This window comes from Astyanax mexicanus, chromosome 1 (assembly GCF_023375975.1).
Source record: "Astyanax mexicanus isolate ESR-SI-001 chromosome 1, AstMex3_surface, whole genome shotgun sequence".
Taxonomy (NCBI): Eukaryota; Metazoa; Chordata; class Actinopteri; order Characiformes; family Acestrorhamphidae; genus Astyanax; species Astyanax mexicanus.
In genome coordinates, this window is record NC_064408.1 from 25,880,210 (window position 1) to 26,024,388 (window position 144,179).

The 144,179-nt window shown below is 37.8% G+C and overlaps 3 protein-coding genes across 11 annotated transcripts; 1 reads left to right on the forward strand and 2 right to left on the reverse strand.

Annotated features, from left to right (window-relative positions):
- Positions 1-1,428: 1,428 nt before the first annotated feature.
- acaca (acetyl-CoA carboxylase alpha) lies at positions 1,429-60,501 on the forward strand. 8 transcript variants are annotated; one of them, XM_049475309.1, is made up of 55 exons: positions 1,430-1,664; positions 5,502-5,751; positions 9,907-10,039; positions 10,754-10,892; positions 12,313-12,422; positions 12,534-12,615; positions 12,712-12,810; positions 14,497-14,603; positions 14,704-14,814; positions 14,980-15,189; positions 16,766-16,936; positions 18,436-18,597; positions 18,807-18,970; positions 19,323-19,473; positions 19,613-19,716; positions 20,724-20,951; positions 21,076-21,226; positions 21,317-21,451; positions 22,084-22,230; positions 22,343-22,531; positions 23,763-23,863; positions 24,005-24,093; positions 24,847-24,971; positions 25,105-25,218; positions 25,888-26,001; positions 26,264-26,353; positions 27,364-27,482; positions 30,008-30,031; positions 31,280-31,405; positions 32,352-32,495; positions 32,837-32,939; positions 33,316-33,423; positions 33,733-33,789; positions 34,028-34,072; positions 34,235-34,276; positions 35,770-35,985; positions 36,284-36,439; positions 36,805-37,029; positions 38,506-38,661; positions 39,657-39,803; positions 40,580-40,849; positions 41,069-41,166; positions 41,334-41,454; positions 42,255-42,365; positions 45,258-45,401; positions 45,690-45,810; positions 47,166-47,262; positions 48,267-48,363; positions 48,702-48,837; positions 49,348-49,525; positions 49,760-49,872; positions 52,963-53,117; positions 53,959-54,129; positions 55,871-56,007; positions 58,159-60,501. In XM_049475309.1, the coding sequence occupies exons 2-55, from the start codon at positions 5,531-5,533 to the stop codon at positions 58,283-58,285; spliced, it is 7,191 nt and encodes a 2,396-aa protein (XP_049331266.1). In that variant the 5' UTR covers positions 1,430-1,664; positions 5,502-5,530; the 3' UTR covers positions 58,286-60,501. The 8 variants fall into 8 exon arrangements, with proteins under 8 accessions (XP_049331280.1, XP_049331266.1, XP_049331282.1 ...); XM_049475320.1 differs by lacking the exon at positions 1,430-1,664 and adding an exon at positions 2,248-2,697; XM_049475323.1 differs by lacking the exon at positions 34,028-34,072 and having other exon boundaries at positions 1,429-1,664.
- A 2,139-nt stretch (positions 60,502-62,640) lies between these two features.
- Positions 62,641-83,536, reverse strand: aatf (apoptosis antagonizing transcription factor). Its single transcript, XM_007245207.4, has 12 exons — positions 83,400-83,536; positions 80,947-81,120; positions 80,430-80,861; positions 80,046-80,183; positions 78,016-78,130; positions 76,860-77,076; positions 76,413-76,577; positions 75,836-75,919; positions 74,911-74,978; positions 74,744-74,824; positions 73,447-73,518; positions 62,641-62,973 (listed from the first exon to the last, which is right to left on the reverse strand). Exons 1-12 carry the CDS (start codon positions 83,482-83,484, stop codon positions 62,928-62,930), a joined length of 1,677 nt encoding a protein of 558 aa, XP_007245269.3. The 5' UTR covers positions 83,485-83,536; the 3' UTR covers positions 62,641-62,927.
- Positions 83,537-85,883: 2,347 nt separating this feature from the next.
- On the reverse strand, positions 85,884-96,591 carry lhx1b (LIM homeobox 1b). Of its 2 annotated transcripts, none has more exons than XM_022686412.2 (5): positions 95,986-96,591; positions 91,944-92,170; positions 89,763-90,037; positions 88,429-88,594; positions 85,884-87,114 (listed from the first exon to the last, which is right to left on the reverse strand). In XM_022686412.2, the coding sequence occupies exons 1-5, from the start codon at positions 96,153-96,155 to the stop codon at positions 86,741-86,743; spliced, it is 1,212 nt and encodes a 403-aa protein (XP_022542133.1). In that variant the 5' UTR covers positions 96,156-96,591; the 3' UTR covers positions 85,884-86,740. The 2 variants fall into 2 exon arrangements, with proteins under 2 accessions (XP_022542133.1, XP_022542132.1); XM_022686411.2 differs by having other exon boundaries at positions 85,885-87,114; positions 89,763-90,040.
- Positions 96,592-144,179: the final 47,588 nt, after the last annotated feature.

A 144,179-nucleotide genomic window follows, 5' to 3' on the forward strand; every position in this document is an offset into this window, starting at 1 on the left:
TCAGTTGTGAAGTTGTGAAGAGGTATTGTGAAGAGTTGGTATACCGCTAATTGTCATATTTGAGTAATCTTTTAATTCCTATTATAACAAGAACTACTCAACTAAAGAAAAAAATACTTAAAGAAATGAAGGTCAGTCAATCAAATCAGTCACTAACTTTGAAAGTATCCTCAAGTGCAGCCACAAAGATTATCAAAAATGTTATGATGAAACTGGCTCTCATCAGGACCAGCCCTGAAAAGGAAGACCAAGAATTACCTCTGTTGCACAGGATAAGTTCATCACAGTTATCAGCCTCTGAAACTGCAAGTTAACAGCACCCTAGTTAAGAGCACCTTAATGCTTCCCAGAGTATTTTGGTTTTATTTAACACGTTTAGTTACTACATGATCCCTTATGTGTTCCTTCATATGCTAGATGACTTCAGTATTCATTTACAATGTAGGAAAAAGAAAAAAAGACATTGAATGAGAAGGTTTGTCCAAACCTTGACTGGTACTGTATATAGCAGTATTTTGTCATTGTCATAGAATAACCATCTCCTGTTGTCGTTTTTTACTTTTTGACACAATATACTAATATACTATAAAAAATGAATGTGCTTGTCCTCACACTCCTAGTTTAAATTTGGGAGAAAACTGGGTACAAAATAAAAAATAAAAATACAAAAATTTTTATGCATGAATTATGCCAAATGTCATGGTAAAGTGCATTGAACTTTTTTTAAGTATTTATATTTTACGTATAGATATGATTTTATTTTATTTTTTGACAGTGACAATATCAGACATCATACCCTTCAAAAACACAGACAATTCTGAGATATTTAATATAATGTGCAGGTATCAGGGAACCCCTATTAAATTGCGGGAGACTCCCTGAACTCCCGTGTTAGTGTGCACTGGGTAGTGAATGTTACTTATTTAAACTTAAACAATGTGTACAGGCTATAGCTATACTTGTAAATGTTTCTTATATTATACCATAATCATAAAAAAACTATTCTGAGCCAGTCAGCATTAAAAGAGACTTTCTGTTAATCGTGATAAACCTGTTATTCCAAGGAACAGACTTGTAGGGCGAGAAATGATTGTTGAAAAAAAATATTTTTAGGTAAGGAGCACCTGCTTTAATGATCAAGAGATGTTTTAAACTTAACAATTCTAACATGTTTTAGTTCATACTGTCCAAAATATGCCTCTCAAAGACCAACACTGCAGGAGAGAAGGGCTGTTAGACCAAATGATGCTCCTTTAATGCAAAGCGCGTTCGCTCAGATCAGGCCATACTGGAGTCGAGCACGTGGGCACGGTCGACTCCTCCATTCATTGGTCACACCTTCTTTCTGCATATGCATGGTTGAGCCCGCCCCCGCGACCGCGGCGTGAGTTCTGATTGGGTCCTTCGTGCGGCGTGAGTCGGTGAGCGGCCAAGGTCAGAGGTAGATGGCCAAAAGTAACCCCCCTTCTCTCTCGGCATCACACCACCGTGATGTTGCTGTCAAAGGGGCTGCAGGGTGTTCTCACCGGCCGGCTGTGAGAGAGACGAGTCTCAGCCGGAGGACGAGATTATGACCGGAGAGAATTAATAAAAATAAAAAAACAGAGGAGAAATCCGTTGGAATCAGCAGCGCATCAGAATAGCTTGCCGGCTCTTCTTACACGGTAAGTGGATAACGGCTGTGTTCCAATATGCGCACTTGTGCCCTAAGTAGAACACTTAGCTAGCTAACCAGTCAGTGCATGCATACGTGTGTTATAATTAAGCTGCTTAGCTAGCTATATGCCTTAATGACTGCGTACGCTTATTACAGTATGTTTAACATTAGCTAATTTCCTTTCTTAGGTTAGTTTAAGCGCAAGTTTGTGCGTAAAAATGGAGCAGAGTGCGCTAGTGGCAGCTAGAACTTATCGCACTAGCTAGGCTGCCTAATTACAGCGTAAGGATGATTATTGGAACGCACGAAGCGTATTATAGTTACCGGTGTTAGCTAGCTTAGCTAGGTTAAAATGCTATTATGCAGTTAGCAAGCTCGTTAATTAGCTAGTTTAGCTAACTGTCAGATGTAATGTCTAACTGTCTAACAGCTTACAGCTACATAACTTAGTGTTCACTCGAAAACAGAGTTGTTATTGACCATAAAAGAGAGAGAGGGACATGAACAAGCTAGCTGGCTAACCTCAACTTTAATGTATAGTTAACAATTAGTCTACTAGGACGCAGAGACGTCACAGGCTTGGTTTCTTTCTAAGCTGTATTTAAAGCGTTTAAGCTCTTAATGTTAGCTTATAGTTTTCGCCATAGTTAGCTTAACTAGCCTAGCTAGTCTAACAGTGGAGGTAATAACGTGTAACACTCACTGCAGCTGGTTTTCCTGGTGTGTGTGTGAGTGTGGACTAGTTTGTCAGGTTGAGCAGGCTGGTTTTAAGGCGTGCCCAGTGCAGTTTCTGTGTACAGCCAGTTAACTAGGAACACTACTGTTATCGATAAGTGAGATAGCTAAAAGCAGACAGTACTGATGGAAATACAGCACTATAGATTCACTAGCTAACCTGGGTTTACCTGAACTGAGAGGATAACTTACTGAAGTGTCAGCTGGTCAGTGATGGTGTAGACTGGAGTTCTGTGCTGCTGGGACTGTGAGGAGAGGAGGAGAAGGAGGAGGTGGGTAGATCAGCCTGGAGCAGCAACACTGAGGTAAGTTAGCTAGGACTAGCTAGCTAAAAGTGTTGTGAGTTTAAATAGCTTGCTAGAAATGTCTATAACAAAAGTTAAAGTAACTATTAACTGCAAAAGATACAGCTCAGTATTGTTTAGTATTTGGTGTAAAATAAGAGGAGTTAGCAGTAAATCACCAGCACAGAATTAAATTGAACCTTAGGCATTCACAATATTTTGCCATCAAAGCATTTCAGCATAAAATGGCTAAATAATGCACTTTTAGTGTTATGCCACATAAGGGAATCACAAAATAATTTAACAGTAAAGCTTTTTAAATGTTTTAAATTGTGGTAAAAGCATGAAAAAACACATTACATTTGACAAATATTATCTTTTCAGTGCATCCCTATTTAAGACATCAAATAACTAAGAGGACAAAAAGTCAGTTACTTTTTATGCAAATATGGTGTGTAAGCTGTATTTAAGAGTAGTCAAAATAATTGTACTCATGTGTACTGAAGCTCCTTACAGACAGTAAAAAAACACTGACGTTTTACATAAGTAATTTTAAAATCACAAACTGGTACATTTTGACAGGCAGAAAAAATGACAGTTATTAGTAAATTGTTGCTTGCATATATTCTTGCAGTTATAAACTGTACTTGACCCTGATTAATCTGCATAGCAACCGTTATTTTGTGTAAAACTACAGAAAATGTTTTTTTAATTGTTTAAAAGCTGTAAAAAAAAAACAAATAATTGTATTCAACTTATACAGAATAAATAATATATAATACTATATAATTATATACTTTTATAAGTAATAAACATATAATTCTCCAGAGAAATGTTTTGCAGGGAAACAGTTTAAAATGTATTGAGGAAAGTTTGGTATATGTGTTTTTTTTATTTTGTTTCTTTCTTTTTTTCTTACATCATTTTATGATGTATGTTGCATTTTGTCTTTCTTTTAATGGTTAATGACTTCTTAACTGTAAACCTCATATTTTAAATGTGCTATATGAATGAATATTATTAATTTGCCCACTGCTTTGTAAAGTGAATTTTTTTAATAATTTAGAGGAAAGTTATTTAGAGTGCAAATTTGTTTATTGTAGAGACACTTGCCAACTCTGTTGTCTTTACAGTGGTAATAAAAGAAAGTATTGCAAGTATAGCCATTTTATTGACTTTTTTTGCATCATCCTCCATTTACCTTTTTATTCTGCATTTGTTTTAGAGAATATGTTTTATCTATTGTGAAACAAAAGTCTCGGTCATTGGACTGTGTATTTATAACCATGTTGTGTAATAACTTTCTGAAATGTATCTCTTCAGATATCTGGGTCCTCTCACCACTGCTGTAAACAGCTCCGATTAGACTACCTATAACAGGGGTGTCAAACTCATTTTGGCCGAGGGCCACATTGGCATATTGGCTGTCCTCCGAGGGCCAGATGTAACTTATAAATGTAATAAAATGTAACCAAATGTAATATATGTAAATGAATGTAATTACTCCTTAATGTTAAATAACTCTCAATATATTATTTATTCAATCAAATATTACAGTTGCATGGAAAAAATGTTTGCTTGTTGCTCTATTAACATAAATCCTTTTAATTTGTCATATCATGAAATCCAAAAACTCCATCAATCAAGAACCAAACTATTCAAGTGAATAGAAATGACATGACATCAAGTTATATTAACTTTGAAATTATTAACTGAAATAAGGCTTAATAAATATAAAATCAAATTGTGAGCTGTTAAGAACATAGCATTTCCTCAGATTTAGCAGTTCCTCATCCAACCACTAGTGGGAGCTGCAGCAGCAGCACCACAAGTCCGCAGTCTTTACTGAGTCAGAGCTACAGCCCAGCCACGGGCTACAGGGCTCAGCTCAGCCAGTCTGGAGCGTTTTTAAAATTTTTAAGTTCTTCTGTGTATGAAATAAAGATTTTTGTAACCGAATAATACAGCTCTCTACAGTTCATCTTTCAGCCCAATCAGCTAACAGCAGCCGTTTAGAGCATGAGTCACTGCTGGGATTACATTATAAACAGGTCAGTTATCGCGCTGCTAACCTCAGGATGTTTATAACTACGGAGTTTAGTGGACACACCACGGCTGCAAGGTTAGACTGTTGAAGGCTACTGAAGACTATTAAAGGCTATTGGAGGTTATTGAAAGGGTTATTGAGGGCAGAAATTAGTAAAGGCTGGTTAGATAAGTGATTCACGTCCTCGTACTTTGCTGCGGTGAAACTGCGACTAGCGCTGTCCCAGTGATGTTTATTAACGTCATTAAAACAGATTTTGTCAGCTATTGTCTTATAAATATTTACACAGAACTTATATCTCTCCTAAAAAGCGTTTATTTTGGTCAGTAACACTCTTCGTAACACAAAAGGCATACCGGTCTTTCGCCTTGAAGCACAGCCGTCCGTCTGCATCAACTTCTCTTTTTCTGGACATTATGGGATAAACATTTATATGTCTCAATTCCACCCGCGAAGTTACACCTTCCCTCCGGCAGGGTTTCCACATCAATGACTACACTGCCGTGTAGTGGCAGTAAGCCGTAACTTTGCGGGTAATACAATCGACAAGCATTGTGGGAAATGTATTTTTTGGTCAAAGAACGCTTCTGACTTATTTATTATAGACACTAAGATCTTACAAGCTCTCGCGGGCCACATAAAAAGACGTGGCGGGCCACATTTGGCCCGCGGGCCTTGTGTTTGACACATGTGACTTATAACATTTAATGCAGAATGAATATTAAAACCCCTCAACTTTAAAATGTGTAAAATCATCTGTGCCTCTCTGTGTCTCCAGTGTTTGGTGCCTGCCAGTGTCGTCCAGCCATGGCAGAGCAGGAACCGCCAGTGGAGAAGCCTCCGGTTGGCCTGGCCTCTCACTTCATCATTGGCTCTGTGTCGGAGGACAACTCTGAGGATGAGATTCTGAGCAAGGTGGAGATTCCCGTGGAGGAGAAAGAGCGCTCCCTCTCTCCATCCTCCGTCAGCTCAGACAGCACATACGAGATGGGCTTCGAAAGCCTGGACGGGCCATTGCACAACATGAGGTCAGGAATGGGTTCAGATTTTTGCTTATTTTGGGGCATGTTGCAAAATGTTGATTCAGTAAAGAAATGTAAGAATTTTAAAAGCATTGAAGGATTGCTCTTAAAATGAGTTAGTATGCTCTCTAGTAGTAAAATAAGACCCTAGAGAAAGACTTTTAATCATAAAACCATTTATATATAAATACAGAATATGAAAGGTGAAGATGATCTTATGCTTTACAATATAAATAATAATAATACAAAAATTAAATAAATAATATTCTTATCTGATTTATATTATGGTACTTTACATTACATGTTTGTTATTGTTAGTATTTAGCTGTGTCTCATGTGCCATATATTATTGACTGCTTTTCATCTCCAGATGGTTTTATCAAGTTATGTGATGCCAGCATGGTTTCCACATAGCCTCAACTTTTTTGCATGTTATTCCTTCAGGAATTAATGGGTTGTGCATTTTGGCACCACTCAAATATAACAAATGTTACAAATACATATATAACACCCAACCAGCAACCAATTCCTTGAAACTCCCAAAATATCATTGCTATCTCATTGCAAAACTGTAGCAACCACCTAGGATACCAAAGCAACCTCTTAGCAACATCCTAGCAACACTCTAAGATACCAGAACAAACACCTAAAAAACACCTTTGATACCATAACAAACACCAGAGATACCCTAGTAGGCACTTAATTAACACCAGTTAACTACCACCTAACAACACTATTGCGTTCAGGTAGAATTTTGGTATTGTAAATAAAAAAAAACATTAAAGGATCATTTATATTACAGCTTTGGGGAAAAAATAAACGACCACCTAAAAATGATGAGTTTCTTTCTTCTGATTTTACCAAATTGAAAACCTCTGGAATATAATAAAGAGGAAGATGGATGATCACATGCCTTCAAAGCAAGTTGAACTGCTTGATTTTTTACACCAGTAGTGGCATAAAGTTATTCAAAAACAGTGTGTAAGACTAGTGGAGGAGAACATGCCAAGATGCATGAAAATTGTGACTAAAAACCAGGGATATTAAACTACATATTGATTTCTGAACTCTTAAAACTTTATGAATATGGACTTGTTTTTCTTTGCATTATTTGAGGTCTGAAAGCCATTTCTCATTTTATGCAAATAAATGCTCTAAATATTTTTATTTGGAATTTGGGAGAAATGTTGTCCGTAGTTTATAGAATAAAAGAACAATGTTCATTTTACTCAAATGTATACCTATAGATAGCAAAATCAGAGAAACTGGTCTCTTATTTTTTTCCTGAGCTGTATTTTATATTTTCACCAACAGCCATTCACTTATTTTGCCAATTACAGTTTTGCTGTATACATGTCTGGGAGGTGTAAAATGGTGGACAGTGGGTTCATGGAGGTCTCCCTCATTGCACCCCCCCCACCCCCCCACCCCCCCACCCCCTGCCCACTGTCACACAGGGCTTTGCTGTGTGAGCCGGATTGGTGCAGCTGCAGTGGCGCTTTGCCTTCTCTCTTTAACTCCAATTGACTAATAATCGTAAACTGTGCTGAATGCTGTGCAGTTAGAGTGTCAAAATGGTCTAAATTATTTTACAGTTACGATTCAGTGACTCCTAACTCTTTTGTTCTGCATAAAACTCTTTTGCTTAGAGTGAATGGGGCTAGCAGATGGTGCTGAAACTGCCATTCAGGCACAATAGGACCCGCCTTCTGCCGTGCTGTTTTCTTATTGGTCAGGAGGAGGAGTTGCTGTTTGAGCCGTTTTCTTTTTTTCTAAAAGCATGATGGCGTGTATAGGTAGGGGAGGCATGTACCAGCGGGCTGGTGATGATGTAACGACGCAGTGTCAGGCCATACGGATTTCAGCCAAACACACACACTCGGGCCTCCCCTCTGGCTCACATTCCTGAAGGACAGGAAAGATTTTTGTCTTTTCACAGCCCGTCTCCTCTTCCCCCTCCTTTTTCTGCACTTGTGGTTTAGGCTTCTTAAGAACGATATAATGTGCTTTCTAGGAAACTGCACTTGAAGGGTAGAATGTAGAGCCTTTGTCTTAAATTGATGCGACAAGCCAGTCTAATTACGTTTAATGAATTAAATGGCAAATAGCTGAAAATTGAGTAGAATCTGTAAGATCAAGAAAACCTTCAGCGAGAAAATATACAGCTCGGAAAAAGAAAATAAGAGACCCCTTAAAAATTATGAGTTTCTTTCATTTTACCAAATAAAAAAAAGGCTGGAATATAATCGAGAGGCAGATGGATGATCATAAGCCATCAAACCAAGCTGAACTGCTTAAAGTTTTGCACCAGGAGTGGCATATAGTTATCCAAAAGCAGTGTGTAAGACTGGTGGAGGAGAACATGCCAAGATGCATGAAAACTGTGATTAAAAACTAGTTTAATATATACTAATTAAAATATACGCAGAATTATTTAAATACTGTTTATTTTCTGTATTTTATTATAAACACTCAAAACAGTAAACCGTCACTTAATAAATGTTACTACTATCTAGATTGTATGCATTAGTCATCTTCAGTTAATCAAGCTGAAATCTGGCTACAGAATATGCACTGTGCCACATTTCTTTGGGTGTTTCAGTTATATTGGGAGAAGTTTTGGTTGTCAAATGCATATTGGAAAGTCTGATGTGTTTACACTGCTATAACATGTGGTTCAAATGTGTCTCAGACCAGCTCCTTAACTGGTTTAAATAACTGCATTTGTATCTGATTTAAATGTGTATTTTGGCCTAATCCAGATATAATCCTGTATCTATAGACACATAAAGTGACCAGGTGCAAATTTTAGCTCTATACATTCTGCTAAAACTGCATTGTATGCTTTTTAATGAAAAGCTATGCATAGATACAAAAAAGTAACTTTTATAAATTTACAGAGGGTAATATGAAGTTCTGTCTTTGATTTTGTTAGGAGTATTTGTTGTAGCACTGTGTTAAAACTAATTTCATCATATAGATGCCAGGCTAGATCTTAAGTAGGGCCAACATATGCGTTGTCCGGCCGCTGCATTAACACTGCCTCCTTGTTTCTGCACTCATTGTCCTTTTCATCAGCTCTGTGTACAATAGGAGCAGTTTGTAATTCTATAATTACAAAGTAAAGTCTGTTTGTTTTCTGCATACTGTATTATCATCCATACACCCTGTTCCTTAATGGTCAGGACAACCAGAGAGCAGCAATTTTTGCTTTTATTGTAATCCATCTATGTTCTTTAAAAATGATGGTTACAGACACCTCAGTAATGAAAAACATGCAGTAAAAAGTTGCTTTCAAGGTGAGAAATGCTGTCCGACACTGGTGTTGGTGAAGTGCATACCTAAATCATTACACACTTCACTGTGACACAAACAGGCTTACTTTTAAGAATTTCAAGAATTTTAAGAAATTCAAGAATTTCCCCTCAGGGATCAATAAAGTATCTATCTATCTATCTATCTATCTATCTATCTATCTTTCTATCTATCTATCTTTCTATCTTTCTATCTTTCTATCTTTCTATCTTTCTATCTTTCTATCTTTCTATCTTTCTATCTTTTTATCTTTTTATCTTTCTTTCTTTCTTTCTTTCTTTCTTTCATGGTTTTTGATACCAAAAAGACTCACTGTGTACAAAAGAATGATGTATAGCTAGTGATTAAAATTTCTTTAGAACTCAGTGCAGTTTGAGGAAGCTGTGTGATGATTTATGTGTGAGGTTTGTGCAATTCTTTTTCACGTTTTAAGTATTAGGTTCATGATTTCAGGGTCAGGGATACTGACCTACACCTCTGTCATTGGTTTCATGCATAAGAGCATTTATATATTCTGGGAATTGATTGTAAAATTCTCCTGGGGAGTGCAGGAATATTATAGTTAATTTAAACTCTGGTTAGTTTTTAGAAAACCTCCTGTTTAACAAAGCAACATCCATCATCTGGGACCTTCTTGTCACCTGAATCCCAAGTGGTCACAATCTGAATGTTGGACCAGTGTGGTTCTGTGGTTATGTGACATGCTGAATGAGATATGATGAAAAATAGAAAAAAAATGTGCAAAAATAATTATATACTACAACAGTGAATCATTTTAAACAGCTATGCATCTATATCATGTCATATCCAATCTTAAGTAAATTGTTTTGATTTCTCTTCTTTAAGGCCCAGTATGTCAGGGCTGCACTTGGTGAAGCAGGGCCGAGATCGGAGGCGCATAGACCTGCAGAGGGACTTCACAGTGGCCTCCCCTGCTGAGTTTGTCACCCGCTTTGGAGGAAATAAAGTCATTGAAAAGGTAAGTTAGGTCACCACAAACATTGATCACCCACTTTATTACACTCATTTTCCATTGTATCAGCTCCATGTACTGTGTAGGGGCAGTTTGTAGTTCTATAATTACAGACTTTACTCCATCTGTTTTTCTACATACTTTTTTACCCGAGTTTCTTCCTGTTCTTCATTGGTATTTGGGTAGTGGGTCATTCTCAGCATTCACAGTAGTGCTGGCAACACAGAGTGTGAAGCAACAGACAAATGAGCTTCTACTTCTGACTTTACACCTACAAGGTGGACTAACTAGGTGGGTCTGTCTAATAGAGTGGACAGTGAGTGAACACAGTGTTTAAAAACTCCAGCAGCATTGCTGTTTCTGATCCATTCATACCAGCACAACACACCATCATTTCCATGTCACTGCAGTGCTGATAATGACCCACTATCCAAATAATACCTGCTTTGTGGTGTTATTTATACAGTTTTCCCCACTACAAAAAACATAGTTTATCTTTCTATTGATTTATTGAAAATAAGACATCAGACATCTGGCTAAAACATCTGCATCATGCTAACTGTCATCTATTGCCTCTTATTTATTGTTAGAAATGTTTGCAATTCACTGATTGGAATCGAGTGTGTATTGAATGTGTGAGTTTAGTTGAATGTAAGAATTTAATAAACTGAACTATAAAGCTGACTGTAGATCAAAACTCAATATATTTTGATATTTTAGGTGCTCATTGCCAACAATGGCATTGCTGCAGTCAAGTGTATGCGCTCTATCCGACGCTGGGCTTATGAGATGTTCCGGAATGAGCGGGCCATCCGCTTTGTCGTTATGGTCACCCCTGAGGATCTGAAGGCCAATGCAGGTAAGTGAATAATATAACTGAGAGGAAGAGAGGAAACTCTCTCCAGGTACACAGGACTGGTTAGCAACTGTCAGCAGGTTGGATGGAATGCGAGGTGCCTCCCAGTACAGGTTCGATGCAGAGGTTTCGCAGCATGTTCTCTGGCCAGAACCTTAAGCAGTTTAGGCATCCTGGGAGAGCAAAAGAGGAGAACCATCCGCAAGACCACTGATGCGGCAGAGAGGGCCTCAAGATGGCTTAGACCCAAGAGAAGAGGACCATAGAGCAGTGGTAGCTAGCTAGCCATATGGACACAAGCTGTGGTCTGATCAACCTCAGCAGGGTTACATGGGTGAGGGTGTATGATGTGGAAAAACCAGAAAAAAAACCCTATGATTCCAGGAGCATCACTAATGAGATGTATCATTAGATGCATTTACAGAAGGAAAGTTTAGAAATGCATTATGACGAAGGAGGAGGCGCTTGGGATATGAAACATACTGTAACAAAGGCCTAACCAGCAGCATTTCAGTTTACAGTTGAGGGCTGGCTTTGTCATAGACATGTTTGTCCTAATTAATAGAGAATGAGACTCAGTTCGGTGAGGTGGAAGTTTGAGAAATGCCTTCATGGATGAGTAGACAGTCTGAGGGCCTCTCATAATTTAAAATGTATTAATTTAAAATGTAAAGACAGTATGTCGATCACATTTCATAGATAGATAGGGAAAGGAAAAGGGGAATGTGAGCATATTGTCAATAAAATTTGATCAAGCTAACAAGAGAGCAGTAATGTAAGACATATATGGAGTAAAACTTTTTAAATGTGTTTATTCCGAGTCATTTTGAGCATTTCTGACAGTTTGGACACAATTTAAAGAATAAAAACAAGACTTACATTATGTTAAAACGACAAACATGCCAACATTAAGTGAACAGTACTGGGCATAAGTTTTTTTTTTTTTTTTGTGACAGTAAGTATATTTGTATGTCTGTATATATAAATATGTGCATTATGTACAGTATATGAAAAAGTGTATACATGTGTAGCCTGCTCCTTATATATTGTGTCTTTATATTTATCTATTTCAAATTGCTCTTGTGTCTAAACTGGACTGTGGGACTACAATTTCGTTCTACTTCATGCACCAGGTTTGATGTGAAATGACAATAATGTCTCCTTGGATTCTTGTATTGCACTAGACAGATAGCATGATGTAGTTAATGTTGTTTAACTGTGGTTATTATTGCTAAGTAGGATTAATATTATAAATCTATTGTGTTCGATAAGTTCCATAACAGGAATAAGAAAAATGTTAATGTACATGTAAGTTATAGAATTATGGATTTATAAGTTTAATGACTTTTTGTTATTACAGAAACAATCTTGTGAACGCAAATTCCAGCCATTAAATTAGATTTTTTTTTTGTGATTCCCACAGAGTACATCAAAATGGCTGATCACTATGTACCAGTTCCTGGAGGAACCAACAATAACAACTATGCGAATGTGGAGCTTATTTTGGACATTGCCAAGCGCATACCAGTTCAGGTATTTCAGACAGAAAATGCCACATTTACAATAATCTGTAAAATGCAGATAATGCTATTCCTGCTGTAGGAGTTCTCATCAAATCTCACTTTTATCCATTTCTAACTATAGGCTGTGTGGGCTGGCTGGGGTCATGCATCGGAGAACCCTAAACTTCCTGAGCTGCTGCACAAAAACGGCATTGCCTTCATGGGTTTGTCTCTAACACTTATGCACGTGTATATTGGATTATTAGTAGACTGTTGTGTTTGTGGTAATATTTCCCTTTGTGATTTTTCTCAACTCGCAGGTCCTCCCAGCCAGGCGATGTGGGCTCTAGGAGACAAGATTGCCTCTTCTATTGTGGCACAAACTGCTGGCATCCCCACTCTACCATGGAGCGGATCAGGTCTGTTTGTTTATGCTTATTTACATGCAACTTGATTAAAAGTAAATGCTGCTTTCTGGCAAGGGCAGCATTTTGTGCATCAAAATTAGGGATGTTCGGCGTTGTTCTGCCGAATTCAGCACCCCCACCTAGGAAAAGCACCCCCTCTTGAGAGTGTATTTCGAAGTAAAGTTAAAGCGGATTATCTAAGCTTTTATCTAGAAGATAAGGATTACGAGAGGGGGTGCTTTTCATGGCGGGGGTGCAGATTTCGGCACTACTATGGTACCGAATTCAGCACCCCCGCCAGGAAAAGCACTCCCTCACTGGGGAGGCTCCAGAATGCTTTTCCTGGCGGGGGTGCTGAATTTGGCACAACCCCGGCATTGGAAAATACCAATGTAACGCATATTTTTTTAAATGTTTTTTGTATGTCTATGCAAAAACTGCTGTATTACATCTGTAAAATGTAGAAAATGGAATTAATCGCTCTTAAACTAGCATTAGGTCTAAAATATATTTGTCAAAAGTAATTTTGTGTCTCCAGAAACAACCTTTTTCATTACTGGACCATTTATATATAAAGGAATAAACTGCAGTAAAAGTAATAAAGTGCAGAGCTTTTGGTAAAAGCAGATCAGCATTGTCTACACACACTGCTTTTATAGGGTCAGTTTCTGGGACTGCAACTAAACCTTATTCTAGACTACCCAACATTTGAATTTTCTTTTGTAAAGATCGGAAAGGGCTCTCTGACCTGTGAACAGTTACAAAGTACAAAAAGAAATATGTGTCCTCAGATTATCTGACAGTTCTGATATAATTACCAGGTCATAACACCAGCCAACCAGTAGTTAAAATGTGAGTCTTGTCATATGCCTTGCAGTATACAAAAACACATTGGTGCTGTAATATGCTATATGATTATTTTGACCCTGAACGTTTTCATGAATATGTTGACTCACCAAATATACACCCACAGAAACTCTCGTTGCAGCCCTCAGCAGTATAAGTATTTTCAAATGCCAGTATTAAATATGGCATTAATTTGATTACTTACCTAAAATGCTACAGTAACTAACAGTGGAACAGTATTGTAAATTCAATTGCAAAAAGAAATTCTTTACTAGCATCCTTTTATTATTAGGAAAAAAATAGCCATTATACTTAGCTTGGTCTGACCATTGACTGACCATTATGAACTTGCAGGATCTGATCTATAAACTCTAAGAACTATTTTTGATTTTGTCCCCTTTGTTCTCAGTGTAAACATAATACAGGTAAACTAAAGGTTACTGAGGTTAAATGATCATTGGAATGGTTGGTTATCAGCTTGATTATTGTACTTTCAGTCCATTCCAGCTGGGATATATATATTTACTGTTCTCATGGCTCTGGTTAAATCTGTTCCTTATGTGAAGTCAATGTAACAGATTGTTCCGTAGATAACATTTGTGAAAAAAGAGACAACTGCTCCTGTTCAGACTCTGGTTGCAAATTTGACAACATGGCAGACATTTTGGCCAAATTTTTAAAGAAGAGAAAGAGAATGGAACCAGGGTGTACTGACCAAAAAGACTAAGCCATTGCAAAAGTGTAGTTTAGGTCTGCCCTTAATTGGGCATAAGACACCATCAGTCAAAAGGCAATCTATAAACAGTGTCCGCTACAAGATGTATGAATCTGTATGTTTGTGTACCCTCACAGGGCTAACCGTTGAGTGGTCAGAAAATGACCAGAAGAAGCATATCATCAACGTTCCAGAAGATCTCTACGAGCAGGGCTGTATCAATGACGTGGAGGATGGTCTAAAGGTACTGAGAATTCTCAACATCATTCCACACCTTTGCTATGTTGGTTCCTCTCTTAGCTATTAGTTGTTGGCGTATCTTACCACTTTGCTCTTAATGTCAGGCTGCAGAAAAGGTGGGCTATCCTGTGATGGTGAAAGCCTCAGAGGGTGGAGGAGGAAAGGGCATTCGCAAGGTCAACAGTGCAGATGATTTCCCCATCCTCTTCAGACAGGTCAGTGGTCATCATTTTTAAAGATGTAATTATAAAATACTTTTCTGTGGATGCTGCAGAACAGCATTAACCACAAGCAGTAAGTAATTGTTTGTATAGTAATAGAAATTCATGAAGCACAAATGCAGTGAATATGTTTTCTCAACGGACTGTTACACATCTTAGGTGCAAACGGAGGTTCCTGGCTCCCCGATATTCGTCATGCGCCTGGCTAAGCACGCACGCCACCTGGAGGTGCAGATCCTGGCAGATCAGTACGGAAACGCCATCTCCTTGTTCGGCAGAGACTGCTCCGTTCAGCGACGACACCAGAAAATCATAGAAGAGGCCCCTGCCACCATCGCCACCTCTGATGTGTTTGAGAATATGGAGGGGGTATATGGCCAGATTTTTTTTTATATCAACAATTCATATCATTAAATAGATACAGTAGCTAACTGTCCCACTGATTAGTGCAGCTGTTAGTGAATTGCTTGATTACTTCTCCTTTGTTGTGAAAGGAGTAAAAAGGAGAACAGTTGTAGCACATTTGACACTGGCCAATAAGTTCATAAAGTTTTACAAAAACTTAATTTTCATCAGTAAAATACTGTACTTAGTGGTTTTGCAGCTAAAAAAAAAGGTTGAGGTGAGAAGTCATTGTCCATAATTATTAGCAATATTTCACAGGTCTATGTGGCATTTAAGTTGCAATTGTTTTAAACTTATTAAAAACATTGTTTTTTAGACATGTTAGAATAATATCAATATAACATAAGGACAAATGTAAAATAAAAATATAAAATCTATTCTAAAATTAATAAAATGTTTGTCCATGAAATGAAAGTTAGCTAATAAATGAACATAATGAATTAATGAATTAATGATGTGTTATAACTTTGTTTTGTATGTTTTAGAGTTTAGCATATTGGGAGAAAAAAAACATAACTTGTATATGTTGTGCTATTACTGTTGCACACATCTCATTCAGTTTTTTTTTTTTATTTTAGCAGTATGCTAAATTAAGTTTAAGTGATTCCATTTAATTAATTCAATTCAATTAATTCAATTCAATTAATTAATTAATTTTTATTAGTGATTTAGATTTTTAGAATGCTCACAAGAGTGAGTTTTATCTATCATTTATCATATTGACCGATTATTCAGTCTGTTCAAGTCAGTCATTGGGCTTTAGTGCCTTATTGTTGTTCTTGTGTGTTTCTTTTCTTAAGTATTTTCCTTTGTTAAAAGTGTGGATTAGCACTATATTATCATAGTTTAATGTGTAGTTTCAATGTTTTATGGCTGAATTATTCATAGCAAGCATAAAAAAAGTAGTTTGTCTCAGTAGCTATCTTATCTAACTTTCCCGTTCCACCTTAAATGGTGCAACAGACAGCAGGGGCTGCAGCATTTAAGGTGAAAGAGAAAAATAAAATAAAATAAAAACTAATCAAAGCATTTCAACTTCTCATCACAGGGAAAATTTAGAATTTACAATGCACACAAGAGTGTGTTCTCTTAATTCTGTATAAGTTGTCAGTCAGTGGGTATCAGTGCCTTATTGTTATGTTTTTTTTTTTTTCTTAAGTATTTTCCTTGTTAAAAGTGTGGATTAACACTATATTACCATAGTTTAATGTGTAGTTCCAATGTTTTATGGCCGAATTGTTCATAACGAGTATAAAAAAGATTGCTAGTCGTTCTAGCTAACTTTCCTGTTCCACCTTTAATGGTGCAACAGACAGCAGGAGCTGCAGCATTTAAGGTGGAACAGAAAAATTAAATAAAATAAAAGCTAATCAAAGCTAATTTCAGCTTCTCATCCCAGAGACTTTTAGAATTTAGAATGCGCACAAGAGTGAGTTCTCTATTAATTCTGTATGAGTCGTCATATTGACAGATTATTCAGTCTGTTCAACTGAATCAGTGCCTTATTGTTGTTCTTGTGTGTGTGTGTTTTTTCTCTCAGTGTGCAGTGAAGCTGGCTAAGATGGTGGGCTATGTGAGCGCAGGCACAGTGGAGTATCTGTACAGTCAGGACGGCAGTTTCTACTTCCTAGAACTGAACCCACGTCTGCAGGTGGAACACCCCTGCACAGAGATGGTGGCTGACGTCAACCTTCCTGCTGCCCAGCTGCAGGTGTGTGTGTGTGTGTGTGTGTGTGTGTGTGTGTGTGTGTGTGTGTGTGTGTGTGTGTGTGTGTGTGTGTGTGTGTGTGTGTGTGTGTGTGTGTGTGTGTGTGTGTGTGTGTGTGTGTGTGTGCGTGTGTGCTTTTGTTTAAATGTGCGTTTAAAAGGCTGCAGATCAGTTCTCTATAGATAAGAGTACTGCAAATGTATTGTTTCTTTTTTTTTAAGGTGTGTGTGCATGCGTGTGTGTTTGACCATAAAACATGACGCATACACAGCACTTAGACTTGCCACCTCATCTTTTCTACCATTTAGCATTAGCCTTAAATGTCTTTGTCTCCACAGCAACCTCTAGAGTATAGTGCCTCTGTGTAGTGCTAGATCTGGGTCACTCTGGCTGCTGCTGAGGACAGTGGGCTACAGGGCCAATATGTGTGTGGGGGGAGGGTTAATGCTCTTACGTAACAAACTCTGTGATGGCTGCAACTCAGAAGAGACAGTGAGAGGGAAAGAAATAATTGCATAATGTTGCTGTGAATGAAAGAGAAAAATATATGGCAGGAGACCACCACTTTATTATAAACACCGTCTTGCTTCTACATTCACTGTCCATTTTTTCAGCTCCACTGGCCATATAGAAGCACTTTGACAGTAGTCCTTGCACACTTTATTATCCTCCTTTCTCCCTGTTTTTTAATAGCCAGGACCCCAGAGAACCACCACAGAGCAGCCATTATTTGGGTGGTGGGTCATTCTCAGCACTGCAGAATTATTGTGCTTGTATGAGTGGATCGGACAGAGTACTGCTGCTGTGGTTATTTTGTTCAAAATTAAGTTGATTTAAAGGTTGTAAACTCCATGACTCCAGAACATGTTTTTCAGAAATTCAAACTCCATGAAATATAAAAGCTTCACACAGATTCTAATGTCTTAAGTAGTCTTGGCCTCTGACTGGCGCAACTGTCTTATACAGCACTGGAAAAAATTAAGAGAGCACCTCAGTTTCTGCATCAGTTTCTCTTATTTTGCTATTTCTAGGTTTATGTTTGAGTAAAATGAACCATTGTTTAGAGGGTTTATTTGCAAAAAGACCCAAAATAATGCAAAGAAAACAAGTTAATATTAAAAAGATTAAGGAGTACAGAAATCAATATTTGGTGGAATAACACCAGTTTTTTTAATCACAGTTTTCGTGCATCTTACCATGTCCTCCTCCACCAGTTTTACACACTGCTTTTGGATAAGTTTATGCCACTTTTGGTGCAAAAATTCAAGCAGTTCAGTTTGGTTTGATGGCTTGTGATCATCCGTCTTCCTCTTAATTATAATCCAAAGGTTTTCAATTTGTTAAAATAAAAGAAACTCATCATTTTTAAGTGGTCTCTTATTTTTTTTTCCAGAGCTATATGTTGCCTACACTTTGCACAAACTTTGTGTGCACTGTATTTACCTGTAGATCAGGTGTTTTTAATGTATAACCTGTGTGAATGTGTTTTATGTGTGTTTCAGATTGCCATGGGCATCCCTCTGCACCGCATCAAGGACATCCGCATGCTGTACGGCATGCAGCCGTGGGGAGACTCAGCCATTGACTTTGAGGGGCTCTCTACCACCCCCTCCCCCCGAGGACATGTCATTGCAGCCCGTATCACCAGTGAAAACCCAGATGAGGTATGTGAGAGATCCCCCTGTTCTGGGGTGATAGATTCAACCCTGAATGGACAATATTTATGCCGTCACTACAAAGATCTCATAAACATGCATTCAGTAGGAAAGTGGCTGGATATATAGAAATAACTACTAAAGAGTAGATAGTTATGTGTGTGTGTGTGTGCGTGTGTGTGTGTTTGTGTAATTTGCTTATTTGTCTTCTAAACCAGGGGTTCAAGCCCAGTTCAGGGACTGTACAGGAGCTGAACTTCCGCAGCAACAAAAACGTGTGGGGCTACTTCAGCGTGGCAGCTGCAGGTGGGCTGCACGAGTTTGCAGATTCTCAGTTTGGACACTGCTTCTCATGGGGCGAGAACCGTGAAGAGGCTATCTCGTGAGTGTATACACACACACACACACACACTTCCTTGTAGCACAACTGCATAGTCAGTCAAATAATTATATTTAGGAATGATTTCCTATAAGCACATAGTAAATCAATTAGGAATGTGACAAGACAATAGATGGAGATGCACTGATGCCACTTTTTTGTATCTGATAACAGCAGAAAGCAGATGCTTTTATCTGGATTGTACAGATTGTTGCAGTCATTTGAAAGCTTTTTCAGGCCACTCAGACATCAAAATACAGCAATAATTTTTATTTTTATTCAAATTGTATACATTTTTATCCTTTTTTTTAATGCTTTTTTGATAAGACTGTTTAAAGGAGAGTTTTGTTTGCAGAAACATGGTGGTAGCTCTGAAAGAGCTGTCTATCAGAGGGGACTTCAGGACCACAGTGGAGTATCTGATCAAACTGCTGGAGACGGAGAGCTTCCAGCACAACAGCATTGACACCGGCTGGCTGGACAGACTCATCTCTGAGAAGATGCAGGTGCAGATTCTTCCACATGCCTAATTATACTATTGGAGATTAGTGGAGAACTGTATAATAGCGTACCATGCAACTGTTTTGAGATTGTAGAATTGCTGAATTTATCTTTTTCTCTCTTTCTCATTCTTCTGTGCACAAGGCGGAAAGGCCAGACACTATTTTGGGGATAGTGAGTGGAGCGCTGCATGTAGCAGACGTGAACTTCAGAAACAGCGTGTCTAACTTCCTGCATTCTCTAGAGAGGTAATTCTTAATCATTAATAATTCATTACAAATTACATGTAGACTCCACTGGAACCAACCCAATCTGAATCATCAAACCCTGAATTCTTCCTTCTAAAATACGTTTTTAAATATTGTTTTTAAATTCCTGCTATGCCAAGATCTAATGCCTCTTGTTTGTATTTTTTTTCTTTTTCTGCCATCTTTCTTTCTTTCTTTCTTTCTTTCTTTCTTTCTTTCTTCTCCTTTCCTTTTTTTCTTTCCTTCTCCTTTTCCTTCTTTCCTTCTCCTTTTCCTTCTTTCCTTCTTTTCTTCTCCTTCTTTCCTTCTTTCTTTTTCTTTCTTTCTTTCTTTCTTTCTTTCTTTCTTCGTCTTTCCTTCTCCTTCTTTCTTTCTCCTTCTTTTCTTCTCCTTCTTTTCTTCTCCTTCTTTTCTTCTTCTTCTTTCCTTCTTTTCTTCTCCTTCTTTCCTTCTTTCTTTCTCCGTCTTTCCTTTTCCTTCTTTCCTTCTTTTCTTCTCCTTTCTTTCTTTCTTTCTCCTTCTTTCTTTCCTTCTTTCTCCTTCTTTCCTTCTTTCTTTCTACTTCTTTCTTTCCTTCTTTCTTTCTCCTTTCCTTCTTTCTTTCTCTTCCTTCCCTTTTTTGTCATCGTTCTTTTACTCTGTTTTTCACTATTCTTTCCTTGCGCTTCCTTTTATTTCTCTTTTTTTCTTCTTTCTTTCTCTCTGCCTCTTATATTTTTGTTTCCTCCTTTTATTCAACATTTCTGTTTTTGCATTTCTTCTCTCCTTTTTCTGCCATTTGTAAATTCTTTCTTTTCTAATTTTTATATTTTTTATTTTTTTTCTCCCGTGTCCTTTCTTTTTCTATGCTTTTTATATTTTTCTTCCTGTTATTAATTATATCTATTTTTTATACTTTCTTTCTTTCTTTTTCTTTTTTTTCTTCCTTTTTTCTTGTTTGTCCTTGTTTTCTTCTTTTATTTTCTCTGCTTATTTCTGTTCTTCTTTCCCTCTGTCACCTTCTGTAGGGGTCAGGTGTTGCCTGCCAACACTCTGTTGAACACAGTGGATGCGGAGTTGATCTATGAGGGCACCAAGTATGTTCTGAAAGTGACCCGTCAGTCTCCCACCTCCTACGTGGTCATCATGAACCAGTCTTCAGTAGAGGTGGACGTCCACAGGCTGAGTGATGGGGGTCTGCTCCTGTCCTATGATGGCAGCAGCTACACCACATATATGAAGGAGGAGGTGGACAGGTATGACCCCTGTTACTATTATAGCCTGAAAACTAGTAAATAAATGGGATATATAATTGGTACAGTGACTTTACTTATAGTATATGCTGTTTATACATGATGTTTGTTCTATCTGTAACTGTAGGTACCGTATCACCATCGGTAATAAGACGTGTGTGTTTGAGAAGGAGAACGACCCGTCCCTGCTGCGCTCGCCATCTGCTGGAAAACTCATTCAGTACACTGTTGAAGATGGAGGCCATTTGTTTGCAGGACAGTGTTACGCTGAAATTGAGGTGATTTTCTGCATAACTTTTTTTGTGAATCCATGTTCCTCCTTTTAATAATGACGGTATTGATGGTGATTGTGTGTGTCTGTGTTACAGGTGATGAAGATGGTGATGACACTGACTGCAATGGAGTCTGGCTGTATCCACTATGTAAAGAGAGCAGGAGCGGTTCTGGAACCAGGCTGTGTCATCGCTAAACTACAGTTAGATGACCCCAGCAGAGTCCAGCAGGTAAGATTGTGTTTTTTAACTTTGTGGGTGTATCTGTAGTAGGGGTGGGCGGTATGGCCCTGAAATAATAACGATGAAGAATACACTACAGCAACAAAATGAAAACTAAATTTTATTATTGCATACGATACAATATGGCACACCCCTAACTGAGATACTAAAAAATACAAAAGTTTTATCTGAGTTGTAACAAAAGTCAATGATCCAGAATGTCATGATACTAATGATGCACTCCAAATATCTCCATATATCCAGGATTAAAGTAAAATGTACTTCATATAGTAGATATATAATGGGAAATGAGAACAGTGTGAATTTTTCTTTTGCTAAAAACAGTAAAAAAGTAATACCCTGGTGTGATAATTGTGGTGGGTGATAAGGCACGATATTTCAGGGTATAGTTTCGTTCACGATATTCAAAAATGTTGGCGATATTATCGTGTACGATACGATATGGCACCCCCCTAATCTGTAGATCTATCTAAAATAACATTTATTTCAAAAAGAAGGTAATGTTAAGGATGACCCCTTTGTGTTAAGAGGTTATGATTTACTGGAACATTTAATATCTATTGGCTGTAACAAACAGCAATGTACAGTTTAATTTACTTCTTTGTGTATGTGTGTTCCAGGCGGAGTTACACACAGGAGCTTTGCCCAATGTCCAAGCCGTGGCTCTCAGAGGAGAGAAGCTGCACAGAGTCTTCCACAATACCCTGGACCACCTGGTGCACATCATGAACGGCTTCTGTTTGCCAGAGCCCTTCTTCAGTGCTAAAGTAAAGACTGGCTACTTATTTGGTGCTTACTCATTTGCTTATTCTAGATATAACAGTAATTGTAATTACTGAGAAAACAAATATTAGCAAGCTGTTTTGTGCATGTCCTCAGCTGAAGGAGTGGGTTGAGCGTCTGATGAAGACCCTGCGGGACCCCTCTCTCCCCCTGCTGGAGCTGCAGGACATCATGACCAGCGTGTCTGGCCGAATCCCTCCTGCAGTTGAGAAGGCCATTAAGAAAGAGATGGCTCAGTACGCCAGCAATATCACCTCTGTGCTCTGCCAATTCCCCAGCCAACAGGTACACACACACACACACACACACACACACTTTTATACCTTTATATGCATACTCTTTCTAAATATAATTAATCCTTTTGGGCCCTGCTTAAATTACAATGGACATCATGTAGTTTCTTTTGCAAAGAACACTAAGACCTGTTGTCCATTACAAAAGATCATAAACCAGCCAATGAAACAGTAGCTTAGCTCTGCCCACTGCACTGGACAAAAAAAATGAGCAACTTAGACATTAGGGCTTGTCAGCACTACAGAGCAAATGAGGCAAAATAATACATGCTCATTTTTTTTTATTAATTCTGAGATTTAGAACACTTTTTTCATGTTAAGGAATAAAATTCCTATGTATAAGTGTCTTAGTTTGTGTGCATTACAGACAGAAAACATAATTCTTACAATTTTAATCACTGGAACATAAATCAGGTCTGAAAGGGTTAATATACATATTTTTTTAGTCTGAGCCATTACCTTAAAATAACAGCTTCACTATCCTTGTGATTCTCCACTTGCTTGTAATATAGATAATAGCATATTTCCCATGGCTATTCAAAAGTCATCTTGCCAGAAACTGCACTATGTAACTCTGGTACAGTGGGCAGGATGCTGTATCGTATTAAACTCTAGTCATAATTATGTAAAATTTTAAACAGGTTTATAGTAAAAAAGAAAGAAAAATGGATACATTTCTGAGTGTTCTAAATCTGGCAAAAATGAATAGACCTAAACTCTTCAGGGATTGATGGTAGCTCACCAGAAGCAGTCACACAGTAGCATTGAATACACAGCAGCCACTGAACACCCTGATTTGCCACTTCTATCTACGTTTTACTGTGCTGTTTGTGCTGTTGAGAACAGTCAACCAATAAAAAAAGAAGTTCCAGTCAAAACTAGGCCAGGGGTCAGAAACTAATCAGTGATTTATGATCTACACACAGGCTGAGCTATTGTTAATGACGGTAGATTAGGGATACAGTATGTTATTGCCTCTACAGTGAAGCTCTTAGTTTGATTGATTAGATTAATAAAGTGGTTAGAGGGAGGAAGTGCAAGAAAAGGTGTTCTAATTATGTAAGTGGTGAAGGTACTTTTATATTATGGTATAATAAAATAGATCAGTTTAGAAACCCTTTGTAGATGTTCTGTAGATTTATTTGTTTATTTTATTGCTCTGCACCAATTATTAAACATACATTTGTTCTCTTGGTTTTTTTTTTTTTTTTTTTTTTTTTAAGATTGCCAACATTCTGGACAGTCACGCTGCTACACTGAACAGGAAGTCAGAACGTGAGGTCTTTTTCATGAACACCCAGAGCATTGTACAGCTCGTCCAAAAGTAAGTACACACATATTCTTGCCTTGCTACTGATATTACAGGATTACTTCCCTTATGAAATATATTAGGATATATTTGTGTGCGTGTGTATGACTGTCTCTGCTCATTTATGCACATTTCTATATATTTATTTCTCTTAAGGTATCGCAGTGGTATCCGTGGTCATATGAGGGCAGTGGTGATGGACCTCCTGAGGCAGTACTTAAAGGTGGAGGTGCAGTTTCAACATGGTGAGACTTTCCTCTTTAGGCCACTTAAATTTCCTATTATGACTGATATGACACAAAGGCCCCGGTATTCACATTTGCTATTAATATGCATTTTAAATCATTGGCTATTAAGTGATGAGCGTACGAATTACAAGTACAAATGTAAATTGTAGACCCATTGTAGTATAATGAACTGGCCAGGAACTTAATTTTGTACACTTGTGGCACTGGGACTTAATGTAACCCCAAAATTAAAAGATTAAGAGTTGTGTCCGAGCACTTTTTTTCCATATTTCATACAATATAACAGCTTGAAGTCTGAATGAAACTGACAGTGTAATATGTAGTGTGCAAAATGTGTAATTATAAGAGTTGAATAAGTGTTTTTTTAAAACAACAACAGGTTGTTTATCTTTGTTTTATCTTAACTGCTAGCACTAAAATTAACTGAATATATTAGCACAAGGACTTTGCCCCAGTAGTCACAGCATCTAAACTTAATTGAGCTGCAGAAACGCATGATAACCAGTAAAAATGTCTGTTTTGTGACCACTCATGGTTATACTGGTTGTTAACAGAGCTGAAAAATTATACAAATGCATTACTATTTCCTCTCCTCCTGTTTTGGGTTGAAGTTGCAGTTCCTAACTCATCCACAAGATGGCACTCCAACATCAGCACATTTTTCCTTTTTGTTTTGCACATATTGCCGTATTTGCAACATTTCTCTTTAAACATATTTTTATATGTGTGTGTCCTGCATTTGTTTTTCAGGACACTATGACAAGTGTGTTTTTGCACTGCGTGAAGAGAACAAAGGAGACATGGCCAATGTGCTCAACTATATCTTCTCTCACGCTAAGGTCACTAAGAAGAACTCTCTGGTCACCATGCTGATTGTGAGTACACACAGAAATACTTAGAGAAAAATGGAGACACTTCATTGATATTGTATGGTAGCTGTAATTAAATTAATAGTTATATTTGTATTTTTAGCTTTGTTCATTCTCTGTCTCTTTTTTTTCTGTTTAGGATCAGCTGTGTGGGAGGGACCCTACACTGACAGATGAGCTCATGGCCATCCTTACTGAACTCACACAGCTCAGCAAGACTACCAATGCCAAAGTGGCGCTGCGTGCCCGCCAGGTGCGCCTGCACCAACACACCAGTTTCTGTGCTGTTTAAAAAACACTGTAAACTGGACATGCTAAATTGTGTTACATTGTGGTAAAAATGTAAAACCATCGGTTTTAATAAGGGGCCAGGTACAAATGCTTAAAATGTTCCTTAAAGCAGCATTTTTGTCTTAAAATAAGAACTACACTCAACTATAAGAACTGTTATACTTATCTGTAATAGGGAGAGTAGCATATGTGTCCTCTGTGCAAAGACACAATTTAGTAATATTACTCTACATGACTAGTTAAACTCAGCCAGTTTGCATTGCTTTCCATGTAGGAACTGATTAGTAGTCAGTAATAATAATCAATAATAAACTTTATTTATATAGCACCTTTCATACATAAAAATGCAGCTCAAAGTGCTTCACAATGAAATTAAATAAAACAGAAAAACAGTATAAAAACTAAATGAAAGGCATTAAAAATTGAAATACAATAGAATAAAATAAACATAAAAAAAAACAAAAAACAAAGTAGTTTGTAGGGTGTAATAGAATACAGATGGTTATATAGATGGTTAAGGTTACCAGACAGTTAACTGAAAGTCTGACCATGTAAAGGCCTGTGTGATTCTGAAATTGTGGATCTTTGTAAATCAGTAGTTGTGCTAATCAGTGTACTCGTCTCTGTTCAGGTGCTGATTGCGTCTCATCTGCCCTCATATGAGCTGCGGCACAATCAGGTGGAGTCCATCTTCCTCTCAGCCATCGACATGTACGGACACCAGTTCTGCATCGAGAACCTACAGGTGGGTCTAAAGCAGGGTGTCTGTTTCTAGCTACTGAGGGCCAGCCTCTATCTACTAGACCACCTTGGTAAATTAAAGTGAATTCTGAAAGGCCATCTGCTGTTCACCCTTAGAACTTTTGCTAGAGAATTTTAAACGTCACAGTGTTTAATTAATGCCTCTTTATTAAATCGCTGATTAATTATCTGAACAGAATTATCTGATTGTTGAGGTTTGATTAATGAAATATGAAAAATTGTCCCCCTGTTTTATTTCTATCCAGAAACTGATTCTCTCTGAGACATCCATCTTTGACGTGCTGCCCAATTTCTTCTACCACAGTAACCAAGTGGTGAGAATGGCTGCTCTGGAGGTAAGAGGAGAATGACATCATTCATTTGGCAAAAATAGGAATCGAAATGTTTATTTAAATGTATTGTTCTAGCATTTTATTTTTACTTGTTAGGAATGTAGTAAATTCTGAATTACGACTGGTATTAATGATGATGACTAATATGTTTAGAATCAGTTATTCAGTCCATTTTAATTTTGATTAATTAGTTGAGCTGAAAAAGAAAAGGTGCAGCTGTTACTTGATCTAAATAATTAATCTGCTGTTTTTGTGTTTATTGTAGTTTTGATAATATATTTATTTTTATGAAAAGGGTACTCATCTGAATTAATCTACAAATTACATTTTAGGGGCATTTATCAGGGTCCAAGCACTCTGCCTATCATTTTTGTTCTACTAAATATGGTGGAACATTTATGCTTGTTCAAAAGGGAGATTTCTATCCCTATATTTTAGTCTCAAAATGCACAATTTCATGTTGTCCTACAAAAGCCCTCTACATGGGTTTCTAAACAGGGCTTTTTCCCTGCTCAAGCATTTTTAATATCTGTAATTCATGTCTTAATTACCACAAAAAATTACCATAATGCTTTATACAAAAGGTTAAATATTGAACAAATGTTGGTTGTTTTGTCCAAAACTGTGAACTCATCAAGCTAGTGTTCTGAGTATGGTATACTCACTTCATAGTAAATTATGCATTATCAACATGCATGCTACAACTGCATGACCTGTCTCGCACATGCACAGAAAGAGAAGTCAAAAGTTAAAGCAGACTCTACCACCCAGAAGAAATTTCCATCATTAAATACAACATATTTTATGATTGTTTTAAATTGATCAGTAAAATTGCAGGTAAAATTAGTTCAACCACAGTGCCAGGTATTACTCTGCTACTATGGTAGGTGAGCTCTGTTTTCCACATATTCCAAGCGCAGTTAAGGGTATTAATGTTGAGTTATGTACAACCCCGTACTGTACTTCAAGCCTGCAGCTTAAGAGGGTAAATCATCTCTTTGCTATCTTCTCAGGTGTACGTTCGGAGAGCCTACATTGCGTACGAGCTCAACAGCGTCCAGCACCGCCAGCTGAAGGACAACACCTGCATCGTGGAGTTCCAGTTCATGCTGCCCACCTCACATCCCAACAGGTGCCTCAAGACATCCCTAACTTTCTGAAGCTCACGTTTCACCTTACCTCACCTCATCTCACCTCATCCCAGCCCAGCCCAGCCCAGCCCACCTACTTTGCCTAATTAGCACAGTGGAGGAGGATTTATGCAGCATTTTAAGCTATTGTCCTTTACCTCATTCACGGCTCATCTTATCTATCTGTGCAGTATCAATGTGTGCAGTGTGTGTCTAGTTCATTCTCTTCATCACTCCGCTTCAGATTTAGTTTAAATTCCAAATAAAGGGTGTTCATAACTGTTTCAGATTCCTAAAACTTCAGTAGGATTTGAGCCTGTCTAACATGTTGACTCTGATTGGCTGCTTATCTGTACTCTTCCATGCCTTTGCTCTGTCAAGCACAGGAACTCGAGCTGATCTAGAAAAATCAAATTCATTAGCCAAGACATGTTTAGTGTCCTGCGCTTTATCCTACTACTCTTTGTATCCTGCAGACAGTAATCATCACACACAGTCAGTAGATGGCGCTCTTTCTCTGCATCACTCCCAACATCAGTGATGCTGGCAGGAGTCTGTTGACTGACTTCACATGTATTGATAGAGGGAATTCTAGTAAGTGGGTGGGTTAATTGACTCGGGTAAATTGGGGTTAAAATTGGGTACAAATGTAATACAACAAAAAAAGAAAGCAACTTAAACATGTCTTGGTTGACTGACTGTTGGTGTGACCGAAATGGATTTACATTTTAGGTCACTATTGTGTATGTTTTAAAAATTTTCTCTGACTGTCTGAATCATAAATAATCATAAAAATATTTTGAGGGCACTTTTAATGACTGTGCCACAGGATTTGGCAAATTTCCCATGTTTTCTCATAGTTTACCAATTTCACGACTAGCACAAGGATTTAACCTTAACTCAGAACTAGGGGTGGGCAGTATGGCCCTGAAATAATATCACGATATCACAATATTATACGAGATTTACAAAAAAATATTTTAAGAATACACTACTACAACAAAATAAAAACAGCAAAAAAAAGTAATACCCTGGTGTGATAATAGTGGTGGGTGATAAGGCACGATATTTCAGGGTATAGTTTTGTTCACGATATTCAAAAATGTTGGCGATATTATCGTGTACGATACGATATGGCACACCCCTACTCAGAACTCACTTTTTGTGTGTATGATTTAAACTCAGCTCAGACACTTGGATATGTGTTTATGCGACTGGTTCTGAGCCATGTTCTTGATAAAGGTGTCCAAATCCAAATAGTGTTTCTAGCAACTAAATAGTCATTTTCTCTACACATCACAATACTAACTATGGAGTTGGGATCCATTTCCGTCAAATTATATGTTTAAGGGAAGAGGGTAGTTGCGTAAAATGGATATTTTGCATATTTCTATACCTAAGTGTCTCTCTCTGGAAGTGTTAAGCCTAACAGTTAAACAGTTATTATACTTAATATTTAATATTAATATTAATTAATATTAATATTTTATTAAATACTACAGAAAATTTCTGTTGTCATAGCTTTCATCCTCATTTTAAAGGTGTGATAAAGAATGCATTTATTGAGCAAATACACTAAGGGTTAGTTTCCCAGGCAGGGATTAGTCAAAAACTATATTTTCCTTTCAGTGAAAAATCTTAATTTAAATTTATGTTTATTTTTTACATCTAGGCATAATCCCTGGCTAGTTAACTGTCCTTATATGTCCAAATGTTTGTGGACACCCCCTTTATTGAATGCATTCAAATATTTTAGGTTGCCCACATTGGTGACACTAATGACTAGTCGCTTCAGAGATGTAATGCTAATAGAAATATTGGAAGGAGCAGCATCATACTTCTAGAGAGCACAGTTCCACTGCTCCACAGCTCAATGCTGGGGGATTTATACCCCCTCTAGTTTACACCTGGCGTTAGGCATGCTGCCAATAGGCTCATGTTTATCTGCTCCAAATAGTCCTATTCTATTGGGACTAAACAAGCATGGAGTGTGTGTGCATGGAATAGAAATAAATAGTCTGCCTATTATGAAAGTTGTATGCTGGTGATGATAAATCAAAAATTAATCCTAGAAAGCATACAGCGCTTCTGTTTGTGCTTGACATGAAATTCTGCACTGCTAAGCAAAACTTAAACTCATACTGTCACTGTCATTTGCATTTGCATGCCTCACATTTGACCTGTTTCGCCTCTTCTCTTTTTGTGAGCAAGAGTGTGAACAGAGCTCTGATTCTGTCATGTCGTCTTGGGATACTGTGAATGACGCCATGCAGTTTCTGCATGTGTGTGTACGAGAGGAAGCAGTCTTTAAGGAAGCACATGTGTGTGTGTGTGGCATAGGAAATTGTTAGAATGACATTTTCAAATTCACTGTTTATCAGATCTGATGTTTTGTAATATTTTTAATTTGTAAGAGATAATGTACCAGGTATACTGTATAGCCACACAGCACATACCATTAAAGTCTGCTTTCTGTCAGTCTTGGCCTGAGACTAACCAATCAGTAATCAATTTTATTTGATTGCAGAGGGAACATCCCCACGTTAAACAGGTATAGTACACATTCTTTCTACTGTCAACCAATGTATAGTCACCTGTACTGTGTAGTCTAGACCTAGAAAAACTAGTCTAAGCAAGGCAGCATGGGCAAACTCTGCTCTTGGGAGATTTACTGCATTTTACAGTCAATTGTACAAGCATTGTAATAAAGGTACATTGTAGACTACAACAAAAATATATATATTGGCATATAAAAAAAGAGTTAAGAGTAAAACTTAAGAGTATTAAATATTACTGAACAATATTTTAGATTTCAGCTTTGTAAAAGAAACATGGTATTGATCACAAGTCTTCAAACCAGGCTGAACTGCTTGAATTTTTGTACCAGGAGTGGCATAAAGTTATCCAAAAGCAGTGTGTAAGACTGGTGGAGGAGAACATGCCAAGATGCATGAAAACTGTGATTAAAAACCAGGGTTATTCCACCAAACATGTATTTTTGAACTGAATTTTTTAAAACTTTATGAATATGAACTTATTTTCTAAGCATTATTTGAGGTCTGAAAGCTCTGCATCTTATTTGTTATTTCAGACATTTCTCATTTTCTGCAAGTAAATGCTCCAAATGCCAATATTTGTTTTATTTGGATTTGGGAGAATGGTTGTCCATAGTTTATAGAATAAAACAACAATGTTCATTTTACTGAAACATATACCTATAAATAGCAAAATCAGAAAAACTTAAATAGTCTCTTAATTTTTTTTTGAGCTGTATAGTTGTTATTATGGCCACTCATAGAAGTTTTGGCTCATCTGTTTACTCATATGTGAGTTCAGGGAAAAAACTCATTTTAGCTTTAATTATTAGCTCCAACAGTTAAAACTTGTGGACCTGTGTAAAACACATGCAGTTTTTCTTAGTTTGAGAGGTGGTTTGCCCGTGCTGTCGTTTGTCCCACCTGTTTGTCCATCAAAATGAAGGCTGCTGTAGCAGGGTGATTTCACCAGTCTGAAGCTAATTTGTATTCCTGTGGTTTATTGCACCTCAATCTCAATCTGTGCGACTTGGATGTGTGTTTGTTTCATTAGAAATTCTTGTTTGTTGTCCACATCATTTGTGTTTGTATCAGTTTGTGTGTGTGTGTATGAGTATGCACACTCTAAACGCCCTGCTGTTAATTTAGTGCCATGTATTATAGTCTAGACATCCCGCTGGGTTTGAATTAAGTGTCTAATTATGGTGTTTTTAATTGTGAAGCGCTCCCCACTGAGTGTGACTGTGTGCCAAATGTTCTCTCAGGAAAAAATCCCTGCCACTACAGGACAACAAAACAGCAGCTAACAAAGCTAACAGCTGTGTGAGTGATGCTAGCAGAGTTAGCATTTGCACAGCTACAGCTAGTGACCTAGCCATGAGTGAAGACAGGTAGAGTGCTAGTGCTCTTCTAAGTCTCAGGTTAGCTTAGCCATGAAGAAACATTGCATTCAGACTTTCTAACATGGGCTAACACTGAATGCAAGTTATTGGGAGCTAGATAGCTAGCATTTTTTTTTTATTTTAATATTATTTGGTAATATAAAACCGGGGTTAAGGGTTTGTTTTTGTTGAAAAACTGGATCTTTTCTGTACTCTTTTGAAGAGTACTTTGTGGGTAAAGGGGTTCTCAGGTGCCATTTCAGCTAACTTGCTGAGTTAGTTTTTCTGCTTCTGTGGTTTCTTTTCCTGTGAGTTCTGTGACATTTTTACAGGTTTACAAAGAACTTAAAATTAACAGGCCTGTCACGATAATTACGCTATCGACTTATCATACAATAAATTGTCATGACCTCAATCATTTTTGCTCACCTCAATATTGCACATTGTGTTTATTTAATGTGGATTGCAATATTATTATTATTATTATTATTATTATTATTATTTCTTTTTTTTGTTTCATTGAGTCTTAATATATTGTGCATAAATAAATAAAATAATTAATTAATTACTTAAATTTATCATTATACTTGTGTCATAAAACAGGGCATTAAATTGATAATGAAATTGTCCAAAAAAGTTATTGTGACAGGCCTAACTTAACACCTTTCAAATCTCATTTTGGGAGCATTTATGACCTATACATTTATTACGTACGCACTTTTACTTATTTTTGTTCACATTGTCTCCTTACAAGCTGTCGCAATTAAGTTATTGGACATTTTAAGATTTTTTTCATATTCATAAAGCAGCTTATGAGGACACAATACTTTTCTATCAACTTTAAACTTTAAAGACGTATAGTGTTTAAAGTGTTTGTAATACCAGTATTGTGTGGTTTATTGACCGTATATATATATGTGTGTTTGTATTTTTGTTTGTGTGTTTGGGCTCTCAGAATGTCCTTTTCGTCCAACCTGAACCACTACGGCATGGTTCACGTGGCCAGTGTGAGCGATGTTCTGCTGGACACTTCTTTCACCCCACCCTGCCAGCGCATGGGAGCCATGGTGTCTTTCCGCTCCTTCCAAGAGTTCACCAGGTAAGTTTTTGTGTGTGGGTGTGAGTGTGAGTGTGTGTATGAACCTACTGTGTAATATCTGCCCCCCAAAAATATATTTTTGATGATGTTTTTTTAGTGATATGTTTATTAAATTCAGATGCAGCCATGCAAGGAAATATTTAAAATAATAATAAATTGTGTTTTTGACTTACTAATTTAGTCTTTTTTGCAGTACCATCCAATTTTCCTATTTGTGTCGAAGATCCATGAAACAAATATCCTACATACATATGCTATGTATATAAATATTACACGTATGAAAGATCTGAATAACAACAAGAAAGAATTAGCATTCAAAAAAGTATATTGTTTCATTTTAGGAACATTAAAGACGTTCTCAGCTGTTTCTCAGACTCTCCCCCTACAAGCCCCTCCTTCCCTGAAGGGGGAAACCCTGTGCTGTATGGTGAAGAAGATAACAAGGTGAGAACTTATCCAAAGAACTTCTTTTAATGTCATGTTTCTAAATGAAAAATGCTCAGAGCCCAAAAATCACATTCATAAACTACAGAATGCATTCACATCATATCCCTGAACCACAGAATGTCTAAACATAACATTCCTAAACTAAAGAATTTCCTATTTCTGAACACCACGTTCCAAAACTAGAGGAATGTCCAGTGCATACACCTTACATTCATAAAACAGAGAATGTCCAGACACCACATGCCATTACTTTGTAATTCTATACAAACATTGATTTGGTTACAAAAAGTCTGTCCATTGTCAAAAAAGCAGGTATTTAAACAGAAGAACTTCTTTTGTTGTGTTAAATACTGTTATTTCTTTGTGTTTACAGAGCATTCAAGACGAGCCTATCCACATTCTTAATGTGGCGATTAAGACAGACAGCGACATTGATGATGATGGCCTCGCTGCCATGTTCCGAGAGTTCACCCAGACTAAAGTGAGCCTCATTGTTCAATAAATATTCACTTTTCTTGTCACTTTTCAGTTAAATAAAGAAAGAAATACAATTGATTCATGCTCCTCAGCATGTTGCTTAGTATGTAGAACAGGTGTATAAAATGATAATAGTTTTGTTTCTTTTGCCAGTTAACACTAATTTAAAACTCTTTTGGCGACAAGGCATTTTAAATGTGTCAAAAGGTTTTTTTTAAACAGCAGTATAGATTTAGTATAGACTTTTTTAATTTTTTAGCGTCTATCATCATTCTGTTTGCTGCATACCTAAACAAGTCTCTCTGCTCCACAGAAATCGATGCTCTTCGAGCATGGCATCCGAAGACTTACCTTCCTTGTGGCTCAGAAGGTGCAATAATTTTTTAATTAAATATATTAGGGCATGTTTTCTTTCTCTCGCCGTTCGTTCTCTGACAGTTGACCAGCCTTAAAATTACCAGCCTTTACTAAAATAATCCAATAATGATAAAACTAATGATGCCGACGATGTTAAACTTAATTCAAACTGAAATTCCTAAATGCAGCTATTCCACTGCATGTTTCTCTCTTTCTCTCCATCCCTTCGCTCTCGATGCCATTACTAACAGGATTTCAGGAAACAGATCAACTGTGAGGTGGACCAGAGGTTCCATGTGAGTATTTCCTGCTGTACAGATATGGGACCTCTCACCCCTAGCCCCAGCTTGACATCCATGATTGTCTGTCAATCAAAGGAACAAAGTGATTTTTGGTTTTGAAGATGCCAGTTGTATATGCTGTGTAACAGATGATATTCTGTTTTTTTTCCCACACAGAGGGAGTTCCCCAAATTCTTCACCTTCCGTGCGAGAGACAAGGTTAGTATAAACTGTGTTCTATTGGATTTAGCTATAGGATTTTTATAGGATATTTGTCTAGTCAAGACACATAATAAACAGCTATGGGTGAAAAGATTAAAATCAGTTGTTCGAATCCTGTTGATGTAGCTTGCCATTAGCTACCGGAGCCCTTAGAGAGCACAATTGGCCTTGCTCTCTCTGGGTGGGTAGATCCAGGTAGTGCTCCATCTCCTCATCACTTCAAAGGGTGATGTCTGTGTCTGTGAGCTGACGTATTGAAACCTAGTCGCTGCGCTTTCCTCTGAGCACGCTGTGATGCTACTGAGCAATGCTGCAGGAGATAATTAGCCAGCTCAGCATCTGTCTTGTAGTCCTTCTGGGCTCTAAGCCGTCTCCTTTTATCAAACAAAATTTAGCTAAAGGCCAGTGCTTTCCTGTTTAGGAGATAATTAGCCAGCTCAGCATCTGTCTTGTAGTCCTTCTGGGCTTCTGGGCATCTCCTTTTATCAAACATATTGCCAATATTTAGTTTTACACATTTTACTTTTACCTATTAATGGTTAGCTAAGCCTACCCAGTCACATGATAATTGAGGGTGCAGGTAAGCACATGCTTTCTCTGAGACACATAAAGCCAAACATTTTATGTTTTTGCACGGCCACTGACACAATGCCATTGGAGCTCTGTGTGCTTGGAGGAGAACACTTGTTGCCAATTTTGTCAGCTAATAAACAGATGCTGTAACAGATACTAACACTTTAAGTGGTTAGTGGCTGAGAGTGGACTCCATTATTGTTCCTAAAAAGTACATTTCATTTTAGCAGTGAAGCCCTTTCTAAGAATTCAACATCATGCAGTACATGGTGAACAACCTGAGAAGACCTATTTATGAATGGCATTTTTGTTACATTGCAAATAAAAATTCTATACAATTTTATACAATTACTTTTAGCATGACTAATAATAACAATAAAAAGAAGAATAAGTAGTAGAACAACAAAAATAAGAATATATATAGAAGAGGAAGAGTACTACAATTGCTGCTACTCTTATTTAAATAATAATAATTCTAATAATACATGACTGTAGAAACAGGAAAATTGTGGCATGTTCCTCGCATGCTTCTATTCTCTGATAAGCCCTCCATCATGATCAATGATGGCTCTTTCTCCTCTCCCAGCTCTGATAGTTTTCTAAAATGGTTCCACCAAAGCTCATTACTTTAATGAACTTTTTAATTATTTTGCCCATTTGAGAGAGATGACATCCATTAGCTAGCAGTGATTACCTACATTTACTAAATCTAGCCTGCTATTAGCGCTGGGGGCCACTTTCTGCTCCTGTAGACTCACTTTCTCCAAATTTAAAATAACCAATTTCACCCTCTTCTGCCCAAGTTTTGGTTGTGTTTTTTCCCTTTCATTTGCTCTTGTTTTCATTAAAGTAGAGCATGTACAGTAAATCGACTTAACTTTATTTTGTGTTTTTTTTATCTGTTTTTTTTTGTCCAGTTTGAAGAAGATCGAATCTACCGGCACTTGGAGCCTGCCCTGGCCTTCCAGCTAGAGCTGAACCGCATGCGGAACTTCGCACTGACCGCCATCCCCTGTGCCAACCACAAGATGCACTTGTATCTGGGAGCGGCTCGCGTGGAAGTAGGCACTGAGGTGACAGACTACCGCTTCTTCGTACGTGCGATCATTCGCCACTCCGACCTAGTCACCAAGGTGAGCACCAGGGGGACCAGAGCTGTCCTATAGGAGTAGTTGTGTTTAATATGTCATAAGGACTATGGGGACCTGTTTGGATAAAATTATTGAGTCTGTTTCTGATAATAAATTATGAATTTATCATGTGATTTAGGCACACATGTAAAAATCCTTTAAAAGTAGTTACTAAAATCAAAGAAAATAGAACTACAATATACTGTATATTGTATATAAACTAAAAGTATAAAAATTAAATGTGTGTGCATGTGTGAATGTACTTGTATTTGCTATATATTATGTCTGCTTTGCTCTGAAGGAAGCCTCATTTGAGTACCTGCACAATGAGGCTGAGCGTCTGCTACTGGAAGCTATGGATGAGCTGGAGGTGGCCTTTAATAATACCACAGTGCGCACTGACTGCAACCACATCTTCCTCAACTTTGTTCCCACTGTCATCATGGACCCCTCTAAGGTTAAAAATAGCAGTATTTTACGAAATGATGCCTTTATTGTTTCAAATCTGCTGCTGTTAGTTGTTTATATTTAAATCTAAAGCAGATAAATATATTATATATATTATATTTTAATCAAACATTAAGAAAAATGCTTGAAACATTTAAGCAGTCACTATACCAATACTTATTTTCCAATATTATATGTATTTTCTTTGTTTTTACTGCCATTTTATTTTGTTTAAACTTTTTAAGCTTCGTAGCCATTAAAAAACCTTTAACTTTAGACCAGACTAGCACTGGAACTATTTCATACATTTATCTGGAGCTACATTAGTTTATATAATTGAAATGACTAATTAATGGGGATTTATTTTTTTCTTAGATTGAAGAGTCTGTCCGTTCCATGGTCATGCGATATGGAAGCCGGCTCTGGAAGCTGCGTGTTCTCCAAGCTGAGCTAAAGATAAACATTCGTCTGACCCCCACGGGCAAGCAGATCCCCATCCGCCTCTTCCTAACCAATGAGAGCGGCTACTACCTGGACATCAGCCTCTACAAGGAGGTCACCGACTCCCGTACGGGACAGGTGGGGCCCAAAGACCGACAGGTGGGCTCACGCGTCTCTCATCCCATTAAAATCATTCGCACACACATTAACAAAACCATTCACTCATCAAAGACTGTGAGACAGCTTCAAATAAACTACTGACCATTAGCCATCTTTTTAAAAGTTTGGAATACTAGAGTTAGTGACTAAAACCTAAACGATTAATAACTTTTGTGTTTTTTGAAAATTTATCATAAACATTCTTGCAGTTATCAACTAGCTGTAGATTTTAATTTTATTCTATAATCTGTGCTTTCTGTATTGTAGATGTTTTATTCAGAAATGTAATAAAATATGAATAATACATTAAATAATAAATCATTGTGATAAAAGCATTACAGTTTTAAATAAAAAAATATAATATTTGAATCAGCTTTTTTATTTCAGAGTTTTACCATCTAACAATTTGAAGCAGTTGGTTATTTATTACAGAATCCAAAATTCCCAGGAATATAACACCTGTGAAGATAAATAGAATTAAGATATCAAAATCCTTCTTAAGAAAACAATTATGAAAAGATAAACACAAAGTTTATAAGATTGTTCTTAAATGCAATTCTTGGGAAAAAAATCTAGAAGATTTTTAATAAATAAAAAATGTATTATTATTATTGTTATCTTCTGTACTGCATTTAAACAACATTTTATGCTGCATTTTCAGCTAGTTATTAAATACATAAAAATAAACTTTTTAGTTAAACATAATGTACAAAAACTATACAAATAAGTTTAAAAAATAGTCATTGAGAGTGTAAGTGTACAGGTATAAAAATAAGGAGTAAAAATTAAATAAAATGGTAAAAAAAAAAATATATATATATATGATATGGGCTCAATATTGTCCTTTTAATTTTAAAAGATTAATTATTAAGACATTGAACGGCCTCATGACTACAAAGTAAGAATAATGTAGTGCATTTGTCTGCAACCTATTAGTTTTGTTTTTTTTAAGAATTTTAAAATGTAAGTTATTCCAAACTTTTGAATGAGAGTGTACATAATCAAGGCATTGTTTATTTTAGGGTTGTAGTGTACTATAGTTGCCTATTTCTAATTGGAGTTATGAACACTGTCACTCAGTCTGACATCATAGTGTGCATCCTCATTTCTTCTTTTTCTACAGATCAGGTGAGATTCATCATCATGCTGATGTTTCATTTTGTTATGTTGTTAGAAACCTGCTATTTTTCATTTTGCCTAAAGCATAGGGACTTTTATGGCTGTGTTTTGGACGTGTGTGGGCTGTGAGCATGAAACACACTGTGTGTGACGTGTTTGCATCCATATAGGAGCACCAGACTGTTCAGACTCAGCCATCAGTGTGGTTCATTCACTGCATGTGTGTATGGTGGGGTGGGGGGGATTTAAGGTACTTTTGTTGAAAATCTTTTGCTCTCTTGAAAATGCAGTGAGTGTGTGCATAGGGAAAAGAGTATTGCTTATATGCTTATATTCTTCTCTCCTGGGCTCTTCTAGATCATGTTCCAGGCCTATGGAGATAAGCAGGGTCCTCTGCATGGCATGCTGATAAACACCCCCTACGTCACCAAGGATCTGCTGCAGTCCAAACGCTTCCAAGCCCAGAGCCTGGGTACCACCTACGTCTACGACCTCCCTGAAATGTTCCGACAGGTACACATACACTCCTCAGTGGAAACTCCTGCTTCTTTTATAGGCCAATAGTGCTTAAATATTCTGACTATATATATATAAACATGAAGTGCTATAAATTAAAATAAGATTTACCATTTGATTATTGTGAGAATCCACTGCAGAAGTGATCTTTTCTTGATTCTGTTAACAGTAGATTAACAGTAATATGAAAAAAATAAGTAGGACACCCCATATAAACAAGTCTTTTTTTTTTACATATTTAAACATATGAAAATATTATCCTCATTTAGGCGATATTGAGTGATGGAGTTAAAATAACTGCACACATAAGTCTTAAAAATCATTTGTAAAATATCATTCTTACAATTGCACAAATTCTTGTGATTGGAAAAAAGTTAAAACAAGCTCTTCCACACACAAATTTATGCCTGCATAAAAAGTGGAAAATTTGAATCCTATGCAAATGATTAGGCATTAGACATTAGCATTAGAATGGACATTTATCCGGAGAAGCCTTACATTGTACAAATATTTTTTAAAAGAAAGTTCTGATAGTTTTGTTGATTTTTTTTTTTTTTGTCGTCCATCTCCTTATATTGTTTAATAAAATTGTATATGTTTTAATTATGTAAAGAAATCACTAGTGTAACAGCTAGATTTTACATGTATTTGTGTGTTTGTTGTGCAATAATTTAAAAAGTATTTAAAACAATTTTTTAAAAAATGTTTTATTTATATTTTATTCCCAATGTAAGAGTTAATATTTGAATACCCTGATTTAGAAAGGGTTGATTCTATGGTTTGTCATTGGAAAAATTATCATAATATAGTCACTTTCACAAAAAAACTTTTCTCAAGCATTTGCTTTCCTAGTTGAGGTTGTCTTATAGGTTGTTATGCTTTTTATTTGGTCTAAGATTCGGTCGTTTATCCTGTATTTGATCATCTCTTGCTGTCTCTTCTTTGTCTTTCTTTCTTTCTCTTTTTGTCTCTCACTCTTTCTGTCCACGCAGGCCCTGAAGAAGGTCTGGCAGTCCATGGATACATATGCTCACCTACCCAAGTGCCCCCTGCCTTCTGAGCTGCTGACCTTCACAGAGCTGGTGCTGGACCCACAGGGCCAGCTGGTGCAGATGAACCGCCTGCCTGGGGGAAATGAGGTCAGAGCAGTGTGTTAAGACAGTTTTACACAAATGGCTGTAGTTTTTTAGCCTTTCTATGTGATTACACTGAAAGTAAATATAAGCAAGTAGAGCATTGGTAACTTTGTCTTTGTCTTTGTTTTGGTAGTCTTAGAGTCTCTGTAAAACGTGAAATCCACCGGAGATCCTATGTAAACCTATGTAAACACACAGAGGTAGTCCAGTTCCAGAAAGTAAAAATCCATCAGTTAAAACAAAACCCAAGGGTTGATTTTTAACTTGTATAAACACAACCATTCTAAAAATATACCTACCTATCTCAGTACTATTGTACTTGTTATTGCACTGGTTGTGTTCTATAGACAAATTGTAAACATTTGTTTCTTAGCAAAGAATCTTACACTGATGTGATATTTGCACAATTAACACAGGAACGAACTGCCATGTTGTTCCTAGCCCTGCTAGCTCCTATCTTACGAGACTTGCCTGGCTACCTGTCTTCAGCGCTGCCTGTGGGTGGTCTCGAGCCAAGTTGGGCGAGGCCATGAATACTATTTCACGGGTTTATGTAGGCACGGTGCTTTTCCTGATTGGATCGTTTCTTTGATATTTTGTTTTTTTTACTAGCTACGCCAGACAATAGAGATTGAGAACAATTTCAACAATTTTTCTATTACAACTCAGAGAGACCTATTGTATTTCACAAAGAACAAGAAAAAGGTTTTAGCGAAATTTTAGCAAAAGGAGACCTTTTAAATATGAAGTGTTTAATAAACATGTGGTTTATATTGCAGATCGGCATGGTGGCATGGCGGATGACCTTGCGCACGCCAGAGTACCCAGCAGGCCGGGATATCATTGTGATCAGTAACGACATCACTCATAAGATCGGCTCATTTGGGCCTCAGGAGGACGTGCTGTACCAGCAGGCTTCGGAAATGGCACGTGAAAGCGGAATCCCACGCATTTACATCGCCGCCAACAGCGGGGCGCGCATCGGACTGGCTGAGGAGATCAGACACATGTTCCACGTGGCCTGGCAAGACCCAGCTGACCCCTACAAGGTGAGGAGTGAGATGAGAATAAATGTAATCTAAATGTGTGCCTAAGGGCATACTGCAAAAGTGTATAATCAGCAGCATAAATTAATAGGTGAACACAGAAAAGATGCATATCTGCCTTATAAAGGTTACCAGAGATTTGTAAAATAACAGCTGTTTAAGAATAATAGTTAGCAGTTCTGTCATTCGCAATAACAATATTTTACTGCTTTTAACTTGCAGGGGTTTAAGTACCTCTACCTCACACCTCAGGACTACAAGAAGGTGTCTGCACTGAACTCTGTGCACTGTGAACACGTGGAAGATGAGGGAGAATCTAGGTGAAGTCATATTTTTAAAAAATAGCTCACATTAACTTAATAAAGGCTGTGCATGTAAATTAAATGTATATCAGCGATTTATACATTCATAAATAGAGCAGCCTGTAGATAAAATGCCTGTTTACAAACAATGTATTTAGAGTGTAATAAATGTGTTGTGTGTGCAGGTATAAGATTACTGATATTATTGGGAAGGAGGAGGGTTTGGGAGTAGAGAACCTGAGAGGCTCTGGAATGATCGCTGGAGAATCTTCACTGGCCTATGAAGAGATCATCACCATGAACCTGGTACAGTAAAAACAAACACACACAGACACACACACACACACACAGGGCAGCATAAATTTGAACTGTCTGAATAATTATTTTCATCTTACTTAAGTTTTTTTTTCTATTGATATCAGCTTTTAAATTTTTTAAATAAGGAGTTTATGAAAAATAATTAACCACTTATTAAATGGATGGATTGTGAGATTGGTTCAGGGAGGAATTGAGGGAGGGAGGGATGGATAGAACTGATAGTTTATAGTGGTGGATAAAAAGATTGATTTGGATGTTTTATAGATGACTGACTGATTGATAGATTGAAAGAGGGATGGATGGAAGAAGGGAAATGTGTATTGATGGCTTGAAAGATGGATCTATGAATGAATTAAAATTGATGGATGGAAAATACATTGATAGTTTGAAAGATGGATAGATACTTCAATAGATGGATTTTATGGATTGATTGGTGGATGGTTAGATGAATGGATAAACGGGAAGAAATGGATAGCTGATGGATAGATGGACAGTTAGATTAAAAGATAAATAGTTTGAGTAATTGAGGTAATATGCCATGCAATGTAAACTATGTAATTATTTGAATTATTTAAATAAAACAATTATTGAATGAGTGGTACATTGATATGTTCTAAAGATTAATATAGTAGATTAGAATCTGCCATAAGCACCAACATGTGAATGTCATTACAGTTATAAAAACTGCATATCACATCAGTTTCACATATTATTTTCAGGATTGAGTCGTGCTGTTTTACTGTTAAGTTTGAATGTTTGTGATATGGTGTCTCTGTGTTTGTGTTCAGGTGACGTGCAGGGCTATAGGTATAGGAGCTTATCTGGTGCGTCTCGGCCAGAGGACCATTCAGGTGGAGAACTCCCACATCATCCTAACAGGAGCTGGAGCTCTCAACAAGGTAAGCAAGACTAAGACTGCAGGATTAATTGAGTTACCAAGCTGTGAAAGCATACTTTCACTGCCCTGCCAAAACCTTGCATGTCCATTTTTGCATAATAAGAGTCTGACTGTTGTTCTTATACTTTTTTCAGAATTCCAGGACACCTGAAGTAATAGAAATACTTAGAAATCGTTTAAAATAAAAAATGTATGTGTACACTCTTGTGCTGGTCGATTTTCAAAGTTTATTCAGTTCATTCGAATTACAGTTTTAATGTGATTTTTTTTTAAATAAGAGTAATCTGGATTTTACATACAGACATTTTATCTTTTTAATCTAAAATATCATAAAACACTTCTCATTTCTGAAGTGTTTATCCGCCTTACCTTGGTTACCGGCGCCTCCCACAGACTAATGCACACATTATCTAAACATTTTGCCGAGGACTGGGCTTGTACCGAAAAGTTCCAGCACTTTTGACACAAACACCCAGTGGGATAAAGCATATCGTGGCTGTCTCTAAAACAGCAACTTTACAGGAGAGAGAAAAATCCTTGTAAACTTTCAATGGAAGTCAATGTAAAAATAGATTGTTTTAGGTCATTTTGAAGAATTTCTGTTGGTCCGTTCATAAAGAAATTTTCACACAGTGTAAGAAACAGTTTTTCTGTTCAAATTATGGAGATAAGTGTTTTTCATTGGACAGCAACGATATATTTAGTTAGAAATAAATCGTACTGTTTCTAAAAACTGCAGCATCATCCCTCTCTGGTGAGGAAATCGTTTTGTACTATTTACATCTGTAGTTTGATTTTTAGAAGGGGGGAAAAACGATTAAAATAAAAAATCAGAAAATAATGAAGATTTTTTTTAGGCCATGATCTCCCAGCACTAGTACACTGACATTTTACTGAAATTGTTTTGGAGATACAAACTACATAACAACAGCAGTCACAAATTTACCTCAAAGTTGTTCAATCTAAAATAGACTTGCATTTGTTGTTTTGGACAGCATTTGACACATGGTATTCTACTAAAATGGACAAACATACATTACAGCCATATTGTTGATTTAAATGATATTTGTATCCATATTTTTACTCGTCTTTTTTCGTTGAGCTGTTGTTTCATTATACTGGAGTCTAGCAGTTTGAAGTAAAACATATGAGAAGCTGTATTCTAATTGGTTATGGTCCAGGATCAACTTGCATAGCCGTTGACATAGCAAAATCTTTTCCCCATTAAGTCTCTTCTCATACAAATGGCCTCATAACTGTTTGCTCTGAAAGAGAGCACACATGCATAAATTACGCCGCTGCCCGCCTGATAAGGACAGTTTAATTTGCTCCTGCTTTAATTGTGTCAGTAAATTCAGTCTGCAGTGTGGTGACAGAGCGTTGAGCTCCTTTTTTTCCCTCCCATCAAGCTCTCTCATCTATGACCCAGATAGATTGCTGCTTAATTCATGCAATTAGAGTATCTGCATTTTGATAATAATATCCAGCGCTATTATAAACTGTTATGAATTAGTTTTTGTTGGACATTGTGGGAGTGTGTGATTGTTTGGGTATGTCATTGTTTTGTATTGAGACATTTAGATAATTATGTGTGTACGTGTGTGGGAGAGGCCAGCAAGGACTGATAAATTGGACGTTTAGATAAGGGATGCACTGAAATAAACATTTTTGGTTGAAACTAAAACTGAGCAAAATGAAACATTCGGGTAGAGGCTGAGTTCTGAATATTGTACATGGTTTTTACAAGTTTTTATTTTTTTATTTGACTATTGCATAAATTAAATAGCCTATAAGTTACTACCTACATTTCGGTCATCGTTCAATGCTTGTCAAATAAAAAGCTATTACAAAACTACAGTTGAAAAATAACAATTGAACACTGAGCATTTTTAAAGTCACAGCAGGTATACCAAAAAAATCAAAATATTGATTTCTTTTTAATCATTTGACCACAGAATTTTTTTTCTATTTTCTCTAAATTATACAGGTTGCCAAATATTCTGTTCATCCTTTGTTCTGACTGTACAAAAATATACATTTTATTGTTTGCAGTTGTTTGCAAGGTTACTTCTATAATATATAGGCTTATAAATTAAACCTTACAGCAGCACTAGTATAATTAGAAATGCTCACATTCAAACAGCCTAATAAACCCTGATAAAAAAAAGTAATAATTAAGAAATTATACGCAGAAATCCTAATAAATAAAACAATGACACAAATTACTGTAATCTCCCCTAAACACACAGCAGAGCTGCATCTGCCATCATAATCCATCTATCCATACTCTTACATTTACATTTGGAATTGGAAACAGAAATATATTTCTCATATTTAGAGCTCGTTTTTAATAGCTTTTAATGGTCAGCCAAAGAAAGTTTGTGCGAATGATCATTGTTTTCTATCAAGACAGCTTTTATTTATTTTTTCTATGGAATTCCATAAAAGCTGTATTCCATAAAAGCTGTCATCTGTTTGCATATTACATTGCAAGCTGCAATCATTGGGGACCAAGCACTGGGTGCTATCATGGAGCCAATAGAGCACAAATAATGGGCAATTTTTGAATGCACTCCAATTATAATATACATGTGGTCTTGGGGTTTTTGGACATTTTGCATAATTTGCATAGTTATTGGTATTCATAAAATTCCCCGGAAATATCCCTCTATTTTAGTTTCAGAACACACATAATTTTATGTTTAAATCATTTATTTATTTATCTCATTATTTTTAGAGACAAAGTTACATTATTAATTTATTTTATTTATTTATTTATTTATTTATTGTTTTTTAGTCATTTTGTTTTACATATACTAAGTGGTTTTAAGAAAAGTGTGTTTGTGTTAATCTTTCTTTTGTGTTTGTGTGTGTGTGTGCTGTCTCTGTGCAGGTGTTGGGCCGTGAAGTGTACACGTCTAACAACCAGCTGGGAGGGGTGCAGATCATGCACAATAACGGCGTCACACACACTACAGTGTGTGATGACTTTGAAGGTGTTTACACTCTGCTGCTGTGGCTCTCCTACATGCCCAAGGTGAACATCTTACATTTGTTAACTTCCTGCTTTAAAAGTGTTTTTTTTCCCTGTTCACAAACCTGTACACAAGATATCACAAATGAGGTGTCTGGTAGAAATTTTGCATATTTTCTATTAAACATTAATTGTTTACAGCATGTAGACCCTGTACACCCACTATAGGTTCCTCAGGACCTATGTACTGACTCGCTTAATGTCATCCTAAAAGTGTAGGCATCAAGCAGTTTGGTCAGCGCTTAATAGATTTAATCTGATTAAAGTGAATTAAAAACTGTTTATTTTCAGAACACATCCAGCCCTGTTCCACTACTGGCTGCTAAGGACCCCATTGACAGACCAGTGGAGTTTGTGCCCACCAAAGCACCCTACGACCCTCGGTGGATGCTGGCAGGCCGACCCAACCAGAGTAAACACCTGCATACACACTGCACACATTGGAACCTTGTCATTTATTAGCTTTGCATACTTTTATTAGCCTGCATTGTTTAACATTATATGTATGTATTTATTTATGTATTTATTTATTTGAATTATGTAGTGTGTGCCAAAACCCCTTGTTTGTGAATCCCACAATCAATTAATTAACTCCTTATATGGTAGTGTTTATTGCAGGACTGTGACACTGTGGATACCAAACACACAATTTATTAAATAGGGGGTTAGACTTGTAAGAATAGTCAGGGGCAGGCAGGATCAATAACCAAAGGGCAGTATAATCAAACAACATACTAGAGTGAGCAGGCAAGAAGGTCATACACAGAAAATTCAGAAAATAAAGGCAATAGTGCAAGGCGAAAGGGTAGTCTAAAGAAGCAACGAGAACGCTAACAAAACAACAAAGGGCTAGGCAAAAAAGAGTGGTCGGAGATACGAAAACGGGTCGATAACAAACAAAAGAAACGCAAGGAAGAAGCTCTATGAAATAGATTCAATACCTGGCACAGAGGGACTGAAACTGGGGCTATTTATACAGGGAAAGACACGTGAACTAATTAGTAGTCGAGCTAGAACGAGTTCAGAAACATCCAGGAGTTTAGATACAGGTGTATCCTGGGAAATGGTGTCTTTTGTGAGAGCAGTAGAGTCTGTGGCAGGCAGACAGACAGTGACAGGACTGACAGACTGTGTGAGAACACAGTTCCACTGATCCACAGCTCAATGCTGTCTGTGTGCGTGTGTGTCTGTGTGCGTGTGTGTCTGTGTGCGTGTGTGTCTGTGTGCGTGTGTGTCTGTGTGCGTGTGTGTCTGTGTGCGTGTGTGTCTGTGTGCGTGTGTGTCTGTGTGCCTGTTGTGGAATGGAATCACTTCTATGTATTTTCATAGTTTTTTTTTTTATTTAGTATTAAATATTTTACAAAAAATTTCAAATGCTTCCTATTTTTTTGTAATAGTACAGTATTTTTATTTTTTTTTTTTGGGGGGGGGGGGGTTACAGTTTGTTTAATTAAGCTCTGTTTAATTATCAAAATAATCAGTACATCACCTCCAAAAAAAAAACAGTTTTTATAGTACCAAAACCAAACAACACAAGCAATAGATGCTGACATTATAAACACTGCTCCCCCACATTCAGTACCTGTCTGTGGTTATGTTGTGCCAAGTCAGCTGTTTTGTATTGTACCTCTGTCCTTCATGGCCTACTGATACCATCAGTTCATGCTGCTGCTGTTTCTCTCCGTCTGTCCCTCTTTCGCACTCTCTCACTTTTCCTCCCTCTCTCTCTCCCTCTCTCTCTCTCACTCTCTCCCTCTCTCTCTCCAGATCCTAAAGGAGTGTGGGTGAGCGGCTTCTTTGATCAGGGCTCCTTCATGGAGATCATGCAGCCGTGGGCTCAGAGTGTAGTAGTAGGCCGAGCCAGGTGAGCTCCAGCATGTTCATGCTTCATTACCATAAACACATGCATAAACATCATAATGTATGCGGGAGTTACACATACATACTCCTTCATTTACATACCACTGTCTGTGGAAGTCTGGTGGTTGTGTTTTCCTTTGGAACGCATTAATTGTTTATTCATAGGTTTTTCCAGCGCTGCTGCATATACCTGAAACATGAGGCCGGTTACATCGACTAAATTACTTCTAATGACTTCGCCTCAAGGCCTACATATTTTAATCATAGTTTTAGGTCTAAACGTATTGACTCGTATTGTCTTTTTGTATCTGTGCTACTTTAGCGTTTATAAGTAGGATAATATCTCAGATTATTAGCTTTGTTTAGAAGCGGTGAAAAGCATTGCAGCAATGTTTACCTTGTTACCTTTTTGTTGTTACAATATTTCTGTATTCTGTCTGCAATATTGTTTATTTATTTATTTTACCATTCATAGATCAGATTGAGTTTTTTACTCATTCATGACACTGTTTTTTTTTTCTGAGGTCACATATAAAATTGCTAAGTATTGCTGCAAGTAAAAAGAAATTGACATGCTGAGAAATTCTGAGTGATGGGACATCAATACCGTTGAAATCACATTTCATGTAGTTTTAAGACTTTGAGCTGACGTCTATGTTTGAGCATGTCTTAATTAACTATTAGCCAATAAGAGAGGTTTATTAGAATTAGGATTATTACACTCATTGATCCATTATCAACTGAGAAATTCTCTATTTGTTATATTTTTTTGCTATTTTGTTTAATTAGCCCTACAGACTCAGGGGCTCCCAAACCTAGGCCACATTATGTTGTTTTTTCCTCTTCCTTACACACCTGGCATGTACATAGGGTTTTTTTAATAAGTTAATATGTTAAAAATAATATACATATGTTAAATCAATTTTATAGATATTTGTGTAATTTTTGTATGCCTTTCTAAAGGTCTGTGCTGCTGTTCATTACATATCTGATCTTTATGGTTTGCAGGTTGGGCGGGATCCCAACTGGAGTAGTTGCTGTGGAGACCAGATCTGTTGAGCTGTCCATCCCTGCAGATCCAGCTAATCTGGACTCTGAGGCCAAGGTAAAAAACACACTAACTCACCTTGCTAGAGTGACTTATATCGTATATGATTGGAGTTAATTCATTTAATATACAAGAGAATCATGACTCCTGTTTTTGTCAAATATATGCTGTATGTATTGCTTTATTATTGTGTATTTGGCTACTATGTGAATAAATCAGTTCTTTTATGTTTAGACTGTTTTTTTTTTTTTTTTTTTTCAATAATTGTTTTATCCTTTGAAGAAATTGAACCGAATTAAATTGTGGTAAAATGTTCAGGACTTAATGATGCATAATGAGATCTACAGCCTTAAACACACAGTGTATCTGAGTCATGTATCTTTTTTCCAATTTAGATCATCCAGCAGGCTGGCCAAGTATGGTTCCCAGACTCAGCCTTTAAAACAGCTCAAGCCATTAAAGACCTGAACCGGGAGGGCCTTCCACTCATTGTGTTCGCCAACTGGAGAGGCTTCTCTGGAGGCATGAAAGGTCAGTCATTTAAATTGTTTAATGGTGTTCATATATCTGTTTAAACCCTGTTCTAACTAAGAATGAATTACTCCTTTTTTTAGGATACCCATATTATCATTTTCAAAAATGTGATGCTAAATGCTAACTAATACAACTTGAAAAGTTTATGCATGTGTCTATTTGTTTAGTATGGGTCAGATCAGGAATAGGGTTAGAATATGTTAGATTAGAAAGTAGTTTCAATGCTGGTCAAATTTACTAGCTTAAAATTCTCACACCTCCTACATGAATCTTAGTTCTCAAACCTTCTGAGACACAGTTTTGTGCCAATGTTGATTCCAGAGGCAGTTTATAGCTCTTTGGGTTAACAAACCTTTATGTGCTAGAGTTTTTTTGTGTGAGCTCGTCTTCCAGCATCTGAGTTAAAAAAAAAAAAAAAAACACAAGTATGAGTAATTTTGGTTATACCAGTGTTTGGATGTGGTGCTCATCTTCACGTTCCAAGACTAACCCAGCTGTCCCCCACAGACATGTACGACCAAGTGCTAAAGTTTGGGGCGTACATAGTGGATGGGCTGAGGGAGTACAGACAGCCCGTGCTGGTCTACATCCCCCCACAGGCTGAACTAAGAGGAGGCTCATGGGTAGTAATCGACCCCACCATCAATCCACGGCACATGGAGATGTACGCCGACAAGGACAGCCGGTAAGAGCCATTTATATTTATGTCTGTTGAGCTAGAGAGTTGGGAAAAAAAATAGTATTTATATTGCAGTCTGCTATAGTATCAGTAAAGTCTGCAAACATACATAAGTGTCTCTGTCCAAACTGTAACATTGTCTAAGCAAAAAAAAAAAAAAAAGGTTTAACTTTTCACAGTAACAGTTTCATTTATTACAAGACTAATAGGTTGTATAGTGATAAATTCTATACTGTGCAGTGGTGGAGTGTTGGAGCCAGAGGGCACAGTTGAGATTAAATTCCGCAAGAAGGATCTGGTGAAGACCATGAGACGTGTGGACCCTGTTTATACTGGCCTGGCTGAGAGACTGGGTGAGTCTGAGCGCATTCATTTAGATTTTGAACATTTGCACTAAAGCCAACCATGTGATTAAGGGACCGGACTGGATAAAACACAGGCACTTACAGGGGTTGGACAATGAAACTGAAACACCTGTCATTTTAGTGTGGGAGGTTTCATGGCTAAATTGGACCAGCCTGGTGGTCAATCTTCATTAATTGCACATTGCACCAGTAAGATCTGAGTGTAAAGGTTCAATTAGCAGGGTAAGAGCACATTTTTGCTCAAAATATTGCAATGCACACAACATTATGGTGAGTTCAAAAGAGGACAAATTGTTGGTGCACGTCTTGCTGGCGCATCTGTGACCAAGACAGCAAGTCTTTGTGATGTATCAAGAGCCATGGTATCCAGGGAAATGTCAGCATACCACCAAGAAGGATGAACCACATCCAACAGGATTAACTGTGGATGCTTGTTACAACCCAAGTTGGCTCGTTTTTAAAAATGGTTGCAACAAAGGGAACAGAAGGGAAGTGAGGAGACCAGACCAGAATTAGATGTTTCACAATCAGTGATTTATTTTAAAACTGCCAAACATCAACTTTAAACAATACCAAGGCCTAAGAGTCTTAAGGCCTAAGAGGAGCCAACGGTGACGGTGCCAAAGGAAAGAAAGAAACAAAACATAAACTTAATCTAAACTATTTATCCTAAACAAAAGAACAAAATAAAAACTACTACTTAAGCTAACAACATAAGTACAAAAGAAGCACCCGCCTGCTAACCTAATGTATCTATACACAAAGACAGCTACATGATGGAAATGTATAAGGCGCCTTAACCTTACCTGTTGGACTCCTCAAATTGGTATAAGTTTGTATGGCACAAACAGGACTGAAAGATATTCCCTAAGGAATGACTACAAGAGCAAACACTCAGAATAAAGCACATGGCAGTGATGGTGGTAGTGAAGGTAGCAGGGGAACTAGAAGCACACACAGTAGGCCCCACTTCCTGTGTGAGCTCTAGCCGCCATCTTGGTGGTGACTGCAGGTTTTTATAGCCCATGGCTCCTCCCATGAAGGTCAGGTGGACTGCAACCTGCAGAGAAACATGAAAAAACACACACACAGAGAGGGAGAGCACACAGAACATATCCAGCACCCTAGGGCTAGACTTGCACGTAACAATGCTGTAAGAGGAAGCTGTCTGAAAGGGATGTTCGGGCGCTAACCCGGATTGTGTCCAAAAAACATAAAACCACGGCTGAACAAATCACGCAGAATTCAATGTGCACCTCAACTCTCCTGTTTCCACCAGAACTGTCCGTCAGGACAATAAATTATTGTGGTCTAAAACCAGGTGTTTGTTTCATTGTCCAACCCCTGTATGTGCTAGTGCTAATAGTTGAAGCCCAGATGAACATTTGCTTGTCTTTGCTTGAATTTGTAATATTGGAAATTTCTAATACACCTTAAATTATGCAACTGTTATATTCATTTATATTCATTTTAATGTAAAAGTTATGCTATTTAAGGTGATTAATGTGATTTTCCTTTTACTTTTTTGTTCATTTCATGTTGTGGTATAGCGAAATCGTTTCAAGCAAGAAATAAGTCATTCAAATTAACTTGCTATTAATTCAAATAATATATATTTTTTATTATATGCTGTGCAGTTGTGTTCTGCCTCTAAGCCCTATCCAGTTTACGGATTCTGTGTCCCCACCTGCCCTCAGAGACTCCTGTCAATCACGCTGTCCGCAGGTCAATCTCATCTTCTTTTCACCTCCTCCCTCAGTCATCTGTCTGCAGCCAGGGCAGCCCATTGACCCGCAGGCAGTCTCAATGATCAGCTCTGCCACAGATCAATGTCTCGGCTGACTGCAGGGCTCGCAGAAGCCCACAGCTGATCACTGTTGGGGTTTAAAGGAAGACTTGTCCAATACTCTGCCAAAAGCAATGTATGATGCTGTCATCACTGATTTCACCAGCCATTAAAGAGCAAGGCCAATCATTTTCATTAGTCTACTTAAATAGCCGTTTCAAAACATACTCTTTACTCCTCACTCCTATGTCTTCATAATATACTGTATATGGATATTGTGCTCCAACAGTACATTTTAAATAAATCATGGCTGTGATTTCACATGTATATGGAAAGCCCATTCTACAATCTACAGCTGTTTAGTCCCTCCCATGTCGTTACAGTTCTGCACCATTCAGCCTGGAGTTCTTTATAAATATGGCACAAAGCAGTATGACCAATTGTGTCAATTTAAATATATACAGCTCTGGAAAAAAAATGAGACCACTTTAAAATGATGATTTTACCTTCTTTGTTTTTACCAACTTGAAAACCTCTGGAATATAATCAAGAAGAAGATGGATGATCACAAGCCATCAAACCAAGCTGAACTTCTTGAATATTTGCACCAGGAGTGACATAAAGTTATCCAAAAGCAGTGTGTAAGACTGGTGGAGGAGAACATGCCAAGATACATGAACACTGTGATTTAAAAACAGGGTTATTCCACCAAATATTGATTTCTGCACTTTATGAATATAAACATTGTTAACGTTTTCTTCGCATTATTTGGATCTGAAAGCTCTGCATCTTTTTTGTTATTTCAGCCATTTCTTATTTTCTGCAAATAAATGCTCTAAATGGCAATATATTTTTATTTGGAATTTGGGAGAAGTGTTGTCCGTAGTTTATAGAATAAAACAATAATGTTCATTTTACTCAAACATTTCCCTATAAATAGCAAAATCAGAGAAACTGATTCAGAAACTGAAGTGGTTTCTTATTTTTTTCCATAGCTGTATATTCTAAAGGCGCAGTAGAAAAAACAGCCTGTTTAATTCAGCCTAGTAAATAATAATGAGGGGATGGACAGTGGTGATGGAAAATGAATTATGACCGCGCATAAACCCACAAAGGTCAGCACAAATGTTGATGACCTTTAGGGGTAAAACGGGTACAAATGAACAGAACCCCTTTAATGGTTCTGACACAGACATTCACAATGTTAACTTTCATGTTACATCACAAACTGAATACAGACATAGGGCTGTGAGGATAGAGCTGAATTAACTGTGTGTATTATGCTTATCCAGGGACTCCGGAGCTCTGCCCATCAGAACGTAAGGAGCTGGAGACCAAACTGAAGGAAAGAGAGGAATTCCTTCTTCCCATCTACCATCAGGTGGCAGTGCAGTTTGCCGACCTGCACGACACACCGGGGCGCATGCAGGAGAAAGGAGTCATCACTGTAAGCATCCGTTTTCTTCTGTTCACACATTTCTGTTCTGTTGAGAAAACTGGACTACAGAACACTAACAGACTCCATAGACTCAGACTCAATAAACCCCATCCAAATTCAAGTATAAGCAATCAATTAATGAATTAAAATGCATTTGGATTTTTGTGATTTCATTAAAATTAAAGAAGGAATCCATAAAGCGATTTCAGTTTTGTGCTTTATGTAATAATAATAAAAGATAATAAAAATACAAAAGATAAAAATCCTGGACTCATTTTAAACAGCCCTGTTGTACTACTTAAGCCTGCTTGTTTTCCTAGAAAGCCATTTGAGAAATCCTGCTAGGTTAATTTCTGAAACGTGGAAAATGATGTATGTAATATAGAGAATCATTATCTATACAAAATAATGCATTTTGGCTCAGACTGTTCCCTTAATTACTCAAATAATCTAATAATCTTTTTTAATTGTTGATTAGGTATGAATGCTAGTCCAGTATTTAAGGGCACCTATTTTTTAAAGTTTACAAAAATAAACACAGAATACTTATCAATATAAAATAGTTCATTTACAATATGTTTTTCTCCAACAGTATAAGTTTATTGCTTATTTACTTTAAACCTTCACGCTTAGGAAGACACAACACTTAAACATGAAGCTGAATATTTGTGTCAGTACTATGAAGTAGCATAGCAGTTATTTTTCCTTATTTAATAAAAAAGTGACCATAAAAAAAATCATTCATATACAGGTATACTTTTGAGTGGCAGTGCTGCAGGAGAACCTAATCTGAACTATTGAGGCTTTGCTGTAAATTGACCTCATACTTGCTTTGTGTCTCCAACCACAGGATGTCCTGGAGTGGCGAACATCCCGACAGTTCTTCTACTGGCGGTTAAGGCGCCTCCTTCTGGAGGACACTGTAAAGAAGAAGATCCAGCGGGCCAACAGTGAGCTGACTGATGGTCAGGTGCAGGCCATGCTTCGCCGCTGGTTCGTTGAGGCTGAAGGCGCTGTGAAGGTGCGAGAAATTTATTTTAGCCATTTTTTGTGGTCCTATGCTGATTTTTGTGATGGTTAAATTGAAGCTGGTTGTATTTTTGCTCCAGGGCTCCCCCTTACAGTTGTGGAGGGTAGTTCACTGTTACTCCACTGTCGTCAACACAAACTACGCTTTAAGCTCCTACTGTCCTAAATGTTTTTTAGGACAAACTAAAAGATACAGAAACCTTGCCTCCTCCAAAGTTACACAGTGCAGTTAGCAGTTAATATGTATGTTGTCACTGTTTTCACTGAAAATTTCTAAAAAGCACAAAGATTGTTAAGATATTCATATATTATTGTTAAAGGACAAATAAAAAAGAAAGGGCTAGAAAAAGAGATTCATATATATAGCAGTATAGCTCCTATATTCATATACAGCAGTATAGCTCCTAAATAACCCCTACTGGAATTTACCTACAGGGTTCGTACGGTCATGAAAAACTTGGAAAAGTCATGGAATTTTAGCATAGCAATTTCCAGTTCTGGATAAATTTTGGAAAAATAAAAACACTCACACATTTTGGAAAAGTCATGGAAATTTAGATTTTTTTTTTCTGTTTATCGACTGAGAAAAGCTGTTTGGGTTCTAAAAAAATAATTTAATAATTGAGTTTAAATTAGCTAGCTGGCTGCGCGGGTCCTCCTCTGACTGGAGTTTTAGCTGCAGTAAATTCCTCTCCTCTGACTGGAGTTTTAGCTATAACAGTAAATTCCCACGGAGAGAAAAATGATAAATTAATGCTGTCTATCTTCATTCAGATATATATAAGGCATAGATGTTCAGAAATGTTATTCAGCTAGTAAAATGTGTGATATTTCAAAGCTTTTTCCTCTATTTTAGATAAGATAAAGGCTTACTATAGTTAGTTTTTAATGTGGATTTTTAGTTTTAATGTCCATGTCTGTACTGATCATGAGAAGTTGCAGCGAATGCAAGGAAAAGTCATAAAAAAGTCATGGAAATGTATTGGTTAAAAAGTGTTTGAACCCTGTACCTAATATTACCTGATTTAGCCTTTTGGGCTTTTTTTTTTTTTTTTTTTTTTGCATAAACTGATAATTTCTTGTCTTCCCAGTCATTACACTCAGTTTATCAGATTCATTTATCCTTCATCTGTAACAGCATAGTAACAGACTGCAGTCCTTTTTTTTCATGCAGCCCATAACAAAAGCCATTACAGGGAGCTGTGTTTTAGTCCAGCCAAGCCTGGGCAGTAGTGGCACACTGGGACGCATGAAGAGGTCCTGGAGCTCTGCCAAGCCCCTGAGGCAGCTCCACAAAGTATCTGCGGATGACGATGGCTGGAGCGGCTAATGCATTAACCCAATCAGAGGCGGCTATCTTAAGCCGCAATTAATCTCCTCCCTGGCATGCGCAGATAGGAGAGCAACATGCTGTTTCTTAATTAAAAGCAAACGGATTAAAAATGATTAATAAAGGCTGTTAAATGTTCCCGTCGACTAAGGGTGCAGGCTTTTTTTCTATAGGGGACCATTAACAGCCCGACAAATCTTCCTGAGTCCGGCTTTGTTTCAGATCAGCCTGGTTTTATCTGTAGAGCTCTAATCTTTTCTTTGTTTTTTCGTCTTTAAGAATTGGGGAGGGGCCGTGATTAGCTTTATGTCCCAAAACAAACATTCTTTAGAAATGAATTTAGTTAGAAGAATATGACTGTTTAAATATGTTTGTTGTATTTAATGGCATCTTTATTTTTCAGGCCTATTTATGGGACAGCAATGAAGATGTGGTGGAGTGGCTGGAGAGGCAGCTGACAGAGGAGGAAGGTGCCAGGTCCGTCATTGACGAGAACATTAAATACATCCGCAGGGATCACATTCTCAAACAGATCCGCAGGTAAAAATCCTGATCCTCATTTCTGAATTTCTAAAACACACTACAGCCAATTTTGTCTGTCTGTGGATTTTTGTTTGTCTTATCTGACTCTCTGTCTGTCTGTCGCTCTCTCTCTCACTCTCTATAAGGCATTCTAAAAATTAAACATTTTCACAGAATATAATTAACAGAGTGACGACTAATTTAGAATTAGTCTTAGAATTATTGAAAAACCTGGTAATAGATATAGAGCCGATTTTTAAATTCTGGCACTGTGTTTTAGTCAAACAAATTGGAATTTTACCATCGTTTTGATACACAGAACAGATCTGGTTTCACAAGCTCCCACTACACTGTCTCACTGTGATCCTGTGCTTTATTTAATGTCTTTGCAGCAGTTTAGATGTGCTATAGGTCAGAGCAACTTTAGAGCTCATGTTAAAGATGCAGGATCTCTTTTAATAAACAATCGTAATATAATTTACTGCAATCAAATATTAAGGCTCATTAATACTGCTTTAACAAACAAAAAAAAAATCCTTTTCACATAATATACAGACACACACTTTAATGCGTGCTTTATACTGGCATGGTTGTTAAGTTGTACATCCACTAGAGAGCAGTTCAGAGTCAAACATTTCTGACTATAAACCCTGCGATGGTGGACGAGGTTGTGATAATGTATTTAAGATTTACTTGTTAGCAGTTAACAAGTTTAAGTAAGTAAAAGCATTTGAATTTCATAAATTTCGGGTGCTCCGAGTGGTCCAGTGGACTAAGGCTCTGCCATATGATCAGGAGATTGCCGGTTCGAATCCTGTTCATGCAGCTTGCCATCAGCTACCAAAGTCCTGAGAGAGCACAATTGTCCTTGCTCTCTCTGGGTGGGTAGATGGCGCTCTTATTCCCCACATCACTCCAAAGGGTGATGTCGATCAGCACGAGGCGTCTGTGAGCTGATGTATCAGAACAGAGTCGTTGCGCTGTGATGCTCCTCGGCAATGCAGCATCATGTATCAGAAGAGGCTTGTGTTAGTCTTCACACTCCTGGTGTTGGGGCATCACCACTAGTGATGGAGGGAGTCCTAATGAGTGGGTTAAATGATTGGCCATGAAAATGAAATAAAAAAATGAGAAAAAATTGTTTTGTTTTTGTTTTTTGTTCATGTTATTATGGAAATATTTAAATTTTTGACTACATTACCCACACAGTTTGTAGTGGTACTGCTCCAGTCCGGGTGTTTTTAGAAAATGTTCACAAATATGGACAAAATAACCTCCAATACAGAAATACTGTGTGCTTAGTATCCTTATAATTGGACCACATTTAACACATTTTAAAAAGTTAACCACATTTTAAAACAATATCACAGTTTCAAAGATAAAATATGATTTTGCTTGATTTTATTTAAAAATATTCAATGAAAATACCACTTATTTTATTGTTAATTCCTTGTTAAAAATTTCACATTTCTTTTTTTTATAATTGCAAAATGCCGCCACACTTGTTCTTCAAAGGTTTGTACCTCAGGCCACCCAGGTGCTCCTACAGTCTCTTGTCATCTCAAGACTTGACTACTGAAAATCTCTACTGGCTGGTTTTCCACTGCGAGCCCCCAAACTCCTGCAACTAGTTCAGAATGAGGCGGCAGCACGACTCGTCTTCAATCTGCCAAAGTTCAGTCATGTGACTCCTTTGCTGCGTTCCCTCCACTAGCTTGCTGCCCGCATCAGATTCAAAACCCTGACGCTGGGCTACAAAGCCAAAAACGGACCAGCCCCTTCATACTTGATGCCAATTATGGTCAAAACCAGATCTGTACTAAGAGCTATTAGAGCTTCCAGTACGGCTCGTCTCGACCCACCATCACTCAGAATAACCCACAGAAAACAGACATCCAGACTCTTCTCTGTTCTAGAGGACCAAGTTAGTGGAACAAACTTCCACTGGGTGTCAGAACAGCAGAGTCGCTCGTGGTCTTCTGTATATGGTCTTCTCGCGGTTTCTGCAGCAATAAATTTGACTAATTTGTAAAGATTTGATTTTTCTGGACTGAAGAAACACTGGATTAGCAGTTGTCCAGAAACTTTTGTCATGTGGATGTTTAGTACAGTTTAGCTCTGTCTCTGTTCTTCTCTAATGTTCTGTTTTTCCTCTCTCTCTCTCTTTAGCCTGGTTCAAGCCAACCCAGAGGTAGCCATGGACTCCATCGTCCACATGACCCAGCATATCTCCCCCACACAGCGGGCCGAGGTGGTGCGCATCCTCTCCACCATGGACGCCCCTGCTTCCTCCTAAACACACACTACACACGCACACACGCGCACACACGCACACACGCGCACACACACACACACACACACACACACACACACACACACACACAGCATCCGGGCTTCACTAATGCCACCATTGAAGACTGGGCAAGAGGAGCCAACATGAACTATTGGTACTTGAGCTGTGTTGGCTGTGATTCTGGACTCTGGAGTTGTGTAAATTCATTTTTGTGGCACTTGTCTCAGTGGGAAACCACTGTATGGAATATTGCATATGTGATTTGTTAAAGTCAAGAGACCAATCTGAATTCCATGTGAAAATCAATCGTTTCATATTCGTGTGAAAAATGTCGAGAATAGCTTTCCCTTATTATTTATGTTGTAGCCTTAGCATGACCCATGGAAAGCTGCTGCTCTTCTGCACTGGTCAGCACTGGTTAGCACAGCGCTGCTGTTTCTGTTTGCATGAGTGAGGTCAGGAAAAAAAAAACTGATTCAGGATCAGAACAAACAAGCATGTTCCATTTACAGGAGCAAGCAAAAAGGAAAGGTTCTTAAAAGATACTAGGCATAGAGTAGCAAAGCTTCAAAGCTTCAACACAGCACATACTACGTAGTTTTTAAGATTAATACAATTATAACCTGATCTTAAACACACCTGTGAGTGCACCTTACCCCCAAACCCCTGTTCCCTAGCTAGACACGTGATGTTCCGTAGAAGCACCTTCAATGCCTTGTATTGGTATTTTATTATGGTGATAACAAATCCCAAATGTTAGAATATTGACGTTGAAAAACTGTTTAAATAGGTTTTAAGAAGAAATGTCTTCTTAAAGAACAACCTATTGGTCCTAAGCAAAGCATGACATGACAGCTTTAAGAACCATTTAATTTTGGTTCATTGTTCGGTTTAAAAGTTCTTTATATACAAGAACACCTCTTGTAAATCGTTCTTTTGAAAAGGTTCCACTTTTGTTCAGTTTGTCAAAAGCTGTGCTCACATTACCAGACTAAAGTGAATCAAATCTGATGTTTAGTTAGATTATTTTGTCAGGAATGTGTGGACATCTGTAAACTGTCAAAACAGATTTATGCGTTTTTCACCAGTGCACATGCACATAATCAGCCAGCACCAGTCAGTGTTGTGCCAAATTCTGACTCCCTACCAGAATCCAACTCCTCTTCTCATGCATTTGTGTTGTTTATGTTTAAGAATGACTATTAATATTACATTTTTCTCCACAACAAACAACAGAATATCATTAGGATGATGTGAGTCGGATTGTGGTAGAGAGTCGGAATTCAGAACAACACAAAACGGCACAGCAAAACTGTGGCAATGTGCAAAAACTTGCCAATTTAGGAACAATTAGACCAAATTAAACCATTAATATCCAAAAAAAAGAATCCAAATCTGACCTAAGCAAAAAAAATTATAATAATTTATTAATGAACTTTGTAATGTGAACACAGGCAAAAACTCTATAACTATTTATTTAGTGTAGCTTATATTATTCCCTAATTTATGAATAAAAGTCCTTGTTTAAAAAAATAATAATAATAAAATACAGAAACATTAGATAAGCTTTAGTTAGATCTGCTAAACAACAAAACAGAACAAGTGTGCTTTGACCTTCGCACTAGAAATCTAGGACCAAAACTAAAGTCATTAAAAAATAACTTTTTTTAGTAGAAAAGACTGCTGTACACTTAAGTGAATAGATGAAATGTCCTGTTTGTAAGAAAGAGGGGTGAATGAGGGGGGTTGAATGGGAGTAATTAGTGATATGAGGTGAGTGATGGAGGTATAATGAGTGGTTTGGTCAAGTATGTGTGTAAAATGCTGCTGTGCTGCGTTCAGAATCGCTCTCTATTACAGAAATAGTGCACTATATGTACTATTTAGTGGTCAGTAGTGCAGTATCTGTGTAATAGGGAGAGTGATTCTGGACGCAGCTCTGGAGAGTGTTGAGGATAAATAACACTGGGAGTATTTAACTGTGTGAAAGGTCAGAGGAGACTCTTGAAGACGTGTGTCTGGTGTTTTCTGCTGACCTGGATTGATGGTGGAAGTGCTGGCTCTGCGCCGAGCGCCGGCTTGTCTGACCTGTTAAACTCTCCTGTAACTGTTACTGAAGAGACCGGTGGCTGGTTGAACAGAGGTGTATGTTTACTGTTGCGAACTTGAGTTGCCTATTATCTCAATATAACAGAATAAAACCTGTCTATAAAACATGATTGCAAGGATTTCTTCTTTTTTTTTCTTTTCAGGCCTTGAGCTGATTGATATTATAGGCAGCTTGAACTGTTTAAATGAAAATAATTAATACCGTATTTTTAAGACTATAAGGCGCTCCCGATTATAAGGTACACTATCAGTGAAGGTCTATTTCAGGGGTATTTAATTCGAATTCAGTACGGTCCAGTTGGAGAAAGTTTCATCTGTTCAAGGTGAGGATTTAGTGCTATATCCTGTATACTAACACACACATAATTTATATTTATAACATCTGATTTCACCCGTGAGGTTGTTTGAAATAAAATATATAATAATAACAAAATACCTCTCTGGACAGATTTTGTGTATATTCCTCCCTGTCTCTCTCGCGCGCGCGTCTTTAGTTTCCGCCCGTTTTCCTGCTCCCTATGTCTTTATGAAGGCGTTTTTTTCCCGGCCGCGTCCCATTCACTTGCCGGGGCAGCGGTCTGCACAGATCTGATTGGCAGAGGAGAGCGTTTGGTGATCTTACACCACACATGATTGGTCAGTGCGTTTACTGCGCCGGAAAGCACGTAAACCATAAAAACAAGAAAAGTTCTGCCGCTTTAAATGAACACTATCAGAATTCAATCCTTCTCAGTAGTTTACAACGTCTGGGTTCAGACCCCTGGTCTATTTTCTAGTTTATTTTCATATATATAAGCCACACTGGACATTAGTAAGGATGTCACCATGTTTTCCTCCTAATGGGGAAGCACACAAAAATTGTGAAGTAAACAAAATTGTAATTTTAGAAAAAAAAAAAAATATATATATATATAAGTCAAATGAGCAGTGGATGCAGAGATGCCAGGTTCGTGTTTTTCCCACCAAATTGGGCTTGTTTGAAAATTGAGTCACAGGTGAAAAATAAGCAGTGGCAAGGTGCATGTTTAGGGCTACTTTTAAAATTACTGCGGCTGCCCAAACAAAACAAAAAAAAAAAGTGGGTGTTTCCTTGGTTGTTAACACTTAAGCAACAAGACTGATTACAACATTACAAACCAGGAGAACATAATGACATAAGAGAGGACAGATAAAGAAGGATAAATATTACAATATTGCAATATTACATATCTGTGAGCGGCAAAAGTATGTGAACTCTTACTTTCAGTATCTGGTGTGTCCCCACTTTACAGTATTAACTACACTTACTGGTAAACATTTTCCGCTAACTGTGAAATCTGATGTTTTATGTAAAATGTATGCAAAAATATAGAAAATTCACTAACTCTAAAGCACCACTGTACACTGTAAGTATTAACTAATAAATAAAAAATAGGATTAAGCCTTAGTTATTAATACAGCAGGATTGTGTTGATTATTTTGATTACACAAGTTTACACCAGTTTGAGGTTCTGAATGTTGGTTTCAGTCATTTTTCAACTGTTCATGATACTTTTACCCAGCTCTAAGCACACTTTAAAAAGTTACATAGAAGTCTTATAGTTCTAGTAGCTAAAGACAGCATTGGTAGTTTAAAACCAGTCCACACCAATTACATCTAGTATGGGAAAAGTATGTGGTGATTTAGGGATAATGTTTGCATTGGCACGTGTATAAAAATCTCTATTTTCTTAAATTATATTTGTGACAAAGCTCAAGTAAAAGGTAAATTTGTCTTTCTGGAAGAAAAAAAAAGGAATAATTATGCAATTGTTTTTTGCTGATTTATTACTTTACATTCAGTCTACAAGATGCTTTGAGCAGGACTAGTAATAAAAACTAATCAGAGAGTTGAAACCAACCATTTTTGTCCGCATTAGCATTTGAGAAGCAGAACCTGAACTCACACTGTCCCTTAGAGTCCCCTACTCCTTTCCAGGCACACCAACAAATACGGAAAGCAAATTGAATTGCACCCACCCCAATACCCACCACAATTACTGCTGCCGCAATAAGCACTGCAGTAATTTGGGTGGAGTAATTGGAGACGCAGGATGTAGGTTTCTCCCGATTCTGAAGCTTCCCCAGGAGAACTCGCCTCATTCGCCGAGAACAGAACGCAGAGCCTGTCGTATTAAGGCGGCCTCAATCTAGACGTTTCTTTGGGTTTCTTCGTAAGCTGTCAGTTCCGCTTGGCCTACAGTTTACCATGAGGAATTAGACGCTTCATATTTGCTGACAAAACAGCACTTTTAATACAAAGACAGGTTTAAAAGTGACGTTCAGCAGATCAGCAAAAGTACAAAGGTGTTCTCACAGAATAGCAATTACATATGAAGTAGAAACGAACACAGTCATTTTCTGAGTCCCAAATAAAGCTGCCGGCTCGCAGCAGAGGTATGATGGCTCAGGCCGGAGTGATGCCTGCACACAAAGAGGGAGGGTTGTGCACAAATCGGCACCCTGGTCCTGAGTGGATTCAACCTGGATACCGTCTTCAGAAATCTTCTGGACAGCGTCAGTGAACCATCTGTGATCCAAACAGAGATCGATACAGCTCTGATCTAAATAAAAATATTAAAAAAAGAAAAACCCATACACAAAATGTTAGCCATTAAAAAATGCTTGTAGTTTGAGAGTTTATTTTAGATGTTCACTTTCTCTTTAACTAACAAACCAATACAATCTAATATAACTGCTTTTAAGTTTAAAACAACAGATCATGCAAAAAACACTGCCTGGCCAAAAAAAAGTAAGTAAATGATGTGGGGTTGATGCTGCAGTTGGTCAGGTTTAGGTTCAGCAACAGTATGTGCTGAAAGAATGAGGTCAGCTGACTACCTGAATATACTGAATATAGACCAGCTTATTCCATCAATGGATTTTTTTCTTCCCTGATGACACGGCCATATTCCAAGATGTCAATGTCAGGATTGATGGGGCTGGAATTGTGAAAGAGTGATTCAAGGAGCATGAGATCATCATTTTCACACATGGATTGAGAGAGTTCACCACAGAGTCCAGATCTTAACCTCATTGAGAATCTTTGGGATGTGCTGGATGGAGAACATTTTGTGCAGTGGTCAGACTTTACCATCATCAATGCTGCTGCAAGATCTTGGTAAAAATTAATGCAATACTGAATTTAAAATAAATCTTGTGACAGCAAATCCGTGCTGCAATCAGAGCTATAGACAGTCTAACAAAATTTTAGTGTGTGTAACCTTTTTTTTAATTGGCAACTTTTTTTTTTGGCCAAGCAGTGTATAATCAATAAAGAGTAAACATTTATGATATCTACATTAAAAATCTCATTCCTACTTTTTTAGGGTAATAAAGGTAGATTACATTTCTGCTATTTAACAAAAATAGCATTGTTTGGGAGTGTACTTGTAACTTGCCCTCTCACACCAATACACTTTTGTCCTTCAGCTTTAAATGTACTTTTTTTTTTACACCATTGTAAGCCATTGGCTATAATAAGTAAAACATCTAAGGAAGTGAATGTTCAATGAGGGGAATGAAGGTTAAACAGCCAATGTTGGGTTTCTTCATTATATAAGCATTATATCACCAAAATAAACTTTTTTTTTTTAACCACAAAAACATAAATCGAAATGATGTGAAGCTGACAGCTGTTCTTTACTTTGTGCTACAATTTAATGATGAATAGACCAATAAAAATGCTACAAAACGGCTTCTCTTTACACTGACGTCCAATGAAAGTTAAGGGTTTTCCCATTGCCTGTAAAGTTGCCATTTAAAAGATGTATTTTGTGGTAGTGATATGCTTTTATTTACAAATCTGACTGAAACGGTTTCAGTTTCTTTTATAGGTTTATAGGTTGAATCACTCTATTGAACATACTAGAAAGGATTAAAAACTGCAAAAACTTGATGCATTTTGAAAAGATCCCAAAAATAGATTTTTGAATGAAAAAAAGAAGACTTTAAGGATGTCTCATGGAGGCTAAAGAACATTTACTTTTTTTTAAAAACCCACCACCTCGTCACATCCCAGCAGAACTGCAGCTCACCACCACACTGAGCACTGGGCAGCGGATATTTCTAAAATAATCATTTAACACACACACCCATTTAAATATATGCTGAATATAATCTAAAATTGTTCATAATGAATGCTTTACATCACTCTGCATTGTTCGGAAGTAATGCTGGAGTAATGACCTGCCCACTTAAAAGACTTGTTAATCTTCAGGCTCAGGCCACGCCCACGTCTGGTTCACATCTAAATCCAAATCCAGATCCAGATGTGTTGTGCACTAAACCGATACAGATCGCCTCAGTGTGCTACATCCTTACAACAAACTGAGAAGTTAATGCCGAATGTCTTCCACCTTGTGATCCGATTTGCAAAACAGACTGAATGAAAGCTGGGATTTGCTCCGTTATCTCTTCATCATTCAAATTCAAGCTGCACTGAATAACAATAAGACTGACCAAAGCTCTAAAGGCTAATCTGAACCCCACCAGCCTCCCCTCCACACACCCTGACTGATCCAGACACACACACAGACACACACAGACACACAGACACACAGACACACAGACACACAGAGAGACAGAGAGACAGACACAGACACACAGAGACAGACACACACACAGAGACACACACCGTAGAACTATAGATATATTTTTTTTACAACTGTAGCAGCATCAAAATAAGACTAAAAATACTGCTTAATTTAAAACACACTGAGTTTAACATAAAGTTCAGTTCTGTATTGTGGTTCTATTAGTCAGCTAGTCCACTAATTGCAAACACATACACTTATGTAAGTACATATATACAGCTATGAAAAAAATAAGAGACCACTTCAAAATAATTAGTTTCTCTGATTTTGCTATTTATAGGTATATATTTGAGTAAAATGAACAAAAAATTCTGTCATTTACACCATTTATTTGCAGAAAATGAGAAATGGCTGAAATAACAAAAGATGCAGAGCTTTCAGAATTCTAATCATGCAAAGAAAACTAATTCATATTCAGAATTTTTTAAGAGTTCAAAAATCAATATTCGGTGGAATAACCCTGGTTTTACATACTGCTTTTGGATAACTTTATGCCACCCCTGGTGCAAAAATTTAAGCAGTTCAGCTTGGTTTTGTTTTGGGCAGGGGAAGTAATGCACTGTAGGCTTCTGTGATGCAGCATAAACTTTTGTCCTTAATGGCATTTTTTCCCCCTTACATTATTTTTACTTTTATACCTTAAGTAGTTTTGAAAGCAGTACTTTTACATTTTTACTTGAGTAAAAAGCTTGAGGTGATACTTCAAGTATTTTAAAAGTATCAATAGTATCTCCCCAAGAAATGAATGTCATTTTTTTTACACCTTCGCCAGGTGTATACCGCACTTTTTATTTCGCACAGACAATTCTAGCCAGACGCCATTGGTCACAATCATTACCAACCCATTATTTGTCCTATTTTCAATACAAACACATGACACTGTGGATCAAGATATGTTAAACCCCCTCAGAACACAAATGGAACGTCTCATCTATCAGGACATGGACACAAACAGTGTTTAAACTCCCAGACAAGAGAACACCTAACAGCTTATCAAATTTGTGGGCATTCCCAAGCCATCTCCTGAGGCAACACATAATTTACACACTACTCTCCTATGAGTTTTAACAGTGAGTGTATTTGCTATACAACACCCATTCCTTTCTTAGTGATGTTAGCTCTAGAAAGTGTCTCCATTATGTGGCAGAGCACCATCTACCGGCTGTAGGTCAACCAAGCATGGAACCATATGGGAACAGAACTTTCCACAATGGACTGGAATTTGTGATTAATTCCATTAATTTTTATGGTTCTAGCTAAAGGAAGTTAAAAGTAGCACCCTATGCAAATTCTTAATCTACATGCAGTCCAGACCACTAAGACAAACTGTGTGCAGCTCTTGTGTTCTCTCCCTCTCTCACTCCCTCCCTCTCTCACTCGCTCACTCCCTCCCTCTCTCACAGGTGGGCCTTAATGTCCCGAGGGGTCTTGGGCCAGGCTAGCAGACAGCGTTTAATCCTCAATCCCTGTTTGAAATGCACCAGCAGTGGCAAGGATTACAGAAGCCCTCTGATTATCATATAATGCATACATTCTTATTCTGACAGAGCACAGCAAATGAGGGGGGTGTGAGGAGCAGTAGAGAAAGAGAGAGCTAAAGAAAGAGAAGGAGGGAGAAAGAGAAAGGGTGCTCGTGAGAAGCCTAGAGGAGCCAGAAAGAAAGCTAGAGAAAGACCAAAAAAGAGAAAGTGCAAGATAAAGAGAAAAGAAAGCTGACATAGGCCTTGTACAACAATTATGGTATCAACTCATCATATGATATATTGTTGAGGTCCAATGAAAAACATGTATCCCCAAAATAGCAACTTTACAGAAGAGAGACAAAACCTCCTTAACTTTCCATGGAAGTCAATGTAAAAAGAGCTTATTTCAGGTAATTTTGACACAGTGTAAGAAACAGTATGGACATTGGACATGACAATACGCACATGATCACAATATTTTTTCTATTTCTATAATGCCAATACATTTTTTTTTTAAATAAGCCAGTATGTCGGTTTTATTTTAAAAATGCAGTTTTGTATCAATGTTTTATTTATTTATAATATTTTAATAAAGACTAGACAGAAATGAAGTCACACAGTGAGACACGCACACAGAGGACAGGCAGAAACACACAGTGTGTGAGAGCGAGAAAAAAGATGCAAATTAATTAAACAAATCGAGTAAAAAAAAAAAAACAGCCCACTGACTCAAAATCCAGACAAATCTTCACCATCAGTGCTAAATGCACAGGGCTAATCTCAAACCCCTATGGAAAACCTATAGTCTGTGTGTGTGTGTGTGTGTGTGTATACACACATCTCCCCTCCCCTATACTTTCACATTAACATTCATGGGGCCAGTGATGCGTATCGGTGGGCGACACACAGTCGCTGTTCAGATACGGATGATGGGGAGGGGGCAGAAGCAGTGTGTGCATGTGTGCGTGTGTGTGTGTGTGTGTGTGTGTGTGTGTGTGTGAGTGTGAGAAAAAGGTCATCCAGAATCCCACTCCTGCAAAGGTCAGTGGTCACCTAGCTTGGGCAATTCCCATACATCATCATTATTATTATTATACTTCATTGATGGCTATGAGAAAGAGTGCATGAGAGTGAGAGAGAGAGCACTAAAGAAAATTCTGAGAATATATATAAATAATATATAAAGAAAGACGGAGAAGAGATGAAAGCTGGAGAGAGAGGAAGAATAGACTAGCATATTGCAATGTGCTATTGAAGTATGATAATAGCGCTAGTGTAGCTCCATATTCCCCCTTCAAAATCTTTAAATAAAGAAACATGCCATCAGCTGTGTGTTTGTGTGCAAGAGAGAGAGAGAGTGAGAGAGAGAAAGAGAGACGTTTAACGTTGACGTTTAAAAAACACCATTTATTTAACACTTACTTTAGAAAAATAAAAAAACTAGAACAAAACACAAAAAACAAAGAAGAATAAAAGCAAAAAACAAACAAAAATGTCTACAAATTAAAAACAACCCCCCCCCTCATCATCAGGTTCACAGATATACCCCCCAAGCCCCCACATAGCAAAGAAAATGTCCACATTATCAGTAAGGCTGTAGTAAGCATGTTCCAAAACCAATCGCCTTAAGACAAAACCCCTCACCATCAAAAGAGGGTCAGTTCCCCCACATCCCTTCATCTTACTCTTTCTGCTGCACCAGATACAAAACATTTAAAAGAGTTACCTTCCCCCTTTTTGAAACGGAGAAAGAGAGAGAAAAATATGGACAGAGAAAGCGAGAAAGAGAGAGGGCGAGAAAGAGAGAGAGAAAGCGAGAAAGAGAGAAGAAAAGAGGGTGAGAAAGAGAGACAGAAAGAGAGAGAGAGAGAAAGAGAGAGGGCGAGAAAGAGAGAGAGAGCATAAACTTCAGCATACATAAAAGGTAATGTTCCTTCTGAACTTAACAGTAAGCATTGCTGTGTTAAAAATAAAACTGCTAATGTGTCACCAGGCTCAGTCAGTTTTGTCATGTAATTAATTTGCGTAAATAAAAAAGTTTCCAGATTAACTGCATGCATTTACACTTTAAATGTGGACAGCCCTATTTCAAACTAGGGCTGCCACAAACGATTATTTTTATAGTCGACTAATCACCGATTATTTTTTATGATTAGTCGACTAATCGGATCATACGTTAATTGAATATAAAACCCAGTTTATCACAATAGAATGCAGCTGCTATTATACAACCAACATTAGATTTCAGCTATATGCTAACTAAAAATAAAAACAATTAAAATCATAGTTCATTAAACCTTTAATGAAATATGCAGCTTGTTGTAACAGACAATTATTTTACTGTTTAGCATAAAGTGTAAACAACTGTGTAAAATAAGGATAAGGCACTGGCATTTATGAAACATCTCAACCGTGAGGTTGTTTGAACTATTATGAAAAAAAAGTATATTAATAAAAAATGCCTCTCTGTCCAGATATTGTGTACATTACCGTACACAGGGCCACGGTCTGCACAGATCTGATTGGCAGAGGAGAGCGTTTGGTGATTTTACACCACACATGACTGATCTGTGAGTTTACTGCACCGAAAAGCACTGAAAACAGAAGCCACTGTCAGAATGAAATCCTTCTCTGTAGTTTATCGGTTTGGGACGGCATTTGTGACAACGTCTGGGTCCGGATCCGGATCGCGGTCCGCCTATTAGTGACCTCTGTTTTAAAGCTATCAAGATGAGTAAGTTAAGTACTAAGTTAACGCTCTGTTTACGCTAATTTTAGCAGCTAAATAGCAATTTAGCTTCTTCGTCATTTAATCAGCCACAACATGCCTCCTTTTCAGGTGCTCGTGCATCGCGGTTGTGCTGCCGAGGAAGGCAAGTTCTTCATTGCAGATATTGCATTGCACGCGTTTCACTTTTATTTTCTTGGTGATCCCACACTTTTGAGTTCTGTAGCGGGGTAGCCATGAAACCAGAGCCTGTCTGTATAATGTCCTGAGATGTCGTCCACTACCTACCCCGGTTTCCACTACTGCGCATGTGCGTCCAGGACAGAAAGGCAGTCACAGCAGTTTGGAGAGAAAAACAAAGAAAAAAAAAAAAACGACTAATCGACTATTAAATTAGTCGTCGACTATTTTAATAGTCGACATAATCGTGACTAGTCGACTAATCGTGGCAGCCCTATTTCAAACACACCAGTGTCACTGCATGACTAGAGGATTACCTGCTAAAACTGTGTAGCAACATATAAGCTTCTGTCTCTGACTACTCCGACTTTCTGACTGAGTGAACAGTGTTTAAAAATATGACTAATCATTCAGACTGGATCAGGACATGCACAGTCCAGAGGAACAACTTTATTGTGTTATAAAAGCACTCCAGATGATCCAGAATGCAGCAGCACGTCTGGACTTCAATCAGCCAAAACGGGCACATGTCACCCCGCAGCACATTGAGCTCCATTGGCTACCAGTTGATGCTCGTATCAAATTCAAAGATCTTACAGTCGCCTACAAGGTGATGACAGAACAGCTCCTTCCTACCTGCACTCACTGCTGAAGGCTTACACTACCTCCCGGCCGCTGCGCTCCTCCAATAAACGTCGCCTCGCTTTACAAAACAAACATTCACACAAAGCAATCCAGACTGTTCTCATACAGAGTTCCCCAATGGTGGAACAAACTACCTTCCAATACCAGATCAGGAGAATCTCTCACTATCTTTAATAAACTCCTGAAGACTGAGCTCTCAAAGAGCGCTTACTCTCCTAACACCCCTAACAAACTAACTACTCTAACCTCATTTCCTCCTCTATCCCATAAGAAACTCTTGAAGACAGAGCTCTTCAAAGAGCACTAACTCTCTTAACACCTCTAACAAACTAATGCCAAGCTCAGACTACACAACATTTTTGTCCCTCATGATGTTCGCTATGTCAGATTAAGCGGTTATCTTCGTTTTGTGTCGTTCTCGGGAGACTGGCAACACTACATGTTACTCACCGACCAATCATCATCCGCATCCTCATGTGAGTTCGTAGGTCATCACGGGGAAGAAGCATAGAATCTGACAATCAAGGCTACAGAAGCGCTTTGCTTGGGTGACCCAAATGGACATTACATGCTTCATGTACTCCAGAGAGAACTTAAGGTATGGTAAAGACGTAACTACTTAGGTTTTAGTGCCTGTAAACAGAATATCTCATGGATGAAGTAGATTAGTAGATGATTATTAGATTATTCTTCTGTTTCGCTGGTCCAGAGAACTGCAGGAGCACGTCACGGAGCATGTCAAACTCGGCGATAAAATACAAAAAGCTTTAACATGCTAGTCTTTCCGTCGGACGCTCCGACGACGTCGCTCACGTCAAGTTACTGATCTTTGACTGTGTAACACTACACGGACCTTTGTCGCTTGCGACACTGAAATTCGGATCCGACAATTTGTTTTGCGCTGACAAAATCAGGTCAAAAGCGGGCTAAAATTGTGTAGTCTGATCCGGGCATAACTACATAACTACTACCTCATTTCCTGCTCCCCCTCATTTCCTCCTCTATTCCACTATTTTCATTTGACCTTCTTTAGACCCTGTTTTAATTTATTTTTTTTTTACCTTGAACTTCTATGTCTTGTCTACTAAATGTTCATCATTATTGTATCTCCCTTTGGACAAAAGCATCTGCCAAATGTAATGTAATGTAATGTACACAGGCATAGATATAGTACATATTTCTGTTGGGGTGTCTTTGCAGGAATCTCTCTCAGCATGTCTGTCTCCCTCTTTCTCTCTCTCTCTTTCTCTCTCCCTCTCTCTCTGCTGGGGGATGAGTATGCTATGACTGTGACCACTAGTCCAGATTTATCAGTCACCTGGGCCTCTTCATAAATCCTCTCAGCTCCAGCATCCGTCCTCTTCTCCTAATCCCTCTCTTCACTCTTCTCCCATCCTGTCTACCTCATTCATCCCTCCATCTCAGCTTTCTCCTTCCCTCGCTCCCTCACTTTCTCTACCTCTCCAGCATCTTCTCAGCAGATCAGAGCCACCCTTCAGAACAACCTTTGATATACAGTAATTACAGATGGAGAGAGTGCAGTAGAGAAAGAGCTGGATGGTGAAGAAGTAACTCTATAGTTTCTCTCTGGTCTGGCCTTTGCATGTCCAGCAGCAGGTGTCAGTGCTCTGCTGACAGAGTGAAGCACTGATTTAGTGACACATTAAATTATTCATTTTGAGTGTGCACAGTTACGCCATAAATATAGTAAATAAACTAGAGTGCAACAATATGCATATATTCAGATTTGATCCTGGGATTTTCAATGTGGATTAAGGAAACAAAACAATTAGCGTTTTAGGTAAAGATCTCCAAATTGATTATTCTTAAGCTAGCTGCTAATTTTGATGATTGAATAATCAATTAATATTTTGGATTAGTCAATTAATCTAATGATTAATTTGTTATTTAAAATGTGTGAGTGTTTGTGTGTTTGCGAAATCTTGGTAAACTATGCATAAATGCACAAAGGAGTTGCTCCAACCCTAATTTAAATACAATGTTAAGAACAATGGGTGGAGCTAGCCATTTTTCTTTTAGCCCTTTTCTAAGATGCGTAACAGCACCCCTAAAATTGAAAGTAAAAAATTGAAACCTTAGAAAGCACATCATTAAACAAATCTAATGATTTTAAATTGTTCTATTTTGCAAAGAGGTTAATAATGTGCCCATTTATTAATGGCAAGAGGTCAATTAGGTTTGTTTGCGAGGGAAGGGTAATATCAACAGTAGTGGCTCTGGAAATGTGTGGGCAGGAACACGAGGCCCGGCGGACCAATCACAGCTGCAGCTGTCCATGTCGTGCAGTTATGTGCGTGTCGAGCTAAAGCGTAGGGTACATGGCCCATTATATATCAACTAGAGACAGATTATATCTGTCCAGTATCATTTATTTTACTTTAATCCTAGATATATGGAGATATTTGGATTGCATTATTTTTAGTATCATGACATTCTGGATTATTGACTTCTGTTACAAATCTGATAAAATTCTTGTATTTTTTTTTTTTTTTTAGTTTGAGGCGTGCAATATCATATCATATGCAATAATAAAATGAAAGTTTTATTTTCTTGCAGTAGTGTATTTTTTTTTGTCATATCGCCAAGAGTATCGTTATCGCCATAATACCATGAAATATCGTAATATTATTTTAGGGCCATATCGCCCACCCCTAGTGGAAACTCTCTCGTAAGTCAAATCCCCAAGACTCAGTACTGCAGCCTGACAGGACAAAACTCAAGTCAGTGGATGACAAAAGGGTGCCAAACGGAAAAGCATATATTCAAATTAATGTCTTTCTGTCAAATTAGGTTTTTCCATGTATTTGTTGTTCACTCAAGACAGCAAAAAGCGAATGTGTACCAACTTACTGTTTATTTCATTCTTACTCTGTTTCATCTGTCACAAAGTGACAGCAACAAAACTACAAAAGTAAAAAGGCAAAAAAAAAAACAAACACTTAAATTACTTCCTTTGTGCCTCCACAAAATCAAATTAAAACCCAAATCTCACAACTGCAAGGGTGAGAGTGAGAGTGTGTGTGTGTGTGTGTGTGTGTGTGTTGGTTAATGAATGCATATCTACAGAGAGAGGGAGAGGTTGTTTGATTTGCCTGTGCTCTGTTTGAGGGGGGATTAGGGTTAGCTGACAGGCAGCCGCTAAAGAAAGACAGAGACAGACAGAACACTACCATTAATTAAACACACACACACACCTTGTCCTTTCCAGTGCTACCCCTTTATATCACTACAGAACACCCCTAAGTTAACAAGCGCAGCGTTTCGGCAGGAGCGGAACTGTGAAAGACTGGGACATTCTAATAAAAGACAGGCCCTACCTCAAGAAGTAAAGTAACAAGAGCTGAAAAACAACAACAAAACTACTACTGACATTTTTTTTTTTTAAATCAATGAGTTGCCACTTACCGAGCTTCATCACTCATGGCACTGTTGTCAATAGGAGCCATAAAATTCACCAGCTTACTGTGAATGTGGAATCTGATGAAACAAACACAAACAATAAGCTTAAAAAATCTTATGCTCTAACAAAATGCTTTTAGTAAATTAGCTGGTTAGCCAAAAAAATTAAGAAGTACTAATTAATAAAAATGCTTTATGCAGATTTGTGCCTCTGGATCACTTTCAATATTTGCATTTATTTACAGACTGCAACTAAGTGCACACTTCCATTTAATCAAATAAAAGACATTGATATAGTATTGGGTTATATAGAAATTAAGCCATAAAGTCAACCTGTACATAAAGTATTTTTGTAATTAGCTGTGGGCAATACAACAATATTTTATTTTATTAAGATATGTGCATGTATATGTATATATATACAGCTCTCTGAAAAAAAAAACAAAGATCACTTAAAAATTATGGGTTTCTTTGATTTAAAAAAATTGAAAACTTCTGATCAAGAGGAAGATGGATGATCACAAGCCATAAAACCAAGATGAACTGCTTGCATTTTTGTACCAGAAGTGGCACAAAGCAGTGTGTAAGACTGGTGGAGAAGAAAACTGTGATTAAATACAGGGTTATTAAACCTAACATTAATTTCTGAACTCTTAAAACTTTATGAATAAGAACTTGTTCAATTTGCATTATTCGAGGTCTGAAATCTCTGCACCTTCTTAATTATTTTAGCCATTTTCTGCAAATAAATGCTCTAAATGACAGTATTTTTATTTGGAAGTTGGGAGGAATGTTGTCCCTAGTTTATAGAATAATAGAATAAAACAAGTTCATTCATGTTCATTTTACTCAAACATATACCTATAAATAAAAAAATAGTCCTGTTTAACTGGATGAACTGCAGTACACTTTGAATTAATAAGTATTTAAAATATATATTTTGAATAGTCAAAATAATTATAAATAAAGTGAACTGGACCATTACTGGTCACATATAAAATGTCTGCCTGGGCATAATCTGTCCCAAATCTTCAACTTGTAGAGTATGGATCAGACAGTAGACCTTTAACAGAAATGGATGGACACAAATATTACTACAATCGCTATGGTTATTAACAAACTGTTTGCTGTCAAAATGATAAGAACATCCTTACTCTTAAAACAAACAACAAATAAAATAATTTATGTAACTAATTAGATACGGAATGCTACTTGCCATGTAAACACATTCTGTGTAAATAAAAAACAGTCAAATTTTCATATAGTGCACTTAATATGAACACCATACATTACACCAACTAACCTGATCTTCCTGCCTTTGCTTGCCTTGGTATCTACTTTCTTTTTGATTTTGCTGCGGAGCTTCTGGATGGCCAGCCACTGTCTGCAATGACAAAAAAAGTGATTATTAAGAGAGAGAAAAAAAAAAAAAAAAAACCTGAACAGAATTGCAAAGATGCCGTTTCTTACCTGCCCATAGCCACTTGATCATTAGGGTCTGCTGCACTTGTTTTGCGCTCAATCAGCTCTCGAAGAAGCTGAAACGTGAAAGGAAAAAAAGTGATGTGTGGGAGATGACATTGTTACATACACAATGCTTCCAACACTGTAAAATTATAAGATTTTACTAACTACTTAAGTACAATTAGGATCAGAACTTTTAAATCTCATGTATGTTAATAATAAGGGCAGTTTTCAAGTCTCATTTGTAACAGACTATATCTTCTAACTTCTACAGAAAAACACCACAAACTAGTATACTGGGGAGTTAAAAGTTCTCTGCGAAGTAACATACATTATACTTCCAGTATTTAGCTTATATTAATAATAATAGGGCAATATTACAGTAATACAGATTCAAATTCTAGAAACTAAACAGCAATATTTGCTCACAGTAGTAAGCAGTTATTTGTCAATTGTAAAGTGGGCACTTTTGAAATGTTAGGTGAATTACCTTTTAATACAAATATAAAAATATATAAATTATAAAATAGGTAAATTAGCCAGACTGTAATCTGTATATCTTTATTACATTTCGTATCTACGCAAAAGATGAAACTTGTGTCAAATGACTTCAGTACCATTACGTACGGCAAGGCAAGATTACTCTTTACTTAACTACACTTTGACCTTTTCAGACTCCGTAGCCTCCACAGAGAAGAGCATTTAAGTGTAATCAGCTGTGAGCCCGGTAAACTGGCCCATATCACAGACCCTTCATCCATCAGCCCCACAGTGAGCAGACATTAACCCCTACATCACCTCAGAAAACCTAACACTGCGCTGACATACTGATTTCAGAGAGATAACATCCACCATTCCACCACCATCACTATTTATCTGTGGCTCTTTCAGACTGCAGGGGAAATGAATTAACTCGTGCTTCTCCTCCTACCTGGTGATAAAAGTCATCATCGTCAAAGATCTCCTCATCCAGATCTTTGAGATGTGCATTAGCTTTGAGGGGAAGATCTGTTGCCTGAAAAAGGAACACATAAAATAAGTGTGTGTGATAAAGACAAACACAAATAATAGAAAAAAACTTGTTTTGTTTTATATTATTTGATATCTTAACTTCATTTACAAGATAAGAAAGTGTTCTGCTTCTCCTGCTATTTATTTATTTATTTTTATTTATTTTTTTTATTTTTTTAATTAGATTTTGATGTGACAGTAACAATTTTATACCTATTTTCTACCTAGTGGGGCTTTAAGGTGTCCGAATGGCATGTGCACTTACAAAACTACAGTATTTACTCTAATAGTCTAACAGAATATGAGTACCACATATATTCACTGTGCAACTGTGTCCACCAAACTGTAATGATTAGGCAAGAAAACACACTTATACACCCTAACTACTTAATCTAATATCAAATATTAAAATAGTAGAAACGGATATTTGAAAAGAATTTAAAAATATTTAAAAGAATAACTGAATTAAATCTATGGCAAACTTTTAAACAACCTACCTCAGGGTCTGTGGTGCTGGGGTTTGTGTTGGTCACAGAGATCTCTGGTTTACCCAGAACTCTGTAGTCTGATCTGCGAGTCTGTGTGCGTCTGAGTAAGCGCTCCTTATCCATCATAACCTGCTCCACCTGAGTCAGGATATTCCTTTCAAACGCTCCAAAGCCCTGAAACAAGCAGAACGGATGATGGAAGGGAAGAGATTGACAAAACATAACATTTTTTTATTAATTTTAGAAGGTATTAACATGCAATTTCTGGTTCAAGTTCATTTATTTGACACGTTTTACTAAATCTATTTTACTAGTCTTAATAAAAAGTGAAATTGCAATTAACAGCAATCATTAATGATTTTTTAAAGTCAAAAACAGTAAAGTGCGTACACAGTATGTCCATTTTTAATATTTTATATTATATTTTATTAATTTTAAATATGATCCTGCACTTACCTTATTGGTCTTTCCCATGGTGAGCCGCGTCTTATCGTACCATTTCTGCAGGGTGGCGTCTCGGTAGGGCTGAAAGGCCACAAATCGCTTGGCCATGAAATCTGGATAATCTGTCATGTTCAGCTTCCGCTTGGGAGGTCTGTTTAGACCTGTGTGCCTTTCCTCTTCTTCATCTTCATCTTCATCACTATTAATCTCCTCATCTTCTTCAGCTTTGCTATATGGGGAATAGGGTCAGAATTAGAGTTTTCTTTTTTCTTGTATATTTACACTAATTATACATACCTTAATTTCAGCTTTAAGCAAACGCAGTAAAACCGAATCAATTTAAACTTTTTTTTTTTGTCAAAAATACAGCCATATTCAGAAGTTTTTCTACCTCAGAATTTTCTGCAGAACCTCAATAAATCATTTAGTTTAGTAAAACATCTCTTCTTTATTAGGGATAACTGGATCACTTATGTTTAGTATAGTAACATAGCTAAGTTTATTATTTCTTCACATATTGGCTGTTTTTCTAACTGGAAGAGAGTAACGTAAGCTCAGCTATCTTTGTTTATCAAAAGATTGTTTTCCACTGTGTAAATTTCGAGTTAGCTAGCTAGATGTTATTTATTTATTACAGCCGTGATAATAAAATGATAATGCTGAGATAGCTGCCTAGCTAGCTAACTAAATGTGTGACTAGAACAGCATGGATGAAAAATACATTTTTGTATATAATGGCGTTATTGACCTAAATGTATGACTAGAATTGCACTGCTGAGGTACATCTATGATTAAAAAACACTGCTGGGGCATCTTATCTATCTTAAAATATGAATAATAGGGCTGAAAAAAAATTGATGACTAGAAGTGCACTGCTAGGATAAATATATTGTCCTTTTCTGGTACTTCTGCTACCACATCTAATTGTGGTTTTTAAATTGCTTTTTGTTTGCAAGACAAAAAATACATTTGGGCTATTTATATTGACTGTAAAAATAACTGTTTGGTTTCAATCAAAAATCTTATGTTCATTGAATGTCTAATATTAGTAATATTAATATAATATAAAAGGAATATTAAACTAAAAAAATATATAATATAAAAAGAAGTCCCTAAACCTAGCTACGGTGTATATAAAAGTGACAGGTTTTGCTGTGGTGTGAGTTACCTGTCACTTCCCCAGGTTTTTCCCTGTGAGATCGCTCTAGTGTCAGGGTTCTGGTACAGCAGCAGATCCTGCAGCTCCAGCAGAGATCTCTGCAGAGCCTTCAGGGCTTTGTGGCCTAGCAGAGACAGAGACAGGGTTCACACAATATTTCATTAACCTCAAAGGACAAACACATGGCACTGTTTGACGCTTCACCTTCTTCCATAGCAGAAACAAAAACAAAATGACAACTAGGTAAAAAAAAATAAAAAGAAAAAAAGCATCCTATCTCCAAAGCTTCCCTGTGAAGCTGCCAAATGGACAATATGACATGTCTCGAAAACCTGCACAAACAAACAAGCCACACAGCTTCTGCTGGTCTCTACGTCAGCGGTTATTAATTCATGTCTTAAACCCTGAATAGAAAAAAAAAGCAATCCTGTAATCCATTATTATGGAGAGAGAGAGACGGAGAGAGAGAAAGAACGAGAGAGAGAGAGAGTGTAAGAAGGGGAAAAAGATGGGGGAGGGCACGCAGATCCCATCATCTTCAACGCTAATCAAAAGTACACGAGCTCGGCAAAAGCCCCCGCCCTCTCTCCCATAGCAATGCGCTGCTCACAATTCAGGAGGACGGCCCCACATCAATCATTCGCCGCCGAGAAGACCCAGGCAATAAATATGCAAATGAGGAGCAGCCAGTCTCTGAAAGCAGGGCGCTGTGCTTAAGAAAGGAGACGAGCGCAAATGTATTAATTGTTCGTAGTCAAAAGAATCCTGAGAGTGTGGCCTATGATTAGAAAAGTACGAGGGATTCTGATTTTCTGGCTTTAATTCACTCTAAACAAACAATGGAAGTTTAAAAGGCAAGGCAAAATAAAGCTTTTAAATTACATACATATGCATAACAATGTGGACAAAAGTATTGGGACACCTACAGACATCATATAATATGGATTTGGTACCTCTTCTTAACAGCTACACTATACTGCCAAACCATCCAAACCATTGAGTTCAGGTCTTCCAATCACAGCTATGGCCACAGGTGTTTAAAATCAAGCAGCTACGCATGTAGACTGCTTCTATAAACATTAGGGATGGAATGGGTTGCTTTCAGGAGCTCAGAGAATTCCAGCGTGGTACCGTGGTAGGATACCGTCTGTGCAAGACCTGTGCAAGTCCAGTCATGAAATTTCCTCACTACTAAAGATTCCACAGTCAACTGTCAGTGCTATTATTGTAAAGTGGAACTAACTGGCAACAAATGCAAAGTGGTAGGCCAAACAAATTGACAGAGCTGGATCAGCAGATGCTGAGCCACATAGTGTGTCACTCACAGCTGATGGAGGAATATCTAGGAGGAAAGTAATTTCACCAACTGCCTTGCTATTACAGAACCACCCTGGAACTTAGTAAACTCATCCACTCTTTCACTAATGTTTAAAAAAAAACATGCAGACTGCATGATTAGGGGCTTGGTTTTATACACGTGAGAAAGTGACTGAATGTTTAATTATTGTCGCAAAACTTTTCTCCATACATAATCTGGCAGATGTTCTTTACACGATGTCCAAATTTGTTCACGATCGGACCAATTCCAAAACTTCAAATGACTTGGAATAACATATGTACCAGTATATATGATGTTGCAACTGCACTGTGAAATATGAAATTGAAACATAAAAAAATGGTAAAATGATTAGACAAAAACTATAAATATATATATATGCTTGATATTTTTTTAAATGTGGAAGAAAACGATGGAGAGACAGGGAATTACTCGCCAAAATAGTTATTCATAAGGTTTTTTTATGATTAATCATGTTCTATTGCACTCTTGAAATTAAACAAATATGTTTTACGAAAAAAAAGTAAATTATGTAATAGCTAGACAAAATATAAACATTTCAGAATGTTTTTGTTACAATATAATACAATGTCTTCATAGAAGAGGTTCCATGATATATTTTCACCAATCTTCGGCACAAAACAAATGACAAAACTAAAAAAAAAAAAAATACTTCCAACCTCTGTAAATATGTTCCACTTACTGTTTTTCAGCGCTCCAGCATACTCTGCCCCACCCTTACTCTGAAATTCTGGGAAGGTGTTAGGCTGTGGAAGTTGATTGGCCATTACAAGGGCTTTCTGCATTTTGATTCGTCCTTCAAGTAACTGATCCCAAAGAGCTGTGGAGTTTGAACATAACAAAACACTAATCATAAAACACTGATCATTGCACAGGGCAACAGCTGTAGTTTCGCACACATACAAAAAATAGCATTATATCAGTCACACACTCAGATTTATTAACAAATAAAATAATTTATACAAGTCATTTATTTACTATATTTATTATAATATATAGGGAGGCTCACAAAGTCTGCCCACTACACTACATCTAATTCATAGTCAGATTAGATAATAACACTTACCAAGCTGACTTTTCACTGCTTGGCCCTTTTCCACCTCTTCATCCACTTTCTGCTTTGAGAAGGTCATCACACCTCCAGAATCATCTTCATCACCCTCCTCCTCCTCATCCTCATCGTCTTCTCCTTCCTCCTCCTCACTGTCCTCTTCGTCCATCTCACCATCCTCCTCAGAGTCACTCTCTCCCAGGTCGTCCATTCCCTCAGTAAACTTCCTGAAGTCTATCTCTTTAGGGATGTTTAGGTCAGTCCTTTTCATCTTGGTGGCCAAGGAGGACATCTGTGAACTGTCATCCTCGTTTAGGTCCTCATCTTCATCATCCTCATCTTCCTCCTCATCACCTTCTACACTTTCCTCCTCATCTTCCAAATCTTCACCTAGCTCTTCATTGTCAAGATCTTCATCATCATCATCATCATCATCATCATCATCAGCTGAGAAAAATCATTCAAATAAAATAAAAATACATACATTATTAAAACAAACAAAAAATCATATCTGATCGGTCTTTTTACATACCTGAACCATCAGCCTCTTCTCGCAGCTGTTTGCGTGATACAGCTTTGCCTTGATAGCGTTTATCAGTGTCTGCCAATAGAGTGGGGGCACGCTTCCGCAGCCCACCAGACTGGAGATCCTTGTCGTCATCATTACCACCTTCATCAAACTTGTCTATAACTCTGGCTTTGGTTTCTGCAAAGACAACAGCATACAAAGGTTAGAATTAAATAAGAACAAACTGCTGTCTATTGTGAGTCTTAGGGATTTTAGTGTGCCTACGTTCCAAATAAAATATCGAAATTTGACACATCGTATCTAAACAATAATATCCAACAATACAATATATCGCTGTATCGAAATACAGTACAGCTTGTTCATTTCAGATGTTTCTGAAGGGAACAGATATGACATTTTAGGGCATAATGAAGCAAAAGCAAAAATGAAGTAAAATTTGCATTAGCCCTCTGCACTAGTTTCTGCATTCTCAAAAGTTCTGAAGCTAACTTCTTTGGGATGAGCTGGGATCTTTTCTAGCTGAACACAATTTACTGACATTACAACATCTAGTACTGCAGCACAGGAGGCAGCTCCACAGATTAATGAAGCAGGCCCGGGACCAGAAAGTCTCTAGTTCAAGCCTAAGAACCAGTTTCCATATCTGAAATGCCCTGTCCATCAGCCCTGATGTATGGTCTTGCTGCCTTAATTCCTACTTTGCTAAAAAAAAAAAAATCAGCTTTAGACCAGCTATTCATCTGGAAAAAACACCCTATGCTGGTAGGCTAGCTTGTTAACTAGCTCTTGGCCAGCACAAGATGTTTTTTCCGCTAGTCTTAGCTTGATTTTTAGTAGGTTATATAATATAAGTGTTAAATGTGAAGGTTTAAGTTTGTTTGCTGTTGTACTGTATCAGTTTATTTGTTTTCCCTTCCTACGCCACACACCTATGCAAAGAGGTGACGACATAATCACTAATACACACATAAATAGCTTACAAATAAAACATAACAGATAAAAGTTCAGACGCCTTCTCATTCAATGTTTTTTCTTATTTCTATACTTAATCCATTTTCTACATTGTAGATTAACATTAAAGACATAAAACAATTATGGGGCACATATGGAATTATGTAGGACACAGTAAAAAGTGTTTGAATTTCACAATCTACTCAACTGAACACAGCTGAGAAAGTGATTTGAGGAATTCCTTCAAGACACTGAGAAAACTTTTCCAGGTGACTCTACCTCATGAAGACACTCTGAAAATACCAACAGTGTGCAGATACGTCTTCAAAGCTAAGACTATGTCCACATTACAAGCCACATTGCTCAAACCCCATTTTTCACCAACAACAACAAAAAACTCATAGCTCATAGCAAACATTTCGTCTGAAGTACATGTTCAGGTCGAGGAGGTGAAAAAGGCCAGGTGGCTTGCTTTTGCTGTTTTTGCAGCGATAGCTACACAGATGCACCAAGAGATGTGTGGGTATGAGAGAGAAGCACGAAGTGCAACCCATGGATTGGATACATATCCGATTTAAAAGCACATATGGAAGTGACCCAAATATGATTTGAAAAAAAATGGATTTGGCACATTCACACAGCCATAAAAAATCTGAGCTGAGCCACATTAAGCAAAAAAATCAGATTTGAGTCACTTTAGCCTGGTAATGTAAACGTAGCCAAAGTAACTCAAATCTAACTTGAAAAAATCTGATTTGGCATGTTCACACAGCCATGAAAAAAAAATCTAATCTAAGTCACATTGAGCAGAACATCAGATTTCAGTCACTTCAGCTTGGTAATGTGAACGTACCCTAAAGGTGGCTTGTAAGAATAATCTAACTCTGATCTGTTAAACACTTTTTCCTGTGTGGATTTCATATATTCAATATTACATTTATAATGTACAAAATCTTAAACAGAAAGAAAACACATTGAATGAGAAGTAGAGGTCCAAACTTTTGAGTGGTAGTGTACAGGGTCTCACAGTCTACAGCTGAGCAAATATGAGCTTTAAACTGGATACGAGCTAGTTATAGGGTTGGAAATTATATTAGTTAACCTAGCTAACCTAACTAGCTAGCTAACTAGCTTACCTTACTAGCTACCAACATACCTAGCATAGCCTAGCTAGTGCACTAGGTAGGGAGTAAGGCGGAATGATTAGGGACCAAAGCCAAGACAAGAAACATTGTTAAAAACGTTCAGTAGACGTTCTAGTTATTATTTTCCCTTAAAACATTCATAAGAACTATTAGATAAAGTGATTTGTGATTTGTTATGTAGCTATAAGTAGCTGGTTAGGTTAGCTAGCTAAGTAAACAGTGTCTGTTAGCTTTAGCTAGCTCTCATTAGACAGACCCGCACGCGCACTGCCATTCACAGCCACATTCTCCACTCAGCATTTAATACCCGCCGCCAGTAAACCAGCCAAACGATGAGCGAATAACCCGCCAGTAACGCACCTTCATCCGGGTCGTCCTCGGGATCTGCGAAGGTCGGTAAAGGGTTTAAAAGCTCCTCGAGCTGCTGGGATATGGAGGCTGCCATGCTGCCTCTTCAGAGTCTCTGCGTCATCACGGAGAGACAGCCGGGTTCAGACAAGGGCGGTAAAACCATCCGCACCAAGAAACATGTGTGTTTGTGTGCGCGCAGCTACTACAGAGTAGTGGTAAGAGGCATCTGTTATGAGAAGGGTGGTACAAAATTCAGAATTCAATTGAAAAATACCTCAAAATTTGAATTGAGATATTACATACAAAACAGATCATTAAAACTGTAAAACCTTTAAATTGTGGGAAATTATAGGACCGCACTTAATTGTAGATTAAATTAGACATAGCAATTAAGGTACATGTACACAATTACATAGTAAACAAAACAAATCCCCTGACCTAAACCCAACTGAGATGGGTGATTTGAGGTGATATGAGATGAGCTGGAGCCTCACAGCGTTCAGTGTTCATATTCACTCAATTCTGGGTTCAGGAAAAAATATATAATAAAGTTTGTATTTTCACATTAGTGAGAAATATTCATATATTATCACTGATGGTTATTAACTTCTGACTATTGAGATTTAACTTTAACACTATCCCTAACTCCCATCATAAACTTTTTTATACTTTGGTAGCTAAAGTTTTAGTAAATTTAGCTTCTTTTGAAGTTATTAAAACAAAGCTGCAGTTATTAAAGAGTTTAACAAGCACATATAATTTGTCATGTTACTGTATATGATATTCCATAGAATAGCATTATATAGACTTTGTTGTTTGGATACATTTGTATCTGTTAGCTATCACCACTAATCCAAATTGGATATAAGCAATTGTCTTGTTTATGGTATAAGTTATTATTCCTGTGAAAACTTCCTAATTAAATACATGGAGCCCTCAAATATTGACTGGTCAGAACAGTAAAGGTAAGCTGGCCGCATTCAATGAAAGTTATTTTGTATTTATTTTTTAAATGTTATTCTGAAATGGGCATCGAGTGGTCCAGCGGCGAGTGGTCCAGCGCTGACACTATGAGCGGGAGGTCGCAGGTTCGAACTCCAGCTCATGCTGCTTTGCCATTAAGCTGCCGGCGCTCAGAGGGAGCAAAATTGGCCCTGCTCCCTCCGGGTGGGTAGATGGCGCTCTCTCCCCACATCACTCCTAGGGGTCTGTGAGCTGATGTACCAGAACCGAGCCGCTGTGCTTTCCTCCTGTGATGCTGCACGGCAATGCTGCCTCAGCAGCAGCTAGAAAAGAAGCGGTGGCTGGCTTCACATGTATCGGAGGAAGCGTTAGGGAGTGTTAGTCTTCACTCTCCTGGTGTGTTGGGGCATCACTAGTGATAAGGGGAGTCCTAGTGAGTGGGTTGGGTAATTGACTGTGTAAATTGGGAAGAAAATGGGAAAAAGTTAAATAAAATTATATAAAAAAAAATTATTCTGAAATTAACTAAACCTGGTAAAATGTGTCAATAGCATTGTGTACCAAGAGGGCCAGGAAAGGGTCAGTGGTAGCAGTGGCAGTGGTTAGAGCACCAGGTCTTTAATGACAGGTTTGAGGTTATGCTTAAGAATTCTGAGGTTGTCCTTCTTTTACCTTTTTTCATTTACTTTGTGGAATGTACCCATTCAACTGACTACCAAACAGCTCCAGAATACCATGCTTACCAGCAACATGTAACATACAGTATGCTTTCAGATGTAAATATATCTCTGGTCATTATGGTCAATCAGAATGGTCTTTGTCTTATCTAACTTTTATGGTCTTGTCTGTAGGCAGAGAAACGGTACCAACTGCTTTCAGTTCATGGCAGCTCTTTGCCTTGGTGTTGTTTGGGTTGTTCCTGACAATCCGGACCAACATTCTCTCAGGTATGGTTGCCATGTTAGATGGCTACATCTCCTAGTAACTTGTACTTACATGCATTTATTTAAACTTATGATCTTCAACTCTGCAGTCATTCCAAGAAACAATCCTTGCTTGTGTAAATCTGTGACTATCCTTTTCTGATCTTCAGAGAAGTGCTGTCAAACAAATCCCATGTGGGCTTAGGAAATCTACAAGCTACAACAGGAAGTTAAGAAACCTTGACAAATTGAACCAAATTAGTTATAATTATAAGACTATATAAATTTTCAATAGACAAATACATTCCATGTTTATTAGCAGTGTTAGCCTAGCATCTCATGTTGAAAACTGAAGGAGCGAATATCTGATATTAAACATGTTTTGGCTACCTATGGGGAAAATGATAAATTATCACCATTCTTTTATCCTTTAGAACATAATTGAGTATAACTCCAGCTCTAGTAGCTCTAAAATAGTTTCAAATATATTTAGGAAATAAATATGTTTATATTCACAACATATATAACACCCTTTAAAAAAATCTGCAATTGGTTTCATGAAAGAAATCATCATCAAACACCTGAATTCCTATTATGTTGAGTATTTGTTTTTATTTTTTATTGTGCAAACACAATATCATACAAATTAGCACAGTGAATCACAACTTAAATTTAAACTGAATGAATACAAAAGTTTGGTTGTTCGCTTGAGGAAAAAAAAGTAATCATTCTTCATCTGCACCAAGATTTTTTTTAAATAATGCTGATATTTAAACCCCTGAAGAAAATAGTCGTAAACAGTTGACTGCTTTTTGTCTACTACAGGTCACAGCTGAAATTGTTCTCATAAGGTAGACTTTGTCTTACAGTTCAAGCCTTTTTTATTTCAAATAAAGGGTTTAGAACTCTGTTTTAGGTTTTACCTTTACAGACAAACTCTGAAATTTGGTGAAACTTGGGAAATAATGTAACTGCCCAGTTACATACATGTTTATTTGGGTTTGAAGAAGGGATTCCATTTCGGAGTTGATATAACAAAACCGCAAAAGGCAATCAGCTTTGCGATCTTTGATTATGATACATGATAAACTGATATATTACAAACATAAATAGTGTATAAATGTTGTCTTCTATAATATGCCAGGACAATCAACAGTGCTGCTGTAGGGTGCTTGTACACCTTTTTGACATTCATTTCATAAATACACAAATATAAATTCGCAATAAACCAATTAAAGTGGTGCAATACAGTGGCCTGCTTGTATTTATTGACATAAATATATAAATATATTAAATAAATAAACATAAAACCAAACAAAATAAATAAATATATAAATACATAGATCAACTTATTGAAACATCCATATTAAGATCACAACCGAAAAAGTACATTTCCAGGCCACCCTAAAACCTGAGTCCGTTTTGTTGCGTTTCTTCGGCCTGAATGTTCATAATGCCCATGGGCTACCATACAGTGCCTTCACTCATTTCTGAAGAGGGCTGGGAGAGCTGGTTGGTGTATCCGTTGGTGCTGAGTGACGTTACAGAGGTGAAGGGGACACCCATGTCTGTGGAGATGGTGCGAATGGAGGCAGGCCCGCTGGGCTCCGGACTGGGGGAGTCCCCGGGGTGGTGTGTTACCATTTCCCCGAAACACTGGCTCTCAGCAGCCGGGTGATGAGCCGAATGATGATGGTCCATGCTCCCCAGAGGGGTGCCTGTGGGGCCAGACAAGGAAACATAGCCTAGATCATCTGGGGTCTGAGCCTGTGAAGACGGAGGACCCTGGGGGAAGTAGTCATAGTTGCTTCCTGGGCCGTAGTATTCACCTTGATAATCTGGTGGGACAAATAGTCAGGGGTGAGGGCCAGCGCATATCAAGATGTTCTTAATTTAGAAGCATCAGATATTGTATAATATTACATTTTATATTACCTTTTAGGCCATATATTGCTGATGGTTTTTGTGTGATATTGATATGTAACTTGAGCACATAAATTACATACACGTATGTAAATAGTACAATATTGTGTGTAAAAATCTAAAAACAAATTCTATCTGTTGAAATACCATTTAAAAACACTAATAACATAAAAAAAATCGAAATGTACAATAATTTCAGATTTTATTAATAGCATTATTAGGGATTGACAGTATGTACAGTTACATTCCAACACCTAGGTTATCTAATCAATCTTTTATTGAAGTAAACCAGATGCTGGTGGAGGAAGTGAACAAATCCATACAGTGCCACAGTGTTCACTGTATTCTTCTTACTCTATTCTAACTTCTGTTCAACCTTGGTAATGAGGGCCCACTGCCCTGCACATTTTAGTGCTTTTCCTGCTTTAACACACCCACTTTAAGTAATGGACTGTTAACGAGCTGATTAGCTGGATGAGGTGTGTTGGAAGCAGAGAAACACTACAAGTAATGCAGAGCGGTGGGACTCTATACCCAAGGTTGAGATATACCGTTCTAAGCAACAGCACAATATAACTACAATGTTTTTATTTTTCATTATTTAAATGTTACCACAAAAGAACCCATGGTGGTGTATGTCACATACCCTTTAAAATCTGTGTAATGTACCCTGTCCATCATTTTATTTCATGAAGTCTCTAAGGGACATATCTGATCATTCTGAAAGCACTGCAGGACAGTTTATGAATGTGTGTTAGTCAATTTGACCTTATTTACAGAATGTAGGTTTGCTGGGTCAGTGCTGAGGATAAAACTACAGCTCCTTAAAGAGTATTTTCTGTTTCTGTTACCTATAGCTTTGTTTGAACCATTTAAATTATTTAAGCACTTTAATGAAATGATTTACAATACCTATTTCTGACTAGGTATATTGTAACAAAAGAGATGCACAGCTTTCAGACCTCAAATAATGCAAAGAAAACAAGTTCATATTCATAAGTCAGAAATCAATATTTGGTGGAATAACCCTGGTTTTTAATAACAGTTTTTATGCATCTTGGCATGTCCTCCTCCACCAGTCTTACACACTGCTTTGGGATACCTCTATGCCACTCCTGGTGCAAAAACACAAGCAGTTTAGCTTGGTTTGATGCCTTGGGATCATCCATCTTCCTTTTAATTATGTTCCAGAGGTTTTCAATTTCGTAAAATCAGCAGAATGAGCTCACCTCCGTAGTAAGTGAAGTGTCCGTTAGCCATCAGCTCTGTGGCCTCCATGCGCTCCCCCAGCGCCCTCATCCTCCGCGGGCTGCGGAACAGCACGTGCCTACGGGCCCCCAGCGCGCTCAGCTGCTTCATACGCCTCTCCTTCGAGCGCCGGTTCTGAAACCACACCTGCAGAGAGCACAGCTCGATCAGACCAAACACCAGATAAACTCACTCACCTCACACTCACAGCCCGACACAGAAAAACGCGCCGTCTGATCAGCTATGGATCGTGTGTACATTAGCCTCTATGTACATAAGCCAACAATCAGAAGTAACAGAAGATAAAGCAGGATAGTGAAATAACGTTTCTGCATGAAGAAGAGATATTCAGAGGCATATCTACTGCTTCACAAATTGGAAAAAAGGACTGTACTGAAAACAATATTACAGCGTTTATATATTAAAGCGTTTTTTAAAAGTAAAATGCTTCTCGTTTTAGCAAAAATGTATAAAACAAGTGCATTCCTCATGCAGATTAATAATTTTAAAATTCAACACAACAATTTTCGTATTTTTTGCAGTTTTGCCTTACCATGTTTTCCATTACTGATATGTATAATTTTAGCTTTAAACACATTCTAAAAATGTTTTACTGGCGATTTAATTTAAATCCCTAATTTATGTAATGTTTTTATTTTTGTAATTAATTTAACTACATCAACAAAATGTATGGTGAGTGCTTATGTGTTTAAGTAGTCAGTCAAAGCTGCTTATTTCTATATATTATGAAATGTAATAATTTTAATCAGACTATATATAGAGAGATATATAGTATATATAAATATATACAAATAAATATTTGAACTTTTGTAAATTAAACTAAATTATATTAAGTTATAATATAAAATTTACTCAATAATAATAATTAATAAATGAAATGTAATTATTCAACTAAACATTATTTTATTTATTTAATAATTTTTTAAGCTAGTTAGTTAGTTGCTTGTTTGATGGAAAACTGATTAATGTAGCTACGCAACATATTGTGCTATAAAAACACGCACAATAGCTTCCGACACTGGACACTTAGCTCTGCTCTTAGTTTAGTCAATTAATTAAGATATAAAATAAATAACTAAGATAATTGTACTTGGTAAAATCTGCACCACTGAGAATCCTGGTAGACCTCTACGTCCGAACACACAAATAATCAATCCTCACGTGAGTACAGTGTGTGTCAGCCCAGTAGCTCTGCAGGAGCTCTTTATATATATAAATGGCTCGAATCCAAACTTTCAGATTTTATTCCCCTAGTTGTAGTGATATTTTCTGTCAGGCAGCTTTATGCTCTCACCTGTATGACCCTCATGTTGAGGCCGGTCTCCTGTGCCAGCTGTTCCCGGATGTGGCGCGTGGGCTTGGGCGTGGCCGCGAAGGCCGCTTTGAGGGTCTCGAGCTGTTTGGCTTTAATGGTGGTCCGCGGGCCTCTCCGTTTGGTACCGGAAGTCTGTTCGTCGTTCTCCGTGCTGCCCGTCTCTTTATCGGACAGCTGACCAGCCTCCGAGTCCTTACCGTCCTCATGCACGTCCTGCGGGTCAGGAGACAGACTGGGCTCACTGCAGGCGGTCACTGCTGGAGGAGAAACACACACACCTCTCTCAGGTACTTATATAACCTGTTCTATAAGAACTGAAGGACTGTGTTGGTAGAGTACAGGCTATACAGAAAAAATAAGAGAACACTTCAGTTTCTGAAACAGTTTGTCTGATTTTGCTGTTTATAGGTATATGTTTGAGTAAATGAACATTGATGTTTTATTCTATAAACTACAGACAACATTTCTTCCAAATTCCAAATAAAAATATTGTCATTTAGAGCATTTATTTGCAGAAAATAAGAAATGGCTGAAATAACAAAGATGCAGAGCTTTCAGACCTCAAATGAATCAATATTTGGTGGAGTATTCCTGGTTTTAATCACAGTTTTTATGCATCTTGGCATGTTCTCCTCCACCAGTCTTGCACACTGCTTTTGGATAACTTTATGCCACTCCTGGTGTAAAAGTTCAAGCAGTTCAGTTTGACTTGTGATCATCCGTCTTACTCTTGATTATATTCCAGAGGTTTTCAAATTGGTAAAATCAAAGAAACTCAAAGAATTTTTAAGTGGTATCTTATTTTTTCCAGAGCTGCACATTAGCATTAACGTTTTGTTTACGTTTTTAAGTGAAAATAAGCATACAAAATCTATAAATTACACAATTACATTTTTTTATTTGCTTCATTTAACATATTGAGAAAGAGATACAAATCATGATGTGCCCTGCACAAAGGTTGGGGCTCAACAACTTCATGCTAAATTAGCTAATAAATAGACACTGCTCCAAAAAAGATTTTCCTTTTACTCCTTTGCCTATAGAGAACTCACTTTAAAAAACAGACATAAGAGTATGTATATTGGGGTTAATTCTTTGTTTTTCACAATATAAAAATAATACTCAACGGACTAAGCCTATAAAATACACTATTCTTCAACAAAATAATATGCACTGTCATATTGTCTTAAAAGCATCTTTATAACAAGCCAATAGTAAGTTACTAATATCTTTAAAGAGCACAGGTTGGGTTGCTGACTGCTTTGTGAACTTCAGGCACTGTATTGATTTGTTCAGTTCCACCTCAGTTTAGCTTATGTGATTACTTTGTTGATAAAGGACTAATTAAATAAACTAGGTGTTTGATGGTTAATGTAATGCCTGTGTTTGTGAACAAATACCCAGGTAAACACACTGTATCTTAGATACTCTAGAGACTTTTGTACCAGGCAATTTGCAATAGTGTTGCCCATTATTTCAAACATAATACCTGTGATTTAGTGATGCACCGCAATGTTTACACTCTTTAAAAATGATTATTAAAGATTATTATTTACATAGAATTAGAGAAAATTTAAATGCTTCCCTGTAATAATGTTGGAGAAATTTACAGTGAAATACTCTTATATAGTGAACTAAAATCTGTGAAAGGGAAAAGTTCTGATGTACAATTCATCATAGGATTGGACAGCCACTGTTACATAAGAATGGACCACCTGGTGTAGTGCACATTTATATGAGATCTTTTCAGTAACAGTACAGTAAAAGTACAAATACATGTTAATATTACAAATTTGTAATTTTTGAAATCTATAGTGTTATTTATAAACCTTTTTTTAATTTAGAGTGAATGTAATGTTGGGCTACTGTGCTAAAATGTCTGCATTTCACTATTTTTTGCATTTTTCAACCTTCTTCAAATCAACCTCACATTCCTCTATAACACAAATCCAGGTGGATTCGATATGATGTGCGGTTCACATCTGCAGATCTGCAGATGGAAAATATCAGACATTGTATCTGCCTACAAGTCCCACATTGGAGTGCTGCAGCCATAGCTCTGTGTGCAGACTTTGAGCCTATGCATTAAGGTGCCACAGTCCTCCTTGAGGCCTGAACATGTAAAGCTCTGTGTGTGAGCTTACTGAACTGTGGCTGTACCTGAGAGCTGTGTGGAGTCTTTTAGTGGGGAGTTGTTGCTGAAGTAATCCTCTTTGCAGAGAAACTTGCTCTCCTCCAGGATGTAGAGCTCCTCTCCTGTGGACAGCTGCTTGTTGCACATGATGCAGGTGAAGCAGTTGAGGTGAAACACTTTGTTGCGTGCCCTCCGCACCAGGTCAGTGGGGGAGATGACCTGCGAGCAGCCTGCACACTTTGTGCCGAAGCGCCTGCATACAGATACACTTTGGTCAGTTTTCATATCACAACTATACAGTGTTATTTACCTTTTCAGCAAACTTCTCAGCAGTGCCTTAAATTGACAACATAGATTGACAACATATTCAATACATCAGTGTTTTTTCCATAATTGCAGCATTCAGTATTACATTATTACATACCAGGTGTCCTAAAACTGCCCAACTAAACACATTAATGGTTATCTTGCCCTGAATCTCCTACTATTAAATTAATAATCCACAGTGTTGAACAGAATATTGAATAGTGACCGAATGCACCCACATTTATGTTCAATAAAACCTACAGTACATCTAAAGTGGGTTTAAATATTCTCTGCAGTATTACAGGATTTAAATAATCTCCACATACTGAATTAACTTCTACTGTGGTGAAATAATCTCTACCGTACTGACTTAACCCCTACAGGGTTGAAACAATCTCTGCAGTACCAAAATTACCTCTACAGTATTGAAATGATCTCTAAAGTCTAAACGAAATCTATTTAAATAATATACACACTACTGACCTACTCCCTACATTGTTGAAATTATTTTAAGTGCTGTAGTAATGATTACAGAATAAACTACAGTTCTAATTTATTGTTAAATTAAAATGTACATTACTGAATTAAGATTTAGTGATTAATCAACAACTACAATGTTGTAAAAATTCAAATCAGTGTCCAGAATTAAATTGAATTAACCCCTCTACTGTATACAGTACTAATACTAAACTGCCCCTGTAGTCTTTCATTAATTTCTACTTTAATTAATAATGCCTACATCGAATTACACTCCACAATACTGTCTTAACATTTTCAGGGGCAATTTTCCAGACAGGGATTAAGTCTATCTATAGATTTTCCTTTTAATGGAAAATATCAATTCAGAATACTGTTTAGTCCAAGACTAAGCTTAATCCCTAAAGTGACTGACCCTTAGAGTACATTCAATCTCTCTGTGCTGTATTAATTTCTTTAGTGTTAAAACATATACACCTGAATGAACACCTACAGTGTCAAAATAATACCATAATAAAGAGAATTACAAATAAAGTTGAAAAAAAAAAACAGAATTTTAAACCAACTGTGCTGAATTAACTCTTTTCTAAATGCGGGGATATATAATGGTTTTATTTAAACATTCAGAAGTACTGATTTAACTTATAATGTACTTAATTAAAAACTCAGTTCTTGAAATATGCAGTTGCAAATACCCTATGTTTTTTTTATTATAAAAATATTTATTATTGTTAAATAATACATTAACACATCCTGGGCCTGTTAGCGCTGTGTCAATCAACACAGCGGGGTCTCTGTGTTGATAGCATTTTATGTGTCTGTGTGTTTTGCACTACCTTCAGGACCAACGGTTATAAATGCAGTTACACTAATCAGTACGTATAATTTACTTTACTTATGCTTAATTGTTGTTAATATTATATGTGTGGTTTTACCTTTTTTTTCGTTTTAGTATGTAGGCTATGCGTGCTGTAAATTATTATTTATTTATTTATTATATTGTTTTTTATTATTGTCATTATTAGTTATGTACATAAAATAGACAACCTGTATTATTATCTTTGGCAAACACTGCTTCATTGTTTTGATGGATTTGTTTAAGAAAAATCCTTTCAAAAGCAGAGGCGGAATAAAACGAGCTTTTATGTAAACGCTTTCTTTTTGCTGAAACGGTTAAGAAACGCGTGTGTCTGCAGCTTTCCGACCGTTTATTCCTCTCCTAATCCACTTATCGCGGTTTCCCCACCTCTCGCGCCGCGGCGAGCAAAGCAGACGAACGCGCGCACGCACGCGCCCGTCCCGCGCGCCTCCTGACACTCATACCGTGTAAACAAAGAGGGAGCTTTCGGCCCCGAGCCTCGAACAAGCGGATAAGTGTCTTTAATGATATCAGCTCCCTCCACGCCTCGAATACAGAATAAATACATTAACAAACACTGCGCTCAGCTGCACAGCAGAAGCATCACCTGTCAGGACAGACTGACCTTTACTGAGCTCTTGTTCAGGTTACATTTTCTGATTATTAAGTCCCCAACATTATAAATATTGAGGTACAGAATCTCCAATTTGTAATTTTTATCAACGGTTTATCCTGTGTTTAAATAAATCACCAGTGTTTCACACGAAACGAAAACAGTGAAGTTAAAATGAGACAATTATGACAAAGGTAAGGAATAATAGCTAACGTTAAAGCTAAAATCTATTAAAACTTGGCACTGCAAAAACAAGTGTAGCCTAATAAATGCATGTGACACTAAAATGATAAGATATTAGCTAGAATAAAATATAATATTAAGTCACAATTAAGTCTATTTTATTAACGACATTAATCATTTATTTCAAATGAATTAAATGAACAAAAATATAAATATATAAATATATTGCTTATAAGCTTCGATTAAAGCCAGCAACGGTGCTAAGAATAACATTAATATTACAAAACTGAATAACATTTTTAAAGCTTACAATTCTAACAACTATTTTGTTTTAAACTTCACGCAGCATTGCTTCCAAAATCGCTTAAAAAATAAATAAATAAGAATATATTCTGTTTCAGCCCAGAGGGTCGTCTCTATAAAGTACACCATTTCAAGAACTGATTCTTTGCTTAAGGCCATGGTTCTATAGCACCTTGTCAACTCAAAGAGCTATATGGCCTGTTAAAATCGAAGATCGTGCCTCATTTACAATCTCCGAATAGGCTTGAATGTTTTTATAGAACCTTAAACAAATATTGTTTGTATGTAGCACAAAAGGCTTGACACTGTTACAAACCAAAAAAACATAGTGAATTGAAACCTGCTAAGACACTAAATGAAATTGTTATATTAGGCCTGCGTTTTTGAGTAAGTCAAGATGTGTTCCTAGAACAGCCTGACAGTAAACTGTATGAATTATTAGTGTTCTACAGGAGTCAAGAACTAAAATACTTATTAAAAAGAACTATTTATATAAAGGATATATGTACATTTGAATAAAGTACAAAAAACGTATATAGTACGTCTATATTCAGTTGTGTATAAAATCAGTGTAATGTCGATGCTAGAACCATTTCAAAATGATTATTTTTATAACCTTATAATATAGGCTTTCCTTATGTATGAAAACAAATTTCAAGCTATGGTTCCACCTTTTATACATTTAAAATGCCTTGTTGCGTATTCAGACTATACAGGTTTAAGTGATACAAATCCCTTTTTTTCAGCAGTAAAATAACTTATTTACGTTCTGAACATTTGAGGATTTTGAAATCTCTTAAAAGACACTTGGAGAATCAACCCAAATTCTGCATGTTTGAAAATAGACGTAAAAACTAGACAAACATAACAAAAATAAAGGTTTGGAGGACATGAACTCTTTGATTTATATTCAGGAAAATATTGATTTTAAAATGAAGTTATATATGTGTATATATATATATATATATATAATATATGATTGTATTTATTATATTTTGACATTGGCAGATTTACCTAAATATGTTTTTTATAATTTCTTTTACAATTACAATTATGTTTTTCAGTAATGTTCAATTATGTTTTTTTAATGTAAGGCTTGAATAGAAAATCTCAAGATTTAGTGGTGTAACGTCAGGAAGACAATTGACAAAAATCCTGGCCTGTTAAGAGGTTAATAAAATGCAGAATCTTTAACAATCTTTACTATTAAACAAGCTATTGTGGGTGTGCGTGTCTACACTATTACTAAGGATACAATAAATTACTGTAACGGTGTTCAGAGTTTTACAAACGATCTACAAACAGCCCCTATTCCGTATTTCCGTACCTGAAGAAGTCTGTCCTGCAGTAGAGCCTGCCCTCTCTGGAGAAGCACTTCTCCGTTAAATTGCACTTGCAGTCGCAGCACTGCACGCACTTGGTGTGCCAGGCTCGGTCCAGCACGTTGAGCAGAAACCTGTCCAGGATGGGCCTCTCGCAGCCCGCGCACTGGATCATATCGGCGAGCGCAAAACCGGCGCTGTGGTCCTTTCAGTGAGCGGCGCAGGAGGCGGACTGGTCCGCTGCGGTGCGGTGATGGTTAAGGAGGTGTCAGACTAGCAGAACGCGGCTCTCTGTTCAGTCCCAGGACCAGGCGTAGAGAACCTCAGATCCTGCATAGCCCACCACTCCGACCCCCTTCCTCAGAACCAGATCACCGGCGCGGTCAAGGAGAACACATCCAGCTTTTACACAGCCTCGTGCAGAAAGTGTGGCGTGTGACAGACACGAAAAACAAACCACATATCGTCCAATTCTGTTCCAACCTGGTGAAAAAAAATCCTGACAAAAAAAAGACAGAATAAACCTGTCCTTCAGCCCCTCCACAACACTCTGATCCCACCGGTTCTGTTAAAGACTCCGAGCTTCACCGTTCTCAGCAACCGGCGCGCGCGTTTGGTTTTGTTGCACCCGCCGAGCCAATCCCTATCCGCGAATGATGTGACGTAATTTCGCACCCTTGCCAATCGCCTACGATCTGTATAAATCATAGTAGTACCTGCCATTTTCTTCTCCACCCGTTTTCCGACACCCACTCTTCCTATTGGCTGCAGGGCAAAGCATTCTAAAACGGAGGACCGGCGCAGGTGGGAAACCGTAGCCAATCCCAGAGCAGGACTGCGGGGCTTACCGGAATACAGGTAGAGACAAGAATAGACACAACTCGGATTTTCCTTATTTGCAGTTTCTCCGGAGTTTATAGGACAGAAGCACTCTATACGCTGTATCTGGCTTTCGCATAGATTTTCAGTTTATTATGGATTAAAAGCGCTGTACATCCACAGTACAGTACACAGCCGAGAACCGCAGAAATTTGAGGAACACCTTTGTCAAAATAAGCTGGTTAATGTGTGGGCTGGTATCGATTGTGTATTTTGTAATGTTATTTCTACTGTCGATAAAAAAGAAAATACATGAATAAAATTAATTAAGTAAACCGAGACCAGGTACGTGTAAACAGATTATACGGTATCTTGACTACTGCTGCTTTTTAATTGATATAAATATGTTTTAACGTTTTACGAAACGTAAACTAACTTGACAAAACGCATTTAACGAGCATTAAACATTATTCATTTAAGAATGCAGTGACCAGCCTATTTTGTTATTGATCATATAGTTTCAGAGGAAAATGTACTTGTTTAAAAATAAAAATTAAAAACTGAATTTAAAAGTTTGCAAACAGAAGAAAATGTTACACTGTTTTGCTATATTTTCTTAATATTTTTTATAAATGGCACTTTCAATATGACAATTTGTTAATGTTTATTATATTGCAAATTATTTGGATAGGCCACGAACAATTTGTGTTTTTTTGTTTATTTGATTTTAAGTTTTTTTTTTAACACTAAATATACCGGTTTGCTTGCTGACCGCACAAATTAGTTCTATACAGAGAACTGATTGTTTGAGAATAGGCTTAATTATTATGATTCGAAGTATTGATTGTAATACAAAGAGATGGAAAAAAGGTACAGTGCTTATAATATCCAGTAATGACCCTAATATGGAAAAGAGATTATAATATACCCTGGAGTAATGATTTTAATATAGAGTAATGGTTATAATATGGAGTAACGTCACCGCCATAATGGGTATAATAAGGGTCAGAATGGATGATCTTATCGCTGAAATGCCGCAAATGTGCGGCCGTGGGAAGCAGCAGATAGCGCACAGTCCGCAGTAGAGAGTAAAATACACAGCAGCGGGAGTCCTGTTTCTCACAGATATCAGCAAGGCCTTAATAACACAACCTGAATACAAATGTACCTGCGCACTGCACAGTTCAGACTGACTGCATCTCTATACCATACTACAACTGTTCCAGTTCCCAGCGAAATATATATATGAGGTGCATATATGAGAGACGGAAAATAAAGAAAACAAATCGAAATAAGCAAAAACGCACACACAAAAATAAACGTGCACTTAAATACACTATACTATATAGACTTAAATAGTCCTATAATATAATATAGTATAAAAATAGTCCTATAATATAATACGTTCTTGACCGAAATTGAGTGTGATCGTTTTTTAAATACATGGTATTGTGAAAATATTCAAATAGCTGGCCTATTTGCGGGATTGCAATTTCTTGCTTGTGTGTGTGTGTGTGTGTGTGTGTGTGTGTGTGTGTGTGTGTGTGTGTGTGTGTGTGTGTGTGTGTGTGTGTGTGTGTGTGTGTGTGTGTGTGTGTGTGTGGAGCACAGGACTAATGCGTAAAGCACTGAGACGGAGAATAACACACGGACGGAGCGACTTCATCATGCTCGAGTGGATGTAAATAAATGGTGTGAGTTACAGCCTTTCTCTCTCTCTCTCTCTCTCTCTCTCTCTCTCACTCCACCACCACTCTTGCTCGCCCTCTCTCTCTCTCTTTCTCTCTCTCTCTAGTTCACACCAAAGCTGCTATATTCTGTTGTGAAGCCAATAGTACTTTTTACTATTCTAGGACTGTAGTATGTGGGGATCTATATGGTACTGGAAACTGTTTTTTTTTTTTTGACAATCATACCACATTGTTGATGCTGTACAAACCCAGCTGGCATTTCAACTTTGAATCAACATTGATGTTATGGTTGAATTAACATTGTATTTGGTGTTGATTTTGAAACGTGAATCAAAGTTGATATCAACGTTCAACCTTTAATAAACCATAGCTCACTAAAACTAGAAAATCATATGATTAACAGAGTGTTAAAATTAAACTTCTATCACTGTAGTAAAGCTGAGTATAAAGAATGTTACCCACCACTACCAATCTGATTAATGAACATCTGATCTCAGAAACACAACAGTGAAACAAATAGAACAGAAGGTTGAGGACATTATCTTGACTTCAGTTAAAATTGTTTGCACAACCATTTAACATTACAGACATCACTTCAATCATATTTCAACCACATTTTAAAGTTGAAGGTCGGTTGTTCCTAAAACATTCCTTCATAGAGAAAAACAATTTAATCAGACCAAAAGGGTTCTTAAAAGTAGTTAACAGGCCATTGTCCATGTTTGTGCTTTGTGTTGCCAGTTTCATTGTAGCATACATCTGGTTTGAGAACCATAACATGATAGCACAAATTCCCCAGCTCATCCCAAAGATATTGATATTGCTCCACAAATCAATATTAATGGTTCATTTAACTATATTCTATAACATTTGAGCATAGTGCTGATTTATGACATCTTAAAGAGTCACCTAAATGCTTATGTTTACATTGATCTTTTCCTTGTTCTTTGAATAATTAATTTAAAATATGTTTTATTTAACACCCAAAAAAATATTCTAGTATTGCTCTAAGTCAAATGCACCTTTATGCTTAGAAAGGCACACAGCCTCAAACTGAAAGGTTGCATGGCTGTAAGCAGCAGGACCACGGTTTCCGAAGCGCATTAACACCATGCAGTAATCAAACAGCAGCTCCCACTGTTTGTTTTGGGATCCCCACTTCATCTCATTAGCACGTGCTAATTGCTGCTAATTGGTCTTAACAAGATGAGATGGCAACCCAGCGGGACCAATCTCATTTGTGGAAAACACAATTGATTATCATTTGCCAAAGAAAGCATTCAGCATAGGGTAAGGGTGTATATGTGTGTGTGTGTGTGTAATTTAGTTTAGGAAGTAATTAACAGCCCATTTATGGTCTATCATGCATTTCTTTTTGCAATTAATTTGTGTACACACTTCCAAAGGTCCTCTAAATGTTAAGGGCAGTATCTTGAATAAAATATTTATTTACACAAATACCATGCATACGTACGGTCCCAGATAGTGCTCAGTAGGTCAGTTACATCTGATAAACTGAACTATGAAGTAAAGTGAGTTCATGAAATTGATGTTCATTTATTTCAGAGAAAAAAAGGTGTGTGTGTATGAGTGAGAGAGAGAGAGAAAGAGACAGAGGGAGAGAGAGAGGGTGTGAAGTAGAAAGATAGGGCTTGTCTGGCTCTGGACTAAAGCCATCACACCTTCAGACCTATCAATTACCATATTTTTCCTTACTATTTAAGGCTTCCTTTTTTCCCCATATCTCACTTTAAAATTGTGTTTAAATAGGAAATCTTTACATATTATGATTTTTTATGTTTTCTGTGGCCAGTTAACAATGTAACAAACTGGATGTGACCAAACTGTATAGTACCCAAGCAAGGAAAACCAGTACCAGACTAGCCTATGCCTGAATATGGAACTGAGTCTGGAAGGAAGACTACATTTAAAACTTCTCTTCCTTCCATTCTATCATTGTGTACTTTCCATCTCTACCTTTCATCCGCTGTAACTAAGCTTTTGCAACCCACCACCCCAAATCTTTAGTGTTTCATGGTATGTCAGGTTTAATCTGGAACTACTTCAATTAGGAGTACTATTGTCATGTATTGATGATGTCATCTACACTAGCTACATTTTAAATGAAGATGCTAAAAAGGGATCTTAGAAAGCTAATCACCTCTACACTGAAGAAGCATTAACAAGCCATTTTTGGAAGATAAAGAATTAAAAAACTTAAAAGAACATAAACATAGACTATATATTCTATTTTTTTCCAGATCTGTCTTTTTTTGGTGGGATATGACTTCTAAATTATGTTTGTATTGATTTCACAATAGAATTTGCTTCTCCAGTCACCACACATTATGTCCTGCCTACTTACTTCCTGTATTGGGCTACATGCACTTACAACTACATCAACCTCTGGTCAAACTGCACCCCAACACAACTGATTGACCACGACTTACAAATATCTAAACACTCTTTTCCTGACTCATATTTTTGAAAAGAAAAAAATGATTGTAAAATGTCTAGTTGTGGTCTCGAAAATGAATGAATGCCATGTGAGCAATTTTTTGTAAAAAAAAAAAAAAAAAAAGCTCAGGTGTTTCTGTTTAGCCCTACTTTAGATCACTAAACTAGAGGTCTCTGAAGAAACAAAGTTTTTAAAATGTAGGTATGTTTATGTAGTAATATTTATTAACATAGTTCCATGGTTTTAGAAATAAATAACACACACACATACACACACTGCCACAGTCCTACAACGTGGCCTACTTGAAGCTACCCACAACATCCTTACTCTAATGAAAGCCCATTTATGTCTCCAGTATCATCATCAAAAAAAATATTTTCCATAAAAATCCATTAAATTAGCTGAAAAAAGTCAAAAAAGAAGACTCAATCCATAAAAAACAACTGTCCAGTGTAAAGCACCGCAAAACACTGCCAGCAATTAAAAACCACACCAGAACATCAGAAATCCTTATGATGAAGAAACACTGCAGGAAGCCCCCACACAGTCTGTGTAAGCTTCAGTACAGTATTCCCTCATTGGCATCCCCCCATGCTCTCCTGCTGTGTTGCCTTACTATGAGAGCAGGACCCCATGCCAGCAGAAGCCCTGGCAACCAGGAGAGGCTTAGCTGTAATCCCTATTGACAGCCTCTCTCTCTCGGCCTGCCAATAGCCTGTGGATTTGTTTAAAGCAATGATGTGGCTGTGTCAAGCTGCTGTGCTCGAATGTTGGGTGGCATCACCAAGCTGATAAATATCCAAAGTCATGCATGAACCAGGACTCAATCAATGCAGGGGGCTGTGAGTATCTACTCACATTACAGTGTGGAGAGAGTGTTAAAAAGGGACGTAAATATTATATTTACACAAATCTGCTTTTAGATCAAATATCTCTATAATATGTTATCCAAGACATGCATTTTTCTTTAATTTTGCTTTTTAAACATACATTTCCATATTTGATAACTATCACTAAGTTATATCAATATATGGATATGGATATGAAAAAAATGCATATAGCAAGGATTTCTGATTGCTAATGTTTGGCATTGATTTTACATCAGTGTTTCACCAGAGTTTTACAGCTCTGGAAAATATAAGAGACCACTTAAAAATGATGAGCTTCTTAGATTTTACCCAATTGAAAACCTCTGGAATATTATCAAGAGGAAGATGGATGATCACAAGCCAACAAACCAAGCTGAACTGCTCACTTTTTTGTACCAGGAGTGGTGCATAAAGTTATCTAAAAGCAGTGTGTAGAACTGGTGCAGGAGAACATGCCAGGCATGATTAAAAAAACAACTAGGGTTATTCCACCAAATAGCATTTCCGATTTTCTGCAAATAAATGCTCTAAATGACAGTATTTTTACGTGGAATTTGTTTATAGAATAAAACAACAATGTTCATTTTACTCAAACTTATACCTATGAATAGCAAAATCAGAGAAACTGATTCAAAAACTGAAGTGGTCTCTTAATTTCTGTGCATGGGTCTTTAAAAATGCTAAAGCTGAGCGTATAAATACCTGAATGCAAACATCTATAAATACAAATCAGTTTGACTGATTTGTTATCTGAATTAGATTTTTGTTTTTATTTATATTGATATTTTTCAATACAATTTTATTGAAATTTGATTGAAAGAAGATGACTTAGCAATAGCGTCTTTAAAAGGCTATTAATTAGTCATATAGATATATATGCAAATGACCATTAACAGAGTTTGCATGCACTTATACTTAATATATTTAATTATTCTCACATGCTCAAACTGCCATGGTCCAATAACGTAGGCTTACTTAAAGCCTCAATCCACGCCTGTGTGTCCCCAATGTCCTAAAAACAAAAAAAAATATCACTATAGTTTTTATAGATAAGGATAATCAGAAACGCCATCTCCCATTCTGCATGGATGTGGTACATTTTAAGTGACTCAGGGTCACTGGTCACACAATAATCTAAATGGGAAATGCGTGGGAAATGCAAGAATAGCAGACAATTTGGATTAAATAGTAAGGCAAACATTTTGATTATGGCAGGCTGTGGAGGTGACGAGGAGTAAATTTAGGCAGAACATTAGCCATATTTCATTTCAGTCAATCAAACTGACCTACCAATGGCTAGAAAATCTGAACATATATTTAAATATTAAAATTTAAACTACACTACTTGTCCATTTATGTAGTTGACATGACAAGCATTTATGAATACAGCCTTGTTCAAACCTTTTAGGCATCTAAGCACATTATATATTATAAATAGTTAAATAGAGTTTCGGCTTGTTTTTGCAGATGCAACTAAACATAAATATATTAAGAATACAATGTCCAATCAAATAATTTCTTATTTTGAAGAACATTGCTGAGATCATGTGAGCTAGTTTACAATATAAGGCTTGGTTCCAGATTTCACCAGTGTATAAATTTGTTTAATTCCATTCCAAGCTTACCTGACTTAACACTATTAAACTCTGGCTCACAGTAGTGTTATGAGGTGTTGAATAATAGCAATAACTAATAGTAGACTCTTGCAAAGATAGATTTGGAGATATTTATTGAACACAGTGAATTTTATTTGCATTTATTTGACTAATTATAGTTATTACCAAGCTCATTAACACAGTCCAGGTGAGGAGTTTTTTTTTAATACTAATATGATTTTATTATTAATGCCTAAAACTGTTGCGCAGTATGCTACTGTTTACAATTTATACTCACTATATATATATATATATATATATATATTCAGTATACACACAGATACATTTACTGGGCTAACATATAAATGTTATTTCATGTATGTATTAATTTTTCCACTTGGGAAGGTGCAGTGCTGGAGGCTAAACTAATTTATAGGCCTGTAAATGAACACAACTGGCAACAGAAAAACCTAATTGCAATGAAATGAAATAAGCAGGCCAACAACAAAAAATACACACAAACATACTGAGAATATACAGATTGCTAAGAGTCCATGCCTGCTACTGGCAAGTGTATTTGTGTGTGTGTGTGTGTGTGTGTGAGTGAGAGTGAGAGTGAGAGAGAGTGAGAGTGAGGGAAAGAGAAGGAGAGGGCCCTTGGGACTCAGCGCCTGGAGCATGTTGATGATGGAGATTGATGCATGCGGTGGCGCAGACGGCCCAGACGCTGGGTGAAATTAAAAGGCTATTTTGTTGGGTTGTAAAAGGACAGAATGGTGCAGAGGGAGAAACCTCCCGCCCCCTTCCCCCATGTACCTCTTTAGTGTCATCAAACCCTTAGGGACAAGAGCCGTTACATGCCTTTCACTCTCTCTCTCTGCATGGTCACACATACACACACACATACTCGGTGAGATGAGAAAAATGTGCTTGTAAAGCAAGTAGTACCATACCACCTATTTTTTTCAGCTTCATCACATATCACAGCCATGGAAACAAATTGTATGTCCTTAACATTATACTTAACATTCTTAACATATGACTCCAGTTTTGTGAAATTATTTAGTTGCCATTTGAAATATAAAAGGCTGCTGCAAAGGCAAGTGTTTTACCCAGCAGTGATTCCATATCACTTCAAAATATATAGAAAAAAATTATTGTACAGTGTGAATCATTACAAGGCCAGTTTCATCAAATAGTTTATGCTAATATTAGCAGAAATTAGAAAAAAAATGGGCCACCAGCTCCATAATGTAAATGCAGCACCACTTAAAGCGAAGTGGCTCAATTCTGCTAGCAAAAATCGAGCAAGTCTCATCTTCAAGTTACCAAAGATTATCTTGAATATGAACATACAGCTCTGGGAAAAAAATAAGAGACTACTTCAGTTTCTGAATCAGTTTCTCTTTGTTTTGATATTTATAGGTATATGTTTGAGTAAAATGAACATTGTTGTTTTATTCTATAAACTGCAGACAACATTTCTCCCAAATTCCACATAAAAGTATTGTAATTTTGAGCATTTATTTGCAGAATATCAGAAATGACTGAAATAACAAAAAAAGATGCAGAGCTTTCAGACCTCAAATAATGCAAAAAAAAAACAAAAAAACAAATCACATTCATAAAGTTTTAGGAGTTCAGAAATTAATATTTGGTGGAATAACCCTGGTTATAAATCACAATTTTGTTTATCTTGGCATGTTCTCCTCCACCAGTCTTACACACTGCTTTTGGATAACTTTATGCCACTCCTGGTGCAAAAATTCAAGCAGTTCAGCTTGGTTTGATGGCTTGTGATCATCCATCTTCCTCTTGATTATATTCTAGAGGTTTTCAATTTGGTCAAATGAAAGAAACACATAATTTTTAAGTGCTATCTTACTCTGTCTCTGGAGCTTTGTGTCAAAAGCCAGTTCTTGTGCATTCACATTTTCAAAACCTTTATATAAAACTCTTTCCAGTGTTTCCAATTATGTGACATAGCACATGTTGCCGTTTTAAGCATTCAAGTGGCATACTGTATACTCTGAAATACTGTATGAATCAGCTCAAATGTTGCATGTGAAATGTTATAATTCTGTATTGAGCAATCAGCGAGCAATGAGAAGTTATTGGGAGGTTTTAGATCCACCTGTTTTAGAGCACAAAGGCTAGTTTTCTGCATATGAAAAAGTCATGATCATGTACTGCTTTTATAATACAAAAAGTTTTATTTAAGCTGACTTTCTCATTCACCTACAAATACATTTAGCATATTTCTTATCACATACTTCAGTCATATAAATATAATATATTCCCATTATTCTGTATATCACCAACTATGCAACCCTTGAAATAGGTGGACATTGAAACTGTGTGTCCATAAATGATTTTTTGTTTGTTTTTTACATTTCTTTTCATTTTATGTACTAGTTCCTGACAAGGCTGCCAAAAACAGCAAATTATCATTGTTGAATAAAAACAGATATTGTTTAATCAGAAAGATTAACTAATGTCACTCTTGTATACCATCCCTAAAATGACACTCACTAAAAATTAGAGCAAAACACATAAAACAGGGATACAAATGTTTGTGGACCTCTTCTACATTTTAGGTTGCGTCCATTGATGACACAAATGTGCACGCACATGAATATAGCTTCTCTAATCCCTGTAATAAGAAAATCTTAACATGTTAAATGATTTAATATGCACTGTTTTATTGGAATCAACTTTCTTTTATGGCCTCTAATGATATTTTTGTTATGAACTATTCAAACTATGTAAAACAAATAAAAATAGCTTGAAAATGTTGAAGCTAAAAGTAAATATGAGGAATTCTGTTATTGAGAAATATTAAGACTGATGTTTGCTTGATTTGACTGTGCACATCCTTTTTTACACAAATGAAATACATTACCAGTTCCATTATTAAAAATATATATTAACAAATACAGTACATTAACAAATACAGTACATTAACACCAGTTTGTCTTACTGTTGGTTACTTTGGGCACTGATTATCAACAATGTAACCTATTTTAGTGGCTTCTACCTCACTCACTAACCTACAGATCTGGAAAAAATAAGAGAGCGCTTAAGTTTCTGAATCAGTTTCACTGATTTTGCTATATATAGGTATATGTTCAAGTAAAATAAATGTTGTTGTTTTATTCTATAAACTATGGACAGCCTTTCTCCCAAATTCCAAATAAAAATATTGTAATTTAGAGCATTTATTTTTTTTTTCATGCAGCTTGGCATGTTCTCCTCCACCAGTTTTACACACTGCCACTCTTGGTGCAAAAGTTCAAGCAGTTCGCCTCAGTTTGATGGCTTGTGATCATCCATCTTCCTTAATTATGATTACATTCCAGAGGTTTAAATTTTTTTTCCAGAGCTGTTTGTAGGCACATTCTACACTTTTACACAAAGTCTGCTCAGTATATATGATTTCTCAGCTAATGGCTTCCATAGATGCAGTTCCACATTGCTCTCGTTTTCCCGACCTCCTCAGGCCGTCCCACAGCAGAGGCGTCTGCATCCTCCGGCTGTGAGCGGCTAGTCTTTAACTACACTCCACTCACTCACTCACTTATTGGGACATCATTTGCAGATCATTTATCCTCAATCTGAATTTAATTGACCGTCAGACCCCAGCGTGTGGACCGAAAGGCCTGGAGCTGAGCCCTGCCTTCGAGCAGTTGGCAAAGAATAGGAACAAAGTGGCAGACTTCACAGAGGAGGGGCAAGCTGAACACACACTCACACACTCGCACAAGGGTACGGGGGTCAGACCTTTGTCAAGTGGGGAGTGGTAGCCAGCTGAGTTGCATTGTGCCGGGTTAACAGTCGTTGCGAGTGCATCTGTACTAATGTGTGTGTCTGTGTGAGAGGGTGTGTGCTTGATGGAACAGAAGGCAGTGATGGCAGACAAAAGATAGATGTGTCTCAAGCCGCACACTTTCAGCTGTGATGCTGTACTGTTGAGAATCTACGGATATAACGTTGAGTCTGATATTTTAATTATAATTTACTGAGTAGTACAGTACTAGATTTGAGGAAGGTATGCAAAGCTATAGGTAGGGCTGGGCAATATGGTCAAAACTATACTACTACTATATATTTCATACTCGTGACCAATATGATGATATACAGTAATTTTGATATTGATATTAGCAATGTAGAAGTCACAGGAAAACTGACAAAAGCACACAAAACTGATGTCTTGTGTCTGTACCTACAAAATGTATCAATTGTTGTGTTACACCCTGTACTAAAGTTCAGTCAGTGACAGATGCTTTAAATGATATACAAATGATATATAAATGAAAAAATAAGGAGCCATCAGGAGTGGCATAAAGTTATCCAAAAGCAGTGTGTAAGACTGGTGGAGGAGAACATGCCAAGATGCATGAAAACTTTAATAAAAAACAGGGTTATTCCACGAAATATTGATTTCTGAACTCTTAAAACTTAAGAAAATTAACTTGTTTTATTGGCATTATTTGAAGTTTGAAGCTCTGTATCTTTTTGTTATTTCAGCCATTTCTTATTTTCTGCAAATAAATGCACTAAATGACAATATTTGTATTTGGAATTTGGGAGAAATGTTGTGTGTAGTTTAGAGAATAAAACAACAATGTTCATTTTACTCAAACATATACCAATAAATAGCGAAATCAGAGAAACTTATTCAGAAACTAAAGTGGTCTTTCAGAGCTGTATATCAAAACATTCTTAATGTGTTAAAATTCATATCATCTTTATTGAAGTGCACTGAGTCATTGACAACTGGGTTGTGGGTTTGGTGGACTGTCACTGTTGGGCCCCTGAGGAGGGCCCTAACCCACTGCTCCAGACATGTGTGCTCACTGTCTCAATGTCTGTGTCTTCTGAATGTACTCGGTGTTGTGTATGTGTGTGTTCACTCTTGTCTTGTCTTGTCTTGTCTTTTCAAAGCTGCATCACCTCACCTGATTCCTTTTATCACCTAATAACAATTAGTCCATCATAAGACCAGGGCTAGCACAGTGACTTTACACCTTGTTCTTGGGAAGTATTCTGATATGAACTGTGTGTATGCATATGTGTACTCAGGTTCATTTTTCCATTGTATTTTAACGGGTAATATAAAGCATTTTTGAACTTGAGAAAGGTGCGATATAAATAAAACGTAATTCACTATTGTTAGAATTACTACTTATATTTTAATATTGACCTTTACATTGGACTAAGACACTTCTAAATTCCATTGTAGTTTTTTTAAAGTGACATTTTGAATTGAATAGCCCATTATTGTTCCTCTGCTCCCCTTGTCTCTATAAAACTGATCCAGAAACTTCAATCCAGCAGTGGAACTAGTAATCAGCTCAAGTTCCCCACAGGTCGTGACCCTTGGTGCAGCAATAGGCCCTGCACTATTTCTTACGATCTCCCTCCCTCTCTTAGGTGGGAATAGATGGTCAGTCAGTAGCCCACTCTCCTGCTTAACTGGTCTTCTGTATGGGACACTAATTTAGGCAGGGCTGTTAGTGGTTTGTAAAGTTAGCAAAGCAGAATGGAAGACATCAAGTGATAAGCAAGGGGTAAAACTAGGCTCATTTGGTAGAAGCTGTATTGATGTGGGATAAATGGTGCCACATTAAATCAGTGTATTCATTTAAATTATTGATCTTATTGATATTTCTTCAGACTTCAAACTTCAGACATAAAATAAAAGAAGATATATAAGCAAAACATCAAAGTCAGAAGAAAACCTTAATATTGTTATTATTATTAATTTCTTGTTTTTATGACCTATCACCCTATCCCTGTCAATATGAACGCCCCATTATTAATAGAAATGCTCCCTATGCAAAGTCAGCCACCACTTTTTTTTTAAACTGCCAGTGGTGCAGCTTATCTGGGTAGCCAACATGCTCAGAGGAAAGCCAAGCAATCCAGCTCTGATACATCAGCTAACAGTTACCAAGTGATGAGTGGCAGAGAGAGCCATCTGCCCACCCAGAGAGAGTAGCTCCAAAATGCTCGAAAATTCAAACTGGTGATCCTTGAGTTGTTATTTTTTTTTAATCATTAAAAATCTTTTACCTTTCTATGATGAAAGAAATAATATAGATTTTGAGAATAATATTTCAATGGTTTTGAAAATGTGTTGTTGTTTTTAATTTTTTTTTCTTTATTTATTTCCCTTAAGGTCCACATATGACATTTATCTGGTTGTATCTTAGGGACCTTGGCTGCTATTTTAGCTTTACTTGAATAATTTCCCCAGTGTTTATTACCTGTGTTTAATTTCTCTTATCTACTGAGCAATTTCCAAGGCTTGTAATTGGACAACATGTCAAATGATATACAGCTCTGGAAAAAATTAAGTGTTTTGAGTAAAATGAACAATAAAATGAATGTTGTTTTATTAATAATAATTTATAAACTACGGACAACATTTCTCCCAAATTACAAATAAAAATATTGCCATTAGCAACATTAGCAGCATTTATTTGCAGAAAATGAGAAATGACTGAACTAACAAAAAAGATGCAGAGCTTTCAGACCTCAAATGATGCACAGAAAACAAGTTCATATTCATTTTTCAAGTTTTAAGAGTTCAGAATTTTTTTTTTTTATTACAGTTGTCATGCATCTTGGCATGTTCTCCTCCACCAGTCTTACACACTGCTTTTGGATAACTTTATGCCACTCCTGGTGCAAAAATTCAAGCAGTTCAGCTTGGTTTGATGGCTTGTGATCATCCATATTCCTCTTGATTATATTCCAGAGGTTTTCAATTTGGTAAAATCAAAGAAACTCTATTATTATTATATATTTTTATAGAGCTATATATAGACAAATGAGCATAAATGTGAGGTGGAAATTTGAGTATTCAAATGATTTGGTCCAGTTAGATTTTTTTAGTTTTATTATTGTATTATATACAGTAATATTAGCATTGTGTGGTTTGATTCTGAGTACTGAAATACTGACTGGACAGATTCAAGGCTCAGGGAGGTCAGTTTTCTTCCGCAGTCAGCTGGGAGTGTATCAGCTGTCCCCGGCGCTGCCCCCTCTCACACTCTCTATTCACTGACATGTGCCAGGGGCCCTCGACCCAGCCCCCGGAGCAGCACCCAGATGGGGCCCTCACAAAGTCACCCAGAACAAGCTGGCCCAGCTCATGCCTGATTAAACCTCAATATCAGCAATACAATGATACAGTGGCTCTCGGGGACCTGGGCTGGAGAGTCGGCAGGGCTCTGTAGAAACCTCCCTCCTATAGAATATGTATAGAGTATTTGGTTGAAGTAGCATTTTTGAAGCATTGCTGTGAGGATTTGATTACATTCAGTAACAAGAGCGTTAGTGAGACCAGGATGTTGGATAATCTCATTCCAGCCCCTCCCTAACACCCTCTTAAAATACTGGATTGAGCATCATCATTCCAGGAAACACAGTTCCACTGCTCCACAACATACAGCATACCCCTTTAGCTCATACATGGCATTAGGCATGATGCCAGTAGGTTTATGTTTATCTGCTCCAAAGAATCCTATTTTATTGGCAAGATTTTTAAACATATAGCATACATCTTGTAATTATAGCTAGCTACTGTATGTCACATTATATAAAGCATTATCCATAGGTTGAAGAGGTTTTGAGCAATATAACAAAATGTATGCCAATAAATTCATATTTATGGTATCACATCATAATAAATGCCATTTTTCATATTCATTACCCTAATCCAGAAAATTTATCCATGACATAAACTCATGGGAGGTCTACAATATGTCATATAATGACATAACTGCACAGGTACAAACAAATCAATGAGCATAATGCAGTACAGCATCTCCTATAAGAAAGCTCGGCTGGAGTTATTCATTGTGATGGTGGTCAGAAAGCAAGTCGATCGGAGCATTCGGGCCACTGTGTTCGTCGATACAGAGATTACATCTGTGAAGCTGTAAACACCCAGGCAGCCAGGCATGCCTTATGAGAGCCGAGCGTGTGCTGCAAATTGACCAATGTGTCGGATACAGATAAAATGATGCATTATGTGCTGGGAAAAGCATTCTTTGTGTATGTGTGAGAAACAGAGAGAGAAGGAGAGAGTTTTAAAGACCACAACATAACGAGCAAGCCATTACTTATTATTCTTTATTCTTCCGTTGAGTCTAATACCTGTATGCTTCTCTGCAGCCATGCCTTTAATGTAATGTTTGCAGCACATGGTTTTGCACTGTCTTGTTGAAAAATGCATGGATGTTGCTTTAAGATCTCAGTGGACATTTCTGCATTAATGCTGCCATCACAGAAGTCTACTGACACAACTCCATACCATGACTTCTTGTGGCTGATAACAGTCTGGATGGTCCTTTTTTTGCCTTCATATTTTTTTGCAATGAAATGAAATTTAAAATAAATAGGATACTGCACAATTTAGCTGATTTAGGGTTTGGGGTACTTAACCACCAGTAAAATGGTCCTGATTTTTATGTATGCAGTATATCTGTGTTCACAGTCCAGTGTGTGTGTGTGTCTGAGTACATGTGTGCCCATGGGAGATAAGACAAAAGAGGTAAGAAGGAGAGGGGGGATAAAGAAAGGAGAGATCATCTCATGTCCATATTATCACCATCATCCACCAGCAAGCTAAAACCCTACAGCTTCTTATCAGCGGCCGCTGGCCTTCCAGCCTACATCCTGCCCCGCCGCACCTGTCTGCTCTCTCAGATATGCTAATGAGGGGGCCGGCCTATTCCTGTCAGGGTCATTACCATGCATTAGCCTCCACTCAGCTCCGCACTAATCCCTCATCTCCATAATCACGCAGGGGATTTCTCCTCCCGTGAATGGAGATTGTGGACTTTGAGTAAATATGATCTGCACTGATTGAATATCAGACAGTCGGAATGTGTTCACGTCATTCAGACAGACAGCATGGATTAGTTCAGTCAGGAAGCAGCTAGCAGTTCATACAAATAACCTAATTTGACTGTACACATCCAGAGATGATGGTTAAAGACTGAAATGTGTATTAAAAAATATTAAAATATCACTTACATTATTATTATTGCTACTAATAAAACAGTTCATACTGTAATCATTATGTACAAAATATGCATGTATAAAATACAGCATGTAAAAATAATATTGTATTAACATTAACAGTTAAAAATGTATTTTCCTAAACAATAAGCACATAAATACAGCAATAATGTAACTACTACGTTAATCAGATTTAATGCATACTTATTATTATTCATTATAATATATATATTATGTTGACTGTTAATTTAATAAGTATTATAACAAGCCATGCTACTATTACTGTTTCTTCTGTATCTGCTTCTACTCCTACTACTACTATTTTGCAGCGACTGTTTCTACGGCTATGATTGCTTGTACTACTACTGCTGCTTCTACTAATACTACATCTACTGCTGCTTCTACTTGTACGTCTACTTCTACTACTATTAGTACTGCAACTGCTGCTACTCCTGATTTACTGCTAATATTAATTTTTAAGAGGATACAAATAACTTTTACATCTAATTCAACTGTTACTAATTCAGCTACTGCAGCAAGAACCACTACTGTTACTACTTTTTTACTACTACTATTGCTATTTCTATTGTCACTAATACTAATTCTACAACTACTTCAGCACCAACTGCTGTTACTACTAATCCGACCACTGTTTCCACATCTACTGCTATTACTACTACTACTACTACTACTACTTCTTTTATTGTTGCTGTTACTACTACATCCACACCAACTGCAAGAATGAACAATGACTTCTATAATATGGTTACTACATCTGCAACTATTTTTACTACCACTACTACTTTGCTTCTACTTTATTACTTCTACTGCTTCTACTACTATTACTACTGTTACTACTACCATTACTACTGCTATTACTACTACTATTACTTCTACTGCTACTAGTACTACTTCTATAACTACTGCTTCTGCTGCTACTACTACTATTACTACTGCTGCTGCTACTAGAACTGCTTCTATAACCACTGCTGCTAATACTACTACTATAAGTATTACTTCTACTGCTACTACTACTATTACTACTTCAATTACTACTATTTTTTTGGCTGCTATTACTACTACTACTACATCTACAACTACTGTAACAATGACTACTACTACTACTATTACTTTTATTACATCTGCAAATAACATTACTACTACTACTACTTTTTTTTACTGCTATTACCTTTTCTACAACTACTGCAGCAACTATTGCTACTACTACTTCTATTGCGACTTCTTCCACATTTATTGCAGCAACTTCTACTACCACTGCTACTTTTTCTACTGCTACCCCTATACTGCTACTATATCCACAATTACTGCATCAACAACCACTACTACTATATATCTACTGCTACTGCTACTAATTCCACAATTACTGCAGCAACTACTATTACTACTGCTACTATATCTACTGCTACTACTACCTTTACTGCAACTAATTCCACAATTAATGTATCAACTACTATTCCTATTGCTCCTAAATCTACTGCTACTACTAGTTCTACTGCTACTACTTCCACAATCACTGCAGCAACTACTATTACTACTACTATATATATACTGCTTCTATAACTACTGCTACTACTACCTCTACTGCTACTATATTTACTGCTACTACTACCTCTACCTCAACTACTATTACTACTGCTAGTAAATCAACTTCTACTTCTACTGCTACTAATTCAACAATTACTGCAGCAACTACTTTTACTATTGCTAGTAAATCAACTGCTGCTACTACTACTTCTACTGCTACTACTTCCACAATTACTGCAGCAACTACTATTACTATATATATATATATATATATATATATATATATATATATATATATATATATATATATATATATATATATACTGCTACTATAGCTACTGCTACTACTACCTCTACCTCAACTACTATTACTACTGCTAGTATATCAACTGCTACTACTACCTCTACCGCTACTAATTCAACAATTACTGCAGCAACTATTACTACTGCTACTAAATCTACTGCTAATACTAGTTCTACTGCTACTACTTTACAATTTATGCTGCAACAACTAATACTAGGGCTGCTACCATTTCTACTGCTAAGAGAATCAACAATAGAAGGTGAAAGACAATGAGTGAGAGAGATAGAGATGCTCTAATTCGTTCTTCATAGCTGTATACGAACTCAGCATCAGCTGCTCAGTCATTAGGGTCAGCAGGGGGACAATTGAATGCTGGTCAGAGCCTGCTGGAGCTCTGTGGGTCTGACTAGGAGAAGTGGGCGGTGGGGTAGACAGTGAAGGGGAGGGGGGGAGTATAGGGCAGGCCAGCACGTGTCACTGATTCGGACAACAATACGCACACAGACGGTAAATCAGCTGCAGTTCCCACCCCCTCCACACCCCAGTGTGAGGACAGGTTCCCTGTTCCACTCGAACTGGCTAATCACCAACTAGCCCAGCCAAACCATGCAGGCCCTGCATCCTGACCTCGGGCTGACCTTTCACCTCAGGAAATGACCTTTTCCGTGAAAACATGGAACATTCTCCTTAGCATCTGGACAATCACTGTGTTCCAAATGGCAATATTCTCAGCACTGGAGCAATCTGAAGAAGACTACCTTCCAATCACTATTACTATTCCTAATATTGGAAAATCAGGAGCACTATACAGAACAGTATTAGAAGAAATAGAAACGATCCCAAAATTAGCATCTTTTTTCCTAATATTGGAAAATCAGGAGCATTATACAGAACAGTATTAGAAGAAATATAAATGATCCCCCAAATCACTGTCACTGTCAATATTCTCAAAATTGGAAAAATAGAAACACCACACAGAACTCTAATAGAAGCAACATACACTGTAATATGTGTTTATGATGGCTTTTCTCTTAATTTGATGGTTTCCACAAACTCAGAGATACTTCAGATGCAGGTTGATGATGTGCCAATCTCCCTAACTGATTTTTGGCTAAACAGCTTTCCTTTCAACACTATAAAATCACCACAGTTCACCTACTGTATAATGGCGTTTTGCTGTCACCACTGCGTAGCATTAGCTCTGATTACATTCAAATTGGTTAAATTACATTAAAAAAATCAGGTTCTTGAACGACTATTAAGTCAGTGAGTGTATCAGTAGTCAGTAATCCAATCAACACACGTACAAGCCTTTGAGTAAAACTCTTGATCAGATAATGGGATATAATCGGATTTCTTCTCTCTGACTGACAAAGAATCTCATTAAAAAGCATGTGATGTAAACTGTCTGATGTCTCACTTTACTCTCTTTAATCATTGTTTGTCTTATGGTTTCTAACAGAACACAATGCTGCAATTTTTACAGCTTTCTTAATATTTCTGCTAAGCTGGAGGAAAGCTTATTTTTTTCTTTGGAATAAACATCCACTCACCCTACTTTTAAGAACTGTAAGCAATTAATTCACATTACCAGCCTTAAGTGCAGCCTACACACTAAGAAAAATAAGTACAGATTTGTACTTAAAAGAGTACAAAGCTTGTCGCTGGAGCTGTACCTTATATTGAGGTACAACAAAGTACCTTTCAGTGAAAGTCCTTTTTTGTACTCATGTTTTTTGTACCTGTAAAGATTATAAACATTATTAGCAACTAAATATGTGTTAGGAACCTAATAAAAATAAAATGAATAATTTAAATATATATTGTTTATTAGTACAGTGATACAGAAGACTGAATGTACCTTTTGGTTAGTTAAGTGGTACAAATCTGTACTCCCTGCTGTTAGGAATGACTTTGTACTTCAGAGGTAACATATCTGGCCCTGAAAAGACCAATATTGTACCTTTAATGGTACAATTATGAAGAGTGTACCTTGTACAAAAAAGTACTCATATCGTACCTTTTGTTTTAAGAGTGTAAGGTGCCAGCACTGTATCAACGAGTGTGTTTACATGCACTCAATAATCTGACCGTAATCATATTTCTGCCGTTTCAGCTTGACTAGACTACTCAGTTATATTTACAAGCAAGCGCAGACTTACTAAACCGAATAAAATCAGAATATTCATATATGTGCTGAGAAATACAATTACTGATCTTAAATCCTGCTCTTGTTATCAGACTTCACAGTATTCCATTTACATACCCACTTGACCACATCATCTGATAACTGCAGAAATCCGATTACGGTCAGATTATTGAGTGCATGTAAACACACTCATTGATACACTTCTGGTACCTTAGGCCGCACAATTTTTTTCTCATGCCAGCTCAGATTTTTGGTGAATTATAGTTTTGTACATGTCTCATAATGATAAACAGACAGGTGCCCCCGGTCGGCAGGATGGCCCCCTTGTCGCCCATGCCCCGCCCCCTCCTTTGCATGTCCCATTTCAATATATTGAGTGGGCCATCTGTAAGCCATTCATCTCATTCAAAAAGCCGTTAGGAGAGCCTCCTCCCCGCCAGCCTGGCCCTCTCACCGCTCATTAGCATAAACTCACAGCGACATGCACAGACACACACTCGCGCGCACTCGTCTGCACATATGCATATGCATAAACACACCCGCACCTGTATAAGCACACTCACACACCCAAGTGCAAGTGGGGAAAGTTTCTCTTGCTGAAATATTATTTACTGTTTTACTAGAGAGGGATTATTGCGCACATGCGGTTGAGGTCGGTTGGCTTTATGGAACCCAGAACTCAATGCACACGCTACCCTTTACCCTCCTAGCCCTGTAGTATTGCGTGATATCACTAGCTAGTGAGTAGGGATTGAAAATTACTAATTGGGTAGAAATAAGACTAAAACAGTTCCAAAAGAGACTCCATGTCCTGTTTACCTTGTGCTTTCATGGCACGGTGTTGCTAAAACACTAATTATCAGTGCTAAATGTGTGAATGGTGCAAAACATTAATAGAAGAAGTAACCTGCAGCACTATATTTTGGGAAGAGGAAAAATATGACAAATTAGAATCTGTCATCTTTAAAGTGAAATTCTGACTGTTGATTTAAAGCAGCATTTTGCAAGAATTGGTATTTCTTGCTCCCATGCTTCCTTACAGTTTAGTGTAATTAAAACTTTGACCCCCTAAAGCACTTAAGAAATACAAAATCTGGTTACACAGCATTACAGGGTTCTCACTAGCAAGTTACTTTATATAGTAAAGTTACTTTATATAGTAAAGTTATTTTATATAGTAAAGTTAGCAATGTGGTACCTGGGCCGCATATTGGTCTCCATGTATCAGCGATTGGTGCCCCACTCAAACACACAACAGAGACACACATTCAAACACACACAGCAGAGAAACATCCTGAAACACACAGCAGAGAAACACACTCAAACACACAAAACAGAGAAACACACTTGAACACAGCCAGCAGAAAAACACACTGAAATACACACAGCAGAGAAACACGCTCAAACACACAGAGCAGAGAAACGTCCTCAGACAAACACAGCAGAGAAACACATTTAGCAGAGAAACACACTCTCAAACAAACACAGCAGAGAAACATCCTCAAACACACACAGCAGAGAAACAATGCTCAAATACACACACACACAGCAGAGAAACGTCCTCAAACACACACAGCAGAGAAACACACAGAGCAGAGAAACACGCTTAAACACACACAGCATAGAAAAACACTCTCAAACACACACAGTAGATAAACACACTGAAACACACTCAGCAGAGAAACACGCTCAAACATACACAGCAGAGAAACACACTGAAAGACACACAGCAGAGAGACATCCACAAACACAACACTCACTACGAACGCAGCCCTGTTAACAATTGAGAGTAATCCAGCTCAGAAAAACAGTTAGCATTGTGTCTGATATTCTAGTTTAGGTTTCATAACACTGGTGCAGAATAACCTATAGAAACAATACACATGTAAAAAACAGTCAGAATCCACTTATTTCCAGAAATTCAGTTTTCAGGTAATTGAGAAATACAAGCATACTGTAATCTATTCTTAGACAGCTATCATACAATGAAAATCCCATACCGCATAAACCCTAGTTATAAGTCAGTAGAGCTTCAACATGAATTTTTAAGCTGTTAGTTTAAGGAACAAAATGCTACATACTGTTGCTTTAAGACACAAAGCCTTGTTCACACACACATAATTGTATGCACACAGTTACAGAAAAGAAAGCATGTCCCCACACTTCACTGGCTTTTGTCATTTCCATCACTTCCACATCAGCTATCTATCCCCACAACACAGGCTCCTTCTTCGTCCCTCATTTCTCTGAGATCTGACCAATCCTTCCGGCTGCACGAGCTGCTGCCGACCATTCATCACCGGCCTTATCTGGCAGACTGGACACTGTTTTTATGTCATCCTCCAGTCAGTATGACAAGTGATATCAGTCCCTATCCTTCTTCTGCCTCTCATTCTCTCTCTCTCTCTCTCTTTCCCTTTTCCACTCACTCTATGTGAAAGGACGATGGGGAAGTGGAGCAGGGTAGAATCCCCCCTCTTCTTCTCTCTCTCTCTCTTTCTTTTCACCTCTGCCAGGCATGCTCACTGAGCCAAGAACCATCACCAGGGTCAAGAGCACAGGGAGTGAGAATGAGGTACAGTCAGCGTTTTGTGGGTTGTTCTTCCATGTTGTGCACATATAAACTACAGCATCTGAAACATGAGGCAAAAGCTGCTCACAGGAACTAGAGAGCAAACCAAGCAAGTGCTGAGCAAAGAGACATCAAAGTGAGAGTGCTGTCCACAGTCCTTTCTTCATTAGTGGAAGAATTTGAGAGAAAATCAAATGAAATTTTCTATTTAAAAAAAGCTGTAAATGTTGCTTTTTTAAAATGACTGTCATCATTTAAAAATCATCTATATTCACTTTCAGTGGGTTTTTTGCCTTCTTAGGATATTTGAAAAAGTTTCTTTGACTTTACCAAATTGAAAACCTCTGGAATATAATCAAGAGGAAGATGGATGATCACAAGCCATCAGACCAAGCTGAACTGCCTGAATTTTTGCAACAGGAGAGGCATGAAGCTATCCAAAAAGCAGTGTGTAAGACTGGTGAAGGAGAACATGCCAAGATGTATGAAAACTGTGATTAAAAACTAGGGTTATTTCACCAAATATTAAGTTCTGAACTCTTTAAACTTTTATGAATATGAACTTCTTTTCTTTGCATAATTTGAGGTCTGAAAGCTCTGCATCTTTTTTATTGTTATTTCAGCCATTTCTCATTTTCTGCAAATAAATGCTCTAAATGACTATTTATATTTGGAATTTGGAAGAAATGTTGTCAGTAGTTTATAGAATAAAACATATTTTACTCAAACATAAACCTAAAAATAGCAAAATCATAGAAACTGATTCAGAAACTGAAGTGGTTAGCAAATATAGTTTCTAAGTATAAGTAAGTGTGACAACAATTATTAAATGTCTGTAGGGGGATTCTGTAGTTAGAGAAACGTTTATAATCCCAGGAATAACATTTTCAAGTCTGGAAATAAGCAATTTAATTATTTTTGCGTGATCATGGTCTAGCTCTATTCAGAACATTCAATCCGTCAAGTTTTCTGGACGTTCTTATAACATTTTTGTTAACATTTTTCTGGTTCTGGTAATGCCACCTTTGTCACTGTTTGAATTTTTAGTTTTGGGAAGGTTACTTTTAACATTTCCATAATGTTAGTATTCATATAGCTGGGAATGTTCAAATAATGCTATGATGCAAACCATTATTATGTCTGGAGCAGTATTTCTGTAATGTTACAGGCTAACTTTCCTGGAGCCTTTTCACAAAATTAGCAAACATACTTATAGCTGGGATAAAATGTCAATACCATTCCAACAATATTTTACAAAAGAAAACAACTCTAAAATGTATTTATAAGTATTTAATGTGCATCATATAGCTTTAGGAGTAGTAGTAGTAGAAGTAGATGTGAATGTAGGATTTTATTAATTTTGTTTAGGTTTTGGTCCAGGGAGGAGAATCAGATTTATTAGTATTAGTATATTATAAAATATTGGTGAAAATGGTCACAAGTACAGATGTAGTTCAAGCTTTTCATTGGCTGTTATTACAGCTTTAAACTGAGCAACAAATAAATGTTTCCCATTTCTTTTATAAATAGTAATTTTCTAAAAAATATATCAGAAACCTCATCTGAAAATCTGTTTGAGATTTAACCTGATGGGACTGGAGAAAAGTGTGTGGATGTGGAATTGTGCACACAGGTTACACAAAGCTAACCAGTACACTGTTAGCTACATTAGCCTCGTAGCTCCATTACACGTCCACATCTGGGATAAGGGGAAAATCGTGTAAATCTGATATTTCACCAAACCATTCCTTTAAAGCAGGCTTGTGATGAATGGGCCGGGCCGGGCGGCAGATGATGGAGCACCGGGCTCTTTGAAGCCGGGCCTGAGCCCCCGGGGCTCGCCTGCGCCGCTCCTTCAGCCTCTCAGGAGTTAATGTCCTAATCTGTTTTCTGCCAAGCGCTCGCAGCCACGGCGCCATAGCCAAGGGCGAAGAACCTAATGAAATGCTCTTTTAGCCGGCCATCATTAATTGGTCACAGTTAGAGAGGGAATGTCAACACCACCACCATTATCGGTCCTTAATCTTCCAGAGGACCTTCACACCAACATTTGAGGCTTTTACACGGATCGCTCTGGGCCTGTCAAAACAGGAAGTCAGCGAGTAGCTACTGACAGAGGTGGACTTACTATCAATCTCCAACAAACCGCTAGTAAATAAAAGGTGTGAAGTGGTTTAGGGTTTTTGAGAGCTTAGAAAGTTCTACAAGTTACCGCAGATCATGAAAAAAAACATACAATACCAACATCTAAATCTAAATCTATTGGTACCATCTTTATGTTTGTACTGTATATAAAAATCTAACCAGGGCCAGTGGCTGTAAATTAGCTTCAGCTAGAAGCCCAATTTAAATAATTTCAATGAAACAAAAAGTCTCCATATCAAAGAAATATACAATAGAAGAGACAATATTTATGTTATAATCTGAATGTCATGTTTCTGTAACATGTAAGAGAACCAGTTCTTTACAGGGTAATTTTCAATTTTCAAAATTCAAATCAAATCAAATCAAAACAAATGTTTTTTTTTATAGAGAGCTTTTTACAGCTGATTTTGTCATGAAGCAGCTTTACATAAATGAAATAGCAGGTCAAAGAATTGGACAAAACAAAATGCACAGTGAGCAACAGAGATAACAGAACACACTCTCAGACCTAAAGGAGGAAGAAAAAAAACTTGGAGGAACCTTGGTCTCACATGTACCTGTACTACATGTACTATCAAGGCTAATATATGAGGGGGGCCCATCCTCCTTTGGTTAGACAACTTATAAATGACTTCAAAAGTCATTATAAATCCACATATGTCTAATATATATGTGGCAGGGAAGCCTGCCTTTTTGACCATTTTTGGTTGCCAAAACAATCCATTACACACTTTTTCAAGAAAAGGTGAAAAATATGAAAACCATAAGATATTATTACCAATGCAAAAGTAATTGTAGGAAAGTCACTAAATTTGTAGGAAAGTCATTAGACCACATAAGATAACAAAGGCCTCGCCCACCTCCCAAAAACACAAAAAATGCCACTAGGTGTAAGCGTGTGAGTGAACGGGGGTGTGTGATGTGACTGACTGTCATCCTGTCCAGGGTTTTTTTTCTGCCTTTTTCCTTATGTTTATGCAGGCTTCTGTACCACTGTAAACCTGACCAGGGATACAAACATAAAAAAAAATAATTAACTTTTATATCTGATTAAATGATCTGATTAAATCTATTGTTGAATCTCGCTACAGTATATGTTACAATGCTTTTAATTTAATGTACTTTTTTTTTTAAATATCATTTTGGTCATGCTGCTTGCCATCAGCATCTGAGAATTGGCCTTGCTCTCTCTGGGTGGGTAGGTGGCACTCTAAGTGATGCTACATCTTTGTATCGGAGGCATGTGTTAATCTTCACCCTGCTGGTGTTGGAGGCATTACTAGTAATAGTGGGAGCCCTAATGAGTGACTTTAAAAATTGCCCATCCAAATTATGGAAAAAATATGATTAAAAAAAACAAAAAAAAAACAATTGAATATATATATATAATTTTGGAAGACATTCCTTTTAACAAATTTTGGCTCTATCTTTAAATATATCTGTATGTTACAACTTAAAACACTTTCCCACATCCCTCAACATAAACTTATATAGTAGCTATATTTATTACATTAGTATGTAACAATTTTATTTATTATTAATTATATTAACTATAATTATTCTATTAGATAATTGGGTACTTAGATTTAACACATTCAGTAAAATACTCTAAAGGGGGTCAAGGGTCACACTCCATGTACTCTTATAAATAAAGGTTGACTGACTAATTAATTGATTAAATGATTGATTTATGTAGTATCACAAAGTATCTTCTGAAAGGTTAAAGGCATCAAATCATAAATCATCAAGAAATATGATCATTAATAAATGGACAGAATACGGTTGCCATTCAGCTCATGCAATACAGCGGAGCTGGATCCACCTGTTATTTGGCGTGGGCCGCGCTGTAGGCGCCGCAATGCGAGGCTACCCCCGGAACGAGGTGTGAGGAGGGTGAAGGGAGGTGTTAATGGAACAGCTGATCCTCTACCTGGACCTCAGCCATTCCGGTGAGGGCTTTGTTCAGCAGCTTCAGCCTCTCCAGCTCTGGGAGCCAGACATACGTTGGTGAGAAAACCTGGCCAATACAAAACCCTGCCAATCCACATCAGCCCGGGGGTCCTCCACAGCTCCACAGCCTCCAGGCCTCAGTGGCCCCCCATTCAGGCCGCTCAATGCATCACTCAGCAGGAGAGGGCCAGAGGACAGCAGCCCACCAATTCCCCCCTCCTCCCCTATCCTCCGGCCTCCAGTAGTGCTGCCAGGGACACATTTCCCATCCATGTGCGGTTCCCCACGGAAAGCTCTTCAGACACCATCAGCAGTGTCTGTTGACTTCCATTGTTTCTAAGTCACCCACATTGAATTAACCCTTTCAGGTCAGGCATTATTGTTGTTTTGCTGTACATTCAATTTATATTACATAATTATGTAGTTACATAATTACTCAGTTAATTAGGTTATAATGTTTTACCTTTTTTTTTAATACCTCTTTTCCACCCACAAAGTGCTAGTGCTGTAGCCAGTGCCGGTGTTGTGCAGAATTCAGCACCCCCGCCAGGAAAAGCACTCCCTCTTGGGAGCCCGGACATCTTCTTGGCTTTACCTTTTGAAAATACCCAAGATGCTGTTCTAAGCTATGCTGACTCGTAAGAAATAATGAAAAATAGTCATGTCACCTGCAGCCTCTCCTGTGAGGGAGTGCTTTTACTGGCGGGGGTGCTGAATTCGGCACCATAGTAATGCTGAAATCTGCACCCCCGCCATGAAAAGCACCCCCTCTCAGCGTGTATGTCTTCTTGATAAGTGTTTGAACTTTACTTTTTGAAATGCGCTCGGAAAGGGGTGCTTTTTCTGGCGGGAGTGCTGAATTCAGCACAACACTGGTTCCTGTGAACCTTTTAAGATCTGACCAGTGTCACTGCTTTAAGGAGTCACTCACTACGTATGTGAATGTGGGCATGTTCCACAAACGGGAAACATAAGTTGGGGGACGATTTGAACGCTGTTTTTTGTGACCCTTGAATGCCCTGCCTTTGCCTGCTTGTGTCGCTGGTTCCAGACCAGCAAGATTGTGGGGCCAGGACAGCACCAATTTTTCTGTCTCAGAACCTGTGATTTTACTTGGCACTGGAAACTTGGCACCAGCACTGGCACAATGCTGGTGAAAAAGCGCACTGGTTCTTGCCACAAGAGGGCACAAAAAGAGAGCCTTCTTCCACTGCCGGCTATTTTTGGGTAGTGCACCGCTTAGTGAGAGACTGTTAACTGCTAAGCATGCCTCAACGACACGCTCAAAAACATTTTACCCTGTTGACAGAGGAGGTGCATCAGTGGACTGAGAGAAGCAGAATAGTAATTTCTACATATTTCCTACATCTAGGCCACTTGTCATCCAGCCACCATTACTTTTGTCTGTAGTGGTGAACAAGAAACCTGGACCTGGACTAGAACCACATTGTTTTGAGTGACGCATGCACCTTCTGCTTGGGTTCTGATGATCACCTAATTTGAGCATTGAGGCATTGTGGTAAGAACTTCTTGGAGCGTTATTATTTTTGTATGCCAATGAACAGGGGTTCTTAAACCTTCTCTTGGATGCTTAATGTCTACATGTAGCATGGTGAGCTTCATGGCCTCATTTATGGTAATGTTAACATTTTCTGTGGCATTAAAAAGCAAAGCAAGAATATGATCTAATCTGCAAGCATAACGTTTTGGATGAAAAAGTATTTTTCCTAGTGTAATTTTAAGTAGTGCATTTTGTGGATTTTTGTTTGGGCACCCCTAAATACTGAAGGTACTTGCCAAGTACATAGTATTACAAAAACAAAGTACTAGGTGTGTGCCATAGCATATTGTACGCAATAATATCACCAATATTTTTGAATATCGTAAAACATATTATACCCTGAAATTTCGTGCCATATCACCCACCCCTAATTATCACATCAGGGTACTACTTTTTTGCTGTTTTTATCAAAAGAAAAAATCATACTGTTCTCATTTCCCATTGTATATCTACTAGAAACTGATTATATCTGTCCAGTATCTTTTATTTTACTTCAGTTCTGCACATATGGAGATATTTGGAGTGCATTATTATTATGACATTCTGGATCACTGATTTCTGTTACAAATCTGAGAAAATATAATATATTATATATCTTAGTTAGGAGTGTCACATTATATTGTATGCAATAATACAATTTCATTTTCATTTTGTTGCAGAAGTGAATTCTTATTTTATTTAAATTCAGTGTTTCGTCATATCGCCAAAAGTAAGTACATTTTATATTTTGTAGCCAATATGATATTACTATTCGCAAGATGGAGTTAAATACATTATCAAAAAAATTACATTATCCAAAATTCACATTATCAGCATCAAAAAAAAGCCTGATATAGCTTTTTGATGGGAGAGTTCCAACAACAGAACTGTCCATGCAGACACTCACATAAATATATTCATGAACTGAAATATGAAGTTAATATATTCTTCATTAAATGACCATTTATCTGGTGAAGGGGAAGCTTCTTTTCAGGAGCTGATGTAACTTACTCTTAAAGATTCTACAAATTGCCTACAAATGAATGGTAGAAGTCTATCACCGGCACCTTAATAGAGCTGTGTAATTACTTTCAAAAGTGAATTATCTTTTACAGGGCAGTTATCGAAAGTTATCTGGCCACGGCTGGTGATTATTAAGGCCTTAATCAAATATGGATGGTCATTTGCTAATTGAATTATTCCAGACCATCAGAGTGCGTGGGGAAAGTGAAAGATGAGGGGTAAGGGACAAGTAAAGATATGACCATATATCTTACAGATATGATTAGGAATGGGTGAAACTTAATAGTTACAGACAGAACATGGCCAGTATAAATATGGGCAAATAAATTCATCCTGAATAAAAAAAAAATGATTTTATATACTCCATCCCTAACTGCTATTTATCACTGGAATTTTACTTTGAAATACCCTTTCAGAATAAACGTCATGTTTTTCAGTTTCTGTTTACCAAATCTTACTTTGCAAAGTATTGCCAACAATCCTAGATACATAAACATCTCTCTATGTCTATGGTGCCTAGGTCTTTGTATTTTTTGGGTGGGTTTCCAGGCTCATATTGTTACTCTGGTTTTAACCTGTCCCCTGTGTTGTACGGTCGTTTGTTTGCCTTTGTCTCACCCATGTCTAAGTTTTCCTCCTATGCTGATTACCTGGTTGTTTACTGATTAATACCATCACCATTAAACCACCTATAAACCACCTGCTTTTACATCTGGTTCTGAGTCTCTGATATTTTTATGAAGCCTGACATACACACAGAAATTGTATTCCATTTACTGTTTAATCTAATGCTATACATTCAGTTCTTGAAAAAAAATACAAATAAAATTACAGACAATATTTCTCCCAAATTCCAAATAAAAATATTGTCATTAGAGCATTCATTTGCAGAAAATGAAAAATGGCTGAAATAACAAAAAAGATTCAGATCTTTTAAACCTCAAATAATGTTTATATTCATAAAGTTTTAAGAGTTCAGAAATCAATATTTGGTGGAATAACTCTGGTTTTTAATCACAGTGTTCATGCATCTTGGCATGTTCTCCTCCACCAGTCTTACACACTGCTTTTGGATAACTTTATGCCACTCCTGGTGCAAAAATTCCAGCAGTTCAGCTTGGTTTGATGGCTTGTGCTCATTCATCTTCCTCTTGATTATATTTCAGAGGTTTTAAATTTGGTAAAATCAAAGAAATTCTTAAGTGGTCTCTTATTTTATTCCAGAACTGTATTTATGCAAAAAATAAATCTGAAATTAAAATGTCTTGAGAACATGTCCCCCATGTCCAGACACCACGTGAAGACCAGTGTCTCCATTCAAGACAGGTGTACAGCCTGTGGCAACCCCTCTTCACCCAGCCTGCAAGCTCTGAAGTGGCGAAAACAGACTGATCATAGAGAAGCGCTTCAGTCGAGTGTCGGCCAATCTGTTAGCTTGTGATTCTGCTCTCACGCAGTAGAGAGGGAGGAGAAGAGGGAGGGAGACAGATGCGTAACGAGAGGAAAGATCAGAAACAGCACTTCTCCTCACAGCAGGAGAAACACAGATATACACAGGTAAAAACATAAAAAAATAATTACAGTCTTAGCACAGCCCCCAAATACCACTAAAGTACCATTGGAGCTGGATTACTTTTACTAGACCAGCTTCTGAGTGTTAATTATGAAAGTACCATTTCTTACAGCATGAAGCAGTTTCCAACGCTTGTTGATAAAAATGGCTGCTTCTAACATTAAGCTACATATTTTAGTTTTGTTTAGCTTTTTTTGTTCAAAGTAAGACATAAAACATCCTTAACCAGAACTTTCAAACACATAGTTTTCAATAGGATGCGCAGCACAGATGTGTATTTTTTGCATGCAAACATTAAAAAGGTCATATAAAGTTTTTATGTGTTTTTAATGTTTGCAGCCAATCACAGAGCACCTAACATGTTCCATCCAAATAGCCAGGACACATACACAGACGCTCCCTCGATAGCACCTTTCACTTTTTCACCAAACCGGCAAGCACCACAAGTAGTGTGGACTGCATCTTATAGATGTGAGTGGTAAGCCTGACCAGTATGTATGAGATTACTTGTAATGCTAATCATGGTGATCCTTCGAGGATAAAGTCCCGCCCTTCTACAAAAACAGCCAATCAGTTTGCTGGTTGTGTAGAGAGCAGAGAAGAGCCAGCATGCTAGTAGGGAAAAGCACCTCCGGTGTGGAGACATGCAAAGTCGCAGCAGCTGTAACAATTTTATAATTGCATTTTTGAGATGAATGATATAAACTGTTAATGATGACTTTATCAGATTTTATCAGTGATTTAAAATATGTTTCTGAAATGGTTATCTAACCTTTAGTATTTTTCCAGTATTTTGGTTTAGTTAAGTCCACCAATATAAACCCTCACTTCCTGTCCTCCTGCACGTCGAACAACTCACCTCCTCCCCATCTTCCTCCTTCTTTCCTTCTCACTTTTCTCTTCCTCTGTCTCCTCTTGTGGGGGGCTTTAGCTTCATGCTTCCCAGCAAAGCTGCACCCAACTCCTGCCCAAATCCTCTGAGTCCCCCCCTGCCTCCACTTTTTACATTCCAGTCCAAGGCCATGGGAAATATTAGCAAAGAGCTTAATAAAATATCATGTCATCACCTATGTTGGCTGTATCTTCCTATACTTGACAGTCATTGGTTCTTAGAATGATGTCAGCTTGGTGAGTTGCCTTTCCAAATATTGTGCTAAATTCTGCATCCCTGACAGAATCTGACTCCCACCCAGTAGAAAAAGCATTGTTGTACAGGTCAACAGAAATCCTTAACTTAAAGCATGAATGATTACCCTCAGTTTCATTTTATTTCTCTTTTTTTTAATAATTTTATCACATTTTCTCCCCAATTTTGCACAGCCAATTACCCAACCCACTCATTAGGACTCCCCTATCACTTTTGATGTCCCAACACACCAGGAGGGTGAAGGCTAGCACATGCCTCTTCCGATACATGTGAAGTCAGACACCACTTCTTTTCAAGCTGCTGCTGATGCAGCATTGGCGAGTTGCATCACAGCACACTCGGAGGAAAGCGCAACATCAGCTCACAGATGCCCTGTGCTGCAGACATCACTCTTTAGTGATGTGGGGAGAGAGCGCCATCTACCCACCCGGAGGGAGCAGTTTTTTGATCCCTCTGAACGCTGGCAGCTGATGGCAAAGCTGCATGAGCGGGGGTCTGAACCTTTAAACTTTAGACCACTGGATCACTCAGAGACCCCCATTTTATTTCTCTTTAATGTAAAGTAATGTACGGTTACAGCAGATGTTGCTACGGTATGTGCGTTTTGGCACAGCATCAGTTCGTTTTCTTTTTCTGTAGTTGAATGGTTGACAATAGACTGCCTCAACTTCAAGACAGTTAAGACTGGACTGTGCAAAAAAATAATAAAAATAACTAGACCATGATTCATCTGATCCAGACCAAGACCACCGTTTGGTGGCTCCATATTTTGGCACCATATTTTGGCCTGGACCAACGGTGGTAGGTATAAAAGCTTGAGTGTCATTGGTATGAACATAAGCCTGGTACCATCAGGTCAAGCAATATTTGGAAAACAAGTGTCTCAGCTGTTGAAAACATTTGTGGGTAATTTGTGGACAATTATGTGAATTTGTCTTTGCAGGTTACCTTAGAAGTTTCTGCGCTGGTGATGTAGAATATCAGACCTGATATTTTCTGTGGTGTGTTCTAGTGGAGTGTTTTTTTCTCCATCTTTGTTATTCTTTAAACAGCAGTTCTGTGTTCCGGCCACATCGTCGTAGATACACAGTTTGTCCAGCTTTTCCCTGGCAATGCAGATGTAACATTTGTCATGTCAATAAAACTATTTGCACTGCATTGATAAGCTGTAGGCCTGGGGGGGATCCCTGGGGCCTTCCTGACAGAGATTGTGTGTGTGTGTGTGGGTGTGTGTTCAGTGAAAGCCCATTCACCAAACACAGATTGTGTCACCAGCCTACGCTGACTGTTGTGTGTGTGTGTGTGTGTGAGTGTGTACTGATCCTGCGTTCTAAAGATGCAGCAGATAAAGCTGCTGTTCTCCCCCTTCTCACACACACTGCTCTCCTGTGAGACTAACAGGGACAGTGCTGTATGGGTAGGAGTGTAATAATATTGTGTTTTTGTTGAAAAAAAAAGTAAAAAAAAAACAAAAAAAAAAGAATAAACTTTAAAGTCAATAACATGATTCTGACTACTATTGTTTAAGTGTTTTTTATAGTGTGTGTATACAGTGCACGACACGTTCTGCTTTAGTTCCCTCGTTAGTGTACTGCATGAAATGGTTTTACACCACTGCCTCCATTTGTGGTAGTGTGGATCTTGTGGTTTGGAGGACCTTGTTTAAATAGCAGGCTGTAGTGGGAAATGACGGAGTTCCAGAGCAGATGTGAGATCTCAACTGGTTTAGTTTTATTTTTCCAAACAAAAACAACCACCAATACACTAGTGGCTAAAACTACCACTAGCTAGACACTAGCTGTACAGTAAGACATACGCAGTCTATAGCAGAGTCTCTTGAGCTCATCAGCTCAGTCAACTGATAACAGCAGAACTTCATCCAGCCTCTCCTTTCCCTGAGCCCACCCTCAAATGTCCCATTTACCCCCTTATATACCCCTTTAGCCTCCCCGGACTAAACCAAAGGGAAATACCCCTGGGTAAACCTGACCAGAACAATGTACAACAAATAATGCAATCAACTATTTGCATAACCGGTTAAATATGAAAAAATTACACTCCTAGGACAGAAAAGGTAAGTATATACTTACAAGGGAAATAAAACAGTATATTAATATTTCTTTCTTTTTACAGATCACCTGAAACCCCCCTGCACCAGCTATTTCCCCAAGCCCACTCAAGGCTACAAAGCTGGGCACCCGTGCACTGCCACTCCCTAAGTGACACAGGTAAGTATCAGAAGTGTATGAGAGTCTTTGTGTGTTAAAGATAAAAATGTCTTTGCTGTACTGGTTTAAGGTTGGGGTAGCCTACCTTATCACAGATACAGTTCAATTAAATTAAAATCGAAATTGTGTGCTTTTAATATGCCTCATTTCTTGCTTCTGAATGTTCTGAAGTAGCTAAACCAAAACATTTAATATGGCATGTGCAAATCTAATAGTGCATTAAATACATAATGTTTTTCCCCCAACATGTTAAATTAGGAAAATAAATCATTTGAATTAGAATGTAACGGCTTACTACAGTCCAAAATTGTGGCAAAATAGCAGCTTAAAAACATTGATTTGTTTGCCTTTTTGTGCTTTGTGGAAGTTCATTTAAACTTTTGAAAACATTTGAATGGAGACCTGCCCTGAAAAAAATGATGTGTAAAATTTACTTTAAAAAAAGTTTCGCAACTTTCTGCATTTGCTTTTTTTTAAGTAAATTTAATTTCATGTAAATTTAAGTAATTTGAACTCTGTTTCAAGACTTAAAATAGTAAATAAGTGAACTGAACTTCAGTTAATTCTTTCTTTTAGTAAACTTTACTTCATTTATTTTTGCTAAATCAATCCTTTATTTTAGTAACCTTTTTTCTGCATACAATATTATCTAAATACAATTACTTCATTTATACAATATTATTAGATTTAATTTTAGTTAAAACACACATTCAAATATTTACATAATCTCAAAGATCTATTTCAGACCAATGGATGTCATGTAGTTTTTAGTATACTAAAAAGAATGTATTGCATGCCTTCCATGTGTTGAGACAGTATAATATGTGTGTTTTAACTAAAAATATCCAGAGATGTGCTCCCTCTGAGCGCCGGCAGCTTGATGGCAAAGCTGCATGAGCTGGGGTTCGAACCTGCAACCTCCTGCTCATAGTGGCAGCGCTTTAGACTGCTGGACCACTCGGTGCCCCCTTGCATGAGGGTCTGTTGATGCAGTTTATGATAACCACCTTCTATCCTCTAGCTGGATATGTTTGTATGGTATGCCCATTCTAAACATTACAGTGAAACCTCGACCATGTCCACAGACACTGCTGTACATTAACTATCCAAATAATGAGTGGGCAATGGAAGCTGGACTCAAAGCTCAAACTTTACGATGTGTAACTAATAAAATAATACGTTGATATATTCAAGTTAAAAAAGCATTTTTAAATAAATTGTCCAATAAAAGCATCATTTCCACAAGCCTGCCAAAAAAGTATAGTTTCATTTGCTGCAGGATGACATATAGTGAAGTAGCCCATTCTAACACATCATATGTAGACATCAGACCCGATGCCAGACCAGCTATCAATCAATAGCAGACATGCTATCTATAACGTATCCATTATCACCCCTGATTAAAAGGCCATGGGAATACGTCCATCTCGGCCACGTTTGACAGAGTATAATAGAACAACCTGCGCTCAAGGAGAGCAGGAGGACGCCCCCGATAGCCGGCGTGACAGCCGATGCAAATGACCTCCCCTGCTAAACTATGTCGCTTAAGAAAAGTGACAGAAGCAACCAGTGAGTTTCAGGCCAAGATGAGCCGCGATACGTCTTGATCCACAATCATGCATAAAATCCCGGGTAGTTAAAAGCGGTGGCCTGCCCTTGGCCCACAGGCTTCTCTCATTCATCTGAGTATTAATAAAGACAGGCCAATTCCTTCCCTTAACTCTGCAACTGCCCACAAAATGAGTGGCTGACTTTGAATTTAGAGTGTTCATTAATAGGATATTATGGCTGATTGTGGTGTGAGGGGGGAGATAATAGGCGGAGTCTAAAGACAAAGACAAGCTTCAACAGCAGCAATGGAGGACTTCTTGGGTTAGGTGTGGAGGAAGTGAAATATTATTAGATAACATAATCCATATTTCTTGTATTTATTATTAAAAATACAGCAACAGAGGTGTACAAAAACAGGAAGATAACAATAAACTATATAAAAAAGTTTGTTTTGTCTAATTTGCTAGTCTAATTAATGTTGATTTAAAGAACTAAAACTATTCATTTGTATTGTAGTCACTGTGGTTACTAAATAATAAGCCTTAAGCCCTATCTGGACGGGATTAGTTTCTTAGGGGAATGTCTGTAAAAAATATTTCACACTTCTACTCTTGGTAAAACTCTTGCATCCGGACTGCAACTGAAAAAAATAAAATGAAAAGTTCAGGAAAAAACAGTAGGTAATCTTGCCATGCAAGTCTGAGAAAAAACACATACATGGTCGTTCCGGATGAGAATAAAATCACAGAGGACCCCCATAAAAGAGAAAATTACCTCAGGACCCCCTGAGAAACTAATTCAACTGGATAGGACTTAAGGCTTATTATTATTATTTTTTTATTATTTAGTTTATTTATAATATTATTTATTATTTAGCATGCAATACAATTGGGATCTTAAATGTCCAAACTTCCCAAAATCAGGTTTATATAGGGTTTATATAATTATTAATTATATATATATATATATATATATATATATATATATATATATATATATATATATATATATATATATATATATATAATTATTATAACTTAAATAGTTAGTTAATGACATTCATATTGAGTGCCAGTGTATTTTTAATCAGTTGAGCTAAATTAAAACCAGTGTACCAGTCTGGAGATTTTTTTTTAGTCAGCTCGTCAGTTCTTGTGGTTCTGTTATAAACTTGTCCAAAATCCTACTGCATGTTTTCCCAACAGACAAAGTAAAGAGAAAAAGTCATCCTATTTGTACTAAATAAATTATACTAAATAAATCTATTATACCAGATAGCAACATCTCAGTGTGTTGAATCAACATTTATTTCCTAGCTGTAATTTACTAACACAGCATTTAACATTGATTCAGTGTTACGGTTTTACCTGAACCACTCAAAAAAGTGGCCATACCCCCTCACTTTTAATGTTTTTTTTTTTTTTTATTATTATATCCTACACTGTATATTAATATTGATGACATCAAAACTATGATGAAATGCATATGCCAAGCCAAAATATGTTTTGTACTTTAGATTCTGTATAGTAGCCCTTTTTGCTTTGATGCCAACTTTGCCCACTCTTGGTTTTAATCTCACAGTCGGCTTCATGAGGTAGAACCTGGAATGGTTCTACAGCTGTTTTAAAGGAGTTCTAGAGGTGCTGAGCTCTTATTAACTGCTTTTCCTTCACTCTACACTCCAACTCGTCCCAAACTACCTGAGTTGAGTGTTATGGCAGGTGATTGTGAAGACCAGATACTGTTTTGTCTACTTCCTACAGTAACTGCATATGAGTTCCTTTATAGTAAATAACACAAATAAATAACACATTTCTATAAGAATGTGTGTTCAAACTATTGACTGGTACTGTATATGTATTGTTTGTATTAAAATATACTTACTATACATTAAATATGCAAACTTTCTTTGTATCCATTCTTATAGTTTGTGCTATGGTCTTACAGTATCAAAAAAGGAAATTTAATTAATAACAATAATAGTACGAGTCATTGTTATTATTGTTATTGTTTGTGGGGAGCACCTTTAATCTAAATGCATTGTGAGTGCACAAGAGTGCCAACTATTTAAAACCTTTAAATGAACGTTGATTTAAAAATCAGAATTTCAACACTAAAACTAATGCCTATAAGGTAATATTAAATAAAGGTAAGGTTAAGGTTGTTTTTCCATCATGAAAAATTATGTTTATTTAATGTTCTTTGCTATCAGAGTTATTACTTACTACAGAAATGCTGTATAACTCTTTAGCTATGCAAAAAACAGCTTAGGTCAATACCAGTGCCTCCTTCTAAGCAACACTGCACAAGCTGGGCATGTTTCCAGCACCTCAAAAAGGTCTTCTGAGACAACATATAAAAAACTCCCCCTGAGGCAATTCTCTCTGGTGGACGGAAAGCCTGGCCGAAATTCAAAGGAGGTCTTACATGTGGCAGAGAGAATACTGACACTGAGCCGCAGTGAGGGGAGAGGGAATGAGATTGCCACTTGAGGAAGGGAAGGGTGGAGAGAAGGGAAAAGGTCTCCCGGAATCCCAAAGGACAAGTGTGTATCGGTCAATCTGGGGCTAATTCGTGTCAGAGTGTGTTGCCCATATAGTGGGGAGCAGAGAGCTAGGCTGATAACAATTGAAGAGGGAATGAAGTTGGGGGTTATATAGAACCGCAGTAGTCTTCCCTTAGGCTTTGCCTCTCTTAAAGGGCAATGCTTTGACCTTCTTGTTTATGTTATATAGCAGATGCCTACCTTTTTTTAGATTTTTAAAAAAGATTATGTTGTGTTTATATCTCACATCACATGATTAAAGAGCATTAGTTAAGATCAAAAATAACATTTCTAGTGGTTAAGAGACTGAACACAATAACAGTAGCCTTTCATTCCCAACTATGAACACAAACACACCTCTAAAATCTATTTTATAGAGAGAGACTCTTTCTCTAATCATGTTACATATATATGCAACAGATTCTTATTATTATAAGGGTGAAGTTTGGCCTAAGTAGAAAACATCTGAGGTGCATAATTGTGGTAATGATTGCTACTCATGTGTCTTCACTCTCTGAATGGCCGTGAGTTTATCAGTCACTGCCTGTGGTAGATATATTATTACATAAGCTGCAGCTGTAGTATTATTTTTATATATTTCTCTGAAGGAGTTTCACCAACTAAGCTCTCTATTGGTGAACTATGTACTTAAATCATTGGATCAGTGCAGTATACAGTTTTGTAGTGTTTACATACCTGTCCAGGAGAAACATCTCTAGTTCTGCATCCATCTTCATCCCTCTAGTGTTAAATCATTTCCAGTGTTAACTGTAAGTCAGCACATTTCTTGGCATTGTATTTTTTTTTTTTTACAGTATAACATGTTTTTTGCTCAGTTTTAGCCATACAGACTGAGACATGTTTTTAAATGTGTAAGAAAAAGATGAGAAACAGAAAAATGCCCCTTTAAGCAACATGCAATGCTTCTTTCATCAATCACAGATGTATAAGTAAAGAGCCTATTTTTTATTTGAGCTGAAAATACAAATTGTTACTATATCATGAATTTTAAACTGAAAACCTACATTTTAGATTATTTAACACTTGTGGTAAAGTATTGGATTGCTAAAAAAATCACTTTTTTTTACTCAGTTTTGTCATTACCTTTAATATAGATGATCGATCAAGACTTGATCATTGGAGCTAAAATTTGGTTAATGATGACCATGAGGAGCATCATCATTGCTCTTGTGGCCACTGTAGGTGCTTTTGGCAGTCAGCAAGGGGTTAACATGGCCACCATAATTGGTCTGTATTACGCCTTTGTCAGCTTGGTATAACATACCATCACTGTCGAACAACAGCCTGATACGTCCAAAATTTAAAATACTTTCCAATTATTTACAATATTTTCCTTCATCTTTAATAAAAGTCAATGTTCATTAATTCTTTTACTCATTCATTCATCGTCAAACCCACTTAAGCCATTCTGAGTCACAGGGAAGCCAGAACCAATGCTGGCAGCCATCAAGCAAAAGGCAGGTACACCCTGAATAGGCCTGAAAGTCAATGTAAAAACATTTAACTCCAAGTAATTTTAAAGTATTTCTATTGTTACTTTTATCCTGAATTTTTGGAATAGATGCCATATTCAAGTTATGTAAAAAGTAAATAATAGGTACAAACAGCCTTATTGTGTCATCAACGCACCATGTCACATACTTCTTTTACCACTGTAAACGGCTCAACAAACCTAGTTCAGGCTTATGTAGCTTACCAGCTCTGGAGCTTTCGCTAATACCCCCAGCTATTCTTTCAGACACACACACACACACACACACCTGCTGGACCAGGAACAAAAATTAGCACTCAGGCTCAAACCCAGATAAGTTCTATCAGTCTCCCACAGCTGGAGGAAGCTATCTGATTGCTGGGGATTTTCACGTTTGCTCCAGAATGACAGCGAGCGAAGCCCACATGGCTCACCGTCTACCACCGGCCAATTGACGGCCACGCTAGTATTGATTTCGTTCTTGCTTCTGCAGACAGAGGCTGTGACCACAAAGGGAAAGGCAACCCTATTTCTAAAGCACGCCGAGACACTCTCATTATTACACGGCCTGAAAAGGGCGGCTTGCCCTGAACACTTTCCAGAAAGATGAGCAGACATAAGAGGAGCTCCTCTATTATAGTGGTGGCAATTTGGTGACATTGATCACAAACATGGATGATTTGTTACAGGGGGCAAAAAGAAGCAGATTACACACTGAGCTGAGAACTGGTTGAGTGTTACACACTAAGATGGATACAAAAGAATACATTAAACCTCTTTTAACCTTTGGAAATGGAGTAATAAAGAGAGTTCAGAGTCACTGAAACCTATAGTCCCTATTTTACCATTTTGGTCAGTCTAACAATATTTTGTCAATTTGCCTTTATTTTAGGACAATGCTTTATTTATATGTTTAATTTATGTATTATTTACTTCTTAACCTTTCTTCGCCTGTTCTGCCATTGTGAGGGCATACAAATAATAAATAATAATACATTTTATTTGTAATGCACTTTACATTTCAAAGAAATCTTAAAGTGCTAACAGGCATATTTCTTTTTGAGACACACACCTTTTTCGGAATTCTGACAGATGGGTGGTTGTTTCCGATTGAGAGTACGCTGTGCACTATTGGGTAAATGCTGTAGTGCTTGATGCAGTCCTCCAGGTGGATGGTTGTTTTCTTTTGAGAGTACGCTGTGCACTTTTGGGTAAGTGCTATAGTGCCCAATGCAGTCCTCCAGGTGGACGGTCATTTCCGGTTGAGAGTACGCTGTGCACTATTGGGTAAATGCTGTAGTGCTCGATGCAGTCCTCCAGGTGGACGTTGTTTCCGGTTGAGAGTACGCTGTGCACTATTGGGTAAATGCTGTAGTGCTCGATGCAGTCCTCCAGGTGGACGGTCATTTCCGGTTGAGAGTACGCTGTGCACTATTGGGTAAATGCTGTAGTGCTCGATGCAGTCCTCCAGGTGGACGTTGTTTCCGGTTGAGAGTACGCTGTGCACTATTGGGTAAATGCTGTAGTGCTCGATGCAGTCCTCCAGGTGGACGTTGTTTCCGGTTGAGAGTACGCTGTGCACTATTGGGTAAATGCTGTAGTGCTCGATGCAGTCCTCCAGGTGGACAGTTGTTTCCGGTTTAGTGTATGCTGTGCGCTATTGCGTAAATGCTGTAGTGCTCGATGCAGTCCTCCAGGTAGAGGGTTGTTTCCGGTTGAGAGTACGCTGTAAGCTTTTGGCTGCCGCTTCTCACTGGTGTGTGGATGAGTGCTGAGTATGAATGGTTGTGTGTAATTCATGTAAATTGTAAAGCATCCTTAGGTTTCTAGAAATGCGCTATATAAGTTGAGCTTAATTCATTCATTCATTATTGATAAATTGATAACTACATACTTGATGTCTACCTCCAAATTAAGGTCAATTCAGGGCTGTGTAATAGGTATACAACACTTTATGCACAGACCCTAATCAGTATCCTATTGAATGCCTATAAGCACGACACACCACCAGCGGTCTGACTCAATCTCATTTTCCTATCAGGGTCATAAGAGGAGGGCAGAAGCAGAGGGAAGAGCAGGGTAATGGTGCCACAAGTGTTCCAATCATCTCAGGCTCCAGCCTAAACGACTTCTGAAGTACCGGGTAATTGGAGAGGAGGGAGACGGGGGCCGTGAAGAACAGTGATATTAAAAAGAGAGCGCGATGGAGGTCAGCTTGAAGGCGGCCACTTGGGACATCAACTGCCAGACCGCATCAGTGTGAGAGAGCGGTAGATTGGCGTATTGGAGGTGTGGGGCTGTCTGGTTTGAGTGAGAAAGAAATGTGATCTATAGAGCAATGCTGAAGGATCAGTGAATTGGACAGAAGAATAAAATGAGACAATAAGAGCAGAGTCAGGCTAAAACATACTCTTTTCTTTCTTTCTTTCTTTCTTTCTTTGTATTATTGGTGTCTTGCCGAGCCAGTGATTCAAACTCTGAACTAGTGTTCCATATGGAGGTGGTGTCACAACCCACTATGCTTTACCAAACACTACAACCCTGTAGTAAAGTAGCAGTAGTAGAATCAGTATAACATAACAAGGGCTGTGTCCCAATTGCGCACTACTAAATAGTGAATAGTTTACTATATACTAATCTTTATTGTGTGGGTTTGGCACAACATATTAATGTACCAACCCACAGAAAGTCCACAGAAAGTGAGGAAGCATGACATGTTTGTTCTACAGCATTTTTCTCCCTTTTTTCTTTATATATGATGAAATTAATGTCTTTCAAGTCTATTGCGAATACTGCAAAAAAGCAGTTTTCCAGCTGCCTGCTGCAATTGCATTGCATTGTTCTACATGTGAGTAGCTCATCCCTTTCATTGTTTTACTGCATTGTGGGATAATAGTATCCAGTGTAACCAGAGTCAAAAACCACTTTTAAGTATGAATATACTTAACTTTTAGATGTTTATCTATTCTACATACCTGTGAGTGTAGTAAAAAGGTCAAAGTTTACATCTGATTTTTTTTTTTATTGATTTTGTTCATTTTACTGATTTTAGTTCATTTTTTTATTGCTCATCAGGTCTAAGGCCCTCAAATGTGTATTTTACAGGTCTGCTTTTGAATTTACACTAGACTAAAAGTCCACAGCAGAAAAACTAAAGCTAAAAAACTTAAAAATCCAGAACTGCACTATTTGAAGAATATTGAGAGTATTGGGACACCTGCTTATCTATTGTTACTTCTGAAACCAATGGTATTAAATGATTTGTCCTGCTTTTGATGTAATAACTGTCTCTACTGTTCAGGGACAGACACTGTGTACTAGATTGCGGAGCATAGCTGTGAGGATTTGGCTGTATTCAGCAACAAGAGCTTGGATGTTTAATTATCACTAGCTCTCCTTATCCCAAACAAACCCAACACTGTTTCACTGCTCCATAGCTCAGTGTGTCCACAAATATTTCTACATGTAGTGCAAGTGAGAAAACACTGCAATTTAGTGCACAGAAATGCCACCTTATTACTTTTTTGTACTAAGAACATTGTAACACACAATTTAGATATACACAGATTATTAAAAAATCAGAAAAGGTGAAAAATATTTTTTTTATGTTTTCAGCTTTTCTGCCTTTTTACTATTATTTTTTAAAGAACTTGTGTATATCTGTATGTACAGTATGTCTTTGGGTTTCAGACAAAACAGTTTAGGGTTGGCAGGTCTGGTTTGAAATGAAAATGCTTCCAGACTGCTTTTAAAGACAATGAGTGAGTGCTTTTAAAGACGATTCATTCAGTCGTCTGTTGTGGCTTGGTTTAATTGGTTTCAACATCAGTTCTATGGCTCTTAACAAGATGTAAGATTATTGTCTATTAACAAGATGAGGTCGCTATTGTAGATCATTTCTTTTGCTATTTTTTTTATGACAGTCTTAAAAATAAAGATGTCACAGTTCCATAAAAACTGTGTTTGTAAAAGAAATGTGTAAATGTATAGAACCTTTTAAAGACTTGACCCTGCTGTTTTTATCAGATTGGCCAAGAACAACCTTTACTTTTGGGTTTAATCTCATCCCAACAATTTAAACAGCCAAAAAATTATTGTAGAGTTGTTAGGTTAGGACCTAATGCGGAGGTTAGTTAAAAAATATCTATAATAAATTGCCTCATGGTGACCAAAATAAAATAAATAAAAGTGTAAAATATATAAACGATATCTTAATTTTTTATACAGCTAAAACTCTTGGAACACTGGTGCATACAAAATGTGTACAGGAAATAAAAAAAAATAGGATCATGTAAACTTGGTTGTCTTAATTAAATTAGAAAAATAATTCAATATAAATAACAGAAATTAGGTTTATCATTTATTTCAGAGATAAAACACTGACTGGACTCAAACTAAACCTAAATATACTGTAGCGTTCGCGAGGAAGCCATTGACTCGGGAGACGAGGTAGATCAAAAGCTCTTTTTATTCAACAGGGAACCGCTCACTTATTGCCCTTACAAGAGCAAGGAGAGTTAAACCCAAGGCAAAACATTCAGTGAAAACAGCCCTAAGGTCACTAAACTGACTAAGAATCTACCGGATGGTAGATTCAGAGTGGTGCCCCCCACTCTGCATAACCCCACCTAAGAGGGAGGCCCCACACCTGACATCCTCTCACACACAGGCATACAGCAGCAGCACGCACAGGATAACAGACCCACCCCCTGTGCTCGCTACATAGCCCCCCCCTTACAGCCAACCGTCTCGGTGGCAAAACACAGGGTAAACACATGTACCTACATGAGCAACAACACAGCAGTCAACAACGATAACATTTTTTTTTTTTTTTTTTTTTTTTTAGTCCAACACAAAGTCCCTCAAGTGCGGGGGAGCGCGCCGAACGCGGGCAGCGGCTCTGCCCCGCGCTTCCCCCGGAAAACCACCACCCCAAGTTCCTGGTGGTGTTGTAACCGCCAAAGTTTCTCTGTGCCGGTCAGGTGCCAGCCGGTCATGGAACCACCCACGGTTCCCAGGCTCCAGTGGCACGCCGTGGCTCTCACGCACAGCTTGATGCACGGCCATGGGCCGCTCGGCCAGATCGCGCCCATACTCCAGCGCTCCCGAGCAAAAAGACTGCAGCGGCGCTCCGGATCTGCCCTCCCGGCGCCGATAAAGCAAACCCTTGCGCTCACACCAGCTGTCCCAGGCTGAGCGATAGGCTTTGCACTCCGGGCCGAGCGGCGTTACGTCTCGCCAGTCCGGCCGCTGCCCCGCGCGCTTCGACTGCGGAATTTCTTTAAGCACAGGGTCCTCCCCCTGCGCTTTCACAAACTCTTCCCGGCTACGCGGCTCTGTTTCGCCGTTGCCAGAGTCGCTGACTGCAGCCACTCTCTCATCCACCTCTGCCTCGCGCTGCTTCAGCCGCACGCAATAGCGACACTCCAACTCCAGACACGGGCAGTGTTTAACACAGTAACTGCGCTCCGGGCCCCCCTGCGCCCGCGATAACACATCCCCAAGTCCTCGATTACTCACATCCGAATCCACAATAAACTGTCCACCCACCTGCGGAAACGCCAGTATGCTCCCTGCTGGAGACGGTTCCGGCCCACTTGTGCTTGCCAGGGGAATGCGCGTCCTGCCCACTCTGAGTGACGCTGTGGGGATATCGAGGACTGCCCCGAGATGTTGGAGAAAGTCCAGCCCCAGGATACACGCGTCGCGGATGGGCGCCAGGCAGAATTCATGCTGGAGAACTTTACGTGCCAGCTCCACCTTGAGCCTTTTCTTGCCCCTCATGTGGATCTTTTCTCCTGTGACAGAGCGCAGCACGGTGTCGGTCCCTTCCCAGGTGCTTGACGGTGATGACTTGAGCTTGGCGGCCAGTCCAGTTTGCAGCAGGGACACGGTGGCACCTGTGTCCACTAGCGCTGTCACGGGCAGCCCTTGAATGATGCAGTGCAGCCACAACCCGTTCTTGGTGCCCAGCCGGCCAACCACTGTCTCAGTAGGGAGGGTACTTGTCGCTGGGAGCTTCCCAGCCCGTTTCCCGTTCCTGTCTTGCGCCGGCCTCGTGGTGTGGCACTGGCTCGCCTTATGCCCCCGCCGCTTGCATCGCCAACATCGCAGAGTGCGTGGGGAGGCCTCCGCTGTGTAAACTCGAGCCGCTCGTACCTCGTCTGTTACCTCGGCTTCCACCAGATAACAGGAAGCGGGTCTTGGATCCATGAGGATAAGCTCCGCCCTCTCCGCCTCCTCCACCGCTTGGCTCAGCGATGTCACTTTCGACAGTTTCACGTGACGTTGGAGACTGCCCGGCGCTAGCGCATTGAAAAATGCGTCAAGCGCGAGCTCGTCGCGGGCTTGGCTGGAAAACATGGGGTATGCTTGCCTCACCAGCGTTCGGAGTTCCGCTGCGAGGACGCCCAGCTTCTCTCCTTTTTCCCGCTTTCTCTCTCTTAATTGCTGGCGAAGAGCTTGCGGTTGAGGAGTCTTGCTGAAGCGCTGGCGCAGGGCGGCTTTGAGCGCTTCCAGGTCCCCGTGCTCTTCTGCCGGCAGGTCCACCAGCACTTGTAGCGCCTTGCCCTCCAGGGCTAAGCATAACTGGGTAGCGATCATCGCCGGGGCCCAGCCGTAGTGCTTGGCCACCACCGCCAACTGTGCCTCGTACGGCTCCCAGGCGACTTCTCCACTGTAGCGTGGGAGATTGACGCTTGCAGCCGTCGCCGTCAACGCTGCGGTGGACGGGGCGTGGTCCTGGACGCTCCATCCCCGGCTGCCGTCTCTTTCACCAGGCAGCCCGCCGCCGTCTCGCTGCTGGCGGCCGCCGTCTTCCCGCTCTTGACCGCTGCCGTCGTTCTGCTGACGGCGCCGTTCCCTTGAGTCTTCGCCAGTCAGCCGGCCTTGTGGCTGACTAGCCCCGTCGGGTAGGGAAGGGCAGGCGTAACGCTCGGTACCCTCCTCCCGTGGGTCGCTGCCTCGCCGCTGGATCCCACTTCTGACACCAGTGTAGCGTTCGCGAGGAAGCCATTGACTCGGGAGACGAGGTAGATCAAAAGCTCTTTTTATTCAACAGGGAACCGCTCACTTATTGCCCTTACAAGAGCAAGGAGAGTTAAACCCAAGGCAAAACATTCAGTGAAAACAGCCCTAAGGTCACTAAACTGACTAAGAATCTACCGGATGGTAGATTCAGAGTGGTGCCCCCCACTCTGCATAACCCCACCTAAGAGGGAGGCCCCACACCTGACATCCTCTCACACACAGGCATACAGCAGCAGCACGCACAGGATAACAGACCCACCCCCTGTGCTCGCTACAATACTATTTGGTTAATTAATGGTTAAAGAACCATGATTTGATGTAAAGGTACTTAAGCTATTTAAGTGTGTGTCATTGAACCTTTTGTAGCACCTTTCTTTTTAAGAGTGCAGTGTAAAGAGCAGCTCTGTATGCTCATACCTAATTCAAATTTTTGGTAATGGAGCGAGTAATAAAAAAATATATTCAATATTTTTATTTATTTATTTTTTATTTTTTTATAAAAAGCTCCATTGTAAACAAATACACATATAGAAATTTCATTTTTTTCAAGTAAAACTCAAGCGAGGAGACAAGAATGATAGAAAGGGAAAAAGCGTAGAGAAAGTCTAGAGGGGATGAAGAAGGATGAAGAGACAGAGAGAGAGAGAGAGTGTGAGAGCAAGAGACATGGAAGCAGGTGAAAAAGCAGGCCAGCAGATGGCTGAGAGTGCCCTCCATAATGCTAGTGCCACAATGCTAGTGCTGGATTTGTATTCATACGGCCAGCTCACCTTTGATTCTGAAGAGGATTACACCTTGTGTTCAAACACATGGGGGAGGCAAAAAACAAGGGTGGGGGGCCCAAAATGTAACGGGCAGCCCGCTTAAGGAGGTCTTCATTTGGGCTTAACTCCTTATGGCTCATTATGGCTAATCCTTATTAGAAAGGCGAGTAAAAGCAG

Bases quoted from the DNA above. Each gene is read 5' to 3' on its own strand.
- acaca (XM_049475309.1), top strand. From the start codon at position 5,531: ATGGCAGAGCAGGAACCGCCAGTGGAGAAGCCTCCGGTTGGCCTGGCC. The intron at 12,423-12,533 runs GTATTTCAGACA...TTCTAACTATAG, and splicing joins CCAAGCGCATACCAGTTCAG to GCTGTGTGGGCTGGCTGGGG. The intron at 21,452-22,083 runs GTAAGATTGTGT...TGTGTGTTCCAG, and splicing joins ACCCCAGCAGAGTCCAGCAG to GCGGAGTTACACACAGGAGC.
- aatf (XM_007245207.4), bottom strand. From the start codon at position 83,484: ATGGCAGCCTCCATATCCCAGCAGCTCGAGGAGCTTTTAAACCCTTTA. The intron at 78,131-80,045 runs GTAAGTGGAACA...TGTCTCTGCTAG, and splicing joins TGCTGGAGCGCTGAAAAACA to GCCACAAAGCCCTGAAGGCT. The intron at 62,974-73,446 runs GTAAGTGGCAAC...ATTTTTATTTAG, and splicing joins GCCATGAGTGATGAAGCTCG to ATCAGAGCTGTATCGATCTC.
- lhx1b (XM_022686411.2), bottom strand. From the start codon at position 96,155: ATGATCCAGTGCGCGGGCTGCGAGAGGCCCATCCTGGACAGGTTTCTG. The intron at 88,595-89,762 runs GTGAGAGCATAA...TGCTCTCTGCAG, and splicing joins TCAACATGAGGGTCATACAG to GTGTGGTTTCAGAACCGGCG. The intron at 87,115-88,428 runs GTGAGCTCATTC...TTGTCCCACCAG, and splicing joins ACACTTCACTTACTACGGAG to ATTATCAAGGTGAATACTAC.